General features: G+C 38.5%; 1 protein-coding gene across 2 annotated transcripts; it reads left to right on the top strand.

Moving 5' to 3' along the window:
* The first annotated feature begins 31,866 nt into the window (after window positions 1–31,866).
* On the top strand, window positions 31,867–132,151 carry sema3d (sema domain, immunoglobulin domain (Ig), short basic domain, secreted, (semaphorin) 3D). 2 transcript variants are annotated; one of them, XM_057836902.1, is made up of 18 exons: window positions 31,867–32,050; window positions 66,339–66,583; window positions 81,144–81,304; window positions 92,979–93,041; window positions 93,132–93,248; window positions 94,301–94,394; window positions 94,480–94,608; window positions 103,554–103,690; window positions 110,857–110,971; window positions 113,699–113,768; window positions 116,838–116,982; window positions 117,153–117,375; window positions 117,920–118,008; window positions 118,098–118,139; window positions 121,765–121,922; window positions 122,029–122,093; window positions 122,162–122,301; window positions 125,617–132,151. In XM_057836902.1, the coding sequence occupies exons 2-18, from the start codon at window positions 66,376–66,378 to the stop codon at window positions 126,034–126,036; spliced, it is 2,376 nt and encodes a 791-aa protein (XP_057692885.1). In that variant the 5' UTR covers window positions 31,867–32,050; window positions 66,339–66,375; the 3' UTR covers window positions 126,037–132,151. The 2 variants fall into 2 exon arrangements, with proteins under 2 accessions (XP_057692885.1, XP_057692887.1); XM_057836904.1 differs by lacking the exon at window positions 31,867–32,050 and adding an exon at window positions 65,226–65,293.
* Window positions 132,152–144,179: the final 12,028 nt, after the last annotated feature.

The following is a 144,179-nucleotide window of genomic DNA, read 5'->3' as shown; positions in this document are numbered from 1 at the left end:
AGTGCACTTCTGTGGAAAGAAACATCATATTCAAGTTCAAAGACTGATATTTTTATACAAGTTAAAAATAGCCCTTTGAGAAATTCAAAGTTAATATAAAGTTCATATAATTAAAAAAATAATAATAATAATTGAGAAGAAATTAAAATAATCTATGCAGTTTTTTTTACTTTGCCTATTAAAAGAATTGGAATGGAGAATCGCTGCCCAACCCTACTAAGATGTATCAGTGCAATTCTAATAGCAACATAAGGCCAGAGTGTTAGCGTTAGTTAGATAAAGAACTTTTTAACATCCTACAAATACACAAAACCTACCACCTAGCGATCACATGATATTTAAAAATGTATATATTAATACTGCAGTCGTTTGTTTCAGCTGCAGAGGCCAATATGAGTGACATCACCCAAAATGTCCACATACTAATGGAGACTATCTTGATCCTCGACAACGAATGTCAATGTTAGTTCATTGTTCAATTTGAAATAAAAAGGAAGCACTTCTATATTTCATGAGAGAAGAATGTGTACTCTTAAATTATTCTCATTGATATATTGTTTTATGTTTGATCTAATGTACTGTACAGTACTTTGTTACAGCTGCCGTTGTTTTTATAGTTTTCTATAAATACAGCTGAGTCGCGTTTTCGAATATATGCTATACAAGTTATTATTTATACAACGTGTCCAAGTTGTTAAGTCGTCTTTAAATCTGTCTACATGTGGTTTAAATATCAAATATGAACATATTATTTCACAGTAAATCTGTGTTACACCCCTGTTGGGTGGGCCAATATTTTAACTAGTGCGAGATGTTTTTGACACGTCGCCCACCCGACTGCAAACAGTGGGAAACCATACTCCAAGTTGTCTTATCTTCACTTTCAGTCATTTTTACCTTAAACGCAAGGGTGCAGGTTTGCATAGGGACGGTAGGGACATAATGCTACCAACTTTTCAGGATGCGCAAATTATCCCAACCAACTTTTAAGCAACATTATTTGCATAATATAATGACTTCAGTTATATGGGTCATTTAGATTGTCTTCCTATATGTTGTAAGGATAGAATTGATGCTACTATTATTAAGAGAATTACAGTACTTTCATTATGATCAGACTTACACTGACCCCTTTTCACTCGCTGCATGTGCCAGTCCATTTTTTCCCCTCAAACGCACATTTGATTGGCTGAGGACTTGAACCCCCTCCCCCCAACACACCCATTCACAGCCAGACAAATACAACATGCCACTTCCCCCACGCCCTTCAAGGAAGATGGATATTATTTTCCGCCAGCAGCAGCCACTGTATGTAATGTAACAAGATGTCAATGTTGTGGAGGTGGGGAATACTCCACTAATTTTGCTACTGCTACATTGCTTCTAGTCAATTTTACTCACCGAGATTTCTTGAAATAAGAAAAACAGCTAGCTGAAAACAAGCTTAAAACTTATTTTAAGCAAAAAGTTTACATATTCAATCTTAAAAACTTGTTTGTCAGAAATGTTCTTAATTCAAGAACATTTTTCAAAACAGTATTTGAAAGCATTTTTTTCTTGATTTGGCTGAAAAATGACCAACTTTTAGATGTATAGGCTCAATACGAACAAATAGTAATATTTACTTAAAGTGGAAGAATCTGACGCATTAATCTGTTCACTAGCCTTTACACTCAAAAAAAGATGGAGAACATTATTTGACTATATTTAACAAAAATTATAAGACGCTATAAATTTGCAGTGTGAAAGTTAGTAGCGATAGGTCAATACAGATTTATTTTGCATTAATCATTTCGCCTATCAATTAATTAGGTTTATATTGGTGAGAAATGTAGCCCTGACCCCCATTCACCCAATATGTTTAGTCTTATTAATGTCCCGTCCCCAGCAAAAAGTGTACATGCAGGTTATGCTGTTATATCGTCCCTACCAATCAGTGGTGGACTTGGCAATTTTGGGGCCTAAGGCGAACATATCCAGGGGCCCTCTTCATGGGTCAGGGTTAAGGTGAGAAGGGTGTGGAGGAAATATGTTCTGGTACACTAGGGCTGTCCTAAACGACACATTTTCTCCTGATTAGTCAGCTGACTAGTTTTACGACTAATCGACTAATCTAATAATTTTCTTTTTTTTTTTTTACTAATTTAGCAATGAAATTTTTGTTGATGCTTATTAATTTACAAAAGTATTTTGGAACACTTAAATTCTTTATTAAAGTACAAACAATCATGTAAATAACAATAATTGATCACAAACAAACAATGAGGTTAAATGCTGATAGCATTTACTAGTGCAAAAGAATGGAGAGTAAACCGATTCAGAACACTTTGCCTTTCCAACATTATTCAAAACAATTCTTAAAAAAAAAAAAAAAAAAAAAAATTCTAGCAATATTATTATAGTATACTACTATATATAATAGTATAATAATTATAATAATTATTCATTGCCAATCATATTTGTCATGAAGAGTGTTATTTGAAAGCTATTCTTAGTGTAGAATCTGTATAATGTAGTATTTACTCAACATAGTATAATATTAATTCTGAAGTATGTGGGATTAACTCCAGAAATCATTATTTATATGACAAACATGACGTGCTTTTGCCGTTTACCAGCTGTTGAGTGTTATTGTATGACTGATTGGAACTGTACTACATTGTTTCCCCACAGGGTGCGCTGTCATGTATTTTATGTTCGGTGTGAAGAAGATGAAGAAAGTTAAAAGAGGCATTAGAGGCCTGTTCTCAACTTCTCCCTCACTGCACTTTGGCTCATGGAGAGCACGTTCGCGCACGTGTTCGAAATAAACGATAGCAGACATGCAAAGTAGCAAGTGAGCTGTAAAAATAGCGAGCTTAGTGGCGTTAAAACCGCGGGAGAGCTAAGTGAAGCTAACGAACAGCTAAGCGATGCTAAACTGTGCTAAATGAAGCTAAGCGACTGATACTTAGTCCGTCGTCGTGGAACAGTCCATTGTAGTGTGTGTGTGTGTTGGTGATGGTGGTGGTGGTGGTGGTGGGGGGGGTAGTATAAATGCAGCATTCAAATGGCTTTCTTTTTTGTTTTGTTATTTGTTTGTTTGGTATGCTGACATAATTATACATGACGAATAGTTGGGGGTGCTGCTGGCTCCGGTGGCCCAAGCCGTTGCTCGTTGGGGCAAGGGCAGCTGGTTGGGGGCCCCCTACTGGTTGGGGGCCTAAGGCGATCGTCTACTTCGCCAGAATAGTAGATCTGCCTATGCTACCAATATTAAGACTAAACCTACGCCCTTGCTTAAAAGTTACAATTGGAGGTTGAAGTTCAGGTTTTGGTAAGTGTGCAAATAGGATAAAATCAGAGCTTACACAGGACTAGCGATAGACGTGTGCCAAAGTCACACCGAGACGGACGTTGAGGCTCGTTTGTCATATCAAGAGCGATAAAGCCCGCTATCAATCCGTCAAAGCGGAAAAGAAAATCGTTACTGTAGGATTGGAATATTTACTTAACGCAGTGAGAACAGCTGGTGGATGCATGAGAGGATACCACGGTAAAAACACAGCTGCCTTGCATCAGCCAATGTGGAAACGTCCAACTGAACATGGGAGGACGCCGCTAACTATTCGAAGTCCAACGAATTCACGGAGCTTCTCCATCCTCCTTCAGAAGCGTCGCCGACCTTATCGAGACGAGCGCAACGTCATGTATATTTCAGCTGAGAGGAATGCAAAGGGCCATCTGAGTCCCAGACAGACGTCAGCGCAACTATTTAGTCTGCATGTCCCGCCAAGAAAAATCAACAGCAGCAGGAAAACACCTTTATGACAGTTGAGTGTTTTTTTTGGGCTGTGAAAATTCAATTCGTTTTCCCAAGTTCAATGCGGATGAAGTGAAGGGCTGCATTTTCCGTTAAATAACATTCATTTTTATAAGTGAGGACAAGATAACAGAGCAGTCATTTCCTCCTTCCCGCCTGTGATTGGTTGTTTCCTACTCCCTCCTGCAAGCAGCAGATTAGGGAAAGTGGCACATCTTTACTTGTGGGATTACCTGACCATTTAATAACATTTTAATCACATTTTCAACATTTAAAGTTCTTTTGGGGGGGACAGTCTGTTTTTATACAAACATAAAGTTTGGTTGGCATGTTTATCATAAGTACTTACTACCAGCTTTGGCGAATTACATGTACTGTTACATTTACTTGAGTAACATTTTGAGAAAAATGTACTCCTAAGAGTAGTTATACTAAGCTATACTTTTTACTTGAGTAGATTTGTGAAGAAAAAAACACTACTGTGGGCTTCACAAGAGTCGTTACAGTTTCTCTATTTTCTCCAAGAGTAGCTCTACCAGTTTCACCAATGAGACGTCACAACAATAATTACATGACTCCATTATACCAATCAGATGCATGATTGGCATTCTATGATCATGCCAGCAGGGGTGAAAGTGGCTAGAATTTCTTGCCGGAACTCCCTTGGCTCCAGCGCCCCCGTGACCTTCGTGAGCTTAAGCGGCTCAGAAATTGATTGAATGAATAAATAGGTTTCATACTTGCATTAGGCTGCTGCACTACACTGGAACATGGCATAAATGAGAAACTGATTTCCATTCAGAATAGTATTTTTTCGGTGATTTACAAAATTCCATCTAAAACGCCATCTAATTTTCGTATTTCCTCAAATTTAAAAGCAAAACCTCAATTTTAACTATTCAAGAACATAAGATATACTTTAAAATTGACGATAATATGCTGTAAACAATGGCTTTTTTTTGCTTTTTTTTTTTTTTTTTTTTTAAAAACAAAGATATATGCAAAATTTAAAAAATAAAAAAAAAAGACTGAAAAAGCAGTTTCTGCTCTTGCACTCCTATTTAAAAGAAACTGCTGTATTTTAAGCCAAAACAACTGTTGTGTTTGATAGAACAATATGCCTATATGCTGCCATAGCAGATTCATAGCGCATTACGGCCCCGAACTATTTTTGATTTGCCCGTTTTACCCTGCAAACCCCCGTTTACAGACGTTGCGCAACCGTTTTTGTTTCAACCCAGCCATGAAAACAAGGTAACTATATTTATTATTCAAAATGTCTGTCATTTTTATCTTAGAATCATGAATTGATGTCTAATATTTTGTTTAAAAAAAAAAAAAAAAGACTTTAAAAAATTATTCACGCGCATATTTTTAACTTTTAAACAAATGACGTCACAATGAAACAAGTGGTGTCTGTAAAAAAACTCACGGATATCTACCTCATAACTATCGCTAAATTGTATGTTTTTGTGACTGTCGCATTTTCCCCGATATGTTAGATGATAAATTATCGATCCAAAGAAAAATTGAAAAAAAAAAAAAAACATTTAAAAGGGTAAATATATGACAAAGAAAATCTTGACCACTCCTTGATGTCTGCGATTTATGCATCGCGACCCTTGTTTTACAACCATGTTTCACCCATAAAATCCCCCAAAAATCCAGCGGTTGCCATTCACAGCTGTGTCTTGACACTCAGTGATACATGCGACATGGTGTTTTTGGATCAAACAAGGTAAGTTCACGATAATATCTCGTTTAAAGTCGTGGCGTCCGTAATTCTGCTCTCGTGTGCTCTCACCTCCAGATAGGGTTTTGCTGTTTAAAAAACATAAAAAAAATAATAATAATAATAAAAAAATGCCCTCCTGTCCAAAATTTGTCTTCCCCCAGATATTTTAAGCTTTCCAATGATGTATCACACATGCATATGGGACAATTTTTAAATTTGGCCAAATTGGGGGTCTCACAGCGGAACTTCAAGTCATCTGAGTGTTTTCCGCCTTATATTATGCACAGTGAAATCAAATATATTTTGAAGACAAAGCAATCATTGACTTTTTCTTAATCATAAGGAAATAAATAAGTAGCTTTGCATAAATGAACAAAAATAAGTGCACATTAACATGGAAGGTGTTCTGAACCACCAAAATAAAATGAAATAAAATAAAATCATACAAAACAAACTTAATCAGCTCTTTCCTTTCTCTTAAATATCTGATCAATTTTCTGTCGCATTGCACCTTTAATTCAACAAGTTTTTTTTTTTTTTTGTGGAAGATAGATCTTAAGCCCAAACCCTACCCGATCGGTCCGTGTCGGGCACAAAATGTCAATTATTTTCGTTCGGGTCGGGCCGGACTTACCTCTTGCTAACTTTAAAAAAAAAAAAAAATATATATATATATATATATATATATATATATATATGTGTGTATACTAAAACGATGTATGGATGTGAAACTAAGGAATATTAAAAAAGGAGAGTGGGGCATGGAAAGGCTTCAAATGGATTGTTGAAGATGCTATAAAGAAACCTGTGTCGGCTTCGCTGAATGTAAACAAATGTGACGCTTTGCTCTCATACAGAAATATATTTAACAAACTTTTCCAGCGTTATTTCGTTGTGTAAATGCATTTATAAACTGCATGCCAGCCTGTCCAATCACATGGAGTCTTTAAATCACCATAAAAAAATGAAGTATTTGACATAGAGCGCTGCCCTCAACATGACTCGAAAGCGCGAATTTCAACCTCTCTGCCAGTTTTTATTTGGCACCGATTGACCACGGAAAACCGGAGATATGATCCTTTAAATTTCGTAATAGTGACTATGAAGGAACCAATCACTATTCAAACTAGGAACTATTTTCTCCACTAGAGGGCACTCATGCTCTTTGGAGGAGTAATGCTTCATTTTTGTCATTTTTTTTCTGTCATAGAATTCAATATTTTGTTTTGTTTTTTGTATTTCTTTGGCTTGATATGGTTATGTAATGGGTTATTGTCATACAGTATCATAACAATTCATATAAATCATTGTGCTGAAAAAATAAATACCATTGTTTAAAAAAAAAAATATATATATATATATATATATATATATATATATATATTTCATACTTAAAAAGATGCAACAATTTTTCATGATTTCAGTAATAAATAATGTGATGAATGCTTGTCATTTTTAACTATTATTTGTCTTTGATTTATTCTATGAGAGGAACGGTGTAATATCAATGCAGTTTACTGAACAGATATTTCTCTCTTAAAAAAAAAAAGAAAAAAAAAAAAAGAAATTGAAGCACTCTTGATGTAAAAAAAAAAAATAAAAATATTCTGTGACCAATTTTTGTTTCTGTTAATGTTTTAGCATTTATTCTGGCACTTTGTCTACATCAGCTGTTCTTAACCTTGATAAAGTTACCGAACGCCATGAGTTTCACACATGCATTAACCGAACCCTTTGGATTTAGAATTTTTTATTTCCAAATTAAAAATGGATATATCTAAGCTATCAAGCTAAAACCTAAGATAATTTCCATTCAAATTTCTTCCAATTTTAGACGGCATATTTTTAAACAGGCCAAAATGCATGTTTTTATCTTTATTTTTTTATCTATTATCGCATCCTCGCCTCACATACTATTTTCATGGCATAACATGTGACGCAAATGTTTTTATGTAACCACAGTGCACGTTACACGTAGGTCTGTTGTACTTCTTTATACCAACTGAGAGTCAACCTTCCACTGAGCAAACCAGTTTCTCCTCCCATCAGATAGAGGACTAGCAGTTCAATTAATTCGAATAAAACCTCTAAATTGGAGACTAACAAATCCAAAACCTGGTCTAAAACACCACTTTGCCAAGATTTAGTCAGTGTCCAAAAATAGGGCCCTGCATGTCTTAACCTTCACCCTTAGATTGACTCACTGAACCCCTGGGGTTGGATCGAACCCAGGTTAAGAGCCACTAGTCTACGGTAAATCCGTGTTTACGCAGGCGCAGTAGCAGTCCTTCGCGATCCGGTAGTGACACCATCTTCAAAAAAACCTGTTACTTTCTTCTTTGTGTATGTATGCATCATCACATTTTACTGCCCCCTGGTGGCTAAGGTGGGCAAAATATATTAACACATAAAATTGTTACAGTGCCTTGCAAAAGTATTCGGCCCCCTTGAATCTTGCAACCTTTCGCCACATTTCAGGCTTCAAACATAAAGATATGAAATCTAATTTTTTTTGTCAAGAAACAACAACAAGTGGGACACAATCGTGAAGTGGAACAACATTTATTGGATAATTTAAACTTTTTTAACAAATAAAAAACTGAAAAGTGGGGCGTGCAATATTATTCGGCCCCTTTACTTTCAGTGCAGCAAACTCACTCCAGAAGTTCAGTGAGGATCTCTGAATGATCCAATGTTGTCCTAAATGACCGATGATGATAAATAGAATCCACCTGTGTGTAATCAAGTCTCCGTATAAATGCACCTGCTCTGTGATAGTCTCAGGGTTCTGTTTAAAGTGCACAGAGCATTATGAAAACCAAGGAACACACCAGGCAGGTCCGAGATACTGTTGTGGAGAAGTTTAAAGCCGGATTTGGATACAAAAAGATTTCCCAAGCTTTAAACATCTCAAGGAGCACTGTGCAAGCCATCATATTGAAATGGAAGGAGCATCAGACCACTGCAAATCTACCAAGACCCGGCCGTCCTTCCAAACTTTCTTCTCAAACAAGGAGAAAACTGATCAGAGATGCAGCCAAGAGGCCCATGATCACTCTGGATGAACTGCAGAGATCTACAGCTGAGGTGGGAGAGTCTGTCCATAGGACAACAATCAGTCGTACACTGCACAAATCTGGCCTTTATGGAAGAGTGGCAAGAAGAAAGCCATTTCTCAAAGATATCCATAAAAAGTCTCATTTAAAGTTTGCCACAAGCCACACCAAACATGTGGAAGAAGGTGCTCTGGTCAGATGAAACCAAAATTGAACTTTTTGGCCACAATGCAAAACGATATGTTTGGCGTAAAATAAGAGTGTGACAATATCTCGATACAGCGATATATCGCGATATTTTGCAACCCGGTCGGTTATCGATATGCTCCCGCCAAGCATCGATACTTTTATTTGACATATTGGCCATACAATGGAGTATGGATGCTGTAAACTGCTCAATGTTTGTTGAGCAATTCCTTGGCGGTCCACTAGGGGCGCTCAACAGTGGCGGTGGAGGTAAAGTGCGCACAAGTCGCCTAGAGAAGAAGAGCGGTCCCAAGTGGGTTGAAAAAAAATAAAGCTTCGTGAGAACGGTGGAGGAAAAAGTGAGAAAAATATTGCTGAAAATCACATGTGGACACACTTTGGATTTTACACCAACAATAAAGGAAGTAAGGTGAACAAGGACTTTGCTGTATGCAAGAATTGTCTAATAAAATAAGGTTCACTGGCAGCTGGTGACTAATTGGACACCGGATCTCTATGGAGCATCACTTGAGGTAAGAAACTTTTGGAATGTACTAGTAATTGATTTTTTCATTTAAATGTATTATTTTGATGACATATTTGAGAACCACTTTCCATCTAGTTTACTACACAAACTGTTATGACTGCCATTTTGATACAATAAGCTATAAAAACGGTTTGAATAGCTTCCAAGATATATAAGGTGACGTGCATGATAATTAATGTGTCCTACATATTAAAAACAGGTAATTATTGCATTTTTAATTTCTATTCATTCAGTTCATATTTTTTTTTAATTCACTCAATACTTCCAACACACACAAAAAATCAGTATTTCAATTCAAAAGCTATTGAGTAGCTAATAGTTTTCATTTATTTTGTTGTTTTTAAGGTGAGGAAAAATGTAACTGACAGAGTCTGACATCACAAATGCTGAAGCAGATGGTGGAAGTGCTCAAACCAATGCTTTTGACAACAAAGGTCATATAGAAAGAAAAGACCCACCAATTTTATCATTGCCCCACTCCAAGCTCAACTGCTGATTGACACTTACAGCACTGTTAAAAATTTTCAAAAGATTTAAAACTTAAGAAATTAAGGGTGCCATTCATCATGATTTCGCCAAGAAATATCAGTGGTTGTGGTTTGTTTCCTCTATATGTGCAGGTACACAATTAACAGTAGATTTATATTTTACAGCAATGTTGCACTGAAAAGGTGTCACTGTTTAATAAATGACAAACAGTATTTTTTCTATTTTGAAATTTTTTTTTTTCGTTTCAACAGTTGTATCGTAGAATATCATGTATCAAATTTCTGACCAATATATCGATATTTGCTGTATCGTGATATCGTGAGATAATCGTTATCGTGAGCCTTGTATCGCGAATCGTATCGTATCGTGAGGTGCCTTGAGGTTCCCACTCCTAGCGTATAAGCAACACAGCTCATCACCCTGAACACACCATCCCCACTGTCAAACATGGTGGTGGCAACATCATGGTTTGGCCTGCTTTTCTTCAGCAGGGACAGGGAAGATGGTTAAAATTGACGGGAAGATGGATGCAGCCAAATACAGGAACATTCTGGACGAAAACCTGTTGGTATCTGCACAAGACCTGAGACTGGGACGGAGATTTATCTTCCAACAGGACAATGATCCAAAACATAAAGCCAAATCTACAATGGAATGGTTCAAAAATCAACGTATCCAGGTGTTAGAATGGCCAAGTCAAAGTCCAGACCTGAATCCAATCGAGAATCTGTGGAAAGAGCTGAAGACTGCTGTTCACAAACACTCTCCATCCAACCTCACTGAGCTCGAGCTGTTTTGCAAGGAAGAATGGGCAAGAATGTCAGTCTCTCGATGTGCAAAACTGATAGAAACATACCCCAAGCGACTTGCAGCTGTAATTGGAGCAAAAGGTGGCGTTACAAAGTATTAACGCAAGGGGGCCGAATAATATTGCACACCCCACTTTTCAGTTTTTTATTTGTTAAAAAAGTTTAAATTATCCAATAAATTTTGTTCCACTTCACGATTGTGTCCCACTTGTTGTTGATTCTTGACAAAAAATTAAAATTTTATATCTTTATGTTTGAAGCCTGAAATGTGGCGAAAGGTTGCAAGGTTCAAGGGGGCCGAATACTTTTGCAAGGCACTGTATGTATTAGTCTACAGGTTTTCACGACCATATCCCAATGACAATCACACATGTATGACATTTATTAGTTCAAGCAGAGTAAAATAATACATATTCACGGTACAATAAAGTCGTTTCCGTGTGGGCGCTCCCGTCAGTGGAGACATTTCACGCAGGGCGGCCATTTTTCGGCACTTTTTGGTTATGTGGCCCAGTCCACGATTTGTTACTAAAATACAGTGCTAATATTTTGTGTAATTTAATTATTTAAAACTGATCCTACAGTCGTAAATCCGGGGCAGCTATTTTTCAGCACACACCGGCCCGTTGTCGATCAAGTTTCATTTTACAATCGTGACAACGGTGACGCTCAGCTGACCAAGTGTCAGTTTATATTCGGTCCGGTACCGATTTTGGGTACCCGACTCCTCATGGTGACATAAACTGGAGTATGATTGGAAATTTTGTGCTCTCAGGATGAGCTCTAACGCACGGGACGGGACCGGACGGGAGGAAACATCGGTTTGGGCATCAAGTATGGATCTGGCGACTGGATCAACCGAAGCTTTTCCAAATAACGGCTTTTATGCAACTCATCCAATGAGTTTACAGCGTCTGAAAGCATCGGGGCTTCCATAATTTGCAAGTGAATCCATCTTTAAAAACTACTACCATTGACAATACGGACACACAAAGATGGACAATATGGCGGCACAATACAGCGATCATGTGATTGTGTGACGTTGGTGATTGGGTTCTATACTGTAGATACTGTTCTAATGGAAGATTTTGGTAGCGACCTGTTGGTTCCGTTTTTCATTTATTTTTATTATTTAAACAGCGACAACTTGTTGATATATTGTCACACCCCTATTCATATCTCAAGGCACCAACACTATTTGTTTTTGTGACTTCCTACCCAGTGATTTGATGTATTGTTGTGTAAATTCCTATCAGAAAGCCGCAGTTCACAAGTGCGAGCAAAGCTGTAAATAAATAAATGATCACACACTTAGACACAAGGCCAACGCTTACAAAGCAAAAGAGATGAAAAATAAAACAAAATGTAGAGCTTCTCCTCAGCGCATGCATGTGTTTACTCCCAAGTGACCCTTTGTGTTTATGCGCATTTAATTGGAGTGAATGGATTTTGCGGCAGCTGCTGATGTTTGAAGTTGTTTTGCCGAGGTCAGATTGCTGTTCCCGATACGGACTAACGTAACAAATGTTGTTAGTTTAAAATCTTGTTGAACATTTTTTTAGGGGGATAATGATCAGATAATGTCGATGGAACGTATTCGTGTGAATATGCGAAGATGGAAGCAGTTAGAAATAGTGTGGAAATATAGTGTGTTGTTATGGACAACTGAACGGACTGTGGTGGGGGTTGACTCAAACAATTAAGGGGGACTAACCTCTATTTCCTGGTTGTGCTCTCAGCAGGGAGCAAGGCAGTGAAGCTCAGTCAGACCTTGGATAAAGACAAAACATAAGATTAACTTTCACTGCCATTGACAATGATAGACGTCTAGTTGTGAGAGTCATAAGCCTCTTTCAGACTTATATCCCGGTAAATTCCCGTTTAAGGTGATGCAGGATTTACACGTGTAATGGCTTTCAGACATGGTGATGTCCCAGGAATTACCAGGGTTGTACACTTTCAGACTTGTCCCATGTTGGTGACTCGTGCGATATTGTAACCCAGACATTACGTCATTTTTGGTCGGCATCGGCAACAGAATAAACCACACATTTCCAAAGATGGACGATGGGCAGTCTCTTCCTCGGCTCTACGATCCAGGAGCAATTAAATTTCGTGAAGTTTCCAGTTTAATTTAGCCATTTCCAGTTTGCCATGCTGATAATTGCGATGTTTGTCTACCGTGAAGAACTTTGACTTGGCCACTCCACAACGTGTATTTTATTCTTCTGAAACTGTTCTGAAGTTGATTTACTTCTGATTTTTGGATCATTGTCTTGTTGCAACATCCATCCTCTTTTTAGCTTCAACTGGCTGACAGACAGCCTCAGGTGTTCCTGCAAAAAATCCTGATACATTTTTGAATTCATTCTTCCATTAATGATTGCAAGTTGTCCAGGCCCTGAGGTTGCAAAACAGCCCCAAATCATGATGCTCCTTCAACGATGCCTCACGGTTGGGATGAGGTGTTGATATTGGCAAGCTGTTCTATTTTTCCTCCACACATGACGTTGTGTGTTACGCCCAAACAATGCAACTTTGGTTTCATCAGTCCACAAAATATTTTGCCAAAACTTCTGTGGAGTGTCCAAATGCCTTTTTGCGAACATTAAACGAGCAACAATTTTTATTTATTTATTTATTTTTTAGACCGCATTGGCTTCCTCCGAGGAGTCCTCCCATGAACACCATTCTTGGCTAGTTTTACATAGTTCATGTGTGCACAGAGATATTGGACTGTGCCAGTAATTTCTGTAAGTCTTTAGCAGACACTAAGGTTCTTTTTTACCTCTCTGAGTATTCTGTGCTGAACTCTTGGCGTCATCTTTGGTGGACGGCCACTTCTTGGGAGATAAGCAACAGTGGCACACCCTCTCCATTTGTAGACAACTTCTCTGACTGTCGAGTGATGGACATCCAGACTTTTAGAGATGGTTTTGTATCCTTTCCCAGCCTTATACAAATCAACAACCCTTGATCGCGGGCCTTCAGACAGCTCTTTTGACCGAGCCATGATGCACATCAGACAATGCTTCTCATCAAGACAATTCTTCATCTTCTTTTTTGTTTATTGGCAGTTTACCCCTCGGTACTGGATTGACTGTATGGTCCGACATCAGGCAGTTACAGACTAAAAGCATTCCCTCCTGGCAACCAGTGAAACAAACCCAGAGTGTAGACAAAACCCAAACCAAAAAATAAGATAAATACTAATAAATAAATGAAATACTAATAAATTACCCTCTTCCTATATCCTTTCCAACAGCCCTGTGTCCTTGAGAAACTTTATTAGCCCTTTTTGAATATTGGCAGTCTTTACCTGTAGAACATTTCCCAACTCAAATGTCTCTTTTGCCTGGTCCAGCACTGTTCTCAACCGATCCCTCTGCTCCCCATATTCCCCACACACCATTAAAACGTATTCAATTGTTTCATGCTCCCTGCAGTGTTTACAATTTCCCATCTTTGTGTTTTCCTATCAAGACAATTCTTACCAGGTGTGTGTTTTATAGTGGGCAGGGCACCTTTAAACCACTAATTACTAGGGTTGGGAATCTCTGGCATGAAGCCGATTCGATATGTATCTAGATACACAGGTTACAATTCGATTCAAACACGATACATTTTTAAGGCCGACCGATTCGTTACGATTCGATACAGTTTAAGAACGATACGGTTTGATACAGAGTGAAAACGATACGATAGTAAACATTTGTTGTTTGTGTTCATACAGTATTTTAAACATATAAAAAAGACCACATTTCTAATAGCAAAATTAAACAACAAAATTTCGTACCAATGTTATGTTTTATTTTTTTTTATGAAAAAATAAGGCTTACTATATCACCGTCATTTTGTTGGATGGGATTGATAATAAAACTCCAGTGACGGACAACAATAAAGTGCAGTAATTCAATTACTGTATTTCCTGGTGTTTCGAACACAAGAGGTAAGTAATTTAAGTGCAAACTTTCAACGTAAACATCTTACAAACAAAAAATATTAATTATATGCAGCAGCTCTAGAAAAAAAAGAATTAAACCTGCAATGTTATCATCAATAAATAATAAATTATGCTTTACCACTAATATAATTGGGGGAATAAAAACATGGCATTTTAGACAGACAGGTCAATAATCATTACTTTAACCTTATACACAGCAGAGTCTTTCACTTATGCCTGTGCTTCCACATTTTTTTATTCCTCATCACTTTCCATATCTTTTTTTGAAGGGCAGATTTTTTCTTGAGGAAGATCAATTAATCCACATGTTAATGTTTAAGTAGATTACGTTTCGTGGAAAAAAAAAATCTCCAGAGGGTCGTGCTGCCCTTTCCACCATTGTAGAAGGTTATTTTTCAGGGTTAGAAACTCACGATCTCTGTACCGCTCCACACTTCCCACTAGCTCTGTCCCATGAAAACAGATCTGGCTGCCTTCCTCACTTCAAAGTCAGACTTTTGTTTTTCCTGGGTGCGTTGAAAATCAATCGCCGCACGTCGCTGGCGTCGGTGCTCAAACTGTCCATTAATGGAGGAAGTCAGCGTGATGTCACGATGACGTCACCTCGCTTAGCAACGTGTCGCCATTTTGTGACGGGGGTACGCACAGCTAAACATTCCATAGACAAACGTCTGAAATTCATATATTTCAGGTGTTTTGCGTCTTTTTTCCCCAAAAACGTCCTAAACGTAGCTTACTATTATCACGAGTCACTGCCGACAGACGCGAGGAGGCGATGCAATTTAAAATTAACGTTTATTGGCGTACAAAGCTGCCGGTACAAAGTCGCAGCTGATAGCTGGATAAACAAAGGAATGGCCTGCAATGGAGTTCGGAAACATGTACAATTACCTCATAAAGTCACCCAGTAAGTTGACCTTTATCATTTACGTGGAATATGTACTGCGTGGAACAGAGAAAGTTGGTAGTATATACGAAGTGATTATTTCTGCCGTTACCGGTAATTCACCTCCAAGCTTTATTTAGCCGTCAACACGTCACGGCATAATAACCAATTCCCACCACGCCAATAACATACCGATTGACTAATCAGAGCAGTTCACGGCAAAAGAAAAAAAAAACTCTTTGCGAGTTGCCGGTTAAGGTAAAAATAACCACTGCCTAGTAAATTGGACCAAGCAAATAAGACGAAAGTTCAATGCGTTTCTATTATAAGTGACTCGTCTTTTACCTCATTGTCAATATGGCGACACTTTGTTGTGGCTGGTGACATCATTAAATGCCCGGATCTCCGACTGCCTCTTTGTTTTAGCATGTTGCTTCGTTGCCACTACTAGTTTCGTTTTCGTTTTGGGCTGTGAAGAAAACGCTACGCAGCATGCGTTACAGTAGTTTTGTTAGCTCTCGCGTTGTTATGACACGCCCGTGACGATCGGGTAACGATGGCAACTAGTAGCGCTCGCGATAGCCGAATTCTATTTCTACTATCGGTTCATTGAATATTTAATGGCTAATTACTATCGAATGTTAACTTTACTATCGATACAGCTGTATCTCTCACCTGTAAAACCGGATATCCGGTCGTATCGGTTTATCGTTCTCAAGCTTACTAATTACTGATTGGGCAAACACCTGATTTAAATTGTTTGGTAAAAATTGGTCTCAATTGCTCTTTATGTCCCCTTAGGCCAGTACTTCTCAAATAGTGGGGCACGCCAGGGGGGCGCAGAGCGATGCCAGGGGTGGCGCATGTGACCTTGGGTAACATGCTTTTTTTTTTTTTTTTTTTTTTGCGCCGCACTTGAATAAAGTGGACTTGCGCATCCACTCAGTGGGTGGCAGTGGCGCTCTCATTTTCGGAGTGCGCGCAGTATTTTTGAACTAAGCAAGAGCACAGTGCACACAGAAAAGAGATGTGAAGAGCTGTGCGCCGTTTCGAAAGCAGTTTCCCGGCCTTTTTTTTTGGCACCACACCGGACTCACGCAGCGACCCACTGTCTTCTCCGGTTCTCCCTCGTCCACGCGAGAAGTGCCATTTTCGGCTTGGGATCGTCATGACGACCGCCCTCACCTACGGTTCTCCCTCGGCCGCCGAGAATGCGCTTTTTTCAGGCCGTTCGCCTTTTGGCTTTGACTTTTAATACAGTGGGTTTAATACTGTTTACTGTGTCTAAAAATGATTATAGCAGACAGCCGGAAGCCAAATCAAATAAGACGCCACTTAAAGACATTAGACCCCAATCTCATTGATAAGCCGCTTGATTATTTTTCATCGAAAACGTGCCGAATATTGCCAACAGTCGTCCCGCTTTGTCAGTGTTATATCAGTAAACCAGTAAGCACTGTTAGCATGCACAGTGCAAAATAACCCAACACCATTGCAAAGGAGGTGATATTGTGAGCGGCGAAAATAACTGTCCTTCTGTCCAAAGACCCTTTTTTTTTCCCGTCTATTCAGTTTTGTTTTTTTCAGTCAAATTTTTGGGCAAATTGTCCTCATGAGTTAATGTTTCTAATCAAGTTGAACTTGTTTTTATTTACTGATTTTATTTCATTTAATTTCTTAGTATCAAATGGTCAAAAATGTACCCTGAGTGTATTTTTACAGTTTGGATGTGACTTTCTTTTAAAGTCAGGCAAATTGTTGCACGTTAAGTCTTTTCTGTTACAAACAAAAAAATGTTAATAAAGTTATACTTTATTATAAGTTGATCTGTTACTTTTTTTTCTTAATAGAAAAAAAGGACGATGTTAGGCTGAGGCATACTTGTAATTTTTTAGACAAATTATACTAGTTACTGTGGCGGCAAAGAGTTTGGATGGGGCGCGAAACATTTACGTCTTCCTTGGGGGGGGGTAACAGAAAATAATTGAGAAGCACTGCCTTAGGCGGAGGTTTTACTAATTTATTTTTCCCCCGTCTGTCATTGTTTGCATGCTATCCTCATTAAAATATGAAAACCGATAATTGTTTGGGTGGTTTTAGTTAAAGCAGACACTGTTGTTACATCTGTGTGATTTTGACAAAGATCAGATCAAATTTGATGGTGATTTTATGCAGAAATGAGCGAAATTCCAAGAGGTTCAAATACTTTTTCATACCACTGTATTTGCCTCCAAAACCACTCTAGAGATGATTATTAAACTTTTTATAGTATTGTAACTCATTGGCAACCATTGAAAACAAAAGATGCCAATTTTTTTTTTAATTTTGAGGACTGGCTTTGTGCCACTGACGGCGCTCGACGTCTAGCGCAGTAAACAGCAGCCGACAAGTTGAGATAAGCGCCCTATAAAGAGTTAAACTCTACTGTTTACTGTTCTTGTGAGCAGGCTTACAAATAATAGCCCTCCCTCCTTGAGTCTACTTAAGATAAGGTACATGATTGGACGTCTGACCTTGATAAAGACTTGCTCCAGCTTGTGCCTGATAGGTGGCATTGCATGTAATCAAGATAAACAAATGAGAACTAAGCTACCCTGCCATTAAAAATCTCGGAACGTTCGTGTGTGGGAGTCGCCGGCCGTTTGGCCGGCCTTTTTTCTGGAGATCCTCCTGATTACGCCGTGAAATGAGTCACAGATTGTACAGCGCACATGCGCCGACCTCCTGCTGCTGCCACATGAGCGTTTGTATGAAATAACTTTCTCTAAACAACCAAAAGACAGTCAGGCTTCTTTCTAATAAAACACACATTTGTGTACTCGCACCTCATTTCGCGAAGACTCTCGGTCACGGGGAGTCTATAAATTAACCCTCTGCGCTGCATCACCTGCCAACTGCTTGGAGAATTGCAAGCTCCGGGACACTTACACAAGCCAAACACATTAATAAGAGGTGAGGGTTTTGCCAATAAAACATGTGTTAATCCCTCCGACATGGAAAGTACTTGGCCGGCTGCCCGCTACTTTGCCGAGCAGATCACGTAGATGTCCTTGCTAGCTAGGGGAAAAATTGACAAAAAGATTAGAGCTGTCAAAATTATCGCGTTAACGGGCAGTAATTAATTTTAATTAATCACGTTAAAATATTTGACGCAATTAACGCACATGCCCCGCTCAAACAGACTAAAATGACAGTACAGTGTAATGTCCGCTTGTTACTTGTTTTTTGGTGTTTGGCGCCCCCTGCTGGCGCTTGGGTCCAACTGATTTTATGGGTTGGTACCATGAGTGAGCATAGTGTAATTATTGACATCAACAATGGCAAGCTACGAGTTTATTTTTTTGATTGAAAATTTTACAAATTTTAATAAAACAAAAACATTAAGAGGGGTTTTAATATAACATTTCTATAACTTGTACTAACATTTATCTATTAAGAACTACAAGTCTTTCAATCCATGGATCACTTTAAGAGAATGTTACTAATGTTAATGCCATCTTGTTGATTTATGTATGTTGAATGTATATATAGGTCTTGTGTCTTATCTTTCCATTCCAACAATAATTTACAAAAAATTATAGCATATTTTATAGATGGTTTGAATTGCAATTAATTATGATTAATTAATTTTTAAGCTGTAATTAACTCGATTAAAAAATTTAATCGTTTGACAGCCCTAGAAAAAATGTGTGTCGCGTGTTGTCTAGGTGCGCCAAAGAGGACACTTTGGGGTTTGCATTCTGCAAGGAGAACTTGAGGTAGCCTACTGTTAACATACATTTAATACCGCTAACGAGCTAGCTAAATAATGTCATACGGTTATGTTATCTGCTGGTGGTTATGTTAACTGCTGAAACAGCTATGTTGAAGAAAATGATTACAAGAATTTATTAAATTTGTTTCCATGGTTGGTCATATAATTAACTCTTTGAGAACCGTTGACAGTGATAGACCTCCATACAGTAGACTACTTTTAATATCGCTAGTCTGCTAGCTAAATAATGTCATTAAGTTAACATAACCGCTTGTAGATAATTTAGTTGCTAAAACAGGTATGTTGAACAACATTATTACAAAAAAAATATTGGTTTTACATGGTTGGTCATGTAATAAACTCTTTGGGTGCTATTGACAGCGATAGAAGTCCATACAGTAGGCTACTTTTAATATCGCTAGTCAGCTAGCTAAATAATGTCATTCAGTTAAGTTGTCTGCTAGCGGTTATGTTAACTGCTAACACAGTTATGTTGAACATTATTACACAAATTTTAATTAGGTTAGGGTATACAATATAATGGCGTGTTGTATAGGTGCGCCAAAGAGGACACTTTGGGGTTTGCATTCTGCAAGGAGAGCTTGAGGTACTGTTAAGTGTTAACATACATTTAATACCGCTTGCGAGCTAGGTAATTAATGTCATACGGTTATGTTATCTGCTAGTGGTTATGTTTACTGCTAACACATTTATGTTGAAAAACATTATTACAAGAATTTTAATTGGTTTTACATGGTTGGTCATATAATTAACTCTTTGGGTCCCATTGATACCGATAGAGACCCATAGAACAGGCTACTTTTAATAAAAATATATATAAATAATGTCATACGGTTATGTTATCAGCTACCAGTTATGTTATCAGCTAAAACAGTTGTGTTGAACAAAACTGTCCCAAGAATATAAATTGGTTTTACATGGTTGGTCATACAATTAACTCTTTGCGTGCCATTGACAGAGATAGACGTCCATACAGTAGGTTACTTTTAATATCGCTAGTCAGCTAGCTAAATAATATCATTCAGTTAAGTTATTTAATAGTAGAGAAGTTAACTGCTAACAGAGTTATGTTGAACAACATCATTACAAGAATTTAAATTGGTTTTACATGGTTAGTCCTATTGTTAACTCGTTGGGTGCCATCGACAGTGACAGACGGCTAAACAGTAGTCTACTTTTAATATTGCTAGCTAAATAATATCATTCAGTTAAGTTATTTAATAGTAGAGAAGTTAACTGCTAATAGAGTTATGTTGAACAACATCATTACAAGAATTTAAATTGGTTTTACATGGTTAGTCCTATTGTTAACTCGTTGGGTGCCATCGACAGACGACTAAACAGTAGTCTACTTTTAATATCGCTCGTCAGCTAGCTAAATAATATCACTCAGTTAAGTTATCGGATTGCGGTTACGTCAACTGCTAACACAGTTATGTTGTACAACATTATTACAAGAATTTAAATTGGTTTTACATGGTTGGGCCTGTAATTAACTCATTGGGGGCCATTGATAGTGATAGACATCCATACCTTAAGCTACTTTTAATAGAAAGCTAGAAAAATAATGTCATACGTTTATATCAGCGACTGGTTATGATAACTGCTAAAACACTTTTGTTGAACACAAATGTCACAAGAATTTAAATTGGTTTTACATGGTTGGTCCTATAGTTAACTCTTTTGGTGCCATTGACAGCGACAAACGTCCATACAGTAGGCTACTTTTAATATCGCTAGCCAGCTAGCTAAATAGCATTACACGGTTATGATAAAGATTTAAACTGGAAAAGGAACTAAAATTCTTATAAAATCTTTGTGGTATTTTAAGGAAAACATCCAGGCGTGTTATAACACACCTGGGAACTGTTTGATAATATGAAAAATAATGCATAATAAATCTTCCTTTTGCACGTTTGACAAAAAGAGGCGATCAGCAGTTTTGTCCCTGGCTTTTTCACTTTGAATGAAGCCCACCAAAGCCTAATTGGATGAAAGAACCCCTTGCTGGGCTGTCATAGAGCTTTTACTCAGGATTTTTAAACAAGTTGACAGCTGCTCTGGGAACGAGGCTCCCAGAGACCTACAAACATCTCTCAAGTCATTTACAACAGCAACCACAGCATCACTAAAACTGTGCGATATAACGAGTTGCAATGCAAGAGCACTTTTTTTTTTTTTTTTTTTTTTTTTTTTTTTTTAGTACTCCTTCTGAAAATATCCGAGCTGAAACATCTGGTACTCATCTGCTTTTGCCTTATACGCATAACCCAGTATGGAAAACCGGTTTTGTCATCTATCATGCACAATAATGCGTTTAACACAAAAGAACCACCAATCGTGTCCCACTAGTGACGAGTCCGGATAATGACCGAGTCCATGATAACAAATGTCATTTTATTAGTCATTTTTCTTTTTCTTTAATAATATTATTTGTTTAGTTATTATTTACTGTATATTAATGTATTTATTTTAAATATCTTTTAAAATCCTCTCTTCTATGAGTCCTGTCAATGCCAGACAACATAAGCACAGTTTCGTCTTGGACTCTTCTTACCCCAAAAAAATAAATAAAATTAAATCTTATTCTATCGATGTTTTATTCATATAGTTAGTTGTTTTCAAATTTAAAATCATATTTATACAGTATATCCCTCTACAAAAACCTGAGAGGTCTTTAAAGTGGCTTTACAATAAAGCAAAATATAGTACATCATAAATAAAAGGGAAGACAGTACAATTACAATAAAATTGAGGGGGGAAAAAATGTGTCGTGTTAAAAGTCGTTACAACAACAACAACAACAAAAGCAAAATCTGAACAGAATCATGTTTACAAATGAAGTTTTGATTAAAAAAAAAAAAATCAAATGGATTTAATCTTTAATGATATAATATTTCAATCTATAAAAGACAACATAAGAACAGAGCTACTGCTAGACTATCAATATCAGGTTTATTTTTTTCTTTTGATTTAATTATGTAATCAGTATTTTATTCATCACATATATATATATATATATATTAGGGCTGCAGCTATCGAATATTTTAGTAATCGAGTAATCGATTGAAAATTCTATCGATTAATCGAGTAATCGGATAAAACTTTTTTTTTTTTTTAGGTAAAGAGCAATCATACATATACATGGGGAAAAAAAAGACATTTAATCCAATATTGAACCATTTTCAGTCAATCAATTTCTTTATTTTCGATGTACATTGTTGAAAACAGCCCAAAAAAATGCTTTCACTCAAAAAACTTGTAGATCTTATTAAAAAAAAAAAACTAACATATTTCTTACCTAAAAATGTAACTACGCATCGACAGTGGTCATAATCAATAGAAACCTAGCCCTCCGAAGGGCTAACATTACATGAGCGAGTGACAGTAACATATTTATTAGCGATGAGAAGTCTACTGCTTAAAGATGGCGGCTGTTTACTAACGCTGCCCAGGCGCGGCCGAGTCTGTCATTTCGCATCTAGTCCTAAATGCATGCGATATCTATAAGACGCATTACCTGCTCCCAAACTAGCATCATTTAGCAACGTCGGCGTAGTTTGTAGCGGCTGTCGGCTGTGGTAAGTTTTTATTTTTTTTTATTTTTTTATTGCTGCTTCCTCTACACACGTGACGTCAGCGCGTTGTCCTGCATTAAAAGTAGTCCGGGCAAAACGGGATAATTAGAGTTGGCAAAATTAAACGATTCCTCAAGGTGAATAACGTTTCAGCTCTAATATATATATATATATATATATATATATACATATATACACACACAACCATTTTTTTTTACATTTTCTATACATCTTTTAAAAAATATATATATTTTTTAATTCGTTTTCTTTGACTCTTGCCAGACCAAACAACAACCAACACAAAAACAATAAAGCGACAGCCAAAAAAAAAAAAAAAAGCTCCCATTACAGACTATGATTAATTTTTTTGGGTAGCCATTGGCCGCAATAGACATTCAATCTAAGCATGTGCCGGTATTATATTCTGACAGTATGATAACCTTAAGCAAAAATATCACGGTTTCACAGTATCATGGTATTGCAATTACAGCTTTAAAATGTGCTATTTTGAGATGTCTGGGTTTAAAAAAAACATTTTTTTCCGTTGAACAGTATTTTTATTTTTCAAAACAACATACAGGTAGTCCCTGGTTTACGAAAGAGTTCTATTCCTGGGCTGGCGATGTAACTCGGGTTTCCACAAATGTCTGAATTAACCCTTTAAATACCCCAAAACACCCTCTAAATTAATAAAACTATCCAAAAACATGCAATGTACGTCATTGTACTGTCCTTGCCGAGACATTGGAGCTACATCCCAGCTAGACAGTGAGCTAAGCTCTGAAATGACGATGTCAGACGTCCATGTGGTTTGCTGACTATTCAGCTTCTCGCGACAACACTTGCAGAATGAAAGTAAGGGGCAGTTTACATGCGACTCTGCGACACCAAGACGCAATAACCATGTTGCGGAGTGGCCTCGCGTTCATACGGTGTCGGCGAAGACGGAAGGCAAAGACGCAAACCTTGGAATCCTGCCTCCAAAGTGGAAGGATTCGATTTTGGGGTCTTGAAGGGGCTTGCTCTGCGTCCATATCAATGGAAAGCTCCCGCGCCAATAACATCAGCACTCGCTCACGTCACATTGGGCGTGCCTAGCGGTGCTACAAAACATTAAAAACAGCAAGTGGCAGAACGTCGGCTTTAATTTGCTGTTTTAATAATATTTTTAATTTAAATATGTTGAATGTTTCCATTTTTGTGCCTTTTGGAACAAAAGTAAAATGCCATTGCTTGGAGTAGGTGGGCATGTTGTCTTCTGGGCTAAGGAGGTTGTTTGGGTCAAGTGCATCATTCGCTGTCGCCTTGTAAATCTGCACTGCCTTCTAGGGCCTGGCCTACAACGCTTTGATGCAGAATTGCAACGTTGGTTGAATGGAGACGGAACCATATAGATGCAAACATGAAATTTTTCGTCCTCTCGGGGAGTCAACATGTAAACGGCCCCTAAATCAGTAGCATCTACAATAACAGCAATTAAACTTGGGTTTACAAGTAGCTGCTGATACAGCAACAATAAACGATTAGCATGTGTCAGTTAGCGTCAGCACATCATGTTTTAAATGTCAGTTAGCCCTCTTCCTCTCAGCTGCGGCCGTCTAACCTTTTCTGTAGCCGAAGTATTCCCATACCAACAACTTTGTTTTCTTCAAGAGGGGAAAAGTTGGAAAAGTTTCACCCTCTCCAGCTTTCGTGTAGCACAGCTGACTCTGACTCACTGAGCAACAACCAGAGGGAGAGAAGCCCTGCAGCTTCAACCGAGGGATATGAAAACCAGCTAGTACAGTATGACAGACAATTTTAGTGGTTCTGAAACCTCGACATTTTCATACCACGCTATACCTGGAAACCGGTAACCGGCACATGTCTATTCCAATCCATTTGAACTTTGAGGGCCTGGCAAAGATCAAATATTAATTTTGCCTGGAAAGGCTCGAGATGAAAATGGATTGGACGTCAATCGGCGTCAATAGCAGCAAATGATTAAAACCCCATGTAAATTCCAAACTTGGAAACATCTCTCAAGCCTAATGATACCTCGCTATCTCCCTCGGAAACCGTCATTTTCCTTCTGCGGGGTGGGACGACTTGGCCTCACGTCTCGCAGACAGGAGTGTGCGGCCTTTGTCCCTAGCCTGATCTCTAAATAAACACATTTCTTTGGCTCGCCTGGTACGCGCACGCACACACAGACCCGTTTTTTCCCCCCCTCATTTTGGCACAAGTGGTGGAAGCTTCAAAGCACACACGAGGGTGCCATTAACAGTGAGTTGTAGATTTGGAGTTCATTGCTTTTCGCTGATCTGACAATGCACTTTGAAGTAGGAAGAAGCCATTGTGGTTACGGTCGTTTTAGAGTTGTGCTACCTTCCAGGAGGACGTTATGGGTTGACGGGTTAAAACAGAGCCCTCCCTGCCTGTTGGGAGATGTAGCCGGGGTGTGGACTTCCCCTGGAATAACACACGCGCGCAATAAATCTAGCGGTGATGAACAGCACAGATGACACATACAGTGGGGCAAATAAATATTTAGTCAACCACTAATTGTGCAAGTTTTCCTACTTGAAAATATTACAGAAGCCTGTAATTGTCAACATGGGTAAACCTCAACTATGAGAGACAGAATGTGGAAAAAACCCTCAGAAAATCACATTGTTTGATTTTTAAAGAATTTATTTGCAAATCATGGTGGAAAATGAGTATGTGGTCGATACCAAAAGTTCATCTCAATACTTTGTTACATACCCTTTGCTGGCAATATCTGAGGCCAAACTTTTTCTATAACTCTTCACAAGCTTTTCACACATTGTTGCTGGTATTTTGGCCCATTCTTCCATGCAGATCTCCTCTAGAGCAGCGATGTTTTGGGGCTGTCGTTGGGCAACACAGACTTTTAACTCCCTCCACTGATTTTCTATGGAGTTGTGATCTGGAGACTGGCTAGGCCACTCCAGGACCTTGAAATGCTTCTTACGAAGCCACTCCTTTGTTGCCCTGGCTGTGTGTTTGGGATCATTGTCATGCTGAAAGAACCAGCCACGTCTCATCTTCAATGCCCTTGCTGATGGAATGAGATTTTCACTCAAAATCTCTTGATACATGGCCCCATTCATTATTTCCTTTACACAGATCAGTCGTCCTGGTCCCTTTGCAGAAAAACAGCCCCAAAGCATGATGTTTCTACCCCCATGCTTCACAGTGGGTATGGTGTTCTTCGGATGCAATTCAGTATTCTTTCTCCTCCAAACACAAGAACCTGTGTTTCTCCCAAAAAGTTCTATTTTGGTTTCATCTGACCATAACACATTCTTCCAGTCCTCCTCTGGATCATCCAAATGCTCTCTAGCGAACCGCAGACGGGCCTGGACATGTACTTTCTTCAGCAGGAGGACACGTCTAGCAGTGCAGGATTGGAGTCCCTGGCGGCGCATTGTCTTACTGATAGCAGCCTTTGTTACTTTGGTCCCAGCTCTCTGTAGGTCATTCACTAGGTCCCCCCGTGTGGTTCTGGGATTTTTGCTCACCGTTCTTGTTATCATTTTAACGCCACGGGGTGAGATCTTGCATGGAGCCCCAGATCGAGGGAGATATCAGTGGTCTTGCATGTCTTCAATTTTCTAATAATTGCTCCCACAGTTGATTTATTTACACTAAGCTTTTTACCTATTGCAGATTCAGTCTTCCCAGCCTGGTGAAGGTCTACAATTTTCTCTCTGGAGTCCTTCGACAGCTCTTTGGTCTTGGCCATAGTGGAGTTTGGAGTGTGACTGACTGAAGTTGTGGACAGGTGCCAGGTTTTATACCGATAATTAGTTAAAACAGGGGCCATTAATACAGGTAAAGAGTGGAGTCTCGTTAGAAGAAGTTAGACCTCTTTGACAGCCAGAAATCTTGTTTGTAGGTGACCAAATACTTTTTTCCACTCTAATTTGGAAATAAATTCTTTAAAAATCAAACAATGCGATTTTCTGTTTTTTTTTTTTTCCACATTCTGTCTCTCATGGTTGAGGTTTACCCATGTTGACAATTACAGGCCTCTCTAATCTTTTCAAGTGGGAGAACTTGCACAATTGGTGGTTGACTAAATACTTATTTGCCCCACTGTATATGTGAGGGGATTGACAAATGTTGCCTGGATTTGTGCCGCTGTGCGCCACCTTAGCCCCACATATTTTGTTAGTATTGCTTAACTTGTTGGCAGTTTCATTGCCGATGACGGCGATAGACAGCCAATCCATTTTGACTGAGAGGCTTGGCAGCTATCGTTCGATCGGAATTGGATAGGACGTCCATCGCTGTCAATGCCAGTGACTCATTACCAGCCTCCATAGCTGAAATTGATTTGATGTCTATAACTGTCAACGGCAGTGAATGAGTTATGTCAGCCATGTCAAACTTGTGGCCCACAGGCCGGAAGTGGCCCATCATGGTGACCGACCCGGCCCGACAGGCATGTTGTTGCTCATTCATACTGTACATACAAAATCACATGCTTTTATTTTGACATCGGCGCCGTAAAACTGGAGATTTGTGCAACCGAGTGCTGGCACTACTGCGCTTGGCTCACTTTTGTGTCCGTGGCCGCATTCATTCGTTCGTCCCCTCTCAGTTAAAATGGGTTGGAGTTCGCTAGTGCTGTCAATGGCAGCCAATTAGTTCATAAGTAAGTGACCCAAAAATGCCCCCCAAAAAAATCAGGAAATGACCAATGAACAGGAAGCCACACTTACAGTGGTATTAAAAAGTATCAGAACATTTTGGAATATCTCTCTGCATAAAATCACCATCACGTTATCTGAACTTAAAAATCACACAGATGAAAAACTCTGCTTTAACTAAAACCACCCATTTATAGGTTTTCATATTCTAATGAGGATAGCATGCAAACAATGACAGCAGAGGGAAAAAAATAAGTGAAGCCTCTGCCTAAGGAGACTTAAAGAGCAATTGAAACCAATTTTTACCAAACATTTTAAGTCAGTTGTGTGCCTAATCACTAATGAGTGGTTTAAAGCTGCCTTGCCCACTATAAAACACACACCTGATAAGAATTGTCTGAAGTGCATCATGGCTCGGTCAAAAGAGCCGTCTGAAGATCTGCGATCAAGGATTGTTGATTTGTATAAAGCTGGGAAAGGATACAAAACCGTCTCTAAAAGAAGTTGTCTACAAATGGAGAGTTTGGCACTGTGGCTTCTCTCCCAAGGAGTGGCGATCCACCAAAGATGACGCCAAGATTTCAGCGCAGAAGACCCAGAGAGATAAAAAACAACCCTAGAGTGTCTGCTAAAGACTTACAGAAATCACTAGCACAGTCCAATATCTGTGCACACATCAACTATATGTAAAACTATGGCCAAGAATGTTGTTCACGGGAGCACTCCACAGAGAAAGTCACTGCTATCTAAACATAATTTTTTTTAAAAAAAATAACATTGTTGCTCATTTAATTTTCGCAAAAAGGCGTTTTGACACGCCACAGTTTTTTTGTGGACTGATGAAACCAAAGTTGAATTGTTTGGGAGTAACACACAACGTAATGTGTGGAGGAAAAATGGAACAGCTCACCAACATCAACACCTCATCCCCACTGTGTTTTGTCCACCGGCGTCACTAAAATCGACCAAAACGTTGAAGTAACATATTGTTGCTTTAACTTATTTAGCCAAAACTATACTTGTCTGGCCCACATACGATCTACTTGCCCTGAAAGTGGCCCATGAGCCAAAACGAGTTTGACAACTCTAAGTAAAGCATGATTAACTTCCAGTCACCTCCGTGAATGCACAAATGCTAGCCCCGGAGTGCCGCATCTGTTTCATCCTCAATTGAGGTTTTGATCATTCAGTGAGTAATTCGGAAAACATGACTCGCAAAAATCACATCCATAATATTGCCATGTGCTTTGAAGTAGGAAAATGGAAATGAAATTGACGTCATACCTGGGGTGGGTGTCTTTTGGCAGGTCAGAAAAAGGGAGAAGGTCGCCCTAGGGAGAGTTTTCTTTCTTTCTTTTTAAGTTAATCATGTCACTCACAAACAATGAAACTCCCTAAGTTCACAATGCTGAAACAACTTTAGTTTAAACCATGTTAACCTGGGGAAAAATGGCCTCAAATAAAACACAACACTTAAATCTTGAACTCTTTCGTGAGATTTCAAAGAAAAGATTTCCGACCAATCAGGTGTCTTACAGGTGGAATCAGTCGATGACAGTCAGGTGCTGCTTGTTTAAGCAGAAAACTCATTTGTTAAATTGTCTTTGGTGGATCAAATCGAACAAAAACATGCAGCCACTGCAGCCCTTTAGGACCGGTTTGGACACCTTGCTCAAGTAGATTTCAGCATTAAAGCAAAAAAAAAAAAAAAAAAAATGACCAAGTGAGATTCCACCAAATATTCTAAGTAGGGCTGTCAAACGATTAAAATTTTTAATCGAGTTAATTACAGCTTAAAAATTAATTAATCGTAATTAATCGCAATTAATCGCAATTCAAACCATCTATAAAATATGCCATATTTTTCTATAAATTATTGTTGGAATGGAAAGATAAGACAAGATGGATATATACATTCAACATACGGTACATAAGGACTGTATTTGTTTATTATAACAATACATCAACAAGATGGCATTAACATTATTAACATTCTGTTAAAGTGATCCATGGATAGAAAGACTTGTAGTTCTTAAAAGATGAATATTAGTACAAGTTATAGAAATGTTATATCAAAACGCCTCTTAATGTTTTCGTTTTGATAACATTTGTAAACATTTCAATCAAAAAATAAACTAGTAGCCCTATTCTGTCCTCAATGTGTGTGAGTACACAAATTGACAGATAGCGAACATAAGTTCCAAAAAGAAATCAGACGGTGTGGCAAAGTTGCATGGGCTTTACTGAAGTCATCTCTTTTTGACAGGAGCACGTTTCTTGTATTTTTGTTAAACTGAAAATAACAAGGCAATGTGTCAATAACTTGCATAAATCACAAAATAACATAAAATGTACACACACGTGTCCATTTGAGCAGTAGCACTAGCCAATTAGCTCACAAGCATCTAACAATGTAACTGCATTTCACCATATATGTGAACAAATTCAAATACACATCATCAATAACTATTTAATGCTCATGAATATAAACAAAGGAGGAATATAACTCACAAGCGATGCATGTATTAGACACAAACAGTGTGATGGGGCTATGAGAACTGCCACTGAATACTGGATGCGGACGTTAGCTGGTCTGAAGAGCACTGTCTATTAGTGTGAGTTCGCGTCGACATATAATCACGTCAGAAAAGTGCGCCGAAACCCAAATAATCAGCTGCACTGAATCGCCAGCAGAGGGCGACATTACGCCACATAACATATGCAAGTCACACCCAAGCGCCAGCAGAGGGCGGAAAAACTCCATAAAACACAATTAACAAGTTGGCCTTTCACTGTACTGACATTTAAATCTGTCTGAGCGGGCCTAGTGCGTTAATTGCGTCAAATATTTTAACCTGATTAACTAAAAAAATTAATTAACGCCCATTAACGCGATAATTTTGACAGCCCTAATTCTAAGGCTACGTTCATAGTACAGGTCTTAATGCACGAATCCGATTTTTTCGTGTTTTTCCGACTCGAGTGAGGCATTAACTTGACGGTCTGAACGTGACAAGTCGCATAGAACTGGACCATTTCAAATCCGATCTGGGTCACTTTCGTATGTGGTTCAAATCCGATCTGGGCCACATTTTTCCAGACTGTCGCGGCGGTCTGTACTGTCCACTCTCCCAAATCGGATTTCATGCAGCAATTACGTCATCAACTAGCGAGAGAGACGTTACCGTACCGGTGCAGCTGTGCGTTATTAGCGCCTAGCTTGCAGTGAACACGGCTTTTGAGGAAGGGCTGAACTTGACAACAGTCATAAAAAATAAAAATGGGTTGAGGATAAGCCTAAGAATGATCGGTTTTCTGTCTGCTCCATATAAGCAATATTTCAACATTGCTTACACGGCCGAGAGTCGGGGCAAACTAACCGTGTGTGTGTGTGAGACATGCACGGACAGTGTGTGCATGCTATCAATCCATATAAACTTTGAATATAAGCCTAAACGGGGATTATTTATGTCTGTTATTTGTGTCCTCCTTTTGAAAAGCAAAATATGATATCCCTGGAATGACGGATGACGTGTGTCATTTGTTTTGATGCTTCTGCGCATGCGGGTCTTCTTGCTCAACGCGTGTCGGACTGCGAATTACTGCGCATGCTTAATACTTGAACGGTGTCAATGGACAAAGGGGCGGAACGTTTACGTCTTCCTATGGGGGGGCGTAACAGAAAATAATTGAGAAGCACTGCCCTAGGCCCAGATGCGGCCAATCTTTCACCACCAGAAGTTAGCCAGGTAAAAAATCTTTGCGGTGTAAATCAGTTTGACTTCTGGGTGAAATCTGGATTTCCGTCTGTGAGCCACATGTGGGCCATATGGGAGCCATCTGGTTTTACCAGAATTCAGCCATACAGACATGCCAAGGAACAATTCTTGATCGTTGGCACAGCTGCCGTAGCCATCTGGCTGTGTGATGGTTCAACATAGCTTACATATACATGGGCCAGATGTGGACCATCATTCACTCCCATACGCGGACCACAAATTTGCTGTTCATCTTGGCCACACCCATGGCAATGAAAATTTGTTATTGGGGAATGTTGTGATAATTAAAAAGCTTCACTCAACACGTGTAGACACATTCACTTCATACAGTAAAATTGCTGTGAGACTATGCTACATTCTCTATCCTCTGCGTAGATTTCCAATATTACTAGCACTCATTTGTGAAACTCCTCCATCTACAATTGCACAGATGCTGAGAGGCCCTTCGCACTGAGCTTAGTGGTCCAATTAGAAGTGAGTGGTCTGTCCCCCTAGGGGCCAGCCCGCAGTCTAACACACACACAAGCAAATACACGCACGCACACGCAAACACTCGCTCGGAGTGCACGCAGAGTTCAAGAGCGCTGGATGCAAGGGGAGTGGACATATTTTGGGGAAAAGTGCTCACACTATCAGACGGGATCACTTGCGTGTGTTTGTAGTCGAAAGGAAGGAGTGTCAACTGTTGCTGCTGCTGTTTCTTTTCCTTTTTTTCAATTTTGAGGGAAGCTGCGGCGCATGCAGACGGCCATGTGGCAGATGTGAGGAAAACAAAGTTTAGCACAGGTAAGAAGATGCAAGCTTCGTTTAAATGTGGGGTTGGATGAATGATAATATTTGAGGTTGGTATGTTAGTACATTTTCACATGAAATAATTGTTGACAGTTTTATCTTGGATTCCTAGCTGACGTGAATGCTATCCAGAAACTTTTTAAAGTGGTTGAATGATAGTTTAAAGATGACCTATTTGATATCACTAACATTTCTTTGATAGCAGTGTTGTTTTTTAATTTTGCGAACTGTATTTATAAGTATTTCCATCTGAAAGGGTTTGTGGAAAAACAGCATACACTGCAAAAAAAGTCTCACCAAGAATGTTTCTGGTAAACAATATTTCATCTCACTTAAAATAAGACACAATCCTTTAAAAAGAAGTATTTCTGTATTTTGAAACAATTTTAACTTGTTCCTTTGACATATATATATATATATATATATATATATATATATGTGTATATGTGTATATATATATATGTATATGCTTATCAGCAAAAAGTAAAAAAAAAAAAAAAAAAATTAAAAAAAAGCTAATTTTTCATGGGACATTTTTTTTCTATTGTGCGTATTCCATTGTAATTACATAACTGTCTGCTATTTTTCCCTCTATCTTTTTACAAAAAAAAAACCCTTAAATGTTTCATTTTAATTTAAAATTTTAACATCAAACCTAAAAATAAAAATACAAACACAAATATTTTGGTAATTTTAATGAAGGAACTATCTATACATTTCATGCTAGCCTAATAAACTAGTTAACTCAGTACTTCTCAAATCGTGGGGCACGCGATGCTGGGTGTGGTACATGTGACCCAAGGCCGGCCCAGCCTATACGCAGACTATGCAGCTGCTTAAGGCCCCTGACCACTAGGGGCCCCCCATTCTGGCAACCTCATTTTATACGTTGTTAATAGAGCATCGTGAATAATGTGGCGTGCATTGCCGTTTATCTATGCGAACATCCATTTTCTTGTCATTACAATCTGGCAACCTGGGGAGTGACGTTGAACCTGCTTTAAATTGGATATACTTTATTTGCTGTTGTGATATTTGACGTTCACTTTATATAACAATTGTGTACTGTTGTACTGGTTGTGACAGTACAGTACATTGTGAGACTGAAATTGTTTAATTTATATTTTATTTTGTTTACTACAGTTTGCTTGATTTGACTTTGTGAGTTTTGATACTTGATTACAAGCTTAAGAATTTAAAAGTTCTTCCTTAACTTCTTTTCCTCTTTTAGAAAAAGGTTGGCGCCATCTACCATACGTACTGACAATCATTTTGGGTGAGAAGTTTGAAGTATGCAGTGCAACAAAATCTGATTAATATACAAAATATGGACGTATGGGTTGGATTGCATGTATGGGTTTCACAGTACACTGTGACGAAATGGTGGGCCAAAAATATGGGCCCCTTAGCATTATTTTGCTTTGGGCCCCCAAATGGCCTGGGCCGGCCCTGAACTGTGACCATACTTTTTTTTGTTGTACAAGAATTAATTGTAATTGCACATCCACTCGGTGGGTGGCAGCGGCGTTCTCATGTTCAGAGTGTGCGCAGTATTTTTTAACCAAACAAGTGCACGCAGCAAAGAGCACTGTAGATATGAATAGCTAAGACGAGGAAATATGATGAAGCATATGTAGTGTTTGGCTTTTGGTTTTGACTTTTAATACAGTGGGAGACGAGGAAAGAAAGTCTTTTTACTGTGTCTAACAATGTTTGCAGCAGACAGTAAGAAGCCAAATCAATTAAGACGTCACTTAAGCTAGGTTCAGACCGCAGGTCTTAATGCAAAAATCGGATTTTTTCATGTTTTTCCGACTCGAGTGAAGCATTAACTTGACGGTCTGAACGTGACGAGTCGCAAAGAAGTGAACCATTTCAAAGCCGATTGGGGTGACTTTCGTATGTGGTTTAAATCCGATCTGGGCCACATTTTCCCAGGCGGTCTGATCTGTCAAGTCTCCCAAATCATAATTCATGCAGCAACTACGTCAGGATGGCAGTAATGTAACTGTGTATTAGCAATAGTGCCTTTGCCTGGTACACCAGACTCACCGCTGTTCCAGCTATTGAGTCTGGCCACCATTCACGCAGATACAATTTCCAGGGCGGAGCAAGCCACAGCAAACAGACAGCGGAGTGGACCAATCAGCGACGGGCAGACGTGACGTTAGTAAAATGACGAGGGCAGGACGAGGGACTTGCGCGCGGAAGTAAATATACGAAGAGAGCGGAGTTTATTCAACATGGCTTGCGCGAGACAGACTGTTGTCAATGACTCGTGTCGATGTGTTTTCGGTAATTTAAAACTGATTTTACCGTGGATTGGAACATATCCTCGGCTCTCCCGTTTACCATCTGTGTTGTTGTTGAGACGACTTTCGACGCGCAAGAGTGACGTTGCTCGTTAAGAACACGTCACGCAAATAAACGAATCTGATTTGTCGATTGATTTTGTACCTGCTCGAGAGGCCGTTAATGGGCTGGTTCCCAGACCTTTCTCTCAGTGTTTGATAAATACAGGTAGAACAGTCTGGCAGAGCCATGCAAATAGTGCCTAGCTTGTCCTCGGCTTTTACGCAGTAAGCGGGCATGACCACAGTCATAAAAAATAAAAGAAGAAAAGAATAAGCCTTATAATGCTCGGTTTTCTTTCTGTGCGCCAAATGAGCAATATTTCAGTATTGTGGCCGAGTCTGGGCAAATTGATAGGCGCACACACATAAGACATCTGTGTATGCATCTATCAATCCATATGAACTTTGATTATAAGACTAAACGGGTATTATTAATGTCTGTTATTTGTGTCCTATTTTTGGAAATCAAAATACGATCATCCTGCAATGACGTACAGCTATCATGTGTAGTCATTTGTTTTAGTTCTTCTGCCTATGCGGGTCAGTTTACTCAGTGCGTGTCAGACTGCAATTTAGTGCGCATGTGTAGTACTTGAACTAGCTCAGTGGACAAAGGCAGTCTGAACGGCCACGCCAAAAAAGCAGATCAGACAAAAAATCGGAATTGTGAACCAAGCCTTAAGGACATTAGACCTTAATCACACTGATAAGCCGCTTGATTTTTATTCAGCGAAAACGTGCCGAATATTGCCAACAATCGCTCTGCTTTGTCAGTGTTACAACAGTAAACCAGCGTGCACTCTTAGCATCATATAAGGTGGCATACCAAGTTCAAGTGCAAAATAACCCCACAACGTAAGCAAAAATAAGAACTGCCCCTCTGTCCACTGACATTGTTGTTTTTTTTCTATTAATTGTTGTTTTTTTCAGTCATATTATTTGGCATAATGTGTTCATGAGTTAATGTTGCAAATCAATTTGAATTTATTGTTATTTATTGATTTTTTTTTCAGCATCAAATGGTCAAAAAATGGACCTTGAGTGTATTTTTACTGTTTGGATGTGACTTTTTTTTTTTTCTAATTATTTTTTTTTAATTCAGGCAAATTAAAGCAACACTAGGTAACATTTCGTCCTTTATAAAATATTTTCATAACATTTTTCGACTGACAACTAGTTGAATGACACCTCTTTTATATCTTGAGGAGGTTTGTCTCACTTTCACCAGCATTCATTAACTTTGAGTAGGGGGCAGGAACCCTGCCACACAAAAAAACTACAAATGTGCTGACTGCTTTACGGTATATGTCACTTCCCCCTTTCCCCATTCATTATAAAGACGGTTGTGAATTCTGCAATGATGGCAGAGCAACCATAGAGACAAAAAGTTTTTTCCGAGGAGGGAAAAAAAGGGAGGCTATCAGGATACTCAAGAATAAGCATTAGTCTGCTGTAACGACCCCCCCCCCCCCCCCCAACCGAACTAGTCAACGCTGGGGGTTAGCCACACGGTTGCTAACCGTCATATGCTATTGCATAGTCCATCCGCAGGCGACCGTGAGATTGATTTTTGATTCATTGATTCATTGATTATTTTACGACACTAAGTGCGTGTGCGCTGGTCCTCATGGGAAAGTTTGGCTTCCGTAAGCCAAAACACTAGTGCTTTTGTCCACCAGCGTCGCTAAAATTGACCAAAACTAAAAAGTCAGATAGTTTTGCTTTAAGTCTTTTCTGTTACAAACAAAAGAATGTGATTAAAGTTATACTTTATCGTAAATTGATCTATAATAAAATTGATATAAAAAGGACAAAATGTTATGCAGAGGTGTATTTATAATAATAATAATTTTATAAATTATACTATTTACAGTGGCGGCAGAGACTTGCGGGGGCGCGAAACACTTTCCTTTTACTGGGGGGGTGTAACAGAAATGATTGAGAAGCATTGCATTATGGTAATGAAGTTAGCTTCATTTAACAGAATGCTATGATGACTCTGTATTTTTTTTCATCAACACTTACTGCTCCCTAAAATTTCATTTACTGTAAAATATTGAATTGATTGATTTCTAAAAAAAGTAATATTACACTTTATGGTAATGACTCCATATGGTGGGGAAGTAGATGTACATAAAAGCATAAATTTAACTATCATCAATTAAAAAAGGGAGAGCGTAACAGAAAATAATTTAGAGTTAGTTTAACAACTCATTTTTCATCACTTTGTTAAAATGTAGCAATTATTCGCCAGAGGGCGCCACTTTGAATAAGAATAAGTACCAAAGATAAAGAGTAACATGGCAACTAATGTTTTAACTCATTGGCTGCCATTGACGGCGATGAACGTACAATCCATTTTAACACCAAGTTTAACTGGATTGGACAGCTATTATCTTCCATATGTTCCACAGAACTATGCGAAACTGGTCTGTTTTGAATCATTTTTAGTCTCTTTTCCTTTTTTTATGTACTTTTTCTGCACTTGTAAAGAAAGGCACGCAAGTAAGAATTTCATTGCATGTCTGCTTTTTTTTTTTTTTACTATCCAGATGACGATAAACATCTTGAATCTAGAATCTTCAACTGACAGCACCTTGAGACGTTCTTTTTTTTTTTTTTTTTTAACGAGTCGGCTGACTTGGTTCACATTTTTCAACGCGCACGAACCCAAATTCACTGTGTGTCAAACATTCCACTTGGAGTGTTGAATATTCACCGTGCAGTAGCGCACAAAAGAAAAGGAGAGACAGTTGTGTGGCTTTTGTCAGAAGGACCTGCTCTCCACTCAGTATTGTAAAATTCCCCTAAAAGGGAATTTCTTAATGCTTTCACTGCTATAGACGATAATAGGCGTCCAGTAAAGGTTATCACAAGTAGACGTCCAATCCATTTGAACTGGGAAGATGCCTGCGAATGAACGTTCGTTCATAAGATCAATATTTTTAGTGTCCATGAAAACATCCGATCATAATTTTAATCCGAAAACTGATCGGAGTAAGGAAATTTTGCCCATTTATGCGTAGCCAATGTCAAAATGTGAGTTAAGAGTGATAAATTCAGGGATTCTGAGAAGTTGCTAAGAGAAAGACGACTCCCAAAATGACATCATCTGTCGTTCCCGTGTGGTCTAAAATGAGGACGTGTTGACAGGTAACAGCGAGCTCTGTCCTAATCCACTTTCTATTAGAGTTCAGGAATGGGAAGGTGGAGCTGGCTCTTGTCAGGAGCCATTATGTTTTCTTCAGTTCTGGCCCACAGCACATTTCTGGTGAGTTCTTTTTTTTTTTAACCCAGTCGGGTTCTATGCAACCACAGCGTCTCAAAAGTCTTGGCTGGACGGACAGAGAAGGCACATGTATGGCAATTGTGAAGTTTGCAGAGTCCACATTGATGAGGTGCCAAGTGCTCGCAGGCAGACATGCTGTCTGGGGTGGATTTGTTCGTGGAAATAATGGTTCAGGATACACCTTTCTGTAAAGAAAAATAAAGTACATTTCCTTTCACACAACTGAGGCCCGAAGAAGTCTGATCAAGTGAAAACATGGTCAGCGTAGCCAATCAGAAGCTTGAAATGATATTACAATGGCCAACATTATATTTAAAAATTTTCTGTTCCGTGAGTTTTTTTATGGAGAGTATAAGGGCCAGTGAAAAAAAACCAAGTATGGTCAGAATTCTGACTTCATTCTCCGATTTCTGACACTTTCACTTAATCTTACTTCATTGTCAGAATTTAGAATTCTTACTTTTAAGCCAGAATTCTAACTTTATTCTTAGAATTCTCAAGTCAGTTCTGACTTTAAATTCTGACATTCACTTAATCTGACTTTATTCTCAGATTTTGAACATAAAGTCACAATTCTGAGAATAAACTCAGAATTATTTAAAGTGAGACTTTTTACTTGAAGTCAGAAGTGACTCACTTTTCACTTAATCTTACTTCATTCTCAGAGTTTAGAATTCTCACTCTCAAGTCAGAATTCTCACTTTTTTCTCAGAATTCTCATTTTCATGTAAGAATTCTCAATTTAAAAGATTCTTACTTGATAGTCAGAACTCTTACTTTATTGTCAGAATTCTCACTTTAATGTCAGAATTCTGAGAATAAAGTCAGTTCTGACTTTAAATCATGATACTTTCACTTCATCTGACTTCATTCTCAGAACATTGATAATAAAGTCACAATTCTGATAATAAACTCGAAATTCTTTAAAGTGAGACTTATAACTTGAAAGTCAAGCCAAAAGAATTCTGACTTTATTCTCAGAATTCTGACTCTTTCACTTAATCTTACTTCATTCTCAAAGTTTAGAATTCTCACTCACTTTCAACTCTGACTTTTTTCCTCAGAATTCTCACTTTGACTTTAAATTCTGACACTTTCACTTAATGTGAATTTATTCTCTGAATTTTGATAATAAAGTCAGAATTTTGAGGATAAATTTAGAATTCTATAAAGCAAGATTTCTTACTTGAAAATCAAGCCAAAGGAATTCTGACTGTTGAAGTATGAAATCTCACTTTGAAAAATTCTAAGTTGATTCTCTGTTTAAGGGATTCTGATTTTATTCTTAGAATTCTGACTTTATTCTCAGAATTCTCACTTTATTGTCAGAATTGTGATAATAAAGTCAGCTCTGACTTTAAATTCTGACTCTTTCAGTGAACATGACTTTATTCTCAGAATTTTTATAATAAAGTCAGAATTCTGAGAATAACTTCTTACTCGAAAGTCCAGCCGAAGGAATTCTGAGTTTTGAAATATGAATCCTCACTTTGAAAAATTCTGAGTTTATTCTCAGAATTCTGAGTTTCATTCAATTTTACTTCATTCTAAGGATTTAAAAATCTCACTCTCACTCACTTACTCACTCCAATTAGAATTCGGATTTTAATCCCAGAATTATTATTTTCAAGTAGGAATTTTCACTTTAAAGGATTCTGATTTTATAGTCAGAAGTCTGACTTTCAAGTAAGAGTTCTCAACTTAAAGGGATCCACTGATAGAAAAACCTGTAGTTCTTAAAAGATAACCGTTACTATGAGTTAAAATGATTTGTTATTAAAAACCCTCTTGATGTTTTCGTTTTTATACAATTTGTAAAATTAGTTTAACTAGTAGGTCGTCATTTTTGTTGACATTGAAGGGCTTTGAGATCACTTGGTTACGATGCCAGGTTTCCAGAGTATGACTCTAGCGACATTAACATGTCATCTCTTCAACCCTTTCAATTTGAACCCGAGAGGAACATTAATGAGCATGACAGCACTGTCAATATTTCACAAAATGAGCAGCAAAAGCAAAATGAACAGGAAAGATGGGATGAGACGAGTCAAGAGTATGACAAAAACGGTGTTCTGCCAAAATGTGCTACACCGGCGAAAGAGGCAAATTTGACACCCAAAGTACTACCATGTGCTTTCAGCTTGTTTTGTTTAGATGCATACGGTCAGAACACAGTACAGATGCCTTAAGAAAATACTTAAATGTAGTAATATCAAATAAGGGTGGGTTAAATATGCTAGGTGACTAATGTGGTGAACAGATCAACAATCTGCTTTAAAGCTACCACAAGAAAACACAATCCCAGAAAGTATGAGAGAGAAACACATGCAAGAAGCATTTTGAGGCAATGTAAAAATTAATAAAAGACTCAATATAAACACAAATAGTAAGTACTCGCCACTTTTAACCGATGTGTGCATGTGTTGGACGTCTCGCCTTGTAGAAGGAATTTCAGAAGACTGGGAATGTTCGTCTGGTGAGTGACAAACTACGTCATCACCCCGAGCGTCCATTGCATGCATAAAACATGGCGCCCTTGTTAGGTCAAAACATGTACTAAATATTATAGATTTTTAAATCACTGAAAATATTTTATGTGTTTCTAATAACATATTTTAGTAATAAAGAGCAATTGTGGCTTATTAGAGCCTACAAGTCTTTAAGTCTGAGGTTTCCTTTAAACACTTCTGAATTTATTCTCAAAATTCTGGCTTTTAAACAAGAATTCTCACTCTGGTCTAGACATGTGCCGGTTACCGGTTTCACGGTTTACCATGGTGTGAAAACGTCGCGGTTTCAAAACCACAAAAATTTTCCGTCATACCTTAGTACGGTATTTGCTATTTTTCATATGCCAAAATGCAGCCGAAGTGGCTTGGTGCGGCAGCGCTCACCCCTTGCCGTCTGTTGCCGTGTGTCAGTGAAGCTATTCTGCTAAACAGCCAGCAAACCCAAAAACAAACTCAAGGCGTACTTTTCTTCAATTTATTGAGCTCTCAAATCGGGGTGAAATATACACTATGAATACATTTAAAACATTGTACAGTTGTATTTTTCCACGTGTGAGTAGGTTCAACAGGATAGCAGTAGCAGAGTAGCACCATGAAAAAGTTCGCTAAAAACAAAACACACATTTTCCTTTTAAATTCAACATACAAATTAACTAAAACTTACAAAGACGAATGTTAGCCTAGGCTTAGCTGGGAGAACAGCTTCGTCGAGGTTTTAAGTCTCACAGCCGCTGAGTGAGAAGCTTGAATGAAGGGTGTTAAAAAAAAAGATAGCCTCAAAGATCGCTAATTGCGAAAAGAAGTCTCACTCCCAATGTTTTTTTTTTAGTTTTTTAAAAAATTTTTTAGATGAAACCTTTCCTCAACAATATTTACATTTTAACTAACTTATAAAACTAACTTATAAAATTTTAACTAACTTATTAACTTATGATTTTTTAATGCTTTTTCACACAAAAGCATGACATCATGTCGACTAGAGTTGACACAGTGGCTGAAAATGGCGAAACTTCACTTCCCCCCTCAAAAAACAGTCATACAGTATATATATATTTTTTGAATTTTATTTAGAAGTGTTTTTATTTATTTATTTTTAGAAGAATTATTTTTTGTTTGTTTGTTTATTTATTTTCACATTATATTCATGTTCTAATTTGCAAATATGTTCTGGAAAAAAAAATCCTGTTCAATGGAAAAAAAGTTTTTTATTCATTTATTTTTTTTTTTTTTAAACCCATACATCTAAAAATTTTGGAGCTATAATTGCAATACCGTGATACCGTGAAACCGCGGTATTTTTGCTCACGGTTATCGTACCGTCAAAATCTCATACCGGCACACGCCTATGTCTGGTCTCAGAATCTCCACTTCAAAGCTACAATCATTCTCACTTCAAAACTATTTTTTTTTTCCTTCACTGGGCCTAGTCCTCTTCCATTTTTTAATTAACCTAATCTATACAATTTTTGCTTGCTGATTTCAAATCAGCCATCAGTTTTTCTTTTCCTGTATGCTTCGGTTTTCAATACGATTGGACGGCTATTACCGTCAATACCCGATGACTTAAACTGTTTAAGCGTCATAGTCAAATATTTATGTTACGATGTCACTAACATTTTTTAATGTTTCTTAATGTTTACAGTTTTCCATGACTACTGTTTCAAACCCATCCCCAAATGACTAACACGCAAACAAAAGTTCAGGTCCCGAAAAATCCCAACCCTGGAAAAGCAATACGCAAACCACATGTAAAAATATACACTGTGGGTACGGCCTCAGAGAGAAAAGGACAATAGCGGGAGCCGGTGCCTGTGGAGCTTCTACTGGTGTGACTGCGCTTTCCTCAGGGCTAAGGGAAGACAAGTGAGAGCACTTAGAGCTGTCACATAGCACTTTCATGGCCCGTTGCTCCCATCTGCCCACCTCACTACGGATTAAGTTACTCACATATGCTCGTACATGCGCGCTCATACAAATTCAACGCGGGGTCACGGCCTAGTCAGTGTGTGTAGGGTTACTTGTTTTGTTGTCCCGCATCGAAAAATGCTTTTGGCATTTTAATCCGCGTCTCGGTTACACTGTTTTCAATACAACTTTGTTTCCACTTTGCGCTGCTTTCGTGGTAAACACTAGATCCGGTAACCGTCTGTATTGCTATCACAGCCTCCGGTCGCTGACCCGACACTGTATCACTTTCATATCCAAAAAGAGTTATGAATACGCCATGAGAGATGCCTCGGTTTTGGGGCTTTGCCTGTAGTATTCATAACACATCATGACCATTTAAGCATCTTGCATGAGAAATTTGGTCTATTCTGTGTTGTGTTAGAAGAGTTATGTTTCTTCCTGAGTGTGTCCTGAAATCAGAGCTACTTAAATCACTGGCTGCCATTGATGGCAATACATGTCCAATCCCAGTGTTACCAAGTAACACGTTATTGTGATCTGATTACTTTCTTTCATGAGCAATCTAACGTGTTCATTTTTCCAAACCAGTAATCTGATTAAAGTTAGTTTCCTTAGTGTCTGTGCGTTACTATTTTTTCTTGCCTCATAATGTATGTAGAACGAAGACTATTGTAGTCATGTACTAAAAGCATTGTGAATGGAAAATGTTAGGTTTTCACGACGCGTTCATTTCCATGGTAACCGCTCATAGTCACTTCCTGTTTTGGTTTTGAGTCACATTTGGACTGCGAAAAGGCATGAGGAACACGGGTGCACATTCAACACGAGTGCAGCTGAGATGTGCAAGGTAATGTTAATCTGTGTGCATCCATGAATGAACGTGAGTATTTTTACTTCATTCTGGAGGGTTCTAGCCATAGATTCCCCATAGCATAGCCCCTACATGCACAGCTGTTTTGTAGCTTTGCCGTTGCAATGGCGGGTAGTCATCACTCCAATTCAGTGAGCATTATTTACATTATATTCGTGTTGCACATGCCGTGAGGTGACGTGTTCGTTTAACATCTTTGTTGTAAGTCCGATTGAGTGTAAAATGCTTTGTTGCCACCACGTTTTGTGGCCAACTAGACCGTGTGTGTGTACGGCGTACTTCCAGATTGTGTGCGCGCATTCGCGCCTGCCTCAACCTTTGTGTTTATTGCACTGTTTTTTTACACAGTTCATTGTGTGCAGTTGGTTATTGTGCAGTAAATTTGCATTGTTTTACATTGGCACTGATATGCTGTTGACCCTAGACCCTAACCCGAAGTTCAAAATTTTTTACATTAGGCTTAATCTTTTAGTCGGTGGAGTTGATTTCAACAAATTCCATGCATTATTTGATAGTTTCAGGGCAAAAAAGGATAACATTCCAACATTTAAAACAAATACAAGAACAAATGCGTAAACAAATACAAAAATAAATATATAAATATATGAATTGGATAAATAACTATATGAAATATCCAGTGTTTATTCATTTCATTGTCAGCATGAACAAGCAGAAGGAAATGCTATACCAATTAGAGTTGTCCGATATTATCGGGTACCCGATTGTCAGTCGATATGGGATGATATTGACATTGGTTTTTCATTATTGATTTTGGGCTAGTATGCGTATTGCCTTCATAGTGAATGTGGAAGCCTTCTGCCTTTGGACAAGGGCTGGTCACAGTTTAGCACAGCAGTTATGGTTATTGACAATTGGATGTCTCCATACTAAGATGCTTCCAGATGGCAAAATTTAACTGGAGCGGACATGGGCCAGATGTACTGAGAATGTCGGCTCAATTTTGTATATGGGTCCTACCCAGTGTCTTTTTGAACAATGGGCCAAACTCAGTATGGATTCACACTGGATCAGCTAACAGTTTTGGGCCAGAACTAGTCCAAAGTAGCAGAAACCACATTAATGTATAGTCCAGATATGGCATATATGTTACCCAATCTGGGCCAGCAGTGGGCAAGATATGCATCAAACCGTTTTCAGTATTAAATTTGGGGTCCATTTTTTCAATGTATCATACTGTAATGTGGTTATATTGCATTTGTCTATTAAAAGCAGTAATGACAACACTTCTTTTGTTATGCCATCTATTAATGCTAAGATATTAATGCATCATAATGTTAGATTGTTTTTTCACAAAATATTTCAATTGGAACAAGCAACTTCACATTAAAGATGACCAATTTTTAGACTGTAAACAACAAATTGTATTTGTAAAGGTTCTGGGGTTACAGGCGACCTAAACAGAGAGAGACGGGAGGCAAACTGGTAGTGGTAACAAGTTTATTGGCGATTAGAGGGAGTGGCAGATAGTGTCCAATGAATTCAGTGGGCAGTTTGGTGATAAAACAGGTGACCGGGCAGGCAGCTATTCTAGTGGGCAAGCAGAACAGGATCTCAGAAAAAAAAGAGCTCAGTATCAGGATTACAAGACTCTTTGTTAGCTGAAAGCTGGAGTCACAAACTCGTGTTGTTGAGTTGTTGATGTGGCAATGATGTGCGGCCAACTGCCAGTTTAACTAAGCTTCTGATGATGATCTCTGACCCCTGGTCCCAGGCTCACCTATTTGTCCAATCCTGCAACCAAGGCAGTGACAAACATACACAAAGAGGAGGACCGGGGCTCAGCGGGCAGGGGCCCTAACAGTACTCCAACATTGAAACATTTACAGCATTTTTAAATGCTTTCTCCCTCCATATGTTGTTCTTCAACAAATTTTGAACAGCTTAATTTGGAGACATGGCAGATCACTTGAATACATCGGCCATTGTATTAACGTTCGATTGAATAACTTGTTTAATGGTCAAGCAGTGACTCCAAACGGTGATTATGACTTTGAATAAAGCACTTACCATAAGAATTTGCCGTCCGGCGCAATGCTGTGTCCTGACTACTGCGTGCTCGCCGGATCCGTGTCGCAACACGGATGCCCACCTTCAGGGTTCGCGCTGTTGTGACTTAACCATTAAATTTCAGATTTTGAGCGCTTCCGATCTGCCCCAAAACAGTGCGTAACCTATCAACTGGACTGTCAGATTAATGATCCCAGCCGCATCTGGCCCACCGACATTCAGCGAGTGTAATTGCTATGTGAATCTGGTGAGCTGACACCAGATCCGGCACAGTCACTTGCTATTGGGGTTGGAATATTCATATTATTATCATTTTTAAAGCATCCAGTTAGGCTTCACAATACAACTAGCCATCATATGTTTAGTCCACAACCGCATATATCGATATCGGTTTTATATCTGTATCGGATTTTTGAGTTTGACACTAGCGGGATATCGGTTAAAAGTCATTATCGGACAACTCTAATTCCAATGGGTACCTTGGGTCAAACTATTCGCCTATAGGTTCATGATGCATATGCTAATGCTTTGTAAATGCTATATGCTAACATGAACTGCAAATGCTAACCTATGCTAGTTGTCAGCAACAGCTAGCATTGGCTACTCGTTGGATTTTGTGATGTCTAGCTTGTTAGCCATTCTGTACTTTTTCTTTTGCTTGCTTGTTTACAAGCAGGCACTAGCTAGTCGATCGATGCCAATTGACCAATCGGTGAATAGTTCAAAACACTTAAGACCACAACAATTGTAAATGATAACCACTATTGCAAAACCTAACATTACACAGCCTATACAGATATTAACATAAGTGCTACATTTACACATCTCCATCACCTAAAAATCAAAGTTTGCAAATGCCTGACTCTTGGTTGCCTCTGAGAGGTCATCCTGACTGATTATCGTGTGGTTGGAAGTGTGTTAAGATAATCCTAAACGTTAAATCTGTTCAATATTCATCATCGGGTCTCCCAGCGTATAAAAATGGCTGAAGATGTTAAAGATCAGTATGTACTATGTAGATATTAAAACAAAAGACAGGCTCTGCAGCAAAGCTCGGGGGTTTGAAATTCTATCTGTGTTCCTTGGTGCTGTCTGGAAACTTCATATTCCCTTCCCAAACAGAAGGAATTCTACTGGAACGTCCTCCCATGGGGGCATTCTTTGATTTTGGACAGAGATTGTCCTGTGAGGTCATTTTTCTTTGAGAGGGATATAATGAAATAAGTGATGCAAAACATGCAATACCGTGACTGCGCTTCATAAATCCATACCCAAATCATTCTGTGATCAAAAGAGCCTGCAGAATTCCTGATTTATCGTTTTTATTAGAGGGGGAAAAAAATCTGACGTCCCTCATAGCTACGAAACCTGTTGAAGTTTCCATGGAAAACACATCGACGGCCTTATACGGTGCAGTGTGCCTCACTCCACTTCATTTCTGATATTGAGATGTCCACACATGTAATTATTTGGGCCATGGAGTTTTCATTCACGCTGATTAGCGAAAAACAGACTGATGCCGTGTAATGTCAAAGTTATGCACATTGACATGCTTGTTTGAGGTCAACATCCCATATAAATGACATTGAGTCTGCTGCCTTCGTGTTTTAGCCGGAGAAAAAGAATCGTTACGGTCAAAAATGAGCAAATGTAGTCATAAATATTGCCAAAATATTTTTGTATGATTATGTTGGTCAAAATTTCCATCAGTAAATACTAGATTTGTGTACATAGGTAGCTATGAGGGATGACTCCGATCCGATCACGTCATTTGAAATCGGGCCCATCATGTCATTTTTAGAAGATCGGAATTGAATGAAAAAGTTTGGGTTTTAAAATGTATTTTTTTATTTCTACTTTTATTCATTGGCTGCCAATGACGACAATAGACGTCCAATCCATTTTGACGATGGTTTGAAACATGATCACTAAATGACCATGAAAGTTCAAGTAAAATTTAACATCTATCGCCGTCAATAGCAGTGAATGAGTTAAGGGCTACAAGCAACAAAATGATCCAGTGGTCTAATAATTAGGTCAATCTGATCATGTGATTGGAAATCGGTGCCCGAGCATGTAATTTTAAGAAAATTGGAATCCGGTGAAAAAGATTGAGGTTTTGAAAAATGTTTGAATAGCTACAATGCAAAGAAATAATCAAGATGGAGTAAAATATGCCAAAAGAAAAAAAATATCTATCTTTTGAGATAAATTATTAGATACATTGATAAATTTCGGATAAGTTTCGGATTGGTATGTGGTCTCGGTAGATCCTAAAAATCAGGTGATTGAACTCGGAGCATCTCTAGCCGATATATTTCTTTTATGTGTTAGCATGTTAGCATTTTGCCTGTTTTGAATAAAAAATTGAATCATATCACACAATGTTGACGACGATAATAATTTAAACTAAGGGACAGTTTAGAACCGCCATTTTCACAACTCACTTTTGTCATTTTATCTGTATTTAGAACAGAATAGAATATACATATATAATTTTTCATTGAAATTACATTTACTTCCAAATTGATTTTCACAACAGAATAAAATAGAACTGTATAGAATAGAATCCTTGATTGTCGCTTTAAACATTTAACCACATTTACTGCCAAACTGATTTTCAGAATAGAATATAATTCTTAATTGTCTTTGTAAACATTCAGCCACATTTACCGTGGAAATCAGTTTGGCAGTAAATGTGGTTAAATGTTTACGGTGAAAATAAATTCTGTTCAATTCTATTTAATTCTATTCTATCCTGTTATGAAAATCAATTTGGTAGTAAATGTGGTTGAATATTTACAGTGACAATAAGGGATTCTATTTAATTATGGAATGTAATATTTCTATTATAAATTATATACATAATAATTATGTTCTATTCCAGAATAGAATCCTTTATTGTCACTCTAGACATTCAACTGCTGACATTTACTGCTGAACTGATTTCCACTGTAAATATGGTTGAATGTTTAGAGTGACAATATAGGATTCTATTCTATTCTGAAAATCAGTTTGGCAGTAAATGTGGTTAAATGTTTAAAGCGACAATCAAGGATTCTATTCTATACAGTTGTATTTTATTCTATTGTGAAAATCAATTTGGAAGTAAATGTGGTTGAATGTTTACAGTGATAATAAGGGATTCTATTCGGTTATCGAATATATTTCTATTATAAATTATATATACTGTATATAATCATTATTTTCTAGAATAGAATCTTTTACCCTTATTTTACAGTGACAATAAAGGATTGTGAAGGATCTATTCTATTTTATTCTGTTGTGCAAATCAATTTGGCAGTAAATGTGATTGGATTTTTAGAGTGACAATAAGGGTTTCTATTCTATTATAGAATATAATATTTGTATATATATACACACATATATATATATACAAACACACACACACACACACACACACACACACACACATATATATATACATATATATATATATATATATATATATATATATATATATACATACGCATACATATATATACATATATTAGGGCTGTCAAAATTATCGCGTTAACGGGTGTTAATTGATTTTTTAAAATTAATCACGTTAAAATGTTTGACGCAATTAATGCAGATGCCCCGCTCAGAGAGATTTGAATGACAGTACACAGTGAAATGCTCACTATATATATATATGTGTGTAGTTGAATGTGTATGACAAGAAAGTATTCTATTCTATTCTATTCTATTCTAATTGTGAAAATCAGTTTGGCAGTAAATGTGGTTGAATTTTTACAGTGACAATAAGGGTTTCTATTCTATTCTATTTGTGAAAATCAATTTGGCAGTGAATGTGGTTGAATTTTTACAGTGACAATAAGGGTTTCTATTCTATTTATACATTTATTTATTCATATTATATATATATACTCATTCTATTCAAGAATAGAATAGACTCCTTTATTGTCACTCTAAACATTCGGCCACATTTACTGCCAAACTGTTTTTCACAGTAAATGTGGTTGAATGTCTATGACAATAAAGTATTCTATTCTTTTGCCCCTTAACACACACACACACACACACACACACACACACACACACACACACACACACACACACACACACACACACACACACACACACACACACACACACACACACACACAACCAACACCAAGTGCTGATAAATCTGTGGGATTGTACCATCTAGTCCTATGAGCTCAACTATTCTATTCTATTCTATTCTATTCTATTCTATTCTATTCTATTCTATTCTAATACAGCTAAAATGACAAAAGTGAGTTGTGAAAATGACAGTTCTAAACTGTCCCTGTGATGGATGCTCTTTGATTTACAGTTGGGAGAAAAAAAGCCTATTTAAAGTGTAAGGCTTCCCATCACTAGTTTTACAATAAAAACAGCAGTTATGTGGCAGGGTGGCGGAATCTGTGTTTTCAGAGACATGAACTCACACCGAATCACATGGGAGTTGCATGCTTGCCTACACACAAGGTTAACCTAAAAAAAGAAAGAAAACCGATTGAGCTTTGCCAAGAAAAACACAAACGTCTCCAGAGTTAGGAACAATTATCCACGTTGTTACGTCTGCTCAGCGGCCGGGACTCGACAAATCGCCCGGCTAATGCACCTTGTCACGGGGAGATGGAGGGATTTGATAATGGCGTTCTCCACGGGGCACCTGGCTTGTCGCTAACTGCCTCATTAGGGGTGGTCTGCGTGTGAGAATTCCCAAGGCCACGCTATACCGCTGCCATCTGCTGTTTGACGACCCACGCTGGGAAATGGCCTTCAAAAAAGTTTGGCTACTCTTAATTACCAGCGGACCGACAGTCTGCGGAAGGCTCTCACCTTGTTGATGTCATGCTAAACTGCAGTATATGACACATTTAACTCTGGTGGGCAGGGTTAGGTTTCTTTTTTTAATTTTTGTTTGTCGTGGCCATGCCAGTGTGCTAACCTACAATGCATTGCATTGTAATTTAACATATCAACACTACACAAAGCAGTGAATTGTATTATCCTTTTAACACATTCCCTGTATTGGCCGTCCATATCAACTGAAATCCAGCATGTAACTGCACCTCATGTGCATATTTACTGTCTATTTCATCATTTTTATCTCATTCACAGCCAGCCCAGGTATAGGCTATATATACTTTTCCGAGATTATGTGTAGTGGTAGAAGAAAAAAAAAAGTATTAAAACAAGGAAGTGAACCTGAAAATACTCCAATATTAGCTAGGGGTGCACGATCTCCATTTTTTGAAACCGGTACCGATATCGATAATTTCCTGCTCCTCAAAGCCGATACCGATATGATAACCAATAATATATATATATATATATATATATATATATATATATATATATATATATATATAATTTTTAAATGTATATTCACATGGGTTTTTGAACACGTGTATGCCAAAAATACTACTGGTGGATTCAGCATAGACTTGCCTTTGACCTAACCAGAATTTTCATGATGACATGAACATTATTATAATGAAAAAAACAAACACAAGAACAGTTTTGACTTCAAATAGGGTGCCCATATTTAATTTTTCAAATGAATAAAATTTGAGTCAATCACCATCAATTAGTCAATATTATTGATGATGTGTTCCCCTGAATAATGAGCGTTGAACTAAAACAAATATAAACCCAACAGGTATTGTGCTTTGTCAGCAAATTAAACATTTGGTGCATGAATAGAGGAGACTTTTATGCTCTTGGTCCATTAAACAACTCAAACGCACACATCCCAATCCACCGACACTGTGCCAAAATTAATATCAATAGGCCAGATAATATATAATGTTATTGGATTTATTGGGATGACGTCATAATTCCTATTATCGGACCGATAATTATCGTACACCTCTAATATTAGCATTAAGTGACACAAAAATGCTCCAAAATTGACAGTAAGTTACCCAAAATCAAGCAAAAGTGACCTTGGAAATGCCCCATAAACAGCAGGAAGTGACATGGAATGGTCTCAGAGAAAAAAGGAAGTGGCCCAAAAACAACAGGAAGTGATCCAGAAATGCCCCCAAACCGACAGGCAGTTACATACACATATTATCTGGTCAGCACCATGTGCTATCTGGTGCGTATTAGATAATTTCTAGTGCACACCACAAACTACCTGGTGCACCCCAGCTTGTTTCTCATGCACACCATATACTATCTGGTGCGCACCAAATTGTTTCTCGTGTGCAACAGATAGTTTCTACTGCGCACCACATATTTTCTGGTCCGCATAATGGGCTATCTGTTGCGCATTAGATTGTTTGTTGTGCGCACCACATATTATCTGGTGTGCATCAAATTGTTCCTAGTGCACACCAGATAGTTTCTTCTGCGCACCATATACTATATGGTGCACATCAAATTGTTTCTCATGCCCACCAGGTAGTTTTTGCTACAGACCACATATTATCTGGTCCATACCATGTGCTATCTGGTGCGCATTAGATAGTTTTTAGTGTGCACCACATACTATCTTGTGCGTACCAGATTGTTACTCGTGCGCACCATATCCTATCTGGTGAGCACTAAATTGTTTCGCATGTTCACCAGATAGTTTCTACTGTGCACCATATTCTATATGGTGCTCATCAAATTGTTACTCATGGGCACCAAATAGTTTTTGCTGCAGACCACATATTATCTGGTCTGCACCAAGTGATATCTGGTGCGCATTTGATAGTTTTTACTGCGCACCATGTACTATCTAGTGCACATCAGAAAGTTCCTAGTGTGCACCACGTACTCCCTTGTGCGTACCAGATTTTTTCTCGTGCGCACCACATTATCTGGTGTTCACCAAATTGTTCCTTGTGCACACCAGATAGTTTCTACTGTGCACCATATACTTTATGGTGCACCATATACTTTATGGTGCACTATATACTTTATGGTGCACCATACACTATATTGTGCACATCAAATTGTTTCTCGTGCGCACCAGATAGTTTCTGCTGCAGACCACATATTATCTGGTCTGCACCATATGCTATCTGGTGCGCATTAGATAGTTTTTAGTGTGCACCACATATTATCTCGTGCGTACCAGATTGTTTCTCGTGCGCACCATATACTATCTGGTGAGCACCAAATTGTTTCGCATGCTCATCAGATAGTTTCTACTGCGCACCATCTACTATCTAGTGCGCATCAGATAGTTTCGAGTGCGTACTTAATACTTTCTGGTGCACACTAGATTGTTTCCTGTGCGCACCACATACTATCTAGTGCGCACCAGATTGTTATTCGTGCACACCATATTCTACCTGGGGTGCACCAGATAATTTCTGCTGCAGACCACATATTATCTGGTCCGCACCATGTGCTATCTGGTGCGCATTAGATAGTTTTTAGTGTGCACCACATACTATCTTGTGCGTACCAGATTCTTTCTTGTGCGCACCATATACTATTTAGTGCACACCAGATTGTATTTCGTGCACACCATATTCTACCTGGTTTGCACCAGATAGTTTATGCTGCAGACCACATATTATCTGGTCCGCACCATGTGCTATCTGGTGTGCATTAGATAGTTTTTAGTGTGCACCACATACTATCTCGTGCGTACCAGATTCTTTGTCGTGCACACCATATTCTACCTGGTGTGCACCAGATAATTTCTATTGCGAACCATATACTATGTGGTGCACACCAGATTGTTTCCCGTGCGCACCACATGCTATCAGGTGTGCACCAAACTGTTTCTCGTGCGCACCATATAGTTTCTGCTGTGCACCACTTACTATCTGCTGCACATCAAATTGTTTCTTGTGCACACCACATAGTTTCTGCTGCGCACCACATATTTTTTGATGTGCACCACATGGTTTCAATTTATTTTACTTCTGTCGATGTCCCTTTAGGGGCTCCGTACTATACAATTGCTACAGATTTTTTTTTTTTTTTTTTCATTTAAAGAACAGTCATTAACGGTGATAGACATCTAAGCGGATGACATTTTGAAATATTTTGAAACTTAATCATATATCTATTTATTTCCTGTTTGGACTCATCCCAACTGCGATAAGCTTACAGATAATGGAAGATGGATTGAATGTTGCTGAAGAATCCGCACTGCTATCATACTTTACCCAGATCTATGTTATAAGGCAGCACCGGTGCAGGCATCTGACATTAAATCTGCCACGGATGTCGTCAAGTTTATTTACTATCACCCCCCTCGTTCCCATGTGCAGAACACGCTGCCAAAGACAACAGGGGGGTCTCCAGTCCGGAGCTGCCAGGAAACACTTGAGTTTATTTAACTCGCATGGCACTGAGCTGTGTGCTTCTCTACCCCTGCTGTCACTCTTAATCTATTTTATTGACTCTCATGCTGTATAGACTGTGAATTTTCCTGCCAAATTACGTCAGAGGGCTTTTTGCGCACCTTTATGCCACCACATATGTTTTCTACAAGGCTGTTTTGCAACTCTTGGTTTATTGAATAAAGTCATTAACTTTAACTAAATTACTGACTGAGAATGGCACATTTTCTACAAACCTGTGATAAAATCTTAGGTTGTCAAACTGTAGCTTTTGAAGTGGTTACTCCACCTCTAGGCCTTCTTGGCATCTTCTCTGCACAATTATTTACAACATCTACTCAGTATAGAAGTCAAGAGTCAAGATTGGAACCCAGGACCTTTGACTTTGGAGGACATGGAAAGGGCAAAGGTTAATTTGATAGAAAAGTAGTTGGTCTTAGCACTTTCAAGCGGTTAACAAGCACTTAATTCCTGATCAATGCACAGTGAACATTTTCTTGCATTTTAGTTGCTGAGGAAATAGGCCAACCAAGGAACTATAAATTCAAAAGAAGCATGCACAGTAAAGTAGTGGTAGTCATACTCAAATCTGTCTTGACTTCCCTCTTCTTGTCCTATCCGTTTTTTTTTTTTTTTTTGTTAACTCCCCTCAGAAAGTTAAGTCATAAGGGACTTGAAATTACTTATCACTTGCTAGCGAGCTAGCATATCGACACCTTCTTGAAAGGGATTTTTTTTACCGGTACACAGTCACGTGCTATTAGGGTAGATAGGTTTACCGTAGTGGTTACGTTAACATTTTTAGGCTTCCAAATCAATGTAATCTTCTCTTGACACTTGAGATATTTACAAAACAGAGATGTTTTATTTTTCAGGGTGACAGTGGAGATGAAATACAAAAACATTTTTAGGTACAGCCACTTAAACACAAGCGTTTAGCAGATCATCCATCTGTTAGGAACAGCTCTGTCCCAAAGGTAAACCACTAGCCAAAATTGTTTTTAGTGCACACCAGATTGTTTCTAGTGTGCACCAGATCATTTCCAGTGCACACCACATTTTTTCTCGTGCGGACCACATACTATCTGTTGCGCACCACATTGTTTCTCGTGCGCACCACAATGTTTCTTTTGCGCACCACATGCTATCTGGTGCGCACCAGACTGTCTGCTGTGCGCACCACATACTATCTAGTGTGCACCAGACTGTTTCCCGTGCGCACCACTTTGTTTCTCACGCACACTACATACTATCTGGTGCGCACTACATTGTTTCTCGTGCGCACCACATACTATCTGGTGTGCACCAGACTGTTTCCTATTCGCACCACATACTATCTGGTGCGCACCCCAATGCTTATAGTGCGCACCACTTTGTTTCTCAAGCGCACTACATACTATCTGGTGCGCACTACTGTTTCTCATGCACACCACATAATAACAAGTGCGCTCCAGACTGTTGTCTGTGCGCACCACATACTATCTGGTGCGCACACCAAGGTTTCTCGTGCGCACCACTTTGTTTCTCACGCGCACTACATACTATCTGGTGCGCACTACATTGTTTCTCAAGCGCACCACATATTATCTAGTGCGCAGCATGTTTCTCGTGCGCACCACATTCTATCTGGTGCACACCAGACTGTTTCCCGTGCGTACCACATACTATCTGGTGCGCACCAGACTGTTTCATGCGCGCACCACATACTATCTGGTGCACACCACATTGTTTCTCGTGCCCACCACTTACTACCTGTTGCGCACCACATTGTTTCTCGTGCGCACCACAATGTTTCTCGTGCACACCACATACTAACTGGTGCGCAACCCAATGTTTCTCGTGCACACCACATACTAACAGGTGCGCTCCAGACTGTTTCATGTGCACACCACATACTATCTGGTGCGCACCACATTGTTTCTCGTGCACACCACAATGTTTCTCGTGCACACCACATACTAACTGGTGCGCAACCCAATGTTTCTCGAGCACACCACATACTAACAGGTGCGCTCCAGACTGTTTCATGTGCACACCACATACTATCTGGTGCGCACCACATTGTTTCTCGTGCACACCACAATGTTTCTCGTGCACACCACATACTAACAGGTGCGCTCCAGACTGTTTTCTGTGCGCACCACATACTATCTGCTGCACACCACAATGTTTCTCATACGCACCAGACTGTTTCCTGTGTGCTCCACATACCATCTGGTGCACACCACACTGTTTCTCGTGCGCACCATTTTGTTTCTTGTGCGCACCCCATACTATCCGGTATGCATCAGATGGTTTAAACTCCTTTTATTTCTGTCAATGTAAATGGTGTTAAATGGTGTTATACTTATATAGCGCTTTTTCCACCTTTTAAGGCGCTCAAAGCGCTTTACACTATCTCTCCATCTACCTACTGGTGACACAGCACCAGGAGCAACGTGAGGTTCAGTATCTTGCTCAAGGACACATAGACGAGTTCATCAGGGTGGAGAATCGAACCCACAACCTCTGGTTCAGGGGACAACTACTCTACCACTGAGCCACGCCACCCCAATGTCACTTTAGGGGCTCCGTACAGTTTTTTTTTTTCAGGTTGAGAGGAGATGAAATACAAAAACATTCACTTAAATGCAAGCATTTTGCTGATCGTTCATCCGTTAGGAACAGCTCTGAATTAACATTTTTAGGTTGTAAGGTGCCTCACTTTATCATCTAAACTAAACAGACGTCTGTTTATCGGGGTCTAATCCTCTTTGGTTTATTACTACAGTGCAACTGATAACATAGCCCTCGGTCAGTGTAACCGGCTCCAGCACAAGTCATGCCTGGACATGTGAAATAAATAAAAAAGTCAAGAGGGGCACTGGAAACGCTTGCCAACATGCCATTGGACATTGTAATCCTTGTTCGTGGATGGGAATGAATGAATGCACTGAAAGGTCATCTCTGTTGTAATTAGTTTGACACGAGGAGAAGAATATTCCCATTTAATGTTTGAGACACAAGCACTACGTTGATGCTATTAGTTCGGTTTGACTTTGTTACGCGGTCATTGAGAGGTTAATTATCTTACAAGGGATGGAAAGTGGGAAGAAATCAGGGAGATGTTGCCATCAAGGGCTAAGGGGGATGCGTGAGGTTCATGAAGCACGCCATTGTTTGTCGGGTTAATTAGTGGTTCAGATGGCTGTGAAATGAGCCGGAACTTAGGTTTGATCAAACCGCCGGGTGTGTAATTAAACATGGTAATTCAATACACGCAATGTGTTGCTGGAATATATCAATTCCTCCTTGAAGTGGAAGACAATTGCTCTCATAGAAGCTGAAATGGTCTATGAAATGATGATGATAATGATGAAACTAATGAGGGCACTCCTTTAACTCATTGGCTGCCTTTGACAGAAATAGACGTCCAATTCAATTACACTGAGAGTGTTGGCACCTTCAATGGCATAAACATCAACGCAAAAAATACACCTAAACATTACCTTTATCATGTATCCCATAAAAAATACCTGCAGGACTTTAATGAGTGTTTGATTAGTGCCTTAGTTGAGTTGTGCATTTATAGGGAAAATAAATTTTTATCATATAACCTTTGTCATGTACCCGTAATGATTCTTAGTCACTTGAATATTTTGCATGATGACGATGTAAGTAGTTCAATAAAGTGATCATTTTTTATGGCATGTTGCCGTTTAAGATTTGTAAATAAAGACGAGCCAGTGCATATCTCGTTGTATAGATAAAAATGCTCATCCCACCTCTTGGTATGAAGCGCAATGACGGGTGGAGTAACTGAATCTTACGCAGGGGTTAAAGTGGCTAGAATTTCTTGCCGGAACTCCCCGACGTGACGGTCGCCACGGAGGCAGAAATGTTTTTTTTTTTTTTTTAATTTATTTATTTGGGGGGCTAAACCTCTTAAACTACTGAAATGCAAAGAACACTTTTAGCACAGTTATTTCTATAACACAAACAAAAACTGATTTTCATTCAAAATTGTATTTTTTCAATGATTTGCAAAATAAAACTTAACAAAAACACCAATAACCCCAACCTCCATCTCCTAATTTTTATTTTCCCTTATTTCCTCACATACTAAATGCCAAATCTCAATTTTAACTACCTAAAAACATTGATGTATATCAGGGGTCGCGTTAACCGAATATTTTCTGTCGTTGACCGTTTTTTTTACAACGGTGACGGAAAAAACTGAAGTCCATCCGTCATTTTGACAGGTTGCAGTTCACACCCCAGACCACAGGGTGGCGAGTGAGCATATTAATTAGCTATTGTCTCTCTTCATGCATAACGTCGTTGGCCTTACTTGGAAAAATGTCAAGGCAACTGAGTGTCCGAAGTTTCTTCAAAAAGCCCCAAAACGACGATGGTGTTGATAAAAGAGGTGAAAAAGAGGGACTGATGCAGTGAAGGATGACAACGAATCAAGTGAATCGCCGGTTCACTCCTCACTGCGGCGAGCAGTTGAAAACGCCGCCAATTACCAAGAAGGGCAGAATTGGAAAAACGGTGAAAGCGGCATAAAGCCAAAAAAGCGGACCAGACTAGCCAGAGCCTGAAATTATTTCATGATCAGAATCATGGAAGGTTCCACGTGAGGGGGAAGAAAAAAAAAAAATATATATATATATATATATATATATATATAATATATATATGGAAACACAGTAGTGGCCTGCTTACTGTTATCCATGACTGCACTAATGTTAGTTGCTTTATATCATAAAGTATTATTGTATTATTGTGTATATACATATAGTGACTGCATCAAGATATAGTCATTTTAAAAATTTAAGTGACGGGTAAAAATAGATTATGACCGGATTTTTATGACCCTGTCAGTCAAAATGACAGACAACGAAAAAGTCTAGCGCAACCTCTGATGTATATTAAAATTGAAATTAATGTAAACATTTACTTTTATTTTAAATAATAAAGATATAAGTAACATACATTCAGAAAAATAAGTTCAAATGACTTATATTACGCAGAGTGAAATGAAATATAGTTTGAATATTGACTTTTTTAAATCACAAGGAAATGAATAAGTAGCCTAACATAAATGAACAAATATAAGTCCAAAGGGCACATTATCAGCTAAGATGTTCTGAACCTCCCCATCAGAGCAAATAAAACTAAATATGATAAATAAGCCTCCTTAACTCTTTCGTTGCTCTTAAAGATTTGATGCATTTTATGTTGCATTGCCCTTTTTTTGTCGCATCAATTTAACAAACTTCTTTTTTTTTTTTTGCTGTTCCAGAAAACATGCACATTTGAACCAATCAGAGCTAAATATCTCTACTGATCCCATGTCAGTATGTCTGCCAATTGAACGGTTAAATGAGTCCAGGCGTTGATTGATTGTTTTCTTCTTGGCATGTGTGGCAGCATAGCATTTTTTATTTATCTATTTTTTTTACATCGTGCTTTGACAGTTGCTGTCATATTTTCGGAATCAAAGCACAGTGTACCGGAACAGCATTCCGGCCCTGAATCTTATACTGGAACTGAGTTCTGGCCCTGAATCTTATTCCGGAACTGCGTTCCTGACCGTTCTGGCCCACATTCACCCCTGATCTTATGGCCTTTTCACACTAGCTTCAGCCCAGTGTGAAGACCGGTCCATGGCAAACGCAAAACAGGAGGAGCCACGTAGCCTGACGCTGTCAGGGAGTGAAAAGCGGCAATCATATATACAATGGTCCCAAGTCGACATGTGCCAATTACCGGTTTCAATGGTTCAGTGGTATGAAAACGTCACGATTTTAAAACAGCAAAACTTTTCCTTCATTCCGTCCCTGCTGTATAAGCTATTTTTTAGTCCAAAAAATGCATTGAGAAATCCCTCGCTTGCAGCTGCAAGGATCAACCCTCCTCCTGCTCAGTGTCAGTGAGTCAGCTGTGCTACACGATGGCTGGAAGAGGTGAAACTCCTGAACTTTTTCCCCCATCGAAGAAAACAAAATTGCTGATATGGGACTACTTCGGCTACAGTTCATTTTAATTTAAGATTATACTTATGTTCCAATTTGCTAATGTTTGGAAAAATAAAAATCCTGTTCAATGGATTTTTTTTAACCCAGATATCTCAATTCAATGAAACCTTGTAATTTTGGCTTAAAATTATCATACTGTCAGAATCTCTTATGAACACATGCCAATACCCAAGTACCAATGCGTTTATTTTTCATTGTTGCACAAGAAAACAGCGACTGTTCCTATTACAAGGAGTAGGGGGCATTATAATAGCCATGTAAAGAGTTATACTTGTTCGGGTGAGAAAGTGAATATTTTTTCGTTGTTGTTCGTGAACTACATTTCCACATGAACACACATTGAGGTACTGTTTAACTTAGCTAGGAAAGGTATGACAGCCATATTTCAAGTGTCCAAGAGCTTGCGCAAAAAAAGGGCATTTATTAAAGTTTCATCAGTTAGGGTTTGCGTATACCCGTCTGCCGAAACAGCCTGATAGCACAAATATAAGTACGTCTGCCCCTCTGCTATTGGATGCGTTGTTGACATAAGCTAGGGTGACCATATTTTGATTTCAAAAAAGAGGACACTCGGCCCGGCCTCGAGATACTTGAATTTTACTCGAAGATCACTTAAAGATGCGTATATCTCCCACTTTTTTTTACTCAACAGGCTTTATTCTTCCTTAAAAAAAAGAATCAAACAATTAAAAAAAAAAAAAGGATTAAAAAAAAAAAAAAAAGAATGATTATTAAAAAAATAATATAATGCTGACTCATGGAAATGTAGTCCAGTTAATACACACACAGCTGGCTATGCGCCAACTCAGCATTTTTTAAATTACGATCACGACAATTGTCGTTGACTAAATGTTATTCCCACTCAATTTTTATTCTCATACAATGTTCTAAATTGTACGCAAACAATAACTGAAATAAACTGACAAGCGATTCAACCAGCATGTTTCCAAACGCAGCAGTTCAAATTCAAAACTACATTGCCCATAATGCCTAGCGCAGCTGAGCTCATTGATTGCTACCCTATTAGCGAATACGGGAGCCGAGGCAAAATCAGACTTTGCTATCAAAGTTTACTACCATCGGCAGCGCAAAGATGCGACAACAAACGGGATTTTACAGATTACACCAGTACAAATCTCCAACGGAAGTCAACAGTTGCCATTATATACCTACTTATCGTAAAAAAAAAAACCTCATCACAAACACCGCTACTTAGAATACTAGCATTCAACCAAATGAACTAACGCAGAACAATTACAAGACTCATAAAATATACTGCATCTCTGTGTACACATATAACCCTATGTACAACAGAAGACACGTGATCGACATTAACAGGAGAAACTTACAGAAAGGTGTATGGAGCCGCGTCTTTCAGAACTTCTTATTGAACTCCTTACTGTAGTCTGAGCTCTCGCCAAACCATCAGTAGATGGTGGTAATTCCCCATGAAACAAGACTCTATTTTGGGCCCCGCCTCTGGATTAAATGACATTTTTAGCATTTAAGCAATCTGGTGAGCACCAGAAACTATCTGATAAACATTAGCAGTATACAGCATTTAAGACAGCAGATTTTTGCTGTGCAAGTTAGCCAATTGTTGCATTGTGGCAACTGGCTAACTTCCATAGCAAAAGTCTGCTAGCTTAAATGCTATATAATGCTAATGTTCACAACAATTGGCTAACTCGCATAGCAATAGTCTGCTAGCTTAAATGCTATATGATGCTAATGTTTACAACAATTGGCTAACTTGCTTAGCAAAAGTCCGCTTGCCTAAATGTGATGTAATGCTAATGTTTACAAAAATTGGCTAACTTGCATAGCAAAAGTCTGTTAGCTTAAATGCTAAATAATGCTAGCCTGGTACACCAGACTCAACGCTGTTCCAGCTATTGAGTCTGGCCACCCTTCCCAAGGAAACAATTTCCAGGGCGGAGCAAGCCACAGCATACAGACAGCGGAGTGGACCAATCAGCGACGGGCAGACGTGACGTTAGTAAAATGGCGACTTCAGGATGACGGACTTGCGCGCGGAAGTAAACATATGAAGAGAGCGGAGTTTATTCGACATGGCTAGCGCGAGACAGATTGTTGTCAGTGACTCGTGTCGATGTGTTTTTGGTCATTTAAAACTGATTTTACCGTGGATTGGAACATATTCTCGGCTCTGCCGTTCACAGTCTGTGTTGCTGAAGGGACGACTTTCGACGCGCAAGAGTGACGTTGCTCGTGAAGAACACGTCACGCAAATAAACGAATCTGATTTGTCGATTGATTTTGTATCTGCTCGAAAAGGCCGTCAATGGGATGGGTCCCAGACTATTTCTCTCTGTTTGAAAAATACAGGGAGAATAGTCTGACAGAGCCAGGCTAAAATAATGCTAATGTTTACAATAATTGGCTAACTTGTTTAGCAAAAGTCCGCTTGCCTAAATGCTATGTAATGCTAATGTTTACAACAATTGGCTAGCAGACTTTTGCTATGCAAGTTAACCAATTCTGGCAACTGGCTAACCTGCATAGCAAAAGTCCGCTAGCTTAAATGCTGTATAATGCTAATTTTTACAACAAATGGCTAATTTGCATAGTAAAAGTCTGCTAGCTTAAATGCTATATAATGCTAATGTTTACAACAGTTGGCTAACTTGTTTAGCAAAAGTCCACTTGCCTAAATGCTATGTAATGCTAATGTTTACAACAGTTGGCTAGCAAACTTGTGCTACGCAAGTTAGCCAATTCTAGCAACTGGCTAACTTGCATAGCAAAAGTCCGCTGGCTTAAATGCGGTATAATGCTAATGTTTACAACAATTGGCTCATTTGCATAGCTAAAGTCTGCTAGCCTAAATGCTATATAATGCTAATGTTTACAACAATTGGCTAACTTGTTTAGCAAAAGTCTGTTTGCCTAAATGCTATGTAATGCTAATGTTTCCAACAATTGGCTAGCAGACTTTTGCAATGCAAGTTAGCCAATTCTGGCAACTGGCTAACTTGCATAGCAAAAGTCCGCTAGCTTAAATGCTGTATAATGCTAATGTTTACAACAATTGGCTGATTTGCATAGCAAAAGTCTGCTAGCTTAAATAATATATAATGCTAATGTTTACCAGATAGTCTCTGGTGCGTACTAGAAACAATCTGGTGCGCACCAGTTTTCTTAAATCAATTTTATTCTGTCAGTGTCCCTTTAGGGCAGGGTGAGCTAACTATTCCACAAAGGGCGGTGGTGGGTGCGGGTTTCTGTCCCAACGCATCAGGACGAAACCTTTCACCAATCTGGTGTCTCGCAAGCGCAATCAGTTGATCGCAGTCTGGTGCTTTTTGTTTCAGCAGAAACCTTATTGGTGAAACTGTCTGTGCTGAATCAGTTGGAACAAAAACCAGGACCCACTACGGCCCTTGAGGACCGGTTTTCCCACCCTTGATTTAGAGGCTCCATACCGAGAAGTCTGCTCCCACATACACAATAAATGGGTTGCCGCTAAACCATTCTCACTAGGCTGCCACTGTTTGAAAAGGCCGTAAAATTTAGAATGACAAACTGGCCAATTGTTTTAGCGATTGTAAGTATTGATTTACATTTGAAAATGTTCAAATGCTTTCTTTGTCTAACCCAGTGCACAAATACTTCAATCTGTACCTCAATACTGTTTATCAAGCATCAAATAATCATGCCCGTTCCTAATCCAGAGCATCACAGAAGCAGTTTGCATCCACTCATTTGTCCTCTCACGATCAAAATTTATGTGGTTCCCATGACTGCCAAGTCATATATCTCACTCATCCCTGAGTGTGATCTATCATCTTCATAACATAGGCCTCTTTAACTCATTCACTACCAGCAATTTTCACCGGAGCAAGGCCTTTCGCTCCCGGCCGTTTAACTGGATTTTGACTGATTTTGCAAGGCCCACAGAAAATTCTGTTCTATTGCTATATAAACATGGAACCCAACAAAAGAAAGATTAGATCTTCTTTCAGCAGAAAAAAGTAAGTTCGAATCTTTTTCCATTCTTTAGAAATTAGCATTAGAAAATAGCTTAGTTTGAGCATTTTTTTCACTTTCTGATGAGAAAACAGAAATTGAGCTTTTTGTGAAAGCATACATTTGAAATGTAACTTTGACTTTAACACAGCTACTTTTTGCTTTAGTTACATCCCAAACATCTGAATAATGTTTTCCTTTTACAAAAAAACAGAAACATCAAGACAAAAAGAGCTTTTGATCGCAAAGTAACAATTTATTTACACGAGGGCTGTCAAACGATTAAAATTTTTAATCGAGTTAATTACAGCTTAAAAATTAATTAATCGTAATTAATCACAATTCAAACCATCTATAAAATGTGCCATATTTTTCTGTAAATTATTGTTGGAACGGAAAGAAGACACAAGACGGATATATACATTCAACATACCGTACATAAGTACTGTATTTGTTTATTATAACAATAAATCAAAAAGATGGCATTAACATTATTAACATTCTCTTAAAGCGATCCATTGATAGAAAGACTTGTAGTTCTTAAAAGATAAATGTTAGTACAAGTTATAGAAATTTTATATTAAAACCCCTCTTAATGTTTTCGTTTTATTAAAATTTGTAAAATTTTCAATCAAAAAATAAACTAGTAGCTCGCCATTGTTGATGTCAATAATTACACCATGCTCACTCATGGTACTAACCCATAAAATCAGTTGGACCCAAACACCAACAGAGGAAGCCAAACACAAAAAAAACAAGTAACAAGCGGACATTATAGTGTACTGTCATTTTAGTCTGTTTGAACGGGGCATGTGCGTTAATATCGTCAAATATTTTAACGAATTACCGCCCGTTAACGCGATAATTTTGACAGCCCTAATTTACACATAACTAACTGAAAGATGACGTTGTGTTGGCCGCGAGAGCGGGTTAAACTTTTCCCTCGTCGCCGCCTGTTTATAATGGTCCCGGTCGTTCTGCTCGGTCGCCCAGCGCCTGGCATCCAGGGCGTTCTACAGGTTGTTCTGCTCAGTCGTCCGCCGCCTGTCATCCATTCAGTCGTCTTCCGCCCTCTCCCGGCTTTACGGCTTGGCCTTTGGTTGCTGTTGAATAGGGTTGCGGGTCTTACCAAATGCACTCCCGCCCTCCAGTGGCCAGTTTTATTGCTTTAAAATGGGTTTTGAGTTTTGTGCATTCTATCTGAGATACATGGGACCCTTTAGATCCCGATTGTGAAAAAAACCCCCACAAAAAACGTATAAATACGAGGGCTGTCAAAATTATCGCGTTAACGCGCGGTAATTAATTTTTAAAATTAATCACGTTAAAATATTTGACGCAATTAACGCACGTGTCCCGCTCAGAAAGTATTCTGCCTTTTGGTAAGTTTTACAGCAAGGCTTTTTGCGCTGTGTTCGGCCATTCCTTACTACGCGGCGAAACGTTTACACAATGCTCAGGGCGCTTGCGCATGCATTCACACGCATGCGCACATCGGTTAGAGGCGGCGATTACTCACTATTTTTGTTTTTATTTAGTTATTTAGAACCTTTTCACAGCCTCAAAGATACTTTTTTCATGTATTACCCTCTCATACCTTTACCCATTGTGTTTTTTTGTGTTAGCTTTGAAGCAGTTGACCACATTAGTCACGTAGCGTGTTTAAACCGTCCTTATTTGATATAACTACATTTAAGTATTTTCTGCAGGCATTTTTTTAGTACCTTATTCCTGTATGCATCTAAACAAAACAAGTTTAGAGCGCACGGCAGTACTTTAGGTGTCAAATTCGACTAATGTAGAACGTTTCGCCGATGTAGCATATTTTGGCAGAACAGCTGTCCAACAGCGAACTCTTGTGGTCGCTTTGCGACATGGTTTATTATTTTCTTCTTTTCTTTTCTTCATTATGGCTGCACGACGTCTCGGGCTGATAATGTTGTGCTTATATGATCCTTGGACAAGATTTGTCCGTAAGTATGGTTGTTGTAAAGAATGTACATATTATGTTAGTAAGCGAAATGTTATATTTTTTGTATGAGACGCGTTTTGTTTATGTTTAGTGAACCTGTATAGCGTGCTAAGCTAACGTTGTTGCTAATGCAATGCTTGTGTACTTTTATTTTGTAGTTTTACGACGGTCTAAAGAGGACAATGGTTTGAGGCCATTTTATTAATAAATCAGATGAAAAAGGAAGAAGTCTAATTATTAAGGCGTCATTCACTAGCTGTCGAGCTTTGGAAAAAGTAGATGCTTCGGAGTGAGGACAGCATAGACAGATTTAAATGACAGTAGAGTGAAATGCCCACTACAGTCCTTATGTACTGTATGTTGAATGTATATATCCATCTTGTGTCTTATCTTTCCATTCCAACAATTTATTTTACAGAATATATATATAATTTACAGAAAAATATGGCATATTTTATAGATGGTTGAATTGCGATTAATTGCGATTAATTACGATTAATTAATTTTTAAGCTGTAATTAACTCGATTAAAAATTTTAATCGTTTGACAGCCCTAATAAATACGTTTTTGGGACACTGAAGCAATTAAAAATAGAACGTATTTATACATTTAGGGGAGCAAATGAGTTAAGTTTCATCCCATTTTTTAACTGCATAAAGAAGGAATTGACAGCGTCATGGGCGACCTCTCGGAACTCTTGCCAAGAATCATTTAGGCAGAGGATTAAACGAGAGACGATGGAGGGGGCCGAAAGTGACTGATAACAGAGTGTAACTTGTTTTTTTTTTCCTTGTGGGGCTGACCTTTGTTGTGAGCAAACAGGTTTAAAAGCAACACAAAAGGCAAGAGCTGAGAGGTAGGACAGTCGTGGCGAGAGGGCAACATGCCTGCAGGGCTCCATGGTGAAGCCGCTCAATGGGCACAAACACAACTGTGTGTACATATCCTGCACTGGTCTTAGAATAGACTCCCCCCCCAGCACCACACACCCACACGTATACGATTGCTCCTCCCTGGCTTCATCTTATGCACCGGTCTCTCTCCAGGGCAGCACAGAGGGGAAATCAGACCCGTCCACGCGCCATGACGAAAGAAGGCTCTCGCCATCCAAGTCCAAATGAAGATGGGGCGCCGCGCTGCGTGTCTGGCAGCAATTATGGCAGCAAAGACAGCGGGATTAGGGTGCTATCCCATCCAGGAGTCCCATTAGTGGGATTGATGTTGTTGGCCGTCATCCCGTTTGGAGTGAGCATCAAGCAAAGTGTCCCTCGAGTCAAACTGAGCCAAAGAGGTAAGGGATGATTTGTATGATAGTTTGGGGTGTTTTATCTTATGTGGCCACCTTTTAAAACCATTCACTGCTTAACTCGTTATATCATTGGCTTTCGCCTGTTATAAAATTGTAATTTATTGTTCTGGGCTTCCCATTTCCAAGTGACTACAGATGCCGGATGAGGGAAAACTAATATATTTTTCCTCAGATTGACAGGACAAAAAATAAAAATATTGGATGAATGAAACTTCATAAAACCTGTAAAACGTGTACCGTAATTTTTAGTCTATAAGCCGCTACTTTTTTCCCTCATTTTGAATCCTGCTGTGTATAGTCCAGTGTTTATTATAGTCCAGGTGTGTATAGTCCAGGCTTATTTGTTGATTTATTTGGGTTAATAGGTAACACTTTCTTTGACAGCGGCGTTGTAAGACTGCCATAAGACTGTCATAATTATAACATGACACTATCATAGGCATTAATGACATTATGAATTAGGGGTGTGACAAAATATCGAAATGGTGATATATCGTGATACTTTGTATCCCAAAAGGTTATCGATATGCTCCTGCCAAGAATCAAGATATCGTTTTAAAAAGGTGTTAATGTTTAGAAAAAAAAAAAAAAAAAAAAAGGACCAACAAGTTGCTAACATAATCTTACACCATGGTAGTGTCTCAGGTAACTAAGGCTGCCATTGACGGTGCTCGACGCCCAATCCATTTAGACTGGGAACGTTCATTCATTCGAAATAGGGCTGCAGTTATGGATTATTTTACTAGTCGATTAATCGATGAACATATATATATATATATATATATACCGTAATGTACAGAATAAAAGAAAAGATCTGTATACAACAAAAGAGCAATTGGCTAACTTTGATATCAAAAGTCCGCTATCTTAAATGCTATAAAATGCTAACACTTTTCTACAATGTCTTAACAAATGGCTCAGACACATATTCCCACAAAAATGGCTAAATATACCTTTAAACTAAATTACGATTGCCTTCAAAAAAATCGTTATCTCAAACAAAAACTTAGCTTATGATGGTCTTAACAGGGAGCAGATGGATTCAGCCATTTGAAATGAGGTAAACTAGAAGGCTTGTATCCACCCAAATCAATAAAAACAAATGCAAACACTTTCAAAACAAACCATTACAATGCCCCTTGAAACGATTACGCGAAGCAGCGAAATTTAATTTGAATCTTTTTTTCTAATCAAATACTCGAGTTAATCGATTAATTGTTGCAGCACTAATTCGAAACCAGAGCAATCGCAGTCATTCTGTCCGGTTTTCGGGGCATTTACAGGTCACATGCTGTTCATTTACAGGTCATTTCCTGTTGAGTTTGAGTCACTGCAGCATCATTTGGGTGATGTTCATTCGCTGCCACCCTCACACTTTAAATGGATTGGACGTCTACTAGTGATAAACTCATTCCAATTCGTAGCAGAAGCTTGTTTTTCTGTTTATCAGTTGTTTGTAGAATATCCTAGAATGATTTCCTGACCAATGTATCAATAATCGTCGGATCGCCATATCGTCAGATCATCGTTATCGTGAGCTTTGAATTGCATATCGTATCGTATCGTGGGGTAACAAGAGGTTCTTACTCCTATAATGAATTATGTTACTAATTCCATTTATGTCCAGCTCGGATCTTTACATCCCATTAGAAAGTGAGATAATTTGCCCGATGACACAAAATGACATCCGTCATAAGCATTCATTAATGGTCATGGCAGTGTCATGTTGTACTTATGATGGTTTTATGACAGTCCTATGGCATCACCATAGACTTCCTAACCTATTGACATGACACGGGAAACAGGGCCTATTTTCAAAAACTTCAAATTGAAATATTTTCAAAACCAAAGCTGCTACCGTCCTAAAACCAAAACAGGCACCTACCTTAGCCATGAGCAGCGGCTTGAAAAATCCTGATGAATTATTTTTCATATAAATATAACACAACTTAAAATGGCTATAAAAGTCTCAGATTTTACACTGGATGCACAAAAAATCACCAAATGCAAAGATAATCACTTATATTTTCAGGATCAATAGCAATATTTAACATATATAAGTTTTTGACCAAAATAGCAACTTATTAATTTTTTTACTGCAAGTTTTCAACAGCTAATACATCACTCAATTTAACATCAGAAACGTAATACTTGAGGAAAACATGCAGATTTAATCATAAACAATATGTCAATAGATTATTAATAATATACAATCACAACTTATTATAGAATAGAATAGCCCTCTATCATAATTATACAATATATACTGTTAGCGAATGAGGCTAGCGGCTGCCTGACGTAAACAGAGTTTTTCTGGCGAAAATTCTTGTGAATAAATGCTTACATCCCTGAATTCTTCATAGATATGGACATAAAACAGTCTCGATTCTTAGTTAAAAGCAAAGTAACTGTGCAGTTCGCGTTTATTTTACGTATATTGTCGAAGTACAATAGTACTCTGTTAGTGAATGAGGCTAGTGGCTGCCTGGCATAAACAGAGCCTTTCTGGCGAAAATTCATGTGAATAAATGTTTAAATCCCTGAATTATTTATAGATATGAAGTCTTGATTCTTGGTTAAAAGCAAAAAAAGTGCAGGTAGCATTTATTTTGCGTAAATATTGCCAACTATCACACAGTCAATGGGAAAACACATTGGCAGTGTATCAAATATTTGTTCTCCCCACTGCATATATATATATATATATATATATATATATATATATATATATATATATATATATATATATATACTAAGGCTGTCAAAATTATCGTGTTAACGGGCGTTAATTAATTTTTTTTATTAATCACGTTAAAATATTTGACGCAATGAACGCACATGCCCCGCTCAAACAGATTAAAATGACAGCAGTGTAATGTCCGCTTGTTACTTGTTTTTTGGTGTTTGGCGCCCTCTGCTGGCGCTTGGGTCCAAATGATTTTATGGGTTTAAGCACAATGAGTGAGCATGGTGTAATTATTGACATCAACATTGGCGAACTACTAGTTTATTTTTTGATTGAAAATTTTACAAATTTCAATAAAACGAAAACATTAAGAGAGGTTTTAATACAAAATTTCTATAACTTGTACTAACATTTCTCTTTTAAGAACTACTAGTCTTTCTATCCATGGATCGCTTTAAGAGAATGTTAATAATGTTAACGCCATCTTGTTGATTTATTGTTATAATAAACAAATACAGAACTTATGTGCTGTATGTTGAATGTATATATCCGTCTTGTGTCTTATCTTTCCATTTTAACAATAATTCACAGAAAAATATGGCATATTTTATAGATGGTTTGAATTGCGATTAATTACGATTAATTAATTTTTAAGCTGTAATTAACTTGATTAAAAATTTTAATCTTTTGACAGCCCTATAATGTACATATAAATACTGTATGTATTAGCAGTCTTTTAGGGCTGCAGCTATCGAATATTTTAGTAATCGAGTAATCGACTGAAAACTCAATCGATTAATCGAGTAATCGGATAAAACAAATATATTTTTAAGTGAAGAGCAATTATGAATATACATGAGAAAACAAGACATTTCATCTAATCTTGAACCATTTTCAGTCAATCAATGTCTTTATTTTCGGTGTATATTGTTAAAAACAGCCAACAATTGCATCTCAGATGTAGAATAAAAAGAATACTAAATATACTAAATAGAATTTTAAAAAAAAGACTAATTCACTGCTTTCACTCAAAAAACTTTTAGATCTTATTAGAATATATATATATATATATATATATATATATATATATATATATTTTTTTTTTTTTACCTAAAAATGCCGTTACACTTGATAACACACATCACCTAAAAGTTAGGATTTTTTCCCACGTGTTTCAATTTAATTTCTATTTGTGTCAAGCCATTTTTAAGTTCTAATTAAGTTTTAAGTTAGTCTAAACTTTAAGTCCTGATAGGATTTTGAGTTTTTGCAGTGTTCAAAATAAATGTATGATACAGGCTGTATTGGAGCACATTAGGGACCGGTGATACTTGGCGTTTTATCCAGCAATAACTACTGAGCTAAAATTGATAGTTAGCATTATTAAGTTTTTATTTTACACCCTCATCACTCCACAATGCTATGTTATGTTATGTTAAAGCCTGTATGTAAGACACGTTAGCCACGCATCGACAGTGGTCATAAATAATAGAAACCTAGCCCTCCGCAGGGCTAACGTTACGTGAGCTAGTAGTGACAGTAACCTTAATCTTATTTATTAGCGCTTAGCGCTCTACTGCTTTAAGATGGCGGCTGTTTACCAACGCTGCCCAGACGCGGCCGAGTCTGTCATTTAGCATCTAGGTCAACATACATGTGATCTCTATGAGACGCATCAGACGCTACCTGGTACCAACTAACGTAGCATTGTGCGGGCTAGTATTTAGCAATGTCGGCGTCGTTTGTAGCGGCTGTAGTAAGTTGTTTTTTTTTTTGCTTCTTCCTCTGCACACGTGACATCAGCGCGTTGTCCCGCATTAAAAGTAGTCCAAGCAAAACGTGATGCTTAGAGCTGTCAAAATAAACGATTACTCGAGGTGAATAAAATTACTCGGATCAGTTTTTAAACTCGAGCTACTCGATGTGCTCGAGTATTCGTTTCAGCTCTACAGTCTTTTTTAGCTGTTGGTGAAATTTTGTGCTTGTACGCTACGTTCACTTACATCCCATGCAACTCCTGGGGGATAAGCCCAGTTCTTAAAACCTCGTGACGCCCCTGTTCCGTATAGTTAATAAAATCATCAATTTAGCAAAGTAACATTTTTGCCTACTCTACCCACCTCTGATATTTTCCTACAGTGGTTCACCTGAAAGTAAAGTACTCAAAACATTCTGGAGCTTAACGTGCCCTAATGTAATTTGTCACCGAGTTCAATTTCCTGGTCTTATCCAGTCATCTTCGCTTTGTTGCGTGAACATCAGCCAGTTGGCACCGCTGTGAGCTCCATGGGTATTAACTTTGATCCATTGGGGAGAAGCTAAATGATTGCTTGCCTTCATATTCTTTTCAGATTCCAGCACAAACACAACTTCAAAGTCTTTTTATCACTCGTGATATGCATCACCGACAGAAACCACACAAATTAACTCGGTCCCGCTCATAAAACCGAATCCCTGCGGCGACCTGAAAGTAAACCCACGCTGGCCTGACGCACGGCGTTCTTCCCCTGGTTCATGGCATCCAAAACCCTTAGTGTCTCCAAATAGATCTATATTTCTGTCCTGAATGTCTACCATAAACAAAATGCAAGTAGCTTTGGGAATTATGATTGTGCTCTGTTGTGTTTACTCAGCAGTTAAGGTAGTCTTTAACACTGCTGTTCTTCTTCCCAAGCCGGAACGAAGAATCTGAACGTGCACTCGTCGGTATTTTGGCATAGCTTGTTTCTATTTTTTTCCCGTGTGCTCAGCTGTATCTGCGCTCAAGGGAATACCCTTTTAGACCTCAGAGTGTGGGACGGTAGAAAAAACTTCCATGTTTGGTTATCTCGGTCAGATGATGGACGCATCTTCGTCTCATCGCCGCGCATTCTTCAAATGTCATGCTGGAGTTATCGAGCCGTGAAATCTCAGGTTCAGTAAGGGAAAGTGATCAAAGAACGGGTGACTCTTCCATGTCAGTCAGCATTATGTTCATGGTTAATTGAAAACACACATTACTCAAAAATACTACTGTCTTTGACTCTCCAATTTTAAAAAAAAATGTAGTTTATACATTCCTCGGATTGGCCTTGAGATTAATCGGTACCCTCGGTGCATGACTTTTTGACATTTTCAAGGTTAAATGCAGTTTAAAAACACACTTGTATACTTGTATACTCCTGCTGTACTTACTGTTATTTATTTGAATGTTTTATCTACTGAATAATGCTAATATTTACAGTATCGACATTATGACTATGAGGGTAGTTTAGCCTCTGGAGGGGGTCTATCTAAGCATTCTCAGTGCAAGTCCAAAGCACTCCGGAACCCTGAAACTAACAAATAACAGACAAACTACATGGAATTTGTTAAAATAAATTCCGCCGACTAATTAAACCCCAGCTAACTTGTAGAGCTTAATTTGAAAAAAATCTGAACTTCCCCTGTAATACAACAATCAAAATAAGAAAACTAAACAACAGCATTCCTTCTGTTGTTTGATAAATTTACTTATTAGGTGCCATTGACAGTGATTGAAGGCTAGATCGTTTTGACTTAACCCTTTATCAGACAAGTGACTATTTTTGTTAATTTGAAAATAAACTCAACCTCATAAAGACCAGGTCTCCAAATACTGTATGTGAACATTACATTTTGGGTCGTGTAGGTCAAAATAAAAACATTTGGTCTACTAGTGTTGCCTAGAGGACCGAAAATGTAATGGCAATGTATGTGGGCGACAGGTGTTAATCATAATTTAATACATATTTCAAATCATTAATTATTATTTCGTTTTAAAAATATATATTTATTAGGGCTGTCATACGATTAAAATTTTTAATCGAGTTAATTACAGCTTAATAATGAATTAATCGTAATTCATCGCAATTCAAACCATCCATAAAATATGCCATAATTTTCTGTAAATTATTGTTGGAATGGAAAGATAAGACACAAGATGGATATATACATTCAACATACGGTACATAAGTACTGTATTTGTTTATTATAACAATAAATCAACAAGATGTCATCAACATTAGTAACATTCTCTTAAAGCAATCCATGGATAGAAAGACTTGTACAAGTTATTGAAAATTTATATTAAAACCCCTCTTAATGTTTTATTAAAATTTGTAAAATTTTCAATTAAAAAACAAACAAAAAAAACCTAGTAAATCACCATTGTTGATGTCAATAATTACACCATGCTCACTCATGGTACTAAACCATGAAATCAGTTGGACCCAAGCGCCAGCAGAGGGCGCCAAACACCAAAAAACAAGTAACAAGCGGACATTACACTGTACTGTCATTTTAATCTGTTTGAGCGGGGCATGTGCGTTAATTGCGTCAAATATTTTAACGTGAATAATTCAAAAAAATTAATTACCGCCCATTAACGCGATAATTTTGACAGCCCTAATATTTATGCAATGTAATTTTGTTGTTGTACAGTATATTTACATACAGTAATGTTTTGGAATAAATCTTAAATTTAAAAAAATAAAGAATAGAATATTAATTAAAATTAAATGAGAATGAATAATAACTGAAATATACTCTGGTTATGTCCTCCAATATTATATATATATTTTTCATTGGCTCTCACTGACAATGACATGACAATTCATTTAACCCTTTATAGCGCAAGTGAATACTAATTTAAAAACAATGTAATACTAGCAATTATTATTAATATATATTTTTTTATTGTTATTCATCATCATTGTATTTTTATATACTAGTACTGTATTTTTGATCATTATAAAAAAAATATATAAATGCATGCAATGTAAATACAAACTAAATTCATAAAGTTCAGACGAAGAAAAAAAGAGAGGAAAAAAATGCTGGTTTCAGTGCCGTTGACGGCACTAGACATGCAATCCATTATGACTGGGAAGGGTGAATAAACAAATGTTCGAAATGGATTGGACGTCTAGTGCTGTCAGTGGCAGCCAATGAGTTTAGTGAGTTTCAATGCCATTAACATTGGGAAATTATACTCACCGGCCACTTTATTAGGTACACCTGTCCAACTGCTCGTTAACACTTAATTTCTAATCAGCCTATCACATGGCGGCAACTCAGTGCATTTAGGCATGTAGACATGGTTTAAGACGATCTCCTGCAGTTCAAATCGAGCATCAGTATAGGGAAGAAAGGTGACTTTGAACGTGGCATGGTTGTTGGTGCCAGAAGGGCTGGTCTGAGTATTTCAGAAACTGCTGATCTACTGGGACTTTTCACGCACAACCATCTCTAGGGTTTACAGAGAATGGTCCTAAAAAGAAAAAATATCCAGTGAACGGCAGTTCTGTGGGCGGAAATGCCTTGTTGATGCCAGAGGTCAGAGGAGAATGGCCAGACTGGTTCAAGCTGATAGAAAGGCAACAGTGACTCAAATAACCACCTGTTACAGCCAAGGTAGGCCGAAGAGCATCTCTGAACGCACAGTATGTCGAACTTTGAGGCAGATGGGCTACAGCAGCAGAAGACCACTCCGGGTGCCACTCCTTTCAGCTAAGAACAGGAAACTGAGGCTACAATTTGCACAAGCTCATCGAAATTGGACAAAGAATGCTGCGACATTCAGATGGTAGGGTCAGAATTTGGCGTCAACAACATGAAAGCATGGATCCATCCTGCCTTGTATCAACGGTTCAGGCTGGTGGTGGTGGTGTGGGGAATATTTTCTTGGCACTCCTTGGTGCCAATTGAGCATCGTTGGAACGCCACAGCTTACCTGAGTATTGTTGCTGACCATGTCCATCCCTTTATGACCACAATGTACCCAACTTCTGATGGCTACATTCAGCAGGATAATTTGCCATGTCATAAAGCTGGAATCATCTCAGACTGGTTTCTTGAACATGACAATGAGTTCACTGTACTCAAATGGCCTACACAGTCACCAGATCTCAATCCAATAGAGCATTTTTGGGACGTGGTGGAACGGGAGATTTGCATCATGGATGTGCAGCCGACAAATCTGCACCAACTATGTGATGCCATCATGTCAATATGGACCAAACTCTCTGAGGAATGCTTCCAGCACCTTGTTGAATCTATGCCACGAAGAATTGAGGCAGTTCTAAAAGCAAAAGGGGGTCCAACCCGTTAATAGCATGGTGTACCTAATAAAGTGGCCGGTGAGTGTATTTCAAAATTCAAATAGATTTGACGTCTATCCCTGTCAATAACAAAGAATGAGTTACATCTTCCTTATTCAAAATCCGTACGCATGTGCCAAGCATTAGAAAGTCTTTAATAGCCTAATCTGCAATTTTATTCCTTTGAGGCTTCCCCTAAAGATTTAACACTACAGACAATCTGTTAAAAAAAACTACCAATAATGTGGATCAAGGGCAAGACGATAATGGAAGCATACTCTACGAGAGTGTATTAAGGTTATCAAGGACATGCATGGCGAATAAACTCAGTACAGGGCGACCTTGATGATAGTGAAAGAAAAACTCTCGCCTTGCGGTGCATCAGTGCAGCACCGTGCCTTGGATAAACTCTAGCTCAAAGTGTGGGGAGTCCTGTGGGAGTCACTCTGAAAGGATTGACACTGTGATTACCCTCTTGGTGTGAAGGATTGGAGAGGTTACCAACCTTCAATATTTGAACTTCTCCGTCTCATCCACTACACACAATCTGCCTTAATACCTTCTCAGGGCATAAGCCCTCGCACACACAACCGCGCAAGCACAAAAGTACCCCTACTTGTTCATATCTTTCACCCCCACACTCACGGCAAAGGAGGGAGATTAGGCCAGCTCGCCCCATCGGCAAACGCTAATCTGTTCTGTAAACATGCAGCACAGTGAGTCCTTTTAAAATAGCCTGTTTAGCCGATATTTGTTACGGCTCGGACGCTCACCTTTACATAAAGAAATGAGCCTCGGTAGACGTCGGATCTTGATTTGGCTCTTCTCACAAAGCATTCACACGTAGTTGCTTGATTAAGGGCGCTTTCACACTAGAACAAGAGGACCAGGGTCCGGTTGGAGAGCTATCTCGCAGCAACACTTGTAAATGAGTTGTAGAAAAGGTTCAGCATTCGCACTGCGCCAACTGAACTTTTCGAGTAGCATCATGTGGACAAAAGGCGCACTCATTTGGACAAATAGAAGAGGAATGAGGAGGGCATCACAGCGTGGTGCTGTGACACTGCACGTAATGTAGCATAGAATAGCAGGTCGCCGCTTAGCCAGTGGCGGGTCGCTACCTCCCGACTCAATGCCGAGCGAACTGGAGTATATGAAAAATTCATTAGGGATAATTAAACCACAAAAGGGAATGCGTGGTACTCCCCAGGTCACACAGGCAAGCAAGCGCTCTCACTTTCGTGACTTTTTGGACTGTCAAATTGTCGCCACTTCCAGGAGAGCGAGACTCACGAAATGGCGGCCCCAGAGACTCTGCCTGTCTCGGCCAGTCTTTCTCACACGGTACGTTTAGCAACAGCATGCAAAACACAACCGCTACAGTAGAACCCAATTCTATGTATCAAATGCAACTGCTGAGCGCAGCACAACAACATTTGGCCATGGCTAATCATCTGTCATCTTGCCATTGTCGATTTTGACTAGCGTGTGCGCAGTGTTGTTTTTGGCAGCCATTTTAATTTTCGTCTTAGTCTTTTGGACAAAAAATACTCATATTTTAGTCGTTTCAGAATGTGTTCGTCTTTGTCTAGTTTTAGTCAACAAAAAAATCAGACAAATGTCGTCTAGTTTTCATTGACAATTCTCAAAATGTTTTCGTCTATAAACTTCAAAAGGTTTAGTCCATTAGTAAATAAACAATAAATTGAAGGTTTCCAACATTTTCGAATGAACATGACAGACGAGCACATAACTGTAGAGTCTACAACGACATCAACATTTTCATGATGATAATACACAAGCAGGAAAACAGTACATCATTTGCAATTAACTCAACTCACCTGGATGCCACGAACTGTATGTAAAATGTTTTCCAACAGTTTAAGAAGACAGAGTCACTGCGCTAAATGCTAATGGTAACGCGAATGCTAAGCTAACATAAACGCTATGCTAACGCTACAATTTAGTTTAGTTTGTGATGATCACTCAGCACAGACCCTTAAAAGCTAAAGCAGCATGGCAAATCTAGCCAAGATAACAAAGCAAAACTTACTAAGCAGCACCTGACACGTTTCATAAAAGGAGCCTGGAATGGGGACAGCCCAGTGAATAAGCGTGTGAGTGGGGCAGGGGCGTCCGGAGGGAGGCGCAGCGCGTCACATGAGTGACACGACCAAAAATTGCTAAAGCCGTGCTAACTATACATACAGTAAGAAAATATCACACATTGTGAATTTGTGACGGAACCCATGGCAAATTTTCATCTCGTTCTCGTGTCGTCAGATGACATCTGGCATCTATCTCATACCTGTCAAGTTGTATGGTTCCGGTGTAATTTGTACAAGTGAGCACTGATTTTTAAATTTGTATGCCGTACGTTCAAAATCTGTACGTTTTTCATGCATTACCTTTTTTTTTTCTCCGTTCGGGTTTTTTCACCGTTTCGGCAACGAGACAATGTGCATTACGATGCGTTACTACGTTGGTTGATTGACGCGAGAAAAGTCAGAGACACTGAGAGAGAAGAGTGTTTGTTGTGACGCTGTAGCAAACGCGATGCTAGGCTAGGTGGCTCCAATATTTCCTGACTGTAGACAACAGCCTACAAGCTACGCCTAGATATCACATGCTTATAGAACTACAGTACATGCGAAATTACAGATGGCGGTGTTAATAAACAGCCGCCATTTTGAAGCAGTGGACTTCTCAGAAAGGTTCTGTTGTAGTGAACCTTCCTAGAGAACTTTTTATCTAAAATACTCCTAAATCAGCAAAAATCTTGACTTTAATCTATCATTGAATGATGAAACTGTTTTAAAACTTTAACATGTCGAAAGTAGACAGAAAGGAACTAATGCAAAAACGGTAGCAATTTTACTACATTAAACGATTTCCAAACATAGCAAAGTTTTTTTTTTTTTTTTTTTAAATAAGTAAAAAAAATACATGAAAGGTAACTCCAGTTACTTTGCCAAGTAACTAATTACTCTTACCTTCAGGTGACTGAGTTACTAACTCAATTACTTTTTGGAAGAAGTAATTTTAACTAATTAATTACTTTTTAAAAGTAAGATTAACAACACTGGTCAGAAAGATGAAGTCTGCAGAATGAAAAGTGACGAAAGCGCAGATTTCATTCCGCCAATTTGTTGCCGAACACAATTTGCCTGCAACTATTGCTGATCACTTCTCAGAATCAGAATTAGCAAAGGAAGCGTTCCCTGACTCAAAGACTGTATCGGTAAGTTAATTTTATCAATTGACCTTTTAAATTATAATCGGACAAACTAACAAACTACCTTCAAGTCTAACTGAATTGCGAGCTGAAGTGCCATGAAGTGCAGCCATCAAGACATGATAGAAATTGCCAAAAGTGCTGGATACAATTATAACAAAAGTCACTGTTAAATTTTAGTACCGTAATTTTCGGACTGTAAGCCGCTACTTAGTATTTCTTTCATTATGAATCCTGCGGCTTATAGTCCAGTGCGGCTTATTTGTTGATTTATTTGGGTTAATAGGTAACACTTTGACAGTGGCGTCTTAAGACCGTCATAATTATGACATGTCACTGTAATGGGCATTACTGAATGTTTATGACAGATGTCATTGTCATCCGACAAGTTATGTCACTAACTCCATTTATGTCCAGTTTGGATCTTTTACATCTATTCATAAGTGAGATAATTTGCCAGATAACACTAAATGGCATCTGTTATAAGCATTCATTGATTTTCAGACAGTGTCATGTCACAATTATTGTCTAATGACAGTCTTATGGCACCGCTGTCAAAGAAAGTGTTAGCAAATACCATAACTAGCAATTAATGAAACAACTGGAGCAGTAACTGAAGAAATAATTATCACCGAACATGAATTTTAATTGTTATTTACATCCGTACCACTGCAATGCACGCTAGAAGGCATGCTGGATAACAACACTGTTGACAGCAGGTGGCAGCAGAGGTTTACTTTCTCCCCCAAGGGAGCAGTGATGGCCAAATGAAGCATCTTGAAGCAATGAATTCATGGTGGTCAATTTGGTCTTATGAGTCGTGTGATGCCGCTGTCAAATAAAGGGTTACCGGCTAATATCTTTTGGTGTAAATATCCCATAATACAGTCTGAACAGCTGCAGCTTATAGTCCAGTTCTGCTTATTTATGAAAAAATGTCATTTTCGTGTCAAATTTGGTGCGTGGCGGCTTATAGTCAGGTGTGCCTTATAGTGCGAAAATTACGGTAATCATGAAATGATGACTGAAAATATTGTTCTTTGATTGCACCAGGTTATATGTTACAATATTACCAATAAATTCATATTATTTTAAAAATTGAGTTTTATTTTTTTTCATATTCTATGCTATTTGCAACGTTGTAAGATTAGTCACAAATTTGTAAGGGCATGTCACTATTTGTAAGATTGCCAATGGTTTTAGTCTCCCACGACACGTTTTCATTGCGTCACCGTCATGAAAAATTTGTTCATTGACGAAATATTTTTGTTATCGTCATCGTTGACACGTCTATCGCTGTCAATGGCAGCCAATAAGTCTGAGCTTCTTTTTTAAATAATATCTCGACACTTGCACATTAGTTGGGTCAAACTGACCCAAAAAACTCGGGTAACAGGAGGTTTAAAACTGTCAAAGTTAAAGATAAGGGAATAAATGTGGTCTACTAATTTACCAATTTTAAAGGCATAACAGAGACGCAGCAACAGCTTTTTTTCGAAGACAAATAACATGAATCTAGAATTTGAATGTGTGAAAACAAATTAAAACTCATCAGTTAAAGAGCCACTCTATATGAAGTTCTGTTTAAAGCAAAACAGCGGCTTGCTTTATTTGCTGTAAAACGGTACCTACAGGATGGAGCTTAGACCGTTAATTGGTCAACAGAGAGCTGTTACTTAGGTGAAACAATGGGAATGGAACGTGGACGAATATAAAACCTTGCCTTTTCTCAAAGGCGTGATTACAGTCTTCGTGTAAGAAATAGCTACATTTTAAGAAGAACAAAAAACGTGGAAGTCCTCCATTGTTTTCCTTTGTTTGTCACATTTTTCTTTCCCAATATCGAACTCTTTACAGCATGTATTCCTCCCAACGCATTCCACAGTGGAGACACAATCCAGGCCAGCGTTCAGTGATGTACTGCTGCAAGATAAACCGAACTGTATCATTTGCCGGACATTGATTGGTGATCTTTGGCAGCGATTGACACGTCTAATTTGTCAACGTCTGTCCGTTTACAGCTCATCAGAGCAAGATCTTGACGGATAATGAGACCTGACACAAGATGGGCGAGAAAGATAAAGTTGTTTTCTTATCAGTTTTTTGTATAGATGGCTTGAGATGACGCTTTTGCTTTTCTTTGCTCAATCTGCGCGCCGGGAATGTAAATCCTCGATTCGAGAGATGTCTTCACGGTCAATGAATACGCTGTGAAAATACCCTGATACAGATATTCATAAACACACCCACTGATGTAGTTGACTATTTGTTATTGTATCTTTTTTCCCCGATCTGGTTTCTCCGTGAAGGTGTTGAACCTCGGAGGATTAGACTTCAAGCCAACACACGTTTCTCTCAAGAAGAGGAAATTCAGTGCTTGTTTTGGGGATTTGGGAAAGAATCCCAGCAATATCCTGCTGAAATATTTGCGCAGAGACTTTACGCAGACATTTTTCATTTTTTTTCAGACATCAGTGATCTAATCTGTCATTTTTCTGTGTTTTGGCCATTTGTCTCGAGCAGAGCTTCTGCAAGCAGGCAGCGTTTCTCTCTTTTTGGGCCCCTCCGACGGCCTTCTGGCCCACTCCCTGCTGCTGGATGAGGAGAGGGGTCGTCTTCTGCTGGGAGCTAGAGATCACATCTACCTGCTTGACCCTGACAACCTCGCCAAAGGTCCCAGAAAGGTACACATTGGCAGGGGAATGCAAATATCAACTATGTAGCGGTCGAAACATAATTTAGTCGGAAAACTTTAGCATGATAAGGTGTGCAGGGTTTTTAACGGAATTGATAGTTTTGTTTTGAACAGCTGTAAAAAGTACTACATACACTGAAAGAAGGTCGGGCTACTCATTTTCTGAAGCATTTGAACTAGAGCTGTCCCGACTAGTCGACATTGTCGACGTCACCGATGACGTAAATGCGTCGACGGGCAAAAGATACCGTCGACGGGTAATGACGGGTTAAAAAAAAAAAAAAAACGTGCGGAAAAAGTTTAGAATGGCGGGCACTCACGAAGCAAGCGGTTGTTACTAACACCCCCAAGGGGGCCGCTGTTATTTCAATGTGACTGGCATTGTCAGATTGAGCAAAGCGGAAGAAAGTGGGCGAGCGAGAAAGAGGGAGCGAGAGAGAGGGAGTGAGATCGGTGAGTTGGGAAAGTGCGCGGAGTTCAGTGGCTGCATCCCCTACGTTTTTGTTTTGGTCAATAAAAGTATCCGTAAAGAGCCATCCGACGCCTCTCGGTGTTTTTATGCATGCCGCCGCCTTCCAGAGGAGGAAATCGGACGAACCGACGACAATGAGCCAAGTGAATCTCCGGTTCACTCCTCACTTCGGCGAGGAGTTGAAAACCCCGCCAATAGAGGCAGTCGGACATCCGGGCATTTCATGACGTCACCAGCCACAACAAAGCGTCGCCATATTGACAATGGGTAGAAGACGAGTCACTTATAATAGAAACGCATTGAACTTTCGTCTTATTTGCCGTCTTTTATCCGCTGGAATAGCTAAAAGTCGCTGTGTTGCGGGTTGTCACACAAGGAAGAGTTCGGAGCCGCATTTGAAGTTCTTCATTATTCCACGTGAGAAAAAAAGGAGAAACAAATGGCTGAGCGCAATTAATCGAGGAACAGTAAAAGAAGACGGTTCCGTGGACTATTTTCACCTGTGGGAACCTAAATCCAAGCACATTTAAGTTTGCAGCTGACATTTTATTACGGGTGAGTTTAATCGATTATTTTTTGCCCCAATTAGCTGCTACGATTCAATAGACTAGGCAGTGGATATTTTTACCTTAACCGGCAACTCGCAAAGCGTTTTTTTTCTTTTGCCGTGAACTGCTCTGATTAGTCAATCGGTATATTATTGGCATGGTGGGAATTGGTTATTTTGCCGTGATGTGTTGACAGCTAAATAAAGCTTGGAGGCGAATTACCGGTAACGGCAGAAATAATCACTTCGTATATACAGTGGGGTGAACAAGTATTTGATACACAGTTAAAGGGAAAACCCAGTGGCAGTGTATCAAATACTTGTTCTCCCCACTGTACTACCAATTTTCTCAGTTCCACACAGTACATATTCCACGTAAATGATAAAGGTCAACTTACTGTGTGACTTAATGAGGTAGTTGTAGATGTTTCCGAACTCCACTGCAGGTCATTCCTTTGTTTATCCAGCTATCAGCTGCGACTTTGTATCGGCAGCTTTGTACGCCAATAAACGCTAATTTTAAATTGCATCGCCTCCTCGCGCCTGTCGGCAGTGACTCGTGATAATAGTAAGCCACGTTTAAGACTTTTTTAGGAAAAAAAGACACGAAACACACCTGAAATATATGAATTTCAGACGTTTGTCTATGGAATGTTTAGCTGTGCGTACCCCCTTCACAAAATGGCGACACGTTGCTAAGCGAGGTGACGTCATCGTGACATCACGCCGACTTCCTCCATTACCAAAAAGGGCAGAATTGGTGACACATGAAAGTGCCATGAAGCCAAAAAAGTGGACCAGAATAGCCAGAGCCTGGAATAATTTAAGGAAATTATGGAGGGTGCCACTGTGTGTACTCTTTGCTAAACTGAGCACTTGAACACTTGAAGCGCCGTCACCCAAGTATAATTTTCGAAGACGACAAGAAACAACAAGCTAGCGGATTGTAAGTCCATACAACTTTCTCACGATTTTTTAATGGAAGTTGCCTTTATGTGCGTTGTATCAACGTGCATTTTTATTTAATAAAATATTTTATATATATATATATATAAATATGTAATTAAAAATATATATATATTATTAAATTTATTAGGATCATGGAAGCTCCCACTTGGGGAAAATATATACATATATCCTGTAAATACATAATATAATAAAAAATATATATATATGGAAACAGCACTGGCCTGCTTACTGTAATCCATGACTGCACTAATGTTAGTTACTTTATATTATAAAGTATCGTTGTGTATGTACATATAGTAGTATACTATAAAATCAATACTATATATTTAATTTTTGTTACTGTGAGTATGTGTGCCTCCCATTCAAAATAGTTGTGGTAATATTTCAGTGTGCCCTCTACTTTATCTATTTTCAGGTTAAAACAAACAAAAGTTGAACAGTTTTTCCCCTCCCCCAAAAATGCGGAAAGCACACCAGAAAAAGCATCTGAACTCACACAAGGTATTCTGAAAATGGTTGTCCGGGACATTGCAATTCATTTTAACATTTAGAACAATATAGTCAATGACATACCACAAAAAGAGTAAGAATTGTTTTGACTCCTGTTAAAGAGGTGAAGTCTCAGTGTTTCCGTTTACATTTATTTTGCACTAGTTAATGCCAGCATCATTTGACCTCATTGTTTGTGATTTATTATTGATATTTATGTTATTTATTTATACGTTAATAAAGAATTTAGGTGTTCCAAAATGTTTTTTGTGAATTAATAAGCTTCAACAAAAAAATCGTTATTTAAGTAGTAAAAAAAAAAAAATATATATATATATTAGATTAGTCGACTAATCGTAAAAATAGTCAGCTGACTAATCGGGAGGAAATTAGTCGTTTGTAATATAAATGCTACGTTGCTGGTTGGGTGAAACAGGTCCTCGTACACGAAAATTCGGCAGGAATCTTGTGTTCGGGAAGGTGAGTTACGAAATGTTCAATTCAAAATCTTTTGTTCTTGCTAGCATCCACTGTCAAGTCTAGTGTATTTCATGTCATTTGTCAATGGAGCTAGGGCTTTTAATGTTTATATGGTTTAGCGATAGCACTCTCACTACATACATATAGAATATGTAATAAATATGAAGTGCGATAGCACTACTCCAGATTGTCCCAAGTTGAATTTATTTTTTGGCTTTTGACCTCAATAGTGAAATTGTAAATTAATTGTATGACAACTGTCTTATTATCCCCTTATAATTATATATTTTCAGGTAGTTCATTCACAACGTCTGAGTGTATGTTGTCGGCGATTAGCCTAGCAATGATCTTAATTGTGGTTGTCAGCCCAAAACCCTCTAAATATATATTAAATGCATTTTACCAGATATAAAATGACTACTTCATAATCTGTGGTAGTCGTTTGGAGCCCAGTTTTCTCGTCGAATTGCAGCAGTCAATCTCGCTCTCCTCTCCGGGTCTCTCGGAATACGGTAAAACTTCAAGTCTCTCCGTCTATCTTCTCTGTTTTTGCAACCGACCGCCACACACGACTTCACCATTTTGATTATTAATGTTAACGAGCAGAAAAACACGCCATAATAGGAGGAATTTACAAAGCGCTAATGCATTAACATGACGAGTATATGGACAACATGGCGCAGGGGCGTGGCTGTGACGTCACATGAGTTGGGTCTATAACCCTCTCAATTCTTTCACACGCAAACGCTCACTGTAAAATTTGCAATATCTGCTTATGACATGCTCGCATGATGAATGACAACTTAATGTATCATATCCTGACATTTAAACCTTAACATGCAGTTACGTTCCGACTGATTTATTCCTGCTTTCTGTCTCATTGTATACAGTGCGCGGCTCCACTGAAAAGTACTCAGCATTGTTTCAACAACTTACTGAAAGCGTCTGTCAGCTATGGCCTATTATATGTAAACACAAAAGCACGTACAGTCAATAAATAGCCATTTGACACATACTTTTACATAAACAGACAGCCTTCTCCATATGTTCGCTTGTTAACGCAGCCCACGTTGACCCGCGAGTGGAGCGGACGTGTGTTTATTTGATTCTTATCTAGTTGTTTTAACTCTTCATCCAGCTCTGTGAGTGTTACCTCTCTGGTCACTGATATCGATGCTGGAGAGATTAGCACCACCAGGAACATATTCGGGCCCCTTTAGGGACCACTTTAAGACGTAAGCTTGAGGTTTTTTCTGTAAAACGAGACTTACTAAAAAGATGTTAATGCACATTTTGAGCATTCCAGGTGTTTTCACCTATTATTTTAGAGGTGTGTGCATGGTGCTAAAGCTGTTCTAAGATCCTCATGTGACGTGGTAAAACTAAGGTATTGATCTCAGTTCCGATTAAGTCCGTTCACAGGCTTACAGCGCTTTTCTGTGTGAATTCCTCACCGGCATTTTGACTCATGAGATGTTTTAACGTCGAAGGAGGTATGTTTGCATGCCTATACGAGCCCGGTGAAAACGTTTGGCGACAGCTCCCCTTGGTAGGTTTTAGGGGGAGGCAACACGCTAAGCACATAAGCCTGTTATAACACATGTGTGAACACGGGGAGGTGCAGCGAAGGGAAAGCGCGATGTTGACGTCTGATTTATTGCAACCGCACACAGAGGCGATAGTTACTATACGCTACAGTGAAAATAGCAAATTCCACTTATGTTGTGCCACAACAGGAGGGGAATGTCAGCTTTTATTATGTTGAGATTTATCCAGTGATAATACAGTTACGAGCTACAAAAACTTTAAAACAATCAAATAAAAACAGGATTTGGTTGTGAAATCAGTCTTGACAGTCTTGGAAATATTTTGAATTCATTTTTTTCTGTCAGTTGAGGAAAACCATTATTTTATGACCGGTTTCAGTGTAAAGCTTTCTTTTTTTTTTTTTTTAAATCATGAACCGTAATTTATGGACTATAAGCCACTACTTTTTTCCCCCCACATTTTGAATTCTGCTGCTTACAGTCCAGTGCAGTTTATTTGTTGATTTATTTGGGTTAATAGGTAACACTTTATTTGAGACTGCCATAAGACGCGTTATAAATATGACATGACATGACACTATCATGGGCATTAATAAATGTTTGTGACAGATGTAATTAAGTATCATCCAGCAAATTATGTCACTAACTTAATTTGTGTCCAGCTCAGATCTTTTAGATCCATTCTAAAGTGAGATAATTTGCCGGATGACACAAAATGACATCTGTCATAAGCATTCGTTAATGCTCATGGCAGTGTCTTGTCACCATTATGATGGTCTTATGACAGTTTTATGGTGCCACTGTCAAACAAAGTGTTACCTAATACCATCTCTAGCAATTATTGAAACAACTGGAACAGTAACTGAAGAAATTATTAGCACAGAAAAATGAATTTTGATTGTTATTTACATCCGCTGCGCTGCAATGCATGGTAGGGGGCATGTTGGGTGACAATGCTGTTGGCAGCAGAGGTTGACTGTCTCTGTGATGGCCAAATGAAGCTTCTTGAAGCAATAAATGGTGGTTCATTTGGTATTAGACAGTCTTATGATGCCACTGCCAAATCAAGTTTTACCGGTTAATATTAGGGCTGTCAAAATTACCGCGTTAACGGGCGTTAATTAATTTTTAAAAATTAATCACGTTAAAATATTTGACGCAATTAACGCAGATGTCCCGCTCAGACGGATTTAAATGACAGTACAGTGAAACGCTCACTTGTGTTTTATGGAGTTTTGCCGCCCTCTGCTGGCGTTTTAGTGCGACTGATTTTATAGGCTTCAGCACCCATGAGCATTGTGTAAATAATTATTGACATCAACAATGGCGGGCTACTTGTTTATTTTTTGATTGAAAATTTTACAAATTTTATTTAAACGAAAACATTAAGAGGGGTTTTAATATAAAATTTCTATAACTTGTACTAGCATTTATCTTTTAAGAACTACAAGTCTTTCTATCTATGGATCGCTTTAACCGAATGTTAATAATGTTAATGCCATCTTGTTGATTTATTGTTATAATAAACAAATACAGTCCTTATGTACCGTATGTTGAATGTATATATCCATCTTGTGTCTTATCTTTCCATTCCAACAATAATTTACAGAAAAATATGGCATATTTTATAGATGGTTTGAATTGCGATTAATTGTGTTTAATTACGATTAATTAATTTTTCAGCTGTAATTAACTCGATTAAAAATTTTAATCATTTGACAGCCCTAGTTAATATATATTATTTTTTGTAAATATCCCATTATACAGTGAGGACAGCTGCAGCTGCAGTGCTGCTTATCAATGAACAAATGCCATTTTTGTGTCAAATTTGGTAGCTGGCGGCTTATAGTCAGGTGTGCGTATAGTCAGAACATTACGGTGCGTACTTTAACCCTTAAACGCCTGGTCCTATTTTGCCCGAATTTGCATACCTTTGATGTTGCCTTTATATTTCAAAGAAATAAAATGTTCACAATGGCCTGGTTGGGCCCTTTTTTTCAGGGCACCATTAGCTTCATGTCCAAACTGTTGCTTTCTTCACTGACCAATTATAATCCCCATTTTCGACCCCAAAAGACGAAAAAAAAACCAATTTTTTTGGTCAAAATTTGAAATATTTATTGTCCCATTGACAACTAAACATGCTCAACGAAATGTTTTGAAGCTTGATAATATTTATTCAACTTGTTAGGATACACTTTCAACAGAAAAACATCGGACTGGATAGTTTAATATTTGATAATTCAACAAAGACAGCAGGTATGGTCATTGGCGTTTTTGTTCTTTCTACATACTATGGTCAAAACAGGTTATATACACTAGACCAGGGGTCCTCAAATACGAATCTTCATACAAGCATTGGTCCATTTATTAATGTCGGTCAAGTACAAGTCAGGTCGAAGGTGGTAAAGATAGTTTTCTTTTGACCAAACAAAAATACAATGCACATTCTGATTAAATGAAAATAAATTAACAAAACATTTTCTTGACTCACCAAAAAAAAAAAAAATATGGCGGGGGACGGGCGTGGGGTTGGTGGTGCGTCCCCTCTTGCCATCCCCGAGGGCCGGTAGATGGGCGCGCGGGTGGCCTGGGGGACCACCCTGGATCCTGGGAGGGGGGGGTGGACCAGGGCTCCTTTGCTGGGCTGCGGGAGGAGGGATGGGCTGCTATGCCCCAGCCCCCCCAGGGCCCGCCCTCCCTTCCCAGGCTGGCTGGGTGGGGGCCGTGGCCCTGTGTCGGCGCCCGCGTGGCGTCTCCGCTCGTCTGCGTGGCTGCTGCGTACCCGGCGGGGCCCGCGTGTGGCTGGATTTTATTGGGCGCGCTCGGGCGGGGGGTCCCGGTGCCGGGATTGGTGGCGGGGCGGCATAGGGTCGGTCGCCAACGGGCTTACACTCACTAGGGATTCACACGATTACTGGGTTTTAAATCACAGAGATGATTTGTGTACACTATACCCCTTTCTATCACTTAGCTTATAGACCCTACCCACGTGACGTCAAAACTCCTTCCTCCTGACTGGTGCCTCCCAATTGTCCGTCAACACATCATGTTTACCTGTTACGGCTACGTACATTCCTCCTATTTACGACATGTTTTTCTGCTCGTTAACATTAATAATCAAAATGGTGAAGGCATGTGTGGCGGTCGGTTGCAATAACAGAGAAGATAGACAGAGAAGACGGAGAGACTTGAAGTTCTACCGGATTCCGAGAGACCCGGAGAGAAGAGAGCGAGATGGGCTGCTGCAATTCAACGAGAAAACTGGGCTCCAAACGATTACCACAGATTATGTAGTCGTCATTTTATATCTGGTAAGATGCATTTAATATATATTTAGAGGGTTTTGTTCTGACAACCACAATTAAGATCAATGCTAGGCTAATCGCCGACAACATACACGTATGTATGTAGTGAGAGTGCTATCGCTAAACCATATAAACATTAAAAGCCCTAACTCCATTGACAAACGACATGAAATACATTAGACTTGACAGTGGATGTTAGCAATAACAAAAGATTTTGAATTGAAAATTTCGTAACTCACCTTTCCAAGCACAAGATAGATTCCTGCCGAATTTTCGTGGACGAGGACCTGTTTCACCCAACCGGCAACGAAGTATTTATAAGCCTCCAAGCTCTTAAAGTTTTTCAAACTTTCGTGAGAATAGGCTGATTTTGTGTGGACAAGATAGTTGTACATGTTGTAAAAACAGTCGATTTAGGCATCAAATATGGATTTGATGCCTAAATCGATTTTTTTCGACCCGCTGTCGAATGGATAAACTGAAGCTTTTCCACATTACGCCTTTTATGCAATGCATCAAGTGAGTTTACGGCATCCGAAAGCACCGGGTCTTCCATGAAATGCATTATAAATTGCTCGATCAATTGAGACCATTGATAATACAGACACAAAATGACGGACAAGGGGGCGGAACCATACAGCGAGCACGTGATTTTGTGACGTCGGTGGGTAGGGTCTATAGACTCCCTCACCTTCTTCCCCCTCTTTCCCTGGTCAACAGGCCCCCCACATGGTGTCAACCGGAAATACATTTAGCTAACAATAGCACCAACATATTAGTAGTTAGTGTAGTTAGGTGTTCAATGTATTTCTTGTTGTTGTTTGTATTTCTTCTCTTTCTTGTGTTGTGTTTCTTTTCTTCTGTTCCCCCATAACCCCTTCTTGTTCGCTGTTTTGTCATAATAAATGAGGTATGTTGAATAATCACAAAGGGAGTATGTCAGACTCTCAATGTGAAACATTAAAACTGTTCAGACTATCCGGGCACTTAGACTTCCATTCTCCGTGTCAAACAGCTGAGCAGGACAGGTTAAAAAAAAAAAAAAAGAAATACAAACAAAAGAAAAATGCAGGTACAATGTTTACACATGTACACTAAATGATTGAAGATCTGTCAGTAAGGTGCAAACAATAACTATTGATAGTACATTTTGTAACTGTAAAACACTGCTGGACAAAAAAGAAAACGTGTAAATAGTAGTACAGTACATGTTCACATGTACAGAACGTAAATGACAATCTTAGTCATTAAGGTGCAAACATACTAATTATTGACAGTAATTTCAACTGTAAAACACTGCTCAATGAGAGAAATGGAATTTGGGGGTCACAAAGCTGTTTAATCACACCATCTGCCAGTACTTCAGTGCGTCTTGTGGTTGATGAATCTGAGAGTGAGATTTGTTTGATTTTTGTTGTCATTTACTCCTTTTCTTTTCCTTTGAACATTGCTGCCATCACATGCACACGTCATGCACTCTTTTATTATTTCTCTATTAGAGAACAGCTTCTTACCATGCCCTCCATAATTATTGGCACCCCTGGTTAAGATGTGTTTTTTAGCTTCTAATATATATATATTTTTTATTCAAATAATATGCGACCTTCATGGAAAAAAAGAGAAAAATCCAACCTTCAATACAGTGCAATTATTCAGTGGGGAAAAAAATCCCACATAAAGAAATAATTATTTGAATTCAAATAATGTGTGTCACAATTATTAGCAACCCTGGTGTTAATACTTTGTACAACCCCCTTTTGCCAACAAAACAAGGTCTGGGGACTGATATGGCCATGGGAGGAACTTGATTTTGTGTCTGGTGAACCATTTGTATGTAGATTTGGCCATATTTTTAGGGTCATTGTCTTGCTGAAAGACCCAGTGACGACCCATCTTCAGCTTTCGGGCAGAGGGCAACAGATTTTGATTTAAAATGTCCAGGTATTTCAAAGCATTCATGATGCCATGCACCCTAACAAGGTTCCCAGGGCCTTTGGAAGCGAAACAGCCCCACAGCATCACTGACCCACCCCCATACTTCACAGTGGGTATGAGGTGCTTTTCAGCATGCGCATGTTTCGTGGCACGCCAAACCCACTTAAAGTGTTTGGTTCCAAAAAGCTCAATCTTGGTCTCATCTGACCAAAGCACACGGTCCCAGTTGAAGCCTGGGACCGTGTGCTTTGGTCAGATGAGATTTGGCCAAATCTTTAGGGTCATTGTCTTGCTGAAAGACCCAGTGATGACCCATCTTCAGCTTTCGGGCAGAGGGGAACAGATTTTGATTTAAAATGTCCTGGTATTTCAAAGCATTAATGATGCCATGCACCCTAACAAGGTTACCAGGGCCTTTGGAAGCGAAACAGCCCCACAGCATCACTGACCCACCCCCATACTTCACAGTGGGTATGAGGTGCTTTTCAGCATGCGCATCTTTCGTGGCACGCCAGACCCACTTATTTTGTTTGTTGCCAAAAAGCTCAATCTTGGTCTCATCTGACCAAAGCACACGGTCCCAGTTGAAGCCTATAAAACACATCTTTTTCAGGGGTGCCAATAATTATGGAGGGCACTGTATGTTTGGCCAACAACCAAGACACTGAGTGAGCACTCCGTTGCAATTTGTTGTTGTGTCATAGATTTAACAATAACCTTTATTGACTCTTGATATGACTGCTTCAACCTGTTAATTTCTTGCCTTCTCAATTCTGATTTAGGAGGAACTTATCTTTAAAAGAGCTGTGCTCTTTAACATAATGGCGTTTCACATTTTCACTTTTTATCAGAACAACTGTCTTGAAGCATATTAAGCACATAGGTTTGGTACTTGCAGTTGGTAAAATAGACGCATATTTGTCAGTCCATTCCTCATTGAAATGGCGATTTTCATTGTCCACTTTTCTTCTCTTGGTCCACTTTGAGCATGCAATTTTGTAAGATTTGGTCTTCTACTGGGATTGCAATTTGCCGGGTGCGACTCGTGTTTCACACTGCTGCGGTCCGCCCACTCTAGCTAGTAGCATGCAGGCTCTCTCAGCCAATCAGTGCATCGTTGTCATAGAGATGACAACAGAAGTGGGAACATGGAAGATATTTGACTAAAAATGAAACAGTATTCAGCGAAATAATAGTAGCGCTTTTTTGTTTGTTTGTTTTTTTGAAAGTGCCATTTGCTCTGGGTCCGCAGAGAGGTGTGCCGTGGCCCAGTCGTGGACCGCGGTCCGCTAATTGTGGACGCCGGCTCTACACAAATCTTCCCTAAATCTGTTTGTGTTTCTCAACCACAGCCCTGAAACCTAAGTTTCAGCCAAAGATTTTTGATTGGATTGAGGTCAGAAGACTGGCTAGGCCACTCCAGAACCTTGATATGCTCGTCTTCAAGTCTCTGACATAGGGAAGGAGGTTGTGGCTCCAAATCTGACGATACATTTCATCGTTTATCCTCTGCTATATACAGTACAGTCGTCCTGTCCCCTTTGCTGAAAAGCAGCACCAAAACATGAGGTTTCCACCCCCATACTTCACAGTGGGGATGGTGTTCTTGGGATTATACTCATTCTTCTTTTTCCACCACACACGACGAGTAAAGTTTGCACCAAAAAGTTCTACTTTGGTTTCATCTGACCGCATGGCTTTCTCCCATGACCCATCTGCATCATTCAGATGGTCCCTGGCAAACTTCAGACGGGCTTTTACATGTACTGGCTTCAACAGGAGAACCTTCTGAGAAATTGCTTGGTTTTAAACCATTGCGCCGTAGTGCTCTACTGGAAATCAAAATATGGCCGCCCTATTACAATGACTTTTTTATTGGTTTCGTATGTTTGAGCAGCTTTGTTTTCTCCAACTAGATTTACTGGCCTGCACCTCGAGACCGAGTGGAGGCATGCAAACTGGCAGGCAAAAATGCAAACGTAAGTCACAGGTTTGCTTATTCAAAAATACATTACCGCCTGCACATTAGTAATTCCAATACAACTGCCTTGTTCCATCTTTTATTGCAGGAGTGCGCCAACTTTGTGAGGGTGCTCCACAACTACAACCTGACGCATATTTACGCCTGTGGGACAGGAGCCTTTAACCCCAGCTGTGCTTTTATTGAAATCTCTGGTTCTAGACAGGTAAAAATAATGATGGTCATCGCAAAAAAAACTTTTCATCCAAGGACAACATTCTGCAGGTGGTTTATGGTGGGTTTTCTAAACTTCTGACCCGACAAAATAAAAATTTAGGCTGAATCTGCATGGCTGGAGAGCCGAATGCTTAAACGTTTATTGACAAATGTACAGTTAAAAGGGCGTAGGTTTGGTCCAAACATTGGTAGGGACGATATAACAGCATAACCTGCATGTACACTTTTTGCTGGGGACGGGGCGTTCATAATGATCAATGCAAAATAAATCTGTATTGATTTATACGAACTTTTATATGTATTGATTCAGCCTACGCTGTTCAATTCAAACCTTTGTTTTCAAAAACTACTAAAGATACATTTTGAAAAACTTCCAGAAAAAATGTCTGATTTTAAGACCAAATTTAAATTGCATTATTTGAACATAACTTAAATTATATTAACATACAAATTAAATTCAAGCTTGTTGTGCGTTAATTGCGTCAAATATTTTAACGTGATTCATTTAAAAAATTAATTACCGCCCGTTAACACGTTAATTTTGACAGCCCTACTTTTTTACATTTCTTACAGTGGCTGCTACTGGCTGAAAAAAAGAAAAAATCTTCTATTATCCCTGATATCTAATGTGTGTATGTTTTTTTTTTTTTTTTGGGGGGGGGGGGGTAAAGTCATCAGCCAATCAAATAAGTGTTTCGGAGGGGAAAAAATGGACAGGCACATTCAGCAAGTGAAAAGATGTACATGTCTGAACATAATTAAAATAATTCACTTAACAATGGTGGGGTCAATTACAACAATTAAAACATGGGATGGCAATCTAAATGACATATAACTGATTGTCATTATATAACGCAAATAAGGTTGCTTAAAGGTTGGTGGGGAAAATTTAAGCGTCCTGAAAAGTTGGTAGTGTTTTGTCCCTACCGTCCCTATGCAAACCTCCTACATGGATATTATCAGTGAAAAAAATGAATGACCGGTAAAACAGTTCAGCAAGTTAAAGAAAATCATATAATGTTGTACCAATGTGTTTGTCAGGAAGGAGTGTTCCAGCTGCTGTCTGCTACAGTGGAGTCTGGCAGATTAAAATGTCCTTTTGATCCATTGCAGTCATTTACTTCAGTCCTAACAGGTATGATGAAGCTCCACTAAATAGGCTTGTAAGTGGCAATTGCCAAATTTTCAAAGAATGTCAATTTGAGCTGTGTTGTATTCAGACCAGTATCTATATGCGGGCACCGCTTCGGACTTCTTGGGCAAAGACACGACATTCACACGCTCCCTCGGCCCGCCACCTGACCAGCACTATATCCGCACCGACATCTCCGAGGACTACTGGATCAATGGTACGCACACATTACATTGAAAACTTATTGCGTTTCTCTCCCCAAAACTTGGGATACAAAGAGCCTCTCTGTGCTTCAGGGATGGTTATTGGCATTCCAGCGCAGAGGACACAGCCCGCTTGTTCATTTAGCGTGACTTTTTTTCTTTTTTTTTTTTTACGTGAACACATTGCCGAGCGTGCCTGCCACACCTACTAAGGAATTTACAGTTTACAACAAAGGTCACGCTGTTAACTGCATACAAACAGACATACGCTGACCTGTTCTCACGATATCCATGTTCTACATTCGGGTCCCAGGTGAGCTGTAGCCGATCCGCGTTGACTTGGGTGGGGAACACCCTGGGCTGCATGCCATCACATGTAGACAAAAAGCCATTTGCAATCTTATTCAAACCTATGGACAATTCAGGGTTTTTGGTAAAGCATGTACAGTGAAGAAAGCAGAGGTTGCGCTAGACATTTTCGTTGTCTGTCATTTTGGCTGACAGGGTCATAAAAATCCGGTCATAGTCTATTTTTACCCGTCACTTAAATTTTTAAAATGATAATGATGACATATTCAATAGTATTTAGTTTTCATTCATTTTTAATTATTATTGTAACACTTGCTTGGCGGCGAAAAATTAGACACGGAAATCGTGGTATTTTTCTCCCTTTTTACTCTGCTTACCGCCAACAACTCCGCCACCAAAGAAAAAGAGGCAACGATATAGACCCCAATCACCAGCGTCACACAATGATCTTAATTGTGGTTGTCAGCCCAAAATCTTCTAAATATATATTAAATGCATCTTACCAGATATAAAAAGACGACTACATAGTCTGTGGCGATCGTTTGTTGCCCAGATTTCTTGTCGAATTACAGCAGTCCATCTCGCTCTCATCTTTGGGTCTCTCAGAATACGGTAGAACTTCAAGTCTCTCCGTCTATCTTCTCTGTTACAGCAACCAACCGCCACACACGCCTTCACCATTTTGATTATTAATATTAACGAGCAGAAAAACACGCCGTAATAGGAGGCATGTACGTAGCGGTAATGTGTAAACATGACGAGCTGACACACAATATGGCGGCTCCGGTCAGGGGGGCGGAGTTGTGACATCATCTGATTGGGGTCTATACAGAGGCGGCAATCTAGTCCACCAATTGGATGACACGCTGGCACACCGGGTGCACCAATAAGAACCTCGCGTTGATGTGTCAATCACGGTGCCGCCGCCAGACCCCGGTGACGCTACAATATTCTGACAGAAGAGCCAACGACGTGATGCATTAAGAGAGACAATAGCTAATTAATATGCCATCTCGCCACCCTGTGGTCTGGGGTGTGAATTGCAACCTGTCAAAATGACGGACGGATTTCAGTTTTTTCCGTCACCGTTTTAAAAAACCGGTCAATGACGGAAAATATCCGGTTAACGCGACCCCTGGAAGAAAGTGTTTGAATGCTATTTTGCAAGTTCTCCTGCTTAGAAATCATGAAGTGGTCTGAAATTTCCATCGTAGGTGCATGTCCACTAAGAGAGAGATAATCTAAAAAGAAATATCCGGAGATCACAATGTAAGAATTTTTTCTAACAATTTATTTGTGTGATACAGCTGCAAATAAGTATTTGAACACCTGAGAAAACGAATGTTAATATTTGGTGCAGTAGCCTTTGTTCGTAATTACAGAGGTCAAACGTTTCCTGTAATTTTTCCACAGTTATAGACTTAATAATGTATTGACGGGACACGGGAAGCGAGGCCGATTAATAGGAGGCCTGCATTGTTGGCTTGGCAGTCAAAGCTGACCGACTGGAATCACAGACAAAGAGCTTTTTCCGTTGAAAATGCAATAAGGCGCACCTGATTATACCCCGCCACCCACCAAATTTGACACAAAAACGGCATTTGTTCATAAATAAGCCGCACTGGACTAAAAGCTTCAGCTGTCCTCATTGTATGATGGCATATTTCGACCAAAATATATGAACCAGTAACACTTTATTTGACAGCGGCATCATAAGACTGTCATAAGACCAAATGACCCACCATGAAGCTTTGAACCAATTGACTGCAAAGTTTCACTGCTTCCTTGGGGGATACAGTGCTGCCACCCCCTGTCAACATTATTGTTGTTCAACATGCCTTCCAGCATGCATTGCAGCGCTCCAGATGTAAATAACAATCAAAATTCATGTTCTCTGCTAATTATTTCTTTAGTTACTGTTCCAGTTGTTTCATTGCTAGTTATGGTATTTGATAATGTATCCCATTCATGTTTAGCTCAGATCTTTTACATCCATTCAAAAGTAAGATAATTTGCCAGATGACACAAAATTACATCTGATGTAAGCATTAATTAACTCATTCACTCCCAGCCATTTTTACCGGAGCAAGGCCTGTCGCTCCCGGCCGTTTTACCGGATTTTGAAGTTTGAAGGATTTGGAGTTTGAAATGGCCTTAAATTTAGAATGACAAACTGGCCAATTGTTTTAGCAATTATAAGTCTTGATTTACATTTGAAAATGTTCAAATGCTTTCTTTGTCTAACCCAGTACTTCTCAATTAGTGGGGCGATGCCAGGGATGGCGCGTGTGACCTCGGGGAACCTGCTTTTTTTTTTTTTTTTTTTTTTTCTTGCCGTACTAGAATAAAGTGCACATCCACTCAGTGGGTGGCAGTGGGGCTCTCATTTCCAAAGTGCGCAGTATTTTTGAAGTAAGCAAGAGCACACGGAAGAGGCTCATGAAGAGCTGGAGAGCTGTGCGCCGTTTTCCGGCCGGACTCACGCAGCGACCCACTGTCTTCTCCGGTTCTCTCGTGTCCGCCCGAGAGGTGCCATTTTCGGCTTGGGATCGTCACGACGACCGCCCTCACCCACGGTTCTCCCTCGGCCGCTGAGAACGCGCTTTTTTCGGGCCGTTTGCCTTTTGGCTTTGACATTTAATACAGTGGTAGATGAGGAAAGAGCACTGTTTACTGTGTCTAAAAATGATTATAGCGGACAGCCGGAAGCCAAATCAATTAAGACGCCACTTAAAGACATTAGACCCCAATCTCATTGATAAGCCGCTTGGTTGTTTTTCAGCGAAAACGTGCCGAATATTGCCAACAATCGTCCCGCTTTGTCAGTGTTATATCAGTAAACCAGTGAGCACTGTTAGCATGCTCAGTGCAAAATAACCCCACATCATTGCAAACTGGAGGTGATACTGAGAGCAGCGAGCAGCGAAAATAAAACTCTCCTTCTGTCCAAAGACACTTTTTTTTTTCTTCTATTCAGTTTTGTTTTTTCGATCAAATTTTTTGGCATATTGTGCTCATGAGTTAATATTTCTAATCAATTTGAATTTGTTATTTTTTCCTGATTTTATTTTTCAGTATCAAATGGTCAAAAATGTACCTTGAGTGTATTTTTACAGTTTGGATGTGACTTTTTTTTTTTTTAAATTCAGGCACATTGATGCGCGTTAAGTCTTTTCTGTTACAAACAAAACAATGTTAATAAAGTTATACTTTATAAGTATATATCTGTTACTTTCTCTAATAGAAAAAAAAAAGATACAATGTGAGGCAGAGGCGTACTTTTAATAGTAATATTATAGACAAATGATACTATTTACAGAGTTCAGGGGGGCGCGAAACATTTACGTCTTCCTTGGGGGGGCGTAACAGAAAATAATTGAGAAGCACTGGTCTAACCCGATGAACAAATACTTCAATCTGTTCCTTAATACTGTTTATCAATCATCAAATAAACATGCCCGATCCTAATCCAAAGCATCGCAAAAGCAGTTTGCATCCACTCATTTGTCCTCTCACGATCAAAATTTATGTGGTTCCCATGACTGCCAAGTCATATATCTCACTCATCCCTGAGCGTGATCTATCATCTTTATACAAGAGGCCTCTTTAACTCATTCACTCCCAGCCATTTTTACCGGAGCAAGGCCCTTTGCTGCCGGTCGTTTTACTGGATTTTGACTGATTTTGCAAGGCCCACAGAAAATTCTGTTCTATTGCTATATAAACATGGAACAAAAGAAAGATAGTCTAATCTTCTTTCGGCAGGAAAATAAACAAAGTTCATATCTTTTTCCATTCTTTAGAAATCAGCATTAGGAAAAAAAAGCTTAGTTATAGCAATTTTCCAATTTCTGATGAAAAAACAGAGAAATTGAGCTTTTTGTTCAAGCATTTCAAACATAACTTTGACTTTAATGCAGCTATTTTTTTTGCTTTAGTTCCATCCCAAACATCTGAATAATGTTTTCCTTTTACAAACTAACATAAACAACAAGACAAATAGAGCTTTTGACAGCAAAATAAAAATCAATTTACACATAACTAACTCAGAGATGACGATGTTGTCACTGCGACAGCCGGGTAAACTCTTCCCTCATCACTGCATGTCTCATAAAGATGGATTTTTTTGAGTATCTGTGGGGTCTTCTCGGCGAGCAGCACGGACTCAACTGCATCGTCCGCTTCACTGGTTGTCCGGTTGTTCTGCTCGGTCGTCCAGCACCTGGCATCCCGGGCTTCCTCTAGATCGTTCTCTATTCGGTCGTCTTCCTCCGGTGCCCCGGTCTTACCAAATGCACTACTGCCATCCAGTGGCTAGTTTTATAGCTTTAAAATGGATTTTCAGCTCTGTGCTTTGGAGCTAAATTGAATCAGAACCCAGAGATGTCTCTTGTAAAAAACAAAAACATGAAAGACGTATAAATAAATCTTTGGGACACTGAAAAAATTAAAAATAGAACGTATTTATACGTTTTTGGTAGTAAATGAGTTAATGCTCGGAATCAATTTAGCAATGGAAAACTGGCACATTAAAAATTGGACTAAAGCCGACTAAACTGTCACGAGTCATCGCCACACACTTTGCATGAACAGCAACAACTAAATTGCCTCTGGCGAGCACGATTCCACTTTAAAGTTTATTCCAGCTATCGATGAATAATCATTCATCAGCATTTGTCACCCGTATCTACACCCTTGCACATGTTCTCCACATTTCACAACATCTGAACTGTTAGGAGCATTCCGCCCGATTAGTATAGACAGGATTGTATATATAAACAGAGTGTGCTGTGACAAGGACGGCGAGAGCTCATGATTCGGCGATGATTTTCCCTTCCTCGCGTGCCAGCGGAACATCTTTTAATCAGACAGCTAACAATAACCTTCTGTTGTTGAGCGCATTAGCAGCCATACATTAAGCTGTTCCAGTTGGGTAGTCACTCCGACGTTGTTGGCTCAGCTTGTAGTGGTTGACTTGGCCTTAGTGGATGTAACGTCACTGGAACACTTTGGACTAGCCTCCCACAAGATCCCCAATGGGCTACACGATCTATGTTACAGTAGTTGATAACATATGTGGATTTAAAGCTTTGCTAATCCAAATTGACTTATTGGCTAGCATTGATGGTGACGAAGGATCAGATCTGGTTTTAAAAAATGGACAAAAATGACCTTCCTATTGTGGGAACTGATTCAATGTAATGTAGTAAAATAATGTGATTGGCTGCCATTGACTGCGGTAGATGTCCAATCCCATTAGACCCAGAGGGGGCGAATAAAATTAGATTGATTTCGAATGCAGTTGCTATGACTACGCTACTCAGGGAATCTCAAAATCACACCAAGGTCATGTTTAAATAGTATATTAGTACAGTAATTATATCAAAAATATGCAGGTGTATGGAAGTGATATATCGTGTATTGATTGACTAGATGGCGAGCTAACTGCTAGCTATACCTCTCATACTTGCGGCAAAATGAGGCATGAAATGGGGGCAAATTGCAGCCTATGGGACACAATTTTTTCTGAGACCCTGTTTGACGTTAAACTGTAGTATTGGCGTGGGTGGCCGGCGTGTATTTTGCAACAGGCAATAAAAAAATATAGATATGGACAATTGTTGATAAAATATATATATATATTTTTTTAATTCATCTTCTACACTACTCGTTCTCAAAGGGTCTACCGTAGACTTCATAACCTATTGACATGACACGGAAAACGGGGCCGATTCGTAGGGGGCCTATTTTAAAAAACTTCAAATAATTTCAAAACCAAAGCTGCTACCGCCCTAAAACCAAAACAGGCACTTACCTTAGCCATAAATGAGTCTCCATGAGCAGCGTCATCAAAAAATTCAAAGTCGTTCCCTTAAAAAAGTATAACACAACTTAAAATGGCTATAAAAGTCTCAGATTTTACACTAGATGCACAAAGCTCACCAAATGCAGAGATAATCACCTATATTTTCAGGATCGATAGCAATATTTAACATATCATAGAAGTTTTTGACCAAAATAGCAACTGTATTTTTTTTATTTACTGCAATTTTTCAACAGCTAATAAATCACTCAATTTAACATCAGAAACTTGGAGAATACTTGAAGAATACTTAGAACAGAATACTTGAGAAAAACATGCAGAATCAATAATAAGTCATATGTAAATAGATTAATAATAGAATCTATATACAATTACAACTTATTCGTAGGGCTGTCAAAATTATTGCGTTAACTGGCGTTAATTATTTTTTTTTATTAATCACGTTAAAATATTTTACGCATTTAACGCACATGCCCCGCTCAAACAGATAAAAAAAACAGCAGTGTCATTTCGACTTGTTGCTTGTGTTTCTTGGTATTTTTCCGCCCTCTGCTGGCGCTTGGGTGCGACTGATTTTATGGGTTTCAGGCTTCAGCACCATAATTATTATTGACATCAACAATGGCGAGCTACTAGTTTATTTTTTGATTGAAAATTTTACAAACTTTATTCAAACGAAAACATTAAGAGGGATTTTAATATAAAATTTCTATAATGTATACTAGCATTTATCTTTTAAGAACTACAAGTCTTTCTATCTATGGATCACTTTAACAGAATGTTAATATTGTTAATGCCATCTTGTTGATTTATTGTTATAATAAACAAATACAGTACTTATGTACAGTATGTTGAATGTATATGACCGTCTTGTGTCTTATCTTTCCATTCCAACAATAATTTACTGAAAAATATGGCATATTTCACAGATGGTTTGAATTGCGATTAATTACGATTAATTCATTTTTAAGCTGTGATTAACTCGATAAAAAATTTTTAATCATTTGACAGCCCTACTTATTATAGAATAGAATAGCCCTTTATAATCATTTTACACTATATTCTGTTAGCGAATGAGGCTAGCGGCCGCCTGGCGTAAACAGAGCTTTTCTGGCGAGAATTCTTGTGAATAAATGCTTAAATCCCCAAATTCTTCATAGATATGGACGTAAAACAGTCTCAATTCTTGGTTAAAAGCAAAGAAACCGTGCAGTTAGCGTTTATTTTACTTATATTGTCGAAGTACAATGCTACTCTGTTAGCGAATGAGGCTAGCAGCCTTCTGGCGTAAACAGAGCTTTTCTGGCGAAAATTCTTGTGAATAAATGCTTAAATCCCTGAATTCCTTATAGATATGGACGTAAAACAGTCTTGATTCTTGGTTAAAAGCAAAAGAAACCATGTAGGTAGCATATATTTTACGTAAATATGGCGAATGTGTGGCTCGTCTTTAAGCCGCCTCCATTTGCAAATGGAAGAAATGCTTCAATCACTGAATTCTTTATAGATATGGATGTAAAACTGTCTCGATTCTTTGTTAAAAAAGCTTAAAACCGGGCAGTTACGCATATATTTTGCGTATTTATGTCGAAGAATGACACCAACGCCGTAGCGGTTCCCATTCTCCCATTGATATTTTTCACAACATTTCAAAATGCATGCATGGCACGAAAAAATATAATATTTACCTTGAATCCTCGAACAAATCACTCCTGAGACAATCCTTCCTGTTTGTGTGCGTTAGGTTTCGTAGTTCTTCCAAAATTGAAGCTTAAACTTTGACATGACCGTGTGCCGCCTTACACTGATTAATCTGAGACTGCAAAGAATGACGAAGTGTCAGGTCAAAACTAATGTAGTCTATGCTTTTCACATGTTGTTTTCACACTAAACTGCATGAGGGTGCTGAAGGCCTGTGTTTCAACATTGGGGATAACATATAAAAACAACTGAGAAGTGCTGAACAAAATGGCACCGAAAAGAAAATCATATTCTGCAGATTACAACCTGCAAATGGTAAAATATGCAGCTAAAAACTGTAACTAAGCAGCAGAAACAAAGTTTGCTTGTTGTTGTTTTTCCCTTTATTGCCAAATGTATCACATTTGATACACCTAAAATTTCATGATTTTGGGACTAATTCAGAATTTTGAAATTTCTTTTTGAAAAAAAAAGTTATGGATGCAAGTCAACACATGCATCTGCAGGTTCCATGAGAAAAAGAAACAGGATTTAGCAAGGGTTATAGATATCAGAGAGCTTATTACACATATTCATTTTGACTTTTCTTTTTACAAATTCCAAAAAAAAAAAGGTTTCATTAAGACCTTATTTTTCAAATTCTGTGATTCTCTGACAATTGCTTCGTATTGCAGGCATTAAAGGGTTAAGCGTCATGTAACGTTCGGATACCGCACACCTATTCAGTCTGTTGTTTTCTATTCTGTTTTTATTTTAAATCATCTTTCAAGATGGCGTGTCTGTTCTTGGCGTTCGCATTCTTTGGCTAGTGTGACTTATTGTCCGAAAAATAGGGTTAGGCTTTAGGGTTCAGCCCTAAACCCAACCCTAATCCTAAACCCTAACCCCAAACCCTAACCTTTTTGGGGGGAATCCTTGTCTCCTTCCCAAAGTAATCTTTTCCTCTCTTCAACCCTAACCTTAACCAAACCCTAATCCTATACCCAAACCCTAAACCCTGTTACCTACTCCAAACTGTCTTCGGGCACGGGGGTGCCATCATGATAAAATTTTCTAACCTAACCTTTCTCGGGGGAATCCTTGACTCCTTCCCAAAATAATCTTTTCCTCTCTGTGTGTCTTTAGAGGCCAAGTTCATATCGGCACACCCCATCGCAGACACCTACAATCCGGACGACGACAAAATCTATTTTTTCTTCCGGGAAGTGTCGTGGGAAGGCAACGACAAGAGCGTCCTGTCACGCGTGGCTCGTGTTTGTAAGGTGAGTGAGACTGGATGAAAATGGGAGGAGGGCGGGGTGGTCAGTGTCAGAGAAGTGAATAGATAGGGAATGAAAAATCCTCTCACACACGAAGAGGAGTCGTAACTCCTGGTGTCATCTGATAGGATAAGGATCTATGTGTCATCCACTTTAGATGTGCTTTATCTCCCAAACAAGGAGGCCTTTTCTCCAGACGGTCTTGTTTTGCAGTCGTATGAAAGAGAGGCTTGGTGCTGCTGTCAGAGGCAGTAAATCATGTTTGTAGCACTCCTTGGGCTCTGCGGGCACTTACAAAAGCAATCAGAGTGCAGTTGTTGGGATTTGCACTGAGATCCATGCAGTGCACGTTTGATAATAATTCATAGAGACTATTTTGATGTTGGGATACGGTGCTCAACTTCATTTAGCAAATTAAACGAAATTCTCGAGTCGGATTTTGCCACTAGATGGCAGCAAATAACATCAATACACAATCTGTTGTTACAGTGAGTGTTCATGCAACTGTTTTATGCAGGTATGTTGCTAATTTTTTTTTTGTTTTCAAATATATATTATGAGAAAATGAGTGGTGAGAATAAGGGGATGATGCCTATTGAATTAGAGCTTGAAATGATAATGATTATTAATTTCTAAATGTGCGTATGTAGTCAATTTGGCAAAGCAAGTGCAGCAGTTCTACAATATGTACTATACTTAAATACAAGTAATCTTTAAAGGCTGTAAACCCGACCAATCTTTTAAGCTTAAAATGGAGAAGCAGCTTAAAGCGAGAAAAGCGTGATGAAAAAGGCAACTGTGACGGTCAAGTCAAAAGGGGGAAAGCTGATTTAAGTTGAGTGATTTGTCACATGAACATGGTCACAGAATGAATGAAACAAAAAAATTAAGACACAGCTGTATATGTAAAATATCACAAATAAAACCCCAGATAGCAGACCGACGTTGAAAAGATGTCGGATCAATATTCCGCTGTCGATCTTATATCGTTAAATCAACATCACTTTTGCACCCTCAATTAATATTGTTTCAATGTTGAAATCCATACAAAACCTAAACGTCATTTCGATCATTAATAATATTGGAACAACGCTGAATCAATGTTATGTTTTCAACCAAAACGCATCATAAATCAACTATTTGTCAACATTAGTTCCTCAACTATAAAACAATGGTAACCCAACCATCGCCTGACATACTTTTTGAAGCAGTCTCAGTTAAAATGTCAGGGTTCTGTGTAGGGCTGCAGCTATCGAATATTTTAGTAATCGAGTAATCGACTGACAATTCTATCGATTAATCGAGTAATCGGATAAAACAAATATATTTTTAGGTGAAGAGCAATTATAAATATACATGAGAAAACAAGACATTTCATCTAATCTTGAACCATTTTCAGTCAATCAATGTCTTTATTTTCGATGTATATTGTTGAAAACAGCCAACAATTGCATCTCAGATGTAACTAGAATTAAAAAAAAAAGACTTATTCACTACTTTCACTCAAAAAACTTTTAGATCTTATTAAAAAAAAAAAAAAAAAAAAAAATATATATATATATATATATATATATATATATATATATATTTATATATCTTACCTAAAAATGCCGTTGCGCTTGATAACACACATCACTTAAAAGTTAGGATTTTTTCCCACGTGTTTCAATTGAATTTCTCTTTGTGTCAAGCCATTTTTAAGTTCTAGTTAAGTTTTAAGTTAGTCTAAACTGTAAGTCCTGATAGGATTTTGAGTTTTTGCAGTGTTCAAAATAAATGAATGATACAGGCTGTATTGGAGCACATCAGGGAGCAGTGCTACTTGGTGTTTTATCCAGCAATGACTACTGAGCTAAAATTGATAGTTAGCATGATTAAGTTTTTATTTTACACCCTCATCACTCCACAATGCTATGTTATGTTAAAGCCTGTATGTAAGACACGTTAGCCACGCATCGACAGTGGTCATAATTAATTGAAACCTAGCCCTCCGCAGGGCTAACGTTACGTGAGCTAGTAGCGACAGTAACGGTAATCTTATTTATTAGCGCTTAGCGCTCTTTATTAGCGCTTAGCGCTCTACTGCTTTAAGATGGCGGCTGTTTACTAACGCTGCCCAGACGCGGCCGAGTCTGTCATTTCGCATCTAGTTCAACATACATGTGATCTCTATGAGACGCATCAGAAGCTACCTGTACCAACGTAGCATCGTGCAGGCTAGTATTTAGCAACGTCGGCGTCGTTTGTGGCGGCTGTCGGCTGCAGTAAGTTTTTTTTTTTTTTTTTCCCCTTCTTCCTCTCCGCACGTGACAGCGCGTTGTCCCGCATTAAAAGTAGTCCGAGCAAAACGTGATGCTTAAAGCTGTCAAAATAAACGATTACTCGAGGTGAATAAAATTACTCGGATCAGTTTTTAAACTCGAGTTAATCGAGTTGCTCGAGTACTCGTTTCAGCTCTAGTTCTGTGTACTCATCAGGACATTAGTGGAGCATGTATGAAAAAAATCCAGTAGCCAGAAGACCCAGAAGACGTAAACCTTTTGCGCCCCGTGCAACTCTCTGCCGCCCCTGTAAATAGTATCATTGTCTATCGAACAATTACTATTAAAAGTACACCTCTGCCTAACATTTTGTCCTTTTAAATATTAAAGCCAAAAAAAGTAATATAGATCAACTTACAATAAAGTACAGTATAACTGTATTAACATTACAAAAATCAAATTGCCTTAAGTGATTTTTGACCATTTGATAATGAAAAATAACATTTAATAAAATCAATAAAAAAATATATATATTCAAATTGGACAATGTTCCAAACAACTTGACTGAAAAAACAAAAATTAATAGAACAAAAACGACTACGTCATTGGACAAAGAGACCATTTTTATTTTTGCTGCAGGCAGCATCAGCTCCTTTGCTTTGGTGTGGGGTTATTTTGCACAGAGCAACTTGGTATGCCACCTTATATGATGCTAACAGTGCTCGCTGGCAAAGCGGGACGATTGTTGGTAATGTTAGGCACATTTTCGCTGAAAAAAAATCAAGCAGCTTATCAATGTGATCGGGATCTAATGTCTTTAAAGGGTATGACAACACCTGGGGAAATGCTAATATTCCATCATTTATCCATCAACGCATGCCTTTTGAATTCATATCATGCCACTTCGTGTAATTACACACATCGCAACACCAAGAAAATGATAGAAATTAGGTCGATTGTCAAGCTAAAAGGACCCGCCCCCGAGATGCCGGAAATCTAGCATATTGTGTGCGTGACGTCACTATAGGGAAACAACCGGCTCAGTGCTTAGTAGTGAATGGCGGCGATGATGGCGGACAATTTTGTTTCTATTTGCAGCGACGAATCCGACGTAACGAACATTCTTCTAATGGTGACGAGGAGAGTTCTGAACCTTTCTTTGGTGTTTTGGGTTATCAATTTGAGCCCAAACGAAAGCCAATGCAGCCTAATGAAAGGATCATTGAGGGGAGCAATCACACTGATGAAACACCGGCGGCAACAGAATCACCGAATGGTTTGTTTTGCATTTCTTTTTGTGAAGCTGATACACCGTGACCACAAAATAAAGTAATGTATAGAATAATTATCATTTAATATGCTATCATCGGTTTCGCTCTGCCAACCGACACAAATATGAATGAGATTAGAGGATTTGATCTATACATTTTACGAGCGATAATTTATACATGTGTCCAGTCCTATATCCAATGCGTGATATGTTTTTTATTATATAAGAGTACTCACTCTGGCCATTTCCTTCCTTTGCTTTGCCTGGGGTGGTGAGGTGGTCTCATCAGAGCCAGTCATCGTCCTCTTTCACCGGGCACCGCATCTGCTTCCAGCAGCAATTTCTTAGCAAAACCTGATTTCATTTGTCCATAGTTCGTATAGCTTTCAGGTGTAAAATGCGCACCACACAAAACCGTGCCGGAGGCTGGGTCTGCAAAATTAGCCCTCTTAGCACTGACGAACTTTACTCATTGTCTGCGTAGTCCAGTTCTTTTTCTCACGTTCGGGAACTCATGGGCACTACATTGTGACAAATGGCTATTTGTAAACCACATAGCATGACAGGTTTGAACCATTTTAGTGATTTTATGATAAAACACGAACGCAACTCTCTCGTCGATAAACAACGATGGCACCTGCCTCGACCTTTTGTTTCCTTGTTATGACGTCTCCGCCCCATTCGACTGTTTCCGGAACACTTTCGGAAATGTTCGTCATTTTCCATCTATTTTCGATAATTGCTCATTAATGTGATTGATTTTTTTGTTAACTTTATCAATATTTGTTATCTTGGCACATAACAGTTCTATTGATGTCTCACACCCCCTTTGCGTTTTCATACCCTTTAAGTGACATCTTAATTCCTCAAGCTGTCCGTTGCAACCATTTTTAGACAGTAAACATAGTCTTCCCTCGTCTCCAACTGTTTTAAAAGTAAAGCGAAAAGCCAAACGCGAGATACGCTTCGTCATATTTCCTCGTCTTAGCTCTTCATATCTCCAGCGCTCATTACTGTGTGCTTGTTTGGTTCAAAAATACTGTGCACCCTCTAAAAATTAGAGTGCCAATGCCACCCACTGAATGAAATTGTAAATTGTAATACGGCAAAAAAGTACAGTGGGGCAAATAAGTATTTAGTCAACCACTAATGGTGCAAGTTCTCCTACTTGAAAAGATTAGAGAGGCCTGTAATTGTCAACATGGGTTAACCTCAATCATGAGAAACAGAATGTGGAAAAATAAAAACAGAAAATCACTTTGTTTGATTTTTAAAGAATTTATTTCCAAATTAGAGTGGAAAATAAGTATTTGGTCACCTACAAACAAGCAAGATTTCTGGCTGTCAAAGACATCTAACTTCTTCTAACGAGGTCAAACGAGGCTCCACTCGTTACCTGTATTCATGGCACCTGTTTTAACTCATTATCGGTATAAAAGAAACCTGTCCACAACCTCAGTCAGTCACACTCCAAACTCCACTATGGCTAAGACCAAAGAGCTGTCGAAGGACACCAGAGACAAAATTGTAGACGTGCACCTGGCTGGGAAGACTGAATCTGCAATAGGTAAAACGCTTGCTGTAAAGAAATCAACTGTGGGAGCAATTATTAGAAAATGAAAGACACACAAGACACTTGATAATCTCACTTGATCTGGGGCTCCATGCAAGATCTCACCCCGTGGCATCAAAATGATAACAAGAACGGTGAGCAAAAATCCCAGAACCACACAGGGGGACCTAGTGAATGACCTACAGAGAGCTGGGACCACAGTAACAAAGGCTACTATCAGTAACACATTGCGCCGCCAGGGACTCAAATCCTATACTGCCAGATGTGTCCCCCTGCTGAAGCCAGTACACGTCCAGGCCCATCTGCGGTTCGCTCGAGAACATTTGGATGATCCAGAAGAGGACTGGGAGAATGTGTTATGGTCAGAGGAAACCAAACAGAACTTTTTAATAGAAACACAGTTTCTTGTGTTTGGAGGAGAAAGAATACTGAATTGCATCCGAAGAACACCATACCCACTGTGAAGCATGGGGGTGGAAACATCATGCTTTGGGGCTGTTTTTCTGCAAAGGGACCGGGACGACTGATCTGTGTAAACGAAAGAATGAATGGGGCCATGTATCGAGAGATTTTGAGTAAAAATCTCCTTCCATCAGCAAGGGCATTGAAGATGAGACATGGCTGGGTCTTTCAGCATGACAATAATCCCAAACACACAGCCAGGCCAACAAAGGAGTGGCTTCGTAAGAAGCATTTCAAGGTCCTGGAGTGGCCTAGCCAGTCTCCAGATCTCAACCCCATCGAAAATCTGTGGAGGGAGTTGAAAGTCCGTGTTGCCCAACGACAGCCCCAAAACATCACTGCTCTAGAGGAGATCTGCATGGAGGAATGGGCCAAAATACCAGCAATAGTGTGTGAAAAGCTTGTGAAGAGTTACAGAAAATGTTTGGCCTCCGTTATCGCCAACAAATGGTACATAACAAAGTACTGAGATGAACTTTTGGTATTGACCAAATAGTTATTTTCCACCATGATTTGCAAATAAATTCTTTAAAAATCAAACAATGTGATTTTCTGTTTTTTTTTTTTCCACATTCTGTTTCTCGTGATTGAGGTTAACCCATGTTGACAATTACAGGCCTCTCTAATATTTTCAAGTGGGAGAACTTGCACAATTAGTGGTTGACTAAATACTTATTTGCCCCACTGTATGTTACCTGAGGTCACATGCGCCACCGTCGGCATCGCTCTACTATTTGAGGATTACTGCTTTAATATAAGAGATGAGTGCTTGAAACTTTTGCATCTAGTTATGATAAACATGCTAAACAAACGTGATGTCATGGTTCACTGCAACTTAAGTACACAAAAGACTTAAAAAGGTTGACCAAATAATAGAGCAATGCTAAGATTTGTTGTAAACAAATAGACTGGCGACGACTACTTTGATTACCCAACATTTTTCCCTATCAGTCATTTATTTCCTTCCCTCTGTGGGACCCCGATTAGACAGTTTACTCCACCTCTTTTTACACTTATAGTTTACAGCAATGTTGATTTAGGATGGGAGTCCAGATTAGCTTCTGATAACATTCATTTAAAACCTTGGGTGCATGCTGGATCATCGCCAAATGGGACGAGCCTACTTAGCGGTTAGCTATTAGCGCTCGAGAGTCTACTACTACAGTCTTGCGGAAGAAGATTACGTGCTATTTATGATTTAAGATAAAACAGGAAGGGGATTGAAGCGCATTACAGTCGGTGTAAAGGCTAAAACTAGCAGCCACCTAAAACATTGCATTACATAGGCCTAGGTTTTGTGGAATTTTATGTATGTATGTATGAAAATTATGCTGTTACTTACCAATTTAGGCTTGGTCCTCAATTAGCAAACACACCTGCTTTTTTATTATTTCTTTATTAGGTCTTACAATATACAGCGCTTACTTGTTCCAGTCTCATCTCCTGGATGTCTTTAAATGAACAAGAATGTAATAGCACACTCATAGCACAACAATCACAGCAAGGAAGTCGCATTTCATTAGCATGTAAAAAAGCCGCAACGGGGTTTGTACAGCTGGTTTGCTGCACTTTTGTTGTAGTGATGACGACGGTTATGTTTCAGAATGATGTGGGTGGCCTGAGAAGTCTGACTAACAAATGGACCACCTTCCTGAAGGCCAGACTTGTGTGCTCCATACCTGGACCGGAAGGAGTGGATACGCACTTTGATGAGCTACGTATGTCACTCAAATATGTGGAAAAATATTTCACAGAACTTACTGTTAGAGTCCCATCTTGCATCATAAAAAAAACAAAAAACAAAAAACGGTTCAACTTTTTTGTCCCCATTCTAGTGATGAACAGTAAAACATCATCAACAACATTGTTTGTCTTTGGTAGTGAACGTTAAGTCTTCCAAAAAAATGTATGAATACATCTTTGGCAATGAATGAGTTAAGTTATTTTTCTTAATTGACACTCATGATCTTTAACCTTCCATTGGGCAAGTGACTTTTGAGTGAATTTTTGGTCCTTAAAAAAATGGAAATATCAGCAATTTATATTTATTTTATCTATACCGATCTACTAAAGGGAAATAGACAGAAATAAAATAAATTTAAGCAATCTGGTATGCTCCAGAAACGATCTGTGCTAGCTTAAATGCTACATAATGCTAATATTTACCAGAAACTATGTGGAAATGCTAATATTTACCAGAAACTATGTGGAAATGCTAATGTTTACCAGAAACTATCTGGTAATGCTAATGTTTACCAGAAGCTATCTGGTACCAGAAGCTATCTGGTAAACATTAGCATTATATAGCATTTAAGCTTGAGCAGATTGTTTGTGGAACTAGCGCAGATTGTTTCTCGAGCTCACCAGATTGCTTAAATTAATTTTATGCTACATAATGCTAATGTTTACCAGATAGTTTCTGGTAAACATTAGCATTATACAGCATTTAAGCTATCGGACTTTTGCTATGCAAGTTAGCCACTTGTTGCAATATTTGTTGCAATTGGCTAACTTGTGTAGCAAAAGCCTGCTAGCTTAAATGCTATATAATGCGAAGGTTTAAAACAACGGAGTACCGCTAGCAACACATCACTTTTGCTCATTAATATTCATGACCTTTGCAATTGTTGCTAGGCTGGCCAACCCGCCGTTTGTTCCTAATAGTAAATGCATGGAATTAGTGTACGAACGAAATGTTTACTGAGCTAAACTTACTAATTCTGTCCGAAAATGATGTCCCTGGTACCAAATTCACTGGTAAAGATGAGGAAGAACATACAAATGTTCTTATGTGTTAAATGTTAAAGAGATGGCTTGAGTGTCGAGGGCTGAAAAACACGGGAAAAAGAGCTGACCTTATCCAGAGGTTGCTTTTTTATTGACACCTTTTTCTTGTGTGCATTGCCTTTCGCCACTGACAATGACATTATCCTGTTTCAACAATCTGTCCTTTACCACCACATGCCCTGTCTTTCTTATACATAATATCCTCTGGTTGTTTTACGTCTCTGACCGTTCTTGGGGGTCATTTACATGGCTATTTTTGTGTAGCGATCGCAAATGCTACTCAGTGACAGCCAACAAACACTTTAAATTTTTTCATTAATAACAAATTTTAATGCTATAATTATTTTGCACTACTCTTTTTTGCTCTATTTTTTTTTTTAACAACAGAAAAGGTAACAACAGTAGCAGTCAGATTCCATTTAAATATTTTTCGGTTAATTCAATGTCAGACAGAAGCACCACGGCAAAATGCCACGCTAAAAAATAAGGTAAAATATCAAAATGGCTTACCTCTTCATCAACAAAATGTTTACTGCATATGAAAGTGAATGGCTTCACCTTGCAGGCGTTGAGCTGGTCTTTTGATATCCGCACAAGTTAATCCATTCTTCACATTTTTTCCCTCTGAGTTTCTGGCTTCGGGAAACGTATAAAGAACAAATCATTCATACGTCATGATGTCTACAGTCCTTTCTACAAGTTCCATAGCAGCAGTGTTTACTCGGCATGTTCTTTTTTGAAAGAAAAAGTGTCTATGTTGACCCATTTCCGGGTTAAGAGGGCGACGTACGGTCTAAAAATAGCATTCGTGTGGTACGCTATTGGCTAACTTGCATAGCAAAAGTCCGCTACCTTAAATGCTATATAATGCTAATGTGTATCAGATTGTTTCTGGTGCACACTAGAAAAAATTCTTCCAGATTGCTTAAATTTATTTTATTTCTGTCGATGTCGCTCTAGGGGCTCTTTAGATATATCGTTATTGTATTTTTTTTTTTTAAATAAATAAATTTATTACATTAAAAATGCTTTTCACATTGGGTTGCGACAAGGATAAGGGAGGGAGAGAGGAAGCAACATAGAACATAAAATTGAATACATAGACGACACGGGGGCTACATGGTCAAGAACTAAGAAACACAATTACTCCAACAGACATCTAGCACTGTAAATGGCAGCCAATGAGTTAAATGAGTACCCTATAAGGGTAAGAAAAAATTAAAAACACGTAAATAAATCATAAATACATACATTAAATAATAATTTGTGTATGAAAGGATTAAACTAAAAATGTTTTGGAAACTAGTGTTTCGTAACACAATTTTCACCCCGTTAACAAGCCTTCGAAATGTTATAAAAGCATTTATAAGACAAGAGGCCCTTTCGGAGCTCTTAATTTATCGGAATCCAATATACATTCCTCAGAGAGGAATAAAGTAGTTCAAATTGCATTGAGCTTGACTTTTTAATATAATCTAATAGATTGCCTTAGTGCTATTGGTGTGATAATATCACGGTTATGAAAGCAGTAAATTTCAGGGAGCTGCCTGACTTAAACACAAATAAGATCCACAGTAGTAAAATGAAATACTGTACGTATTAGTCTTTCGCGAGCAACTTTACAGCATCTTAGTTAACACAGTGCGTCTTTCTTTTAGAGGACATTTTTATGCTTCCTACAAGGGATCCCAAGAACCCAACTGTGTATGCGGTCTTCACAACCTCCAGGTTGGTTCATCAATCACCCACACCACGTTTGTGAAGAAGCTCATGCTGAGAAAAACAGCAACTTGTCACATATAACTTTAAACAGTGTTGAAAACGTTTTTTGTACATTTTTAACAGTATTTGTCAATTTAGAAGCATTTTCAGTAGTTAAATTCAAACAGTAAGTGTTACATCTAAAGCTTAAATCATAGACTTCATAACCTATTGACATGACATGGGAAACGGGCCCGATTTGTAGGGGGCCTGCAGTATTTTCAAAAACTTCCAATTCAAATATTTTCAAAACCAAAGCTGCTACCGACCTAAAACCAAAACAGGCACCTACCTTAGCCATAAATGAGTCTCCATGAGCAGCGGCATCAGAAAATTCAAAGTCGTTCCCTTATAAAATCACGATATAAGTATAACACAACTTAAAGTCTCAGATTTTACACTAGATGCACAAAAATCACCAAATGCAGAGATAATCACATATATTTTCAGGATCAATACCAAATTTAACATATCATATTTTTACTGCAAGTTTTCAACAGCTAATAAATCACTCAGTTTAACATCAGAAACTTAATACTTGAGGAAAACATGCAGAATACATTATAAATAATATGTAAATAGATTATTATTAAATTCTATATTCAATCACAACTTGTTATAGAATAGAACAACCTTTTATAATCATTATACACTATATTGTGGTGACCCTTTGTTGTTTGACATAATTCACTTACTTACTTATGTGTCAATTTGGCCGAGCACGTTACCGGCTACGTCACAGTCACGTGACACAGACACTTAAGAGCCGTGCGCGTTCCGGCTGAGTTGAGAGTTCGGAGAGAGCAGCAGAGTTACAGCGGCTGGACACAGCAATTCGAGCTAACAAGACACTTAACATTGCATACCGCCACAATATACTGTTAGCGAATGAGGCTAGCGGCCACCTAACGTAAACAGAGCTTTTCTGGTGAAAATTCTTGTGAATAAATACGTAAATCCCCGAATTCTTCATAGATATGGGCATAAAACAGTCTCTATTCTTGGTTAAAAGCAAAGAAAACTGTGCAGTTAGCGTTTATTTTACATATATTGACCAAGTTCAATGCTACTATGTTAGTGAATGTGGCTAGCGGCCGCCTGGCGTAAAAGGAGCTTTTCTGGTGAAAATTCTTGTGAATAGAGACATAAATCCCTGAATTCTTCATAGATATAAATGTAAAACAGTCTCGATTCTTGGTAAAAAGCAAAGAAAACAGTGCAGTTAGCGTTTATTTTACGTATATTGTCGAAGTACAATGCTACTCTGTTAGTCAATGAGGCTAGCGGCCGCCTGACGTAAACGGAGCTTTTCTGGCGAAAATTCTTGTGAATAAATGCCTAATTCCCCGAATTCTTCATAGATTATGGACGTAAAACAGTCTCGATTCTTGGTAAAAAGCAAAGAAAACCGTGCAGTTAGCGTTTATTTTACGTACATTGTCGAAGTACAATGATACCCTTTTAGCGAATGAGGCTAGCGGCAGCCTGGCATGAACAGAGCTTTTCTGGCGAAAATTCTTGTGAGTGTGTGTGTGTTAAGTCCCTCAATTCTATATAGATATGGATGTAAAACAGTCTCGGTTCTTGGTTAAAAGCAAAGAAAACCGTGCAGTTAGCGTTTATTTTACATATATTGACCAAGTTCAATGCTACTATGTTAGCAAATGTGTCTAGTGGCCGCCTGGCGTTAAAGGAGCTTTTCTGGTGAAAATTCTTGTGAATAGAGGCATAAATCCCTGAATTCTTCATAGACATGGACGTAAAACAGTCTCAATTCTTGGTAAAAAGCAAAGAAAACCATACAGTTAGCGTTTATTTTACGTATATTGTCAAAGTATAATGCTACTCTGTTAGCCAATTAGGCTAGCGGCCGCCTGATGTAAACAGAGCTTTTCTGGCGAAAATTCTTGTGAATAAATGCCTAAATCCCCGAATTCTTCATAGATATGGATGTAAAACAGTCTCGATTCTTGGTAAAAAGCAAAGAAAACTGTGCAGTTACCGTTTATTTTACGTATATTGTCGAAGTACAGTGCTACTCTGTTAGCAAATGAGGCTAGCGGCCGCCTGACGTAAACTGAAATTTTCTGGTGAACATTCTTGTGAATAAATACGTAAATCTCCGAATTCTTCATAGATATGGGCGTTAAATAGTCTTGATTCTTGGTAAAAAGCAAAGAAAACTGTGCAGTTACCGTTTATATTACGTATGTTGTCACAGTGCTTCTCTGTTAGCGAATGAGGCTAGCGGCCGCCTGGCATGAACAGAGCTTTTCTGGTGAAAATTCTTGTGAGTGTGTGTGTGTTAAGTCCCTTGATTCTTTATAGATATGGATGTAAAACAGTCTCAATTCTTGGTTAAAAGCAAAGAAAACCGTGCAGTAATAATATTTAATAATTTAATAATAATAATATTTTGTCATTTGTACTTATTTTTCTGAATGTATTTTACTTATATCTTTAAAAAAATATTTAAAAAAGAAAGCAAAAGTAAATGTTTACATTAACTTAAATTTTAATATACATCCTATCTTCTTAAGTAGGTAAAATTGAGATTTAGTATGTGAGGAAATGAGGGAAAATAAAAATTAGGAGAAGGAGGTTGGGTTATAGCTTTTTTTTTTTTACGTTTTATTTTACAAATCATTGAAAAAATACAATTTTGAATGAAAATAAATTTTTTAATGCGTTATAGAAATAAGTGTGCCAAAACAGTTTTCTTTGCATTTCAGTAATTTTAGGAGGTTTGACCCCCTCCCCCACAAAAAGAAAAGAAATAAATAAACAAAATTTCTGGCGACCTTAACGTCGGGGAGTTCTGGCAAGAAATTCTAGCCACTTTCACCCCTGACTTGCATATGAATATATTAAAAAACCTCTATTATTGATAGTTTAATAGCTAATATTCACACTAGTATTTAAACATTTCAGCTACAAGTTACAAAATGTGACTGTTTTTTTTTTTTTAGCATGAGCCACTTTACAAACTTAACCCCATTATTATTGTTATTTTAAATATGGGTCTCATTTCCAAAGCTCCATTTTCCGGGGTTCGGCAGTGTGCGTGTACAGCATGGCTGACATTAGGGCGGCGTTCAACGGGCCCTACGCCCACAAGGAAGGGCCGGACCACCGCTGGGTCGAGTATGAGGGGAGGATACCCTATCCACGTCCTGGAATGGTGAATAACTCATATCATAAACAGCTGTAAATTAAAATAACCCCTTTATTACCATTATTTGAACTGTGCAATGGATTGGATGTCTATCACTAGCAATTAAACAAAAGAAAAACTTTTTGTAATAAAACTGTATAACATTTGCTTATATATTGTATATGTCGTTTATTTAGTGCCCTAGTAAAACCTACGATCCTCGCATCAAGACCACCAAAGATTTCCCTGATGAAGTGGTGAGCTTCATCCGCTACCACCCGCTGATGTTCCGCTCCGTTTACCCGCTGAGCGGCCGACCCATTTTCACGCGGGTCCGAGTGGACTACACCCTCACCCAGGTGGTGGTGGACCGAGTTTTAGCAGAAGACGGACAGTATGAGGTCCTATTCCTTGGGACAGGTGAGTTTGGGGTTAGTGACAGTTACTTCTACCACCAGAGGGCAGTAAATCCCAAAGAAGTTATGGGCAGTGTTGTCTCAGAAAACAAATGAAAGGAAGATGTAATATACAGTACTTTAAAATGTAAATTCAGTACCACTAGGGGGAGCCCGCACCTCATTTTGAACGGAGATTATAATGTAATTGTGTCATGAGCGGTTTATAATTTCTATCACAATGAATAGCATTGTTACATTTCTGGATTAAGAACCTCAAAAGGCTTGAATTTTCTTTCACAACAAATGTTGAATCTGTTTAGCGCTTGGATTACAGCTAAAGAGCTTGACATTTCTTCCACAATAAATAGATGATTACATTTCTAAGTACTTGGTTTTGGATCAAGCGGTTAAATAACTTTTGACTTTTTCTTCTCAATTATCGACAACAATACTTTAAATAGCTTCCCATTAATTAAACAAAAACGATCATAAATGCTTAGGGTTTGGATTGTTGACAATATGCTGACATTTCATTCACAACAAATAACAGTGTTTGACTTTTGCAGATGTTGGCACAGTCCTAAAGGTTGTGAGCATTACCAGAGACCAGTGGTCTACTGAGGAAGTTGTGCTTGAAGAGCTTCAAGTGTTTCAGGTTTGATGCCAGAGGAACACACACAACTGACACACTCAGACACTGAAATACAAAATGAATGTGCTATTTTTCCCCCCTTTTTTTCACAGGTTCCCACTCCAGTACTAAGTCTGGAGATTTCTTCTAAGCAGGTTAGACGTCATTTCGCATCTTGATTCTGATTTGCTGAATGTTGATGCCCCAAAATAAAAAAATGTATTTTTTGCTGTACTGGTGGTAGGGAATCTTGGAGAATAGCCCTTTAATGCCTGCAATATGAAGCAATTGTCAGAGAATCACAAAATTTGAAAAATAAGGTCTTATGAAACTTTTTTTTTCAAATTTGTAAAAAAAGAAAAAATATATATGTACGTGTGTGTGTAATAAGCGCTCTAATATCTATAACCCTTGCTAAATCCTGTTTTTTTTTTTGTTTTTGTTTTTCTCATGGAACCTGCAGAGGCATGAGTTGACTTGCATCCATTATTTATTTATTTATTTTGAGGAAAGATATTTCAAAATACAGAATAAGTCTCAAAATCATGAAATTCTAAGTGTATCAAATGTGATACATTTGGCAAGAAAGGGATAGAACAATAACAAAATACTTTAGAAAAATTTTGGTGTCAATTACTATTTTTTCATTTGAGAAGGTGGGAAAATAACATTTAAATCAGAAATACAAACTTTGATTTCATTCATGTATTTATTTTACTAGAGCTGTCAAAATTATCGCATTAACGGGCGGTAATTAATTTTTTTATTTAGTCACGTTAAAATATTTGACGCAATTAACGCACATGCCCCGCTCAAACAGATTAAAATGACAGTACAGTGTAATATCCGCTTGTTACTTGTTTTTTGGTGTTTGGCGCCCTCTGCTGGCACTTGGGTCCAACTGATTTTATGGGTTAGTACCATGAGTGAGAATGGTGTAATTATTGACATCAACAATGGCGAGCTACTAGTTTTTTGATTGAAAATTTTACACATTTTAATAAAACGAAAACAATAAGAGGGGTTTTAATATACAATTTCTATAACTCGTACTAAGATTTATCTTTTAAGAACTACAAGTCTTTCTATCCATGGATTGCTTTAAGAGAATGTTAATGATGTTAATGCCTTCTTGTTTATTTATTGTTATAATAAACAAATACAGTAAAGTACTCATGTACCGTATGTTGAATGTACATATCCGTCTTGTGTCTTATCTTTCCATTCCAACAATAATTTACGGAAAAATATGGCATATTTTATTGATGTTTTGAACTGCGATTAATTACGATTAATTAATTTTAAGCTGTAATTAAAATTTTTAATCTTTTGGCAGCCCTAATTTATTTACATCTCCAGAAATTCTAAAATTGGATAAGGTGTTGAAAATTATAGTTGCACACAGGCACAGTTTTGGAATAATTCCAATTTCAAATTCGGCTTTTAAAGAGCAACTGCCTATTTTGCCGGGAAACTTAAAAAAAAAAAAAAAAATGTGTGCAATTGTGACCTAAATGATCCAAAATGTGATAGCCACATTTGTAGATGCCAGGTCTCAGTTATATGGCAGAAAACACTCAGGTGACTTGAAGTTCTGCTCTGAGCCCACCAATTTGGCTACATTTCAAAATTGTCCAATATGTGTGATACATCATTGGAAAGCTTAAAATCTAAATTTTCTGGGGGAAGAAACATTTTGAACAGGAGGGCATTTTAAAAAATAAATAAATAAATAAACAGCAAAACCCTAACTGGAGGTGAGACCATGAAAGAGCACAAATAAAGACGCCATGATTTTAAGGAGACATTGTCGCGTACTTACCTTGTTTCAATCCAAAAACTGTATGACCGAGTGTCGAGACACAGCTGTGAAAGGCCAAAGCCGGATTTATTTTTACTTTTTTTTTTTTTTTTTTTTTTTTGGGGGGGGGGGGGGGGGGGTGAAACATGGTTGTATAACAAGGGTCGCGATGCAAAAATCGCAGACATCAAGGAGTGGTCGGGATTTTTTTTTCATATATTTACCCTTTTAAAAGTTTTTTTTTTTTTTTTATTTGATCAATTATCATCTAACGTATCGGAGAAATGTCTGCAAAAATGCCATATGCCAAAAAAATGCAGCATGCCAAAATCCTTATTGCCACACACCAAAAAAATACAACATGCCAAAATCCATTTTGCCACATACCAAAATCCATTTTGCCACATACCAAAAAAATGCCACATACCAAAAAATGCCACATGCCCAAATCCATTTCGCCACATACTAACAAAATGCAACATGCCAAAATCCATTTTGTCACATACCAGAGAAAAATGCCACATCTAACAAAAAAAGCCACATACCAAAATCCATTTTGCCATATACCAAAAAAATGCCACATACCTAAATCCATTTTGCCATATACCAAAAAATGCCACATACCGAATCAAAATGCAACATGCCAAAATCCATTTAGCCACATACCAAAGAAAAATGCCGCATACCGACAAAATGCCACATACTAAAATCCATTTTCCCATATACAAAAAAATGCCACACATCAACTCAAAATGTCATATACCAAAAAAATGCAGTATGCCAAAATCCATTTTGCCACATACCAAAGAAAAATGCCGCATACCAACAAAATGCCACATACCAAAATCCATTTTGCCATTTACCAAAAAATGTTTGCCATATACCATAAAAATGCCACATACCAAATAAAAATACCACAGACCAAAAAAATGTAACATGCCAAAATCCATTTTGTCACATACCAGGGAAAATGCCACATACCAAACTCCATTTTGCCACATACCAAAACAATGGAACATTCCAAATAAAAATGCCACATACCAAAAAATTTCAACATGCCAAAATCCATTTTGCCTAATACAAAAAAAAAAACCACATACGAAAAACCATTTTGCCGTATACCAAACAATGCCACATACCAAATCAAAATGCCACATACCAAAATCCATTTGCCACATCCCAAATCAAAATGTCTCATACCAAAAAAAATGCAACATGCCAAAATCCATTTTGCCACATACCAAAGAAAAATGCCGCATACCAACAAAATGCCACATACCAAAATCCATTTTGCCATATACCAAAAAAAATGCCACACACCAAATCAAAATGCCACATACCAAAATCCATTTTGCTACATACCAAAAAAATGCCACATACCAAAAAATGCAGCATGCCAAAATCCATTTTGCCACATACTAAAAAAAAAGCCACATACCAAAATCCATTTTGCCATTTACCAAAAAAGGTTTGCCATATACCAAAAAATGCAGCATGCCAAAGTCCTTTTTGCCACATACCAAAAAAAAAAAAAACAATGCAACATGCCAAAATCCATTTGGCCACATACCAAATAAAAATGCCACATGACAAAAGCCATTTTGAAATAAACCAAAAAAATGCCACATACCAAAATCCATTTTCCCACATACCCAAAAAAAAATGGCACATACCAAAAAAAAAAAAAAAAATGCAACATGCCAAAATCATACCAAAGAAAAATGCCACATACCATAATCCATTTTGACACATACCAGATAAAAATGCCACATGCCAAAAGTCATTTTGTAATATACCAAAAAAAAAAAAAGCCACATGCCAAAAGCCATTTTACCACATACCAAATACCACTTTTCAATCTCGGCCTTGCTGCAAGTTTGAACATTTGTTTTTTCCATTTGTTCTGGCTTATTGAGTTTTTGTCCCCTTTAACATAAATGTGAATGTGTGAAATCTGTATGCTGTCTTTGCTTTTGTAGCAACAGCTGTACGCGGGTTCCAGCGAGGGTCTGGCGCAGCTCTCGCTCAGCAGATGTCATCTGTACGGCCAAGCCTGCGCCGAGTGCTGCCTGGCCCGAGACCCGTATTGCGCCTGGGACGGTCACACGTGCTCCAGATATGTCCCTGCGTCCAAGAGGTGAAGGCTTTCAATGGACAATCAGTCCTTTTTGACACTCTTGGACGTCCATCACCGTCACTGGCAGCGAAGGAGTTAAGATTTTATTTCACTTTTCTTGATCTAGGAGAGCAAGGCGACAAGATATCAAGCATGGAGACCCTGCTAGCCAGTGCTGGGATACAGAGGACAGTACGTAGACTGCATTCCTAAATTGTAGAGTTGTATTGAAGCACACTGGATGACGTTTTTTTTTTCAGGTCTCGGCGTGGGACATGTAGATGAGCGGAATCTCTTCGGCGTGCAGAGCAATTCAACGTTCCTGGAGTGCATCCCCAAATCTCAGCAGGCCCAGATCCGCTGGTTCGTTCGCAGGACTGGATCCGAACATAGGGAGCAGGTAAAAAATGGTTTCAAAGTCACTTTTTACAAGAGGTCTCTAATTCCAGCACAGAACTTCACAGAATTAATGAACCGTCCAAGCATCCAGAAGCGTCGTTTCTCATTTTAGTTGAAGTCTCGTATCTGATTTATTGGCGGTTAGAGTCCTGAATTCCGACACAAATCACATTAAAACAGATCCTAAGGGAAGATTAAAGGAGCTCTTTGACTCGAGACGCCAATCACTTCTCAGAGAGACGAAGCAAAAACTCCCAGTAGGCCGCCGTGTCGTATAATGCAATAAAAGGGAGGAATCGGGAACCTGCGAGTTCCTTAAATACTGTAGAGTTGTCAGTGATTTTCATGAGTCTCTTGGGGCTTTGGGGAGTGTCAAGCTGCAAGGACAAAAGGAAAACTGCAGTTCGTCATTGATTGGAAATTAATAATTAATTAATATAATTAATAATAATAATTAATTAATAATGACCCATTATAGACTTCATAACCTATTGACATGACACGGGAAACGGGGCCTATTCATAGAGGGCCTATTTTCAAAAACTTCAAATATTTTCAAAACCAAACCTGCTACTGACCTAAAACCAAATGACGGACCTACCTAAGCCATATATGAGTCTCCATGAGCAGCGGCATCAAAAAATTCAAAGTTGTTTCTTATGAAACGCCGATTAATTATTTTTTATTTAAGTATAGCACAACATAAAATGGCTATAAAAATCTCAGATTTTACACTAGATGCACATAAAAATCACCAAATGCAGAGGTAATCCCAGGAAGCAGACCAACATTGAAAAGATGTTGAATCAACATTCCGCTGTTGACCATGTATCATTGAATCAACGTCACTTTTGTACCCTCAATTAATGTTGTTTCAACGTTGAAATCCTTATAAAACCTAAACGTCATTTCGACTATTAATAATATTGGAACAACGCTGAATTAATGTTATGTTTTCGACCAAAACGCCCGCTCATCCATAATTCAATGACTTTTCAATCATATTTTCCGGTCAATCATAAATGAACTATTTGTCAACATTAGTCCATCAACTATAAAACAATGTTAACCCAACCATCGCCTGACATACCATAGAACAACGTTGTTTCAACGTCACTTGACGTCGAAAATTTCGATGTCAATCATACTGATGGTTTTCATGGAAAATCAACGTTTATTCAATGTCTGTCTGCTATCTGGGATCACCTATATTTTCAGGATCAATAGCAATATTTAACATATCACATAGGTTTTTGACCAAAATAGCAACTTTTTTTTTTTTTTAATTTACTGAAAGTTTTTAACAGCTAATAAATCACTCAATTTAACATCAGAAACTTAATACTTGAGGAAAACATGTAGAATCAATTATAAGTAATATGTAAACAGATTATTAATACATTTTATATACAATCACAATTTATTATAGAATAGAATAGCCCTTTATAATCATTATACACAACAGTATATACTGTTAGTGAATGAGGCTAGCGGCCGCCTAGCGTAAACAGAGCTTTTCTGGCGAAGATTCTTGTGAATAAATGCTTAAATCCCTGAATTCTTTATAGATATGAACGTAAAACAGTCTCGATTCTTGGTTAAAAGCAAAGAAACCTAGCAGTTAGCGTTTATTTTACGTATATTGACAAAGTACAATGCTACTCTGTTAGCGAATGAGGCTAGCGGCCGCCTGGCATAAACAGAGCTTTTGTGGTGAAAATTCTTGTGAATAAATGCTTAAATCCCTGAATTCTTTATAGATATGGACGTAAAACAGTATTGATTCTTGATTAAAAGATAAGAAACCGTGCAGTTAGCGTTTATTTTATGTATACTGACGAAGTACAATGCTACTCCAGTGCCCTCCATAATTATTGGCACCCCTGAAAAAGATGTGTTTTTTAGCTTCTAATAATTTTTCACACAAAAATACACACGGTCCCAGGCTTAAACTGGGACCGTGTGCTTTGGTCAGATGAGACCAAGATTGAGCTTTTTGGCAACAAACACTCTAAGTGGGTCTGGCGTGCCACAAAAGATGCGCATGCTGAATAGCACCTCATACCCACTGTGAAGTATGGGGGTGGGTCTATGATGCTGTGGAGCTGTTTCGCTTCCAAAGGCCCTGAGAACTTTGTTAGGGTACATGGCATCAGGAATGCTCTGAAATACCAGGACATTTTAAATAAAAAACTGTTGCCCTCTGCCCGAAAGCTGAAGATGGGTCGTCACTGGGTCCTTCAGCAAGACAATGACCCTAAACATATGGCCAAATCTACACAAAAATGGTTCACCAGACACAAAATCAAGCTCCTCCCATGGCCATCTCAGTCCCCAGACCTTGTTTTGTTGGCAAAAGGGGGTTGTACAAAGTATTAACACCAGGGGTGCTAACAATTGTGACACACATTATTTGATATCAAATATTTTTTTCTTTTTGTGGGATTTTTTTCCCAACTAAATGAATGCACTTGTATTGAAGGTTGGATTTTTCTCTTTTTTTCCATTAAGGTCCCATATTATTTGAATAAAAAAAAATATTAGAAGCTAAAAAACACATCTTTTTCAGGGGTGCCAATAATTATGGAGGGCACTGTATGTTAGCAAATGAGGCTAGTGGTGTAAAAGGAAAATTCTTACGAATAAATGCTTAAATCCTCAAATTCTTCATAGATATAGACCTAAAACTGTCTCGATTCTTGGTTAAAAGTAAACTATGAGGCTAGTCAGTTACGAAAATTAGCCGCCTCCATGTGTAAACAAAATTCCTGCGAATAAATGCTTCAATCACGCATGCATGGTACAAAAAATTATAATAATTACCTTGAATCCTCGAACAAATCACTCCTGAGACAATCCTTCCTGTACAACTTTCGTAGTTAAATCCATTCGTAAGTAAATCCAAGCTTAAATCCTACATGAGCGTGTGCCGTCTTCGGCTATTACTAAATGAAGCTTGGCCCCCTCTGATAAGGCGTCGCGCAAAGAATGGCGAAGTGACACGTCAATGGTGACGATGTCTTCAATAATATTACAACCTGTCACATTTTGAATCTTAACTATCTTACAAAACTTGTTCCGAGGTGTGAACATCCCTATTTAAAGTTTGATGCAGCATCGCAAGTTATACAACTTTGTCGCTGTATTCCAACCCTTCCAGCAAAAATAAGCGGGTCGCGACAAAACTTGTGACTTTATTTGTTGTTAACAGGAACTCAAAATAGGGCACTAGATTACAGGGAGACAGTTTCCCTGACAATCATCTTGGAAAATGTTCACCCTAAATTCTAACAGTTATGTCATCTTCTGCTCACAGGTCAGGCTAGACGACCGCGTTATACAAACCGACAGAGGCCTACTTATTAGATCCCTGCACGCGTCCGATGTAGGCGTATACGAGTGCGAAGCCCAGGAGCGCACTCACTTCGCACACACTCTACGCCGGCTCACCCTACAGCTAGTCCCGCACGGACAACTGGAGCGAAAGTCCAAAGCCACCGAGGACCCGACGACTGAGCTACGTCAAGGACGCCGTTACAAAGACTACCTGAGGCTCATGAGCTCCCCCGTGGGGTCCCTGGAAGAGTACTGCGACTCCCTCTGGCTCGAGAAGAGGCCGTCTAAGGCCCGCGGTCGAGCCTTGGGTGCAGGAAAATGGAAACACATGCAGGAAATGAAGAAGAATCGGAACAGGCGGCATCATGGAGAGAAGGAAAGTGTGACTGACAAACTGTAGGGGAGCTAAACGAGAGAAGACTGTAAAAACAGTCGAGACCCAAAAATGGAAAGGTTCACAGTTGAGAAAATATTTAGCCATTTTTGCGGACTCTATATTTTTTTACTCTGGTGTAAAAGGTTCCACAAATACAAAACGTATCAGTTCAGATGGATTTTTTCACGAATTGATTGTATTTATTCAAATGTTGAGATTCCCCAAATAGGTACGGACATTGCTGCATGCCTTGAAGAAGTAGCATCACATGGTGGACAGCAGTACATGCTGAAAATTATGACATTTTCTCACATTTAGTGCCGCATCAGTGTTTAAAATGTGGTTTGAAAATTTTAGTCACATTTTTTGCACGTTTACATTATTTAGCAATTTAAATATTTATTTATAAATGACAATTATTAGACTCAAATGATTAAATCTAGAACTAACTTAAATCTTTAATCTAAATCTTAAATGTAAATCTTACATATATATCTAAAATCTAAATGTTAAACATATTTCCTTAATCTAAATGTTAAATCTAAATCCTAAATCTAAATGTTAATTAAAAATCCTTAATCTAAATGTTAACTCTAAATCTTAAATATAAATCTTAAATATAAGTAAATCTTAAATCTAAATGTTAAATCTAAATCTTAAATGTATATTTTTAATATATATCTTAAATCTAAATCTTAACTATATATCCTAAATGTAAATCTTAAATATAAATCTCAAGTTGAAATCGTAAATGTAAATTTTAAATCTAAATCCTAAATCTTGAAACGGGTGAAACTAAATATTTATGTAATAAGTAAATTCATATGACTGGTGACAGGGAGTAAAAAAATAAATATTTAGTTTCACCCGTTTTAAGATTTAGATTTAAGATATACATTTAACATATATATTTAAGGTTTACGTTTAAATATAAGATTTAAATTTAAGATTTATATTTAGGATTCATATTTAAGATTCAGGATTTAGATTTAACATTTACATTAAGGATTTCAATTTAAGATTTAGATTTAAGATTTAAGAATTAGATTTAAGATTTAGATTCAAGATTTAGATTCAAGATTTAGATTTAAGATTTAGATTAAAAGTGCAAAAAAAAGTGACTCTAACATTTTCACACATTTTAAACACTGTGCTGCGTTAAATGTGAGAAAATGTCGTCATAATTTTCAGCATGTGCTGCTTTACAAACTGTGCCTCATATTCGTCAGTCAATTCCATTGCTGCGAAACCAGAATGTGTGCTTTAGTTGGAAAAGTTGTTTCAGTAGCAAATCAGCATTGTAGAGAACACTAAAACTTTATTGCATTCTTTCAATGGACAACCTCAAGAGCTGCTGATGGAGGTCTTCAGTTAACCTAGTTCAGTGTTTTTCAACCGGTGTGCAATGGCACACTTTTGTCCTGTGAGAGGTCGTCAGGTGTGTTGTGAGAAATTATCAAATATCGTTGTTTTTTTTTTTTACATTGTCAGGCAGAGTTGCAGTTGGAATGAAGGAGTAGGTAGAAGGTTGCGGTTGTGTTTAAGAACTGCTCAGATTTCTAGCCATCAACCACCTCGCTGTTCATGACAATGTGGACCCTAGCATGTCTACTGTCAGGCATGAAAATGGGTCAGGGGTTAAAAAGGTGAGAGGCGATTTTTTTACTAATTTAGCAATGAAATTTTTGATGACGCTTATTAATTCACAAAAACATTTTATAACAACAATAAATCACAAATAAACAATGAGGTCAAATGCTGATAGCATTAACTAGTGCAAAAGAATGAAATGAAAACAGATTCACAACACTGACTTTGCCTTTCCAACATGATTCAAAACAATTCTTAAAAAAAAATTCTATGATATCTTTTAAGTTTTTAAACAAAATAGCAACTTTTTTTTTATTTACTGCAAGTTTTCAACAGCTAATAAATCACTCAATTTAATACCAGAAACATAATACTTGAGGAAAACATTCAGAATCGATTATAAATAATATGTAAAAAAGATTATTAATAAATTGTTTATACAATCACAACTTATAGAATAGAATAGCCCGTTACAATCATGATACACTATATACTGTTAGCGAATGAGGCTAGCGGCCACCTAGCGTAAACAGAGCTTTTCTGGCGAAAATTCTTGTGAATAAATGCTTCAATCCCTGAATTCGTCATAGATATGGACGTAAAACAGTCTCGATTCTTGGTTAAAAGCAAAGAAACCATGCGGTTAACGTTTATTTTACGTATATTGTCGAAGTACAATGCTACTCTGTTAGCGAATGAGGCTAGCGGCTGCCTGGTGTAAGCAGATCTTTTCTGGTGAAAATTCTTGTGAATAAATGCTTCAATCCCTGAATTCGTCATAGATATGGACATAAAACAGTCTTGAATCTTGGTTAAATGCAAAGAAACAGTGCGGTTAGCGTTTATTTTACGTATATTGACAAAGTACAATGCTACTATGTTAGCGAATGAGTCTAGCGGCCGCCTGGCGTAAACAAAGCTTTTGTGGCAAAAAATTATTGTGAATAAATGCTTAAATCCCCTAATTTTGTATAGATATGGACGTAAAACAGTATAGAGTCTTGGTTAAAAGCAAAGAAACTGCAGGTAGCGTTTATTTTACGTATATTGTCAAAGTACAATGCTACTCTGTTCGTGAATGAGGCTAGCGGCCGCCTGGCGTAAACAGATCTTTTCTGGCGAAAATTCTTGTGAATAAATGCTTCAATCCCTGAATTCGTCATAGATATGGACATAAAACAGTCTCGATTCTTGGTTAAAAGCAAAGAAACTGTGCAGTTAGCGTTTATTATACGTATATTATCGAAGGACAATGCTACTCTGTTAGCGAATGAGGCTAGCGGCAGCCTGGCGTAAACAGAGCTTTTCTGGCGAAAAGTCTTTGTGCTTTTGTTGCCTCGTTTGCTTGCTGTTAGCCACATATTATTCAGAATGGACTTGGGTGCAGGCTCGTCTTCTGGCTCCCAATATAAAAAACTTTCCAAAGATGTTTGTTTTTCAGTTATCTTTGCCAACGTGTGGGTTTATTATATCCAGGAACTAATCTAAACTAATCACCTACGTCATTATCGAAGACAAGCGCACATAGATATTAAACAATAGATGCTAGCTGCTAGCTCCAATGGATTTTAATGATGACTTCCTATCCAGTTTTATTACTATAAAAATTGACTACCGTAATTTTCAGACTATAAGGCGCACCTGACTGTAAGCCGCCACGCACAAAATTTGACAAGAAAACAGCATTTGTTCATAGATAAGCCACACTGGACTATAAGCCACAGCTGTCCTCAGTGTAAAATGGGATATTCACAACAACAGATATTAACCGGTAACGCTTTATTTGACGGTGGCGTTATATGACTGTCATAAGACCAAATCAACCACCATGAAGCTTTGAACTAATTGGCTGCAAAGCTTTATTGTTTGAAGAAGCTTCAAATGGCCATCCCTGTTCCCTTGGAGGAGACAGTCAACCTCTTCTGCCACCTGCTGTCAACACTGTTATTGTCCAACATGCCTCCTAGCATGCATTGCAGCACTCCAGATGTAAATAAATCAAAAATTCATGGTCTGTGCTAATTATTTATTAAGTTTGTGTTTGAGTTGTTTCATTAATTGCTAGTTATGGTATTTGGTAACACTGTATTTGACAGTGGTGCCATAAGACTGTCACTAGACAATCATAAATATGTCATGACACTGTCATGAGGATAGGCGTTACGCAAAGAATGACGAAGTCACACGTCAATAGTAATGAAGTCTATTGGAGTACTAACAAATAACACGCTGGTGCTGCGCGTCATGTACTCTTAAAGATTTTGTTTCCAACCGCTGGTCGCCCTACCCAAGATGGCCGCCAGCTATGCACGCCACCGTAAATAATGCAGTGCTTGTCGCTCTTCCCTAGACAATAATCATATTCTTCTGTGTAGTTCAATAATTTTATCACTTGTATATGTCCAATTAATTTGAAGTGGAAGTCTGATATCGGAATCTGCATTGGACATCAGGAAAAAAATGGTATTGGTGCAACACTAATAATGATCCAAATTTGAAAAATTAATTATATAATATTTCTCAGTTTGTATTGGTTTTATGCATGAGCAGAGGTGGGTAGCATAGCCAAAAATTTTACTTAAGTAAGAATAGCGTTACTTTAAAATAATATTACCCAACTAAAAGCAGTCATCCCAAAAATGTACTCAAGTAAAAGTAAAAAAGTATTCTGTGAAAAGTATACTCATTGTAAGCAGTTACTCATTACTTGTCCTTTTTTTTTTTTTTTAATTAAACAATGGTATATTTTTTCCTTAGCACAATGTCATCTATATGCACTGTTATTATTAAACGGTACTATAATCTATTATATGACCTTTTTAAGGCCAAAAAACCCACAAAAATCATCTATTTTCAACTGTAAATATCTACAGAAATGAAACATCACATTAAATTGATTTAAAACGATCCCAACTCCAGTTTTCTAATGTCTATCAGTGCCAAATACAAACTGGGAAAGAGGTTGAAGTTTGAGTAAGGTTGACGGCAGCGCTATAGCTGAAATAGTTTATATTTTACAGCACTTTAAAGACAACACGTGATTGAACATGCCAGCATGATCATAGGACTTTTGACTGCATGTGACTGAGTAATGAGGGGCACTAGACCAATTAACAGGTCGGCAAGTCACCATCGTAATAATATATATCAGCACTGTCATAGAATAATTCCCTTGGTCATTTTTTGCCCGAATTTTCAAAATTGTTCGTAAATAAAAAAGAATAATTTAAAAAAAAATCAATTGGTTCATTTTTTGTTTCCTGTAAAAGCTGAAAAGACAAGCAGTGCTTTAAAGACATACTATGATTAATCACACCGGCGTGATCATAGGACTTCCAACTGCGAGCTTGTGTGTGATTATGTGACTGAGTAATGAGGGGCTTTAGACTATTTAACAGGTTGACAAGTCAACATCGTAATAATATACATCAACACTCTAAGAGAACAACTGCCTAGGTAATTTTTTACCTGAATTTTCAAAATTGTTTGTAAATTTTAAAAAAATCATCAAATAAATCATCAAATGGTTGATTTTTTTACTTCCTGTAAAAGCTGAAAAGACAAACGATGCTTTATAGACGTACTGTGATTAATCACACCGGTGTGATCATAGGACTTCCAACTGCAAACTTGTGTGTGGTCACGTGACTGCGTAATGAGGGACACTGGACCAATTGACAGGTCGACAAGTCAACATCATAATAATATATATCAACAGTCTCATAGAAAAATTGACTTGGTATTTTTTTTTTACCAGATTTTTTAAAATTGTCCGTAAATTAAAAAAACAAAAAATCCCCCAAAAATTATCAAATGGTTAAAATTTTGCTTCCTGTAAAAGCTGAAAAGACAAACGGTGCTTTAAAGACATACCATGATTAATCACACCGGTGTGATAATAGGACTTCCAACTGCAAGCTTGTTTGTGGTCATGTGACTGTATTGTTACATCTGATTGGTATAAAGGAGTCATGTGGTTATTTTTGCGCCACTCCGCTGGTGAAGCCACTGTTGGCATCTCTGGCAAAAATTTAATTGTAAAATCTAATATGTAGAATGAAGAGGTAAAATAACCACAATAGCTTAGCCCAAAGTAGCGGAATAAGAATCGCGTTTCTTCTTCACAAATCTAATCAAGTAAAAGTAAAGCACTCAAGTATATGTAATGGAGTAAACGTTTTAAACATAAACATTACTACCCACCTCTGTATATGATTTGCATGTTTTTAAATGAAACTCCTGAAATAAATGGCATTTTAAACAATATTCAAATTCACTGAGATGTACCTGTACACACATGTAGTCAAATTAATGCTTTCTCAATAGACACGTAGGCTCTGATGTCAACCAATATTATATTTTTGTACTGTCACGTTTTGTTTTTGTTGAAACTATTTAAATAAATGTCTTGCGTGTGTAAAATGTGAAGGTCCTTGTCATTTGTAAATAAATGGACGAGGTGTGCGCTTTCTATAGCATGGCGGCTTGAGAATTGGTGCGTTGGACTTTTTTCCAGGTGTCCCGATATAGCAAAGCAGGTCCCCGGATACTATATATCGGGATGATTCAGAACCAGCTGCTCTCTTGTTTACTTTTAAAAAATGAGCAAGAGAAAAGTTGCTGTATACAGTGGGGTAAATAAGTATTTAGTCAACCACCAATTGTGCAAGTTCTCCTACTTGAAAAGATTAGAGGGGCCTGTAATTGTCAACATGGGTAAACCTCAACCATGAGAGACAGAATGTGGAAAAAAAAACAGAAAATCACATCCTTGATTTTTAAAGAATTTATTTCCAAATTAGAGGGGAAAATAAGTATTTGGTCACCTAAAAACAAGGAAGATTTCTGGCTGTCAAAGAGGTCCAACTTCTTCTAACGAGGTCTAACGAGGCTCCACTCGTTACCTGTAATAATGGCACCTGTTTTAACTCATTATTGGTATAAAAGACACCTGTCCACAACCTCAGTCAGTCACACTCCAAACCCCACTATGGCCAAGACCAAAGAGCTGTCAAAGGACACCAGAGACAAAACTGTAGACCTGCACCAGGCTGGGAAGACTGAATCTGCAATAGGTAAAACGCTTGGTGTAAAGAAATCAACTGTGTGAGCAATTATTAGAAAATACAAGACACCTGATAATCTGCCTCGTTCTGGGGCTCCATGCAAGATCTCACCACGTGGCGTCACAATAACATGAACGGTGAGCAATAATCCCAGAACCACACGGGGGGACCTAGTGAATGACCTACAGAGAGCTGGGACCACAGTAACAAAGGGTACTATCAGTAACACAATGCGCCGCCAGAGACTCAAATCCTGCACTGCCAGACGTGTCCCCCTGCTGAAGCCAGTATACATCCAGGCCCGTCTGTGGTTCGCTAGAGAGCATTTGGATGATCCAGAAGAGGACTGGGAGAATGTGTTATGGTCATATGAAACCAAAATACCAAAATACAAGAACTTTTTGGTAGTAACACAGGTTCTCGTGGATGGAAGGGCGTTGAAGATGAGACATGGCTGGGTCTTTGAGCATGACAATGATCCCAAACACACAGCCAGGGCAACAAAGAAGTGGCTTCGTAAGAAGCATTTCAAGGTCCTGGAGTGGCCTAGCCAGTCTCCAGATCTCAACCCCATAGAAAATCTGTGGAGGGAGTTGAAAGTCCGTGTTGCCCAACGACAGCCCCAAAACATCACTGCTCTAGAGGAGATCTGCATGGAGGAATGGGCCAAAATACCAGCAATAGTGTGTGAAAAGCTTGTGAAGAGTTACAGAAAATGTTTCGCCTCCGTTATTGCCAAAGGGTACATAACCAGTGTTGGGCACGTTACTTTGAAAAAGTAATTAGTTACATTACTCACTATTTCTTCCAAAATGTAACTGAGTTAGTAACTGAATTACTCTATAGTAAAAGTAACTAGTTACCAGTGAAAATAACCATTTCCGTTACTTTAAAAAGAACTTGTTGTATGTCAAAGAATTTGAAATTTTGTGAGCAGTATTCGAGTCAGTGGAATAGAGAAGAACAGACAGGTAGTTAACTTGCTAGGTGCTTCAGCAGATTTGAATTGCTTACCACAGAGGTCGACAAAAGCTTTGCCCCGGGACATAAATTGCACATTACATGCAGGTTCTTTCCTTTAATTTCGACAAACTTGAAATAGTGTCTATATCTCCACCTCTTAAAGTACAATTTTTCTTCTGAATGCTCTGCCATCCCGACCCTGTGCATCTGTTTTGCGTGTGTGTGTTTGCCGCACGCGCTGTTCCGGTTTGCTTGTGAAATCACCAGCTCTGATTGGCTTACCACGACACATGACTCTAACCCTCAGCCAATCACAATCACTTCCATCGCATCTCTTGAGGGTCTGCATTTAGGTAGGCTAGTTTCCCGACAATTCACGTCACCTTCAAAGCGTCTGCCGTCCTCAAGATGGAAGCAGAATTATTGCTGGCTGACAGTGGGAGATGGGAACGAGGCTAGCATCAAGTGTAGCAAACACAGAAACGTTACCAAACTTTGGAAAGCATTGTCTTATTGAATGAGCAGGGACAAACAGCTTGGAGTCAGAAGTACGTGCGCTATTCTCGAACCTGAACGCACCCCAAGTCTTGGACGACAAATCAACAGAGCAGAGAGTCGACTCGACACGGCTGGTAGGTTCTTCAATTTATTCAGAGTAAGTAACGCACCGCTTTTGACCGTCAGTAACGGTAACGGCGTTGTAACGGCGGAAAAAGTAATTAGTTAGATTACCCCGTTACTGAAAAAATAACGCCGTTACGTAACACTGTACATTACAAAGTATTGAGATGAACTTTTGGTAGTGACCAAATACTTATTTTTTATTTTATCATACTTATTTTTATTATTAAAGTCTTTAAAAATTAAACAATGTGATTTTCTGGGGTTTTTTCCACATTCTGTCTCTCATGGTTGAGGTTTACCCATGTTGACAATTCCAGGCCTCTCTAATATTTTCAAGTGGGAGAACTTGCACAATTAGTGGTTGACTAAATACTTATTTGCCCCTCTGTATGTGAAAGCATGTGATCGCATCGAGACTTCGAGTAAACTGATAAGCATCTTCACGTGTTATACAAACGTAAATAGTATGGAGTCGGCAGTGTGCGTGTACAGCATGGCTGACATTAGGGCGGCGTTCAACGGGCCCTATGCCCACAATGAGGGGAGGATACCCTATCCACGTCCTGGAATGGTGAATAACTCATATCATAAACAGCTGTAAATTAAAATAACGCATTTATTACCATTGACGGTTATAGACGTCCAGTACATTTGAACTTGGATTGGATGTCTATCACAAGCAATTAAACAACAAAGTAATAAAACTGAATAACATTTGATTATATACAGTGCATTGCAAACGTATTCGGCCCCCTTGAATCTTGCAACCTTTCGCCACATTTCAGGCTTCAAACATAAAGATATGAAATTTAATTTTTTTGTCAAGAATCAACAACAAGTGGGACACAATCATGAAGTGGAACAAAATTTATTGGATAATTTAAACTTTTTTAACAAATAAAAAACTGAAAAGTGGGGCGTGCAATATTATTCGGCCCCTTTACTTTCAGTGCAGCAAACTCACTCCAGAAGTTCAGTGAGGATCTCTGAATGATCCAATGTTGTCCTAAATGACCGATGATGATAAATAGAATCCACCTGTGTGTAATCAAGTCTCCGTATGAATGCACCTGCTCTGTGATAGTCTCAGGGTTCTGTTTAAAGTACAGAGAGCATTATGAAAACCAAGGAACCAGGCAGGTCCGAGATACTGATGTGGAGAGGTTTAAAGCCGGATTTGGATACAAAAAGTTTTCCCAAGCTTTAAACATCTCAAGGAGCACTGTGCAAGCCATCATATTGAAATGGAAGGCGCATCAGACCACTGCAAATCTACCAAGACCCGGCCGTCCTTCCAAACTTTCTTCTCAAACAAGGAGAAAACTGATCAGAGATGCAGCCAAGAGGCCCATGATCACTCTGGAGAACTGCAGAGATCTACAGCTGAGGTGGGAGAGTCTGTCCATAGGACAACAATCAGTCGTACACTGCACAAATCTGGCCTTTATGGAAGAGTGGCAAGAAGAAAGCCATTTCTCAAAGATATCCATAAAAAGTCTCGTTTAAAGTTTGCCACAAGCCACCTGGGAGACACACCAAACATGTGGAAGAAGGTGCTCTGGTCAGATGAAACCAAAATTGAACTTTTTGGCCACAATGCAAAACGATATGTTTGGCGTAAAAGCAACACAGCTCATCACCCTGAACACACCATCCCCACTGTCAAACATGGTGGTGGCAGCATCATGGTTTGGGCCTGCTTTTCTTCAGCAGGGACAGGGAAGATGGTTAAAATTGACGGGAAGATGGATGCAGCCAAATACAGGAACATTCTGGAAGAAAACCTGTTGGTATCTGCACAAGACCTGAGACTGGGACGGAGATTTATCTTCCAACAGGACAATGATCCAAAACATAAGGCAAGGCAAGGCAAGGCAAATTTATTTATACAGCACAATTCAACACAAGGCAATTCAAAGTGCTTTACATCACATGAAGACCATAAAAATCACATTTAAATCAACACAACGTAAAAACCAAGAAAGCCAAATCTACAATGCAATGGTTCAAAAATAAACGTATCCAGGTGTTAGAATGGCCAAGTCAAAGTCCAGACCTGAATCCAATCGAGAATCTGTGGAAAGAGCTGAAGACTGCTGTTCACAAACACTCTCCATCCAACCTCACTGAGCTCAAGCTGCTTTGCAAGGAAGAATGGGCAAGAATGTCAGTCTCTCGATGTGCAAAACTGATAGAAACATACACCGAGCGACTTGCAGCTGTAATTGGAGCAAAAGGTGGCGCTACAAAGTATTAACGCAAGGGGGCCGAATAATATTGCACGCCCCACTTTTAGGTTTTTTATTTGTTAAAAAAGTTTAAATTATTCAATAAATTTTGTTCCACTTCACGATTGTGTCCCACTTGTTGTTGATTCTTGACAAAAAATTAAAATTTTATATCTTTATGTTTGAAGCCTGAAATGTGGCGAAAGGTTGCAAGGTTCAAGGGGGCCAAATACTTTTGCAAGGCACTGTATGTATATGCCATTTTTTTAGTGCCCTAGTAAAACCTATGATCAGTGGCGGACTTGGCAATTTTGGGGCCTATGGCAAACCTATCCACGGGCCCTCTTCATGAGTCAGGGGTTAAAAAGGTGAGAAGGGTGTGGAGGAAATATGTTCTGGTACACTAGGGCTGTCCTAAACAATAAATGTTATCCTGATAAGTCAGTTTTCGATTAGTCGACTAATCTAATAATTTTCCGTTTTTTTTTTTATTACTAATTTAGCAATGAAATTTTTGTTGACGTTAATGAATTCACAAAACCATTTTGGAACACTTAAATTCTTTATTAAAGTACAAATAATCATCCAAATAACAATAATTAATCACAAATAAACAATGAGGTTAAATGCTGATAGCATTTACTAGTGCAAAAGAATAGAAAGTAAACAGATTCAGAACACTGACTTTGCCTTTCCAACATTATTCAAAACAATTCTTAAAAAAAAAAAAAATCTAGCATTATTATTATAGTGTACTACTATATATAATAGTAGTATAATAATATAATAATTATTCATTGCCAATCATATCATAAAGAGTGTCATTTGAAAGCTATTCTTAGTGTAGAATCTGTATTCTGGAGTATTTAGTCTACATATTATAATATTAATTCTGAAGTATGTGGGATTAACTCCAAAAATCGTTATTTATATGACGAACATGACATGCTTTTATTTTGAAATGTTCACCGGAGGTACGTTCGTTAAACCGCTAACTGAAAGCTTTACACTCCTCAAAAAACATTCTTCGTCATTGCTTGTGGTGTCACTAATAGATTTTTTTTTTGTTAGCAAATGCTGTTAACTAGCTTTTGAGTGTTATCGTATGACTGATTGGAGCTGTACTGCATTGTTTTGCCACAAGGTGTGCTGTCGTGTAATATTATGTTCGGTGTGAAGAAGAAGAAGAAAGGTTAAAAAAGGGAATTAGTGGCCTGTTCTCAACGTCTCGCTCACTGCATTTTGGCTCTCACGGAGAGCGCGTTCGCTCATGTGTTCGAAATAAACGATAGCTGATGTGCAAAGTAGCAAGTGAGCTGTAAAAATAGCGAGCTTAGTGGCGTGAAAAACGCGGGAGAGCTAAGTGAAGCTAACGAACAGTTAAACGGATCCAAGCAATGCTAAACGGAGCTAAGCGAAGCTAAACGGCGCTAAATGAAGCTAAGCGACTGATACTCAGTTCGTCGTAGTGGAACAGTCCATTGTAGTGCGTGTGTGTGGGGGAGAGATAATATAAATGCAGCATTCAAATGGCTTTCTTTTTTGTTTTGTTATTTGTTTGTTTGGTATGCTGACATAATTATACATGACGAATAGTTGGGGGTGCTGCTGGCTCCGGTGGCCCAAGTCCTTGCTCGTTGGGGCAAGGGCAGCTGGTTGGGGGACCCCTACTGGATCTAGGCGATCGCCTACTTCGCCTGAATAGTAGATCCGCCTATGCCTATGATCCTCGCATCAAGACCACAAAAGATTTCCCTGATGAAGTGGTGAGACTAATCCGCTACCACCCGCTAATGTTCCGCTCCGTCTACCTGCCATTTTCACGCAGGTCCGAGTGGACTACATCCTCACTCAGGTGGTGGTGGACCAAGTTTTAGCAGAGGACGGACAGTGTGAGTTCCTATTCCTAGGGAGAGGTTGAGTTTGGGGTTAGTGACTGTTACTGCTACCGCTAGGGGGCAGCATATCACAAAGAAAGCATGGGCGGTGTTGTCTCTCAGAAAAGAAATGAAAGGAATATGTATTGCACTTTAAAATTCAAATACAATACCACCAGGGTGAGCCCGCAGCTCATTTTGAACATAGATTATAATGCAATTGTGTCATGAGCGGTTTATAATTTCTATCACAATGAATAGCATTGTTACATTTCTGGATTAAGACCCTCAAACGGCTTGAATTTTCTTTCACAACAAATGTTGAATCTGTTTAGCGCTTGGATCACAGATAAAGAGCTTGACATTTCTTCCACAATAAATAGAGGATTACATTTCTAAGTACTTGGTTTTGGATCAAGCTTTTAATAACTTTTGACGTTTCCTTCTCAATTATTGGCAACAATACTTTAAATAGCTTTACATTTATTAAACAAAAACTGTCATGAACTCAGTACAACTATCTAAAATGCTTAGGGTTTGGATTGTTGACAATATGCTGACATTTCATCCACAGCAAATAACGGTGTTTGACTTGCAGATGTTGGCACAGTTCTAAAGTTGTGAGCATTACCAGAGACCAGTGGTCAACTCAGGAAGTGGTGCTTAAAGAGTATGTAGCGGCAAAGGGGGTGTGAGACATCAATAGAACCGTTATGTGCCAAGATAACAAATATTGATAAAGTTAACAAAAAAATCAATCACATTAATGAGCAATTATCAAAAATAGATCGAAAATGACGAACATTTCCGAAAGTGTTCCGGAAACAGCCGAATGGGGCGGAGACGTCACGACAAGTGATTGACAGTCGAGGCGGAGCCAGGTGCCATTGTTTTTTAACGACGAGAGAGTAGCGTTGGGGTTTGTTTGACCAAAACATCACAAAAATGGTTCAAAACTGCTGTGCTATGTGGTGTACTAATAGTTATTTATCGCAATATAGTATCCATGAGTTCCTGAACGCGAAAAAAAAAGCTGGACTACACAGAAAATGGGTAAAGTTCGTCCGTGCAAAGAGGGCTAATTTTCTAGACACAGCCTCCGGCACGCTTTTCTGTGGTGCGCATTTTCCACCTGAAAGCTTCTCGAACTATGGACAAGAGAAATCGGGTTTTGCTAAAAGATTGCTGCTCAAAGGAGATGCGGTGCCGACCATACAGGTGCAGCCACCTAAATGTCCCGAGATATCAAGAAAGAGGACGATGACTGGTAAAGGAGGCTAAAGCTAAGCAAAGGAGGGGAGCAGCCAAGCTCGAAATGGCCAGAGTGAGTACTCTTTTATAATAAAAAAATGTCACGCATTGGATACAGGACTGGACACATGTATAAATTATCGTTCGTAAAATAAATAGAACAAATCCTCTGATCCCATTCATATTTGTGTCTGTTAGCAGAGCGAAAAGCTATGATAGCGCAATAAATGATAATTATTCTAAGCATTCCTTTATTTTGCAGTCACGGTGTATCAGCTTCACAAAAAGAAATGCAAAACAAATCATTGGTGTTTCCCATACGATCTGCTGCCGATGTTTCATCAGTGTCATTCATTGCTCCCCTCAATGACCGTTTCATTACGCTACATTGGCGTTGGTTTGGGCTCAAATTGGTAACCTAAAACACCGATTAAAGCTTCGTAACTCTCCTCGTCACCATTAGATGAACATTCGTTACGTCCTTCTACGTCGGATTCGTCGCTGAAACTAGAAACGAAATTGTCTGCCATCATCGCCGCCATTCGGTATTAAAGCACTGAGCCTTTTTCTTGATGAAGAAACACCCCTCACTGTCAATTCTGAATTCTCTTTTATTGACAACGAGGGGTGTTTCTTCATGAGGGAATCTGGAATATGTGCAGGACGAACACAATGCATCAGCATAAACAGCTCAAAACACCCCTAATTCTCCCCTCACTAGAAGGAATTATATTGATGCAGACAGGCGCTGCCCTCCTAGTGGCCGGTGGCACTCTCTTCACTTGTCGTGACGTCACGCACACAATCTGCCAGATCTTGGGTGCCGGTGTTCTGACAAAATTTGCAACCCATCAAAAATTGCTACCTTGCGGGTTTTGCGCATGCGCGTAACGTTAAAAATGGCCGCGAATGCGGCGATTCCAAAGTAAACACTACAAACTTTCTTTAAAGAAAGGAATATTTACTTAAGTTTGATCATGTAAAGACATGTACAAAAGTTCTCAGACACATCCTACCATGTTAGCTGCACACAGTAACTGCACTCCGCGCTCTCACTGTTAACAACTTTGCCGCGTCGTTAAGTATTAATTTACGCCATTTTCGTGTTGCACATGTATGTTTATGATGTATCTAGTTTAGTTAGCACTTTGGATAACATTGAGAGTCCAAATGAATGTAAAAGAGGGGTTTTTCAGCGCCACAAAAGCTTTGGGAGCAAAATTTTATAAGGGAGAAAATTTTGACAGAACACCGGTCGTTTTAGCTTGACAATCGAGCCAAATTTCTCTCATTTTCTTGTGTGTAATTCAGAGGTTGCGCTAGACATTTTCGTTGTCCGTCATTTTGACTGACAGGGTCATAAAAATCCGGTCATAATCTATTTTTACCGGTCACTTAAATTTTTAAAATGATAATGATGACATATTCAATAGTATTTAGTTTTCATTCATTTTTAGTTAATATTGTAACGCTTGCTTGGCGGCGAAAAATTAGACATGGAAGTCGTGGTATTTTTCACCCTCTTTTTACTCTGCTTACCGCCAACAACACCAACAAAATAACAACTCCGCCCCCAAAGAAAAAGAAGCAACTATATAGACCCCAATCACCAACGTCACACAATGATCTTAATTGTGGTTGTCAGCCCAGAATCTTCTAAATATATATTAAATGCATCTTACCAGATATAAAATGACTACTACATAGTCTGTGGTGATCGTTTGGTGCCCAGATTTCTTGTCGAATTACAGCAGTCTACTCGCTCTCCTATTCGGGTCTCTCAGAATACGGTAGAACTTCAAATCTCTCCGTCTGTCTTCTCTGTTACTGCAACCAACCGCCACACACGCCTTCACCATTTTGATTATTAATGTTAACGAGCAGAAAAACACGCCGTAATAGGAGGCATGTACGTAGCGGTAATGTGTAAACACCACGAGCTGACGGAAAATATGGCGGCTCCAGTCAGGGGGGCGGAGTTGTGACGTCATGTGATTGGGGTCTATGCACAGGCGGCAATCTAGTCCACCAATTGGATGACGCGCTGGCACACCGGGTGCACCAATAAGAACCTCGCGTTGATGTGTCAATCACGGTGCCGCCGCCAGAACCCGGTGACGCTACAATATTCTGACAGAATAGCCAACGACGTCATGCATTAAGAGAGACAATAGCTAATTAATATGCTGACTTGCCACCCTGTGGTCTGGGGTATGAATTGCAACCTGTCAAAATGACGGACCTACTTCAGTTTTTTCCGTCACCGTTTTAAAAAACCGGTCAACGACGGAAAATATTCGGTTAACGCGACCCCTGGTGTAATTACACGAAGTTGCATGATATGAATACAAAAGGCATGCGTTTATGGATAAATGATGGAATATTAACATTTTCCCAGGGCACGACATACCCTTTAAAGAGCTTCAAGTGTTTCAGGTTTGATTCCAGAGGAACACGCACAACTGACACACTCGCACACACAGAAATACAATAATGAATACGCTATTACTGGAGATTTCTTCTAAGCAGGTTAGACGTCATTTCCCATTTGGATTCTGAATTACTGAATGTTGATGCCCCATAATAAATATATGGCGGAAAACACAAACAAGGCTGAAAAAGCAGTTTCTGCTCTTGCACCCCCCTTTAAAATAAACTGCTGTATTTTAAGCCAAAATAACTGTTTTGTTTGACAGGACAATATGCTGCTATAGCAGAGTCATGGCGCAATAAACCTCCGAAATATTTTTTAATTTGTCCGTTTTACCCTGGAAACCCCCATTTACAGACGTCGCGCAACCGCTTTTGTTTCAACCTAGCCATAAAAAGAAAGTAATTATATTTCTTATTCAAAATGTCTGTCATTTTTAAGCTTAGAATCATTAATTGATGTCTAATATTTCATTAAAAAAAAAAAAAAAAAACTATAAAATTATTCACTGGCACATTTTAAACTTTTAAAGAAATTATGTCACAATGAAAATGATGTCTGTAACTAAGTCACTGATATCTAGCTGATAACTGTCGCTTGATTGTATTTTTTTTTTTTTTTTTTTTTGTTAGTCACATTTTCCCCGATATTCAGATGATAAATAAGCGATCCAAACAAAGAAAAATTGAAGAAGAAAAAAAAACATTTAAAATCATGCTCTCACCTTCAATTAGGGTTTTGCTGTTTAAAAATTTTGTTTTTTCTTTTAAATGCCCTCCTGATCAAAAAATTTCTTCCCCAGAAAATTGAGATTTTAAGCTTTCCAATGATGTATCACACATGCATATCTGACAATTTATAAATATGGCCAAATTGAGGGCCTCAGAGCGGAACTTCAAGTCACCTGAGTGTTTTCCGCCATATATATTTTTTTCTGTACCGGTGGTCGGGAATCTGGGTCAATAGAACAATGTGAAAATGCTTTAGAAAATTATGCTGCCAGTTGCTACTTTTCTATATGTGACAGTGGGAAAATAACATTTAAATTAGAAATATTAACGTTTATTTAATTCATTTATTAATTTACATCTCTAGAAATTCTTAAATTGGCCAAGGTGTTCAAAATTATAGTAGCACATAAACAGTTTTGGAATAATTCCAATTTTACATAGTCCTTTGTTGAGCATGTGCTTATTTTAGGGGGGAAACTTAAAGAAACTTAACCCCATTACCACATGCCGTCCAATTGGGTGGGGTGGGGGGGGGTTGCGTATTTGTATCTATTCTAAATATCTAAATGTATGCCACTATCTAGTGTATAACAATGTGAATGAATTCAATGAAATTAAAGTGATAATGATATTCTCACTCCTGACTTAAAAATGAGCAAATGTTTGTAGCACTCGTGAAAATTCCTCCTCTCAAAAAAAAAAAAAACGCCGAATTACTGCCATATTCTGCCACTTTTTATTGCATTTCTACCAATTGAGCGGGGGGCTCCCATTGAGGTTTCATTTTCCTGTGGAAACGGTGTGACTCGCTGACACACCTGTGACGTTCCAGGTCTTGTCAGTAGTGGTCATAATTTATTTGGCTTGCTCGACGCCATTTTCGGAACACTGCGTCGACACGCCTCTACTTCATTTGCTCGAATCGGATTTGAGAAGGAAGGCTTGAACGTCCTATTTCTAATTTACTCTGGGTCCGTTCCTCATTGCTTCCTGAAGACTGCGCTGACTGTGTTTTATTTCCGCTTTACCTGCCTGGTATAATTCAATAATCGGAATTTGGATGTTTGTGAATCGTTCTTGACTCTTCCACGGCCGAATTGCAAATAATTTAAGAATCGGAAATTTCGCACGCCTCTATTAACTCATTAACTCCCAGCCATTTTCACCGGAGCAAGGCCCTTCGCTCCCGGCCGTTTAACTGGATTTTGACTGATTTTGCAAGGCCCACAGAAAATTCTGTTCTATAGACCCTACCCACGTGACGTCACAACTCCTTCCTCCTGACTGGTGCCGCCCAATTGTCCGTCAACACATCATGTTTCCCTGTTACGGCTACGTACATTCCTCCGATTTACGACGTGTTTTTCTGCTCGTTAACATTAATAATCAAAATGGTAAAGGCGTGT

This window comes from Corythoichthys intestinalis, chromosome 5 (assembly GCF_030265065.1).
Source record: "Corythoichthys intestinalis isolate RoL2023-P3 chromosome 5, ASM3026506v1, whole genome shotgun sequence".
Classification (NCBI taxonomy): domain Eukaryota; kingdom Metazoa; phylum Chordata; class Actinopteri; order Syngnathiformes; family Syngnathidae; genus Corythoichthys; species Corythoichthys intestinalis.
This window is presented reverse-complemented; position numbering and strand designations above follow the sequence as displayed.

Bases quoted from the DNA above. Each gene is read 5' to 3' on its own strand.
- sema3d (XM_057836902.1), top strand. From the start codon at position 66,376: ATGACGAAAGAAGGCTCTCGCCATCCAAGTCCAAATGAAGATGGGGCG. The intron at 81,305-92,978 runs GTACACATTGGC...TTCTCCAACTAG, and splicing joins TCGCCAAAGGTCCCAGAAAG to ATTTACTGGCCTGCACCTCG. The intron at 121,923-122,028 runs GTGAAGGCTTTC...TTCTTGATCTAG, and splicing joins TATGTCCCTGCGTCCAAGAG to GAGAGCAAGGCGACAAGATA.